The following is a 144,179-nucleotide window of genomic DNA, read 5'->3' on the forward strand; positions in this document are numbered from 1 at the left end:
TCCTGGATGCCACCACAGTCTTTCCCACTGGCTGCTTCAAATTCCTGTCCCAGTTAAACTCTGCCCAATGTATCTCTGACACCTGTTTGGTCTTCTCTGTCCACTCATCTTGCTTCACTCCAACTCTTCTACCTCCACTGCATTTTCCTCCTGCCATCTCCATATCGTCATGTTCTTCTTTGCCATAAACAAGAAAGCAAAGGAATCCCTTAAGAACTGCACACCCTGCTCACCTCCAGCCCATGTTCCTTTCACGCTGTTGACCTTATTCTTCATCCAAACATGAAAAACAAAATTCCCAGTGGCAAAGACGTATTTCATAAGAAGGATTAGAAACTGGTACTGCAAAGTCCTATTCAAATGAAGTACACTTTCCTAGCGATACTATCATGAAAAAATTGGTCAAGACAAATATTCATATAACACGTCCTTCTTAAAATGTGGAATGTTAAATTACATCTAGAAAACCACAAAAAAGGAAGTCTAACAGGGTTAATGGTGTCTGATCAGCCACCAGAAACTGGGCTGATAGCCTGATGGACGCTTGGTTAAAGTCAGGGGAGAAAACCACCAAGTGATTCAAAAATTGGCAGTAATAGCAACAAAGAAAAAATTGCTTCAGACTGTGTAACTAGTTAGGCAATGGCCCTGTGTCACAGTGTCACCGCTGGTCGATGGGGATCCAGCCCCCACGCCTTTCAAATCACTTCCTCCTGCTTCCCTGCTCCTCTCTAAGGCTTTCCTCTCTGTGTGGCTGCGCGCTAAATCAGCTCTGCAAAAGGACTGGTTTTACAAAAAACATCTGTCTGGGAGAGTTTCTTTCTTTCTTTCTTTCAATCAAATGCCGTTAGGAGAGGGATGCCGAGCGCAGCCTGCGAATGGCCAAGCAGCACCAGCGAGAGGGCCGCTGCCTTGGGAGGGCACGGGCTTGGACCAGGGGCTTCTTCAGCCGGATTTGCCTTGAGGGGAATTGTAATGTGGATGTTAGACATTTTCTGTAGCCAAAGCCTTGCCTGCACTGAGCAGTAGCTGTGCCTGTGGCTGTTGCGGGCAGGTGCCTGTGGGTACTGACGAGGTTACTGTTTTGGAAAGAGTGCTCTAGCCACCGTGGGCACTGCCCATCTGAGTTTGCTCCTGCCACCTGCATGCCACCTGCATAGTCACACCAGTGAGGGCAGCAAACCTGCTGTAGGCTGTCATTCGTGCCAATGTAGCTTCTTCCTGTTTGAAACCACCAAGATTTACACCGCTGCACCTATACAGATGGAGGAAATGCCCAGTGCAGATAAAGATCGTATGAAATAATCAGATCTACACATCCATCCTCGGCATCTTACACTGCAGCCCGGTCACCACAAAATCTGAACCTCTTTCTAGTGCATGGCCAGCTTATTTCTCATCCCTTTGCAAACAGTCTGCAAAATCCTTCATTTAACAAATCACCTGCTTGGAAATGTTCACTAAGCAAAGACTCACTGTGCCTACTTACACATGCAGCCGTATTTAGACCACTTACTTAAAACGGGTGTCTCATTTAATTGTTGTAGCTACTCCCTACAGCTGCCTGCAATCCCGGACTGCCAGATCTTGTCTGTCTGCACAGTCAATCTAAACTGCTTACAGTTCTGACAGAACTAAAATACCTCAATCACAACGACCAAGAGCAGAGAATGAGTGGGTAAGCCCGAGCGTATGTTCAAAATCACCATTTGTTTTAACATATTAAAAAGTAGCATATATCAAACTGACTGGTTTTTTTAAGATGAGGGATATTTGCATATATCTTAAAAGGAGCTCAAGGTAATCTTAAATAATAGTTAGTACTTTACCAGTGGAAAACAAAGACTATTAGAAAAAGAAAAACAAAGAATATATGTAAAAAAAAGAAAAGAAGAGCAAAGAGCAAGTCACATCAGAGTTTCTGGGTAGCTCTCTTTTCTTTCCTGCCCTCACTGCGTTCTAGCTCAGGTTACACTATGGATTACACCAGCACAAAAAATGCAATTGTCATTCAATTTTTTTCTTTACAGTTGAAGCAGAGTCATCCTGACATTTTGTAATGAGGACGTTTCAGCAACGTAATTAATAGTTACACCAGTTTCAGGCACCAGTACTAAGAATGTTTAGGCAGGTATTTTCAATGCCATTCTAACTAGGGCAGTCTTATTACAAAAACTGTTTGTAAACTGACTTTTAGACGGTATTTCAATTTAGTAATACCATGTTGTAATTTCTTACTTCTCAGTCTACTCTTCTTATCCACTCATGGGGACAATTGAAGTAGAAATAGAAATCCCTTCTCCTCCCACAAACATTTCAGTTCATGAAACATACTTGCTCTATTTTTTTCTCATATTCAACTGCAGATTTTTTTTTTAATGACAGGAAAGATACGATGATAGAATTAACTTCAAATGGTAATTTAATAAAAGGAACAACAGAAGAACCTAAGCAGGATGTTGTACTTGACCAAAACTGTCACAACTGATAACACCATTGCCACAAAACCACTGGCCTAATGCTGTCACTAGCGTAAATTATAAACATAGCCTCCAGCCTTGGGGCTCAATCTGTAATTAAAATAAAATTTATCAAATGTCACTGTTACTTGCTTTGAATGGAAGTGGCACTGGATTTTAAAACAGCCAACATTCCTTTAAGTACCACATTTTGGCCCTTGATATCTTTATGTTTCAGACTGAAATCAATGACATCCCACCTTTATATGGAGCAGCTAAACTTCCTTCACATCATTTCTGCACATTGCCCAACTCCAACATCCAAGAACATGCGAGGAGAAACAACTGACTGTCATACGGTGACTCTCAATTCCAGTAATCCTAAAAGAGGAGCAAAGGGATGCACAGCCAGGTTTACGTGTATCTGCATAATCAGGGATAATTAATTTGGCAAATAGTGCTAGAAATCAAGCAACAGCGATACTGCAGCCTGCAGACTTACTCCCGCAGCATCTGAGGATTCAAACAAACTTTCAGAGCCTCCCTTATGGGCATTCTAATTTTCTGCCTTGTATTGTAACGCTTTTGATTTTTAGTTAGAAAATCACTGTGAAAGATCTAGACTAGGCTGTAGCCCAATGGGCTAAACCCACTCCTTGACAAATTTCTTGCATAGCATTAGCTTTGCTATGAAGATTTTACATGTGATCTCACCATTCACAGCAGGTATGCACTCTCCTGGTTTCCAAGCCTTTGATTTTCATTTGCCTGTTGAGAAGGAATGCCCAAAGGAAAACCTCTAGCCTCAGACTGAGAAGTTAGATATGTTAAATCAAGTGAAATAAAACCTATTTTAGTTTTTTCTGTTGCCACTAGCTTGTTCTTCTGATGCTCAATTTTTGTAAGCACAGAACTTGAGGCTTACAAAGGAGCCCTGCAAGCTGCGGAATTCATACTGCACAACTGCTAATTAAAAGGACCTGATTTATTTTCCATAATTTAAATCATTATCTATGCTTTTTCTCCCAGGACTTTTTTTGCCCAGATGATTAAATTAACACCACAGCAAGTGGAGTTTTATTCCCCTCCCTGCTCTCCACCCAGATGATTTGTCATAGAACCAATTCTGGACCACTTGGTCTCCTCTGAGGCCGTCCTGTATGGAATGTTTGTCAAATGCTGTCAGTGTTTTCATCACTGCACGTTACAGATGCCATTTCAAAACCAGAAATTGTTTATTGGCAAGTCCAAGGTTGACCCACCATTTTTAATGTGAAGGGTTGTACAAAACTACCAGATTGTTGATTGGAATGATTTAATATCTTTCCCAGAGCAGGCAGCATAAGCACGCTTGTTTTGCAAGTAGGATTATGTTTAATGCACTGAATAGTTGAGTCCCTTGTGGTCTGCCATTCAAGTTTGCAAAGACAAGTGAAAGTTCAATCTGGCAAAGCACAGCCTATGGACAGACTGGCTGGCAGGGTGTACCTAAACCAAACAAGAAATTTCTGTGTCCATGAGCCTTTACTGCAGTGGTTCCCGGTGTTTTGGAAGTGAGCCTTCCTGCCTCATCTTTTTTTGCCTTTCTCCCCCACTTCTCCATTGCACCTCTGTGTTACAGAGCACTGCCACCTCCTTGTCCCCAGGCTTTGCCTCCTCCTCTCTGCCTGTGACACCAGCTTCTCACCTACAGGTGATGCCTTCCAATGTGTTTCACTGATCCTCAAATTCATCCAGGTCTCTAAGCTCCACTGATTAAAGAACATGTAAATAAACTGCATTTTGTGGGTGTGCCTATATTCCAAGGAGCAAGTCCTAGTGCCAGTTTCCCACTCAAACAATGGATGGTGGTTTTGACAATGCACTTGCAAATTGTACTCATTACCTATTTAGCACAATACACTATAAATTTTCTTCCATTTTAGTTGTGCTACTAAATAAATGAGGTTTTTATGCATAGGACTCCAGTGTTTTTGCCTGATGAACACTGTTGAAGGTCAGAATAATTTTATTCTGATTGACTTTTTATATGCTGGAAGATTAATTCAATTTTGGAGCTATGTTTGGCTTTGCTTACTTTGTTTTGGTTTTTTTTTCCCCCTAAACATGAGTATCAAATTATAGATGATTCTGGCATCTAAGGAGATGGCTCAGACTATAGGTGTGTAACTGGTTGCACAAAATGTTTATGATTCCACAGGCAATTCAAGTGGTGACATTATTCTTTGTACCTGTTAACATCTGATTTCATAAGTGCATGTTTTACAAATACCAGGGTGCACCTTCTTTGTCTGAAAATGTAGCCCGTTGCACGTAATATTTTGAGCTTTGTTTCAGAGCTCTGTTTGCAGCTGCACCATTTGTAAGGGAGACAGCAGGCAGGAGTAGGAATTTGGTTGCTAAGGGCTTGAAAACTTGCAGTCATGCAGTAACTGTGCAGCAGGCAGTCTCATATGCCGCGTTATCTCCCCATGCTACTGACTCACTCCCACAAATGACAAGGAAAGAAGCAGGTTTGGTGCGGTGAAACATCACTTTCTCAAGGCAGTACTGAAACAGGCTTGGACTATGACATCCAATCCCTCAAAATAAGAGCAAATATGCAATAGCTGCCCATTCCCAGGGCTTAGTGGCCACACGCATGCAGAGTCATTGCTAGGAAGGAGCATTTTAGTAAGAGAAATGCAAACATGAACTGGGATGCCGAAGCAAGAATCATTAGCAATATGGTATCATTGTACATGTGCCCTAAGCCTACACAAGATACATTCATCTTTTAAATTTATCTTTTAAACATGTGAACTCAGACAAGACTACTGCAATTAATTGGCAAGTTAAACACTACCAGATTATAATGCACTGTTAACACCTGCATCTCTGATCTGCACGGATGGCTTTGATATTATTTTTTCTTTTGACAAGTGGGCGATAGCGGATATCCTTTAAGCCTATATTTAATGAAGCCCTCCATAAATCCATCAACACTTGCTAAGGGAAACTACAATAAAGTTCATACTGCCATAGGCTCTGTTATCGAGAGAACATTTGGCATTCCCATAATGAAGTTTCAGAGCAGATACTTTTCATGCTGATCTGAGGAAGTGCAGTATTTGTATAGGACCTTTTTCTTCCTTGCACAATTATATGTTGAGGATCAAGAAGAAAACAACCCTTCAGTACCTAATTTTCAAAACTGTCATTCGTCTAGGACAGCTGTCAAATAGAAGTTAAGAAAAAGATGCAGCTTTCTAGACAAATAAACTCACATTTTTATTTTGTTAGCTCTTGAAATGATTTTGCTATTAGATGTAGCTGTTTTGTGAATTCTCACCATACTGATTTTTGTGTTACACATCCTAAGGGTGTGATAAAAAATGTAAAGCTATAAACTGAGCATAAATTGGTATTTGTTACACATTTTATATTTGCAAATTTTATTTAAAAAAACCGCCTACATGAAGTGGTTATTTTGTCAGTTAAGATGGAAAGAATTGATGGGGGAACAGAAGAATAGGTAATGAAGAGATTTGATTTTTTCCAAATCTGGACATCAGGAGTTGAGAGGGGTGGACTACTTTTAATATGTACAGAGATTTATGTACCCCAAAACAGCAAATCACCTGAATGTGTGCTGAACTTTAAGGACCTAAGTAATCACACTGGTTTCACGGAGACAACCAGTGTGTCAAAAAAAAATTTTTTTAAATTATATCTTTGGTATTCTGAACATCTAGACTGCACGGAGACAATTTTTTCTAAAACAAACTTTGCAAAGGGGATCTAGAGGACTGTAAAGGGCTGTTAAGCCAATTCAGTTAACTCGATTTAAAAGCATCCTCTGTCATCACCACGTACATATGACTGCAAAGCCATTGAGGATCTCGGAAGATAATATGCGTAAAAGGTTTCAGGACAGATTCTATATTACTACACAAAGAATACAAGTTATTTGTCAAGTAGTTATTTACCTCATATATTCCTCCTGCATCACTTTTGTGTTTACAACACACCATGTTTTGTGCACCTGGCCCTCACATTCTCATCATTTCATAAACCAGGTGCTTTGACTTTTGGTCACCTCACAGTTTGTTTGGGTTTTTGTTGGAATTTTTTTTTATTTGAAAGCTTAAATGAGCTGATTGAAGTATAGACAAGATCATTATTAATAAAAATGGTATCTTATTTATGCTTTGAATCATATCTGCCCCTAAACCTACGTAAGCAAGAGCATAGGAACATCTCTACACAACAATTATCAAACTGTTTTTAAAAAGGCTTCATTCATGCTGTTCAATGTGTCCTCCTTAACCAGGCTGAGAAGGAACACAGAGGCAACCTGACCTACCGTGAGTGCTCAGGCGCAGTACCTGCCCACCAGAGCCAGCCGGGGAACACCTCCCGGCAGGCAGACAGGCTTCAGCTTCTTCAGCTTTCCCTCCTGCTCCAGCAGTCCCTTAGTGACCATCAGTTTGACAGCACATTTTCAGCAGAGGTGGCTTTCATGCTTCCAAGCCTACAGAAGCTGTGACTGCACTCCACTGTTAAAGAGATTCAAACACTTTTTACTTGATTTGTTTTTTAGTTTTGTTTAGAGAGTCAGTTTTACACAAACCTTTAGTAATGTCTGGATTTTGCCTAAACCAAGTATTGGAAAATACAGCACAGGATGAGATCCACCTGTTCTCATTCTGAATCAAGACAATCAGAGAAGTTAATCTTTGGACTGCAAGATGTGACAACCAGAGAGGCTAATAAGGAAGTTCGAAAGGAGAGGGATGCTGCTTTAGATTGGCTGGGATGTCCAGCACATAATTCAGTTATAGTAGGCATTAAAAAACATGCTTTCCAATAAATCAGACAGCTTTGAGTATTGGTGATATTAACAGCAATCAAAATGTTGCAAAAATCACTGCCCTTTATAAGCAATTAACTCAAAGTGCAGAAAATAGAAGATAATGAAATAGATAACATGATAATAGGCAGGAGTGTGTAATTGCTGGTTCTTTTCTCTGCTTCTGAGTTGTTTCCTGTCCTGCTGTGGCTGTGCAATGACAGACGCTTTTCTAGGTCAGTGATGAATGTGAGCTGAAGTCAAACATATGCGAGTCCAGTGCTCACCCACACAACACTAAAGTAGAGCGCTCACCGGTGAGCGCGAGTGGGGGGGCTATGGGAAGTGCACGCAGAGAAGAGCCCTCTCATCTGAGCACACAACACAAAGAGAGACTGAGAAAGCCTCAGCACCGTAGCAGTAACCTCATGGGACCACACAGACACTAAGGTGGCTTTCTGCCTAAGCTGTTACTTGACAACCAGAAGACATCATCTTTCCTGTTTCCAAATGTACTGCAAACCGTGCAGTAAGCACAATGGCTTTCAACAGGAAAAATAAAAAATTAATGCAATACTCATCCCTTTTGCTTTGTTTCAGCCTCTCTCTGTCATCCCGTTGGCTCAAGCACCTCAGCCAGGTCCTTTCCCCTCTGCGAATCCAAGCTCAATGGTCATTTACGCTTTGCTCCATATTATATTTATCAGCAGCCCTGGGAAGGCTCCCACCTCCTCACTGCCAGCTGTTGGGAAGGCAATCAGTCTCACTGAGCTCAGCCCAGAGAGCTGATTATCTACATGATTTTCAGACAAACTCACTCCTCAAAGCTCCCATTGACTTTTTAGAAAGTTTTAAGCAGAAAGGGTGGGTTAAGAGAATGTTTGTTTCTTTAGAGGAATAGAGCTAATACATTAAGGTAAAGCTAATGCAATTTTTTTTGTTGTTGTTCAAATTTAACATTTTAAGTAAGCTAGCCTTTACCTTAGCTCATGCAAGTAAATATGCTACTTACACAAAAGCAACAGCCTGGGCAAATCCTCTATGCAATGAGCAATGTAAACAATAACAAATAAGAACAGGAGAGTCCTTTAGGCAAGAAGAGAGGCTAATGAGCAGAGACAGCGCACATTACCATGCTCACTTCTGCTCTCACACTGATGCAGCTATATTAGCTTCGGTAAACTTGTTCCTAATTTGCATCAGCATAGGGGAGAATCAGCTGTCTTTTTTAATTGTTAAGATGCAATGCTACTGTAAACTGTACACACTTGCCAGCACGGTGAGTTCCACCACGCTGAGTTTCAGAAGGTGTTGGTTCAGCTCTTGTACGTGAGAGAGCAGCTAATTCCCTGTCCTGCTTGCTTCAGAAGCACAGTCTTCCCCACAGCAACCTCCAGCAGAAATATCCCTATGGCATAGCCTGCCTTCTCCTGTGGAAACAGTGGTCAGATAGGTCCTACCCATTCTTCAAGTTTTGTGATAAGATCCATGACTTGCCCACAACAGCTTAGCTAGGGATCCTGCTACGCTCCAGCCTGGAGCTGCCTTATCACTGAGCTGTAAAACAACTTTGGGCACAGCAAGAGCTTGACACCGTGGCCTGGAGAGCAAAGCCTTGCAGTGATTCTGTGCCAAGCCACATCGTTTCAAAAATGAAACTGCTGTCCGCCCAGCCAAGGCAGGCCCTAGCTGCATCTACCTGATTCCCCCCTACGCTTTGTACAACTATTTGCAAAAACCTCTTGCTGTTCTGGTTTCCTAGCAATTTCCTGACATTTTATTTCTAGACCAGAGTTCATGCTCTAATAAACTCTTCCTCCCTCCTTAATTACCAACCTGTTGACGAATACAGTTGAAGGCAGAGATCTAAATACACAATTACATTCTTATAAATGGTCATGAAAAGGCAGTCAGAGCCCCTCAGCTTGGCACCATTTGAGGTAAAGCTGCAACATGAGCTCAGCCCTCATGGGACAGGCTCAGAGTCTACATTGAAGAGAAAAAGAGACCCCAAACCTCAGGAGCTGTTTGGATGAGCAAACATCAACAGATACTACCAAGGTGCAAAGCCTCAGGACAGCAGGTTTTTTTTGCTTCCTGCTAGCAAAACTGCTCAGTTCCTTCTGCTGCTGACACTTTCATGGCATCACGATACTACTCGGTATCAAGCTATCATGGAGAGCAGGCTTGTTATCAGATGTTCTTTTGAAGTCAGGCCACTTTTTCACAATACCCACGGTTGGCCCATGCTGGAGAGCAGATTTCCCCATTAGGGCAAGGTCTTTAGAGGTGATCCACCTCTCCTGTAAACCCAACACCTCCTCTTTCACACCACATTGCTCCTAGTGCTGCTGCAGTTAGTCCTGCACAGGCAGCAGGTCCTGCATGGCGTGCCCAGCACCACGAGTGTAAGGAACCAGCTGGAAATCCAGCCCAAAGTTTGAAGGGACAGCAGCAGCTCCGGCAGCAAGTCCATCCAGGCACCCAGAGCACCGCTGCTCTCAAAGCAGGTTGTAAGCTCAGTAGCTGAGAACAGTATCCACTCTAGCACGAATATATAGTTTATTTTTACTTATCGCCAGAGAGACCTCTCGCTATACTCTGACCTCTTGCTATACTCCTCAGCCGTTGTGGTTCAGGTTATAGTCCCTCGGTTTCCCTGAGCAGAGAAGGGTCATGTCTTCTCTTGCACCAAGTATTTTGGCTCCTGGAACTATAGCGCTGTTTTAAAACAACTGCATGCTCTGTGTAGACCAGGTAAGTGGTGTATGCTTTCTCCCTTCCCGCACATCCCCCATGTGTTGTCACCTTTCCTTCTGCTCCTACATTTATTTTGCCCACCTTCCTGGATCACCTCACACCTGGTCCTGCCCTCCCCACCCCTTCTTTTTTCATTCCTCCAGAGCTTGTCGTAGAGCCTAGAGCAAGTGTTTCTGTCTTTTTTTCCCCCCACTCCCAAGCATGAGCCTTGTGCAAGGGGCACCATGATCAGGCAGCACCGATGTTGGAAGGGCGCACCTTAAGGGTACACTGGTTCTGCACCGTTTTCCTCCACTGTTACCTCCCAAGCACAAAACACGTTTGCTAGTTCAGGTTGCAAGTATCAGAATCTCAACACTTTCCCATTATATCAGGGCTGTTTTCAGAACTGTCTTTTCCTTTGCTCTTTAGGGGAAGTTAGTTATCATTTTTTCCACGCAGCCAGCATCTTCAGGCACCGGCAATTTGATAAACTTAGTATTCCTTCCCCTTTCTAGGGTGATCACAGTACAGGAATTACTGCATGTATTACTGTCATTCTATTCTAGTGTGGGAATCAACATCCCTGGCAAGTATCAATCCCTCTATCAAACCCCAACTGTTCCCAAGAAACTGATCTAGAGACTCCTCCACTGCTACCTAGTTTCTGTTGTTTTAAGTAACAAACTAAAGCACAACCCTAGAGCACAGATTTAAAAAGTCACTGGAGTGAGACAGGATGCTGCCTATTGAGCTTGCTCTTCTGGAGACAAATGTTTTGCCAGAAAAATGTAAGCACTAAGTGTGAAAAAGCCATCCCAAAATTTATTCTCAAAATGTCAACAGAAACGCATCAGTAGATACTCAAAACTACAGAGTTCTTAAAAGTTATACATTCACAATGCAGAAACTTGACAATTGGGATGCCTTTTGCATGGTCTATGTAACAATATCCATTTTACAGTGTAAACAGGTACTGGTATGTTCTTACTTACAAGTCCAGCAGGAAAGGCACAACTCGGCATACAGAGATCATAAGCAAGAATCAGGTGCAACAACATTACACAAACTTTTGGTAATCTGCATTTTTGGGGCCTTCCACAACGGAGACTGGACTTGAAGATTTCCTGCAGTCAACAACTAGACTTCCTTCCGTCGTTCAGTCCTTCCATACCAAATGCTCACCTTCCAATCTGGTTTAGATCCCATTACACATACAGTTCCAGCAGACGTTAGAGGAATAGTGAAAGGTCAGTCCAGTAAGTCTTCAGGTGCTTCCACTAATACATCAGGTTTTGGTTTCAGATAGTGCATGGAAGCATCTGCTTGAATCTCAGTTCATTACAGTGGTCATTAATAGAAAAATAGACACTACAACTACAAAAGGAAAAAAAATGAGGTAGATAACTTAGAATCCAGATGACTATCCCAGCAACCTTCATACAAAACACATGGATCATTAATTACCATTTTGGTAGAATGCAAGTTCACAGACCACCAAGAAACTTAATGACCAGAGTAGGAATGCCATCCAAAAACCCACAAAACATTTAACCTAAGCATGAATACTTCATATTTAAATACAGGTTTACACAGACTGATTTTCTAAATTACCCAAATGAAAAAAATAAAAATAAAAAAGTCTCTTGCTAAGGAAACCAGTTCCCATGCTTAATTGCAACAGTCACCTGAGATTCCTTGCAGAGCTTTTAGACCTGACTTCCCAAGGCAAGTCTTCCCTTTCAAGAGAGAGAAAAAAAAAAAGTATATACATACCCACCCATGCTTGTTTGGGGCTCTCGGTATTGAAATAAAACATCTAGGAAAAACTGCACATCTTTGGAAGTAGGAGTTTGGCACTATACTTGAAGGACTGTCCTAGTAGTAGTATTAAATAAGCAGCAGCCAACAATACAGAAAATTAATTCCTTAGGAGCAGTGATTAAAGAAAAACAGCAACTTTCTTTCCATAGAACTTCTGAGGCAAAAAAGGAATAAAAAAAATTTTTTTTTGTAGTTTTGATAGCCATTATAGGAAAAAGTACATTCAGAAACCACACAGAGCCAAAAATCCAAACAGAAAAACTATTTCTAAGAGGGTGGCAGACATTCTAGCATATTTACCCGCATTAATAGTTTTCATTTCTCATCAGTAAATAGAAGCTTTTCCATCAACAGTAGGTTGTTTCCACTCTATTCAAACCCCCCAAGTATTTCACTCTAAACAAAGAGGTAAATATTCTAACCTTTGGAATTTCAAGTTGTAGAAACTTCTGTAAGGCTGTACACATTAAAGTCACACGTAAGAACTACTTTGCAAGACCCGCATCTTTCCAAATAGAAGGAAATCCTATTCTTTATTATTTACTATTTGCAAAGCAATATCATGATTGTACTCTGGGCAACTCTTACAAAGACAACCATAAAATCATTTGCACATCAATAGGAAAATAGGAGGCTGAAGTGGAATCTCTTAAAAATATATGTTTGTGTATATATATATTTGTTCTTTCTGTACGTCAACTTCACTAGAGTTTTTTTAGCTAACAGCAATTTTGTTCTCCTCCATGAAGTGAGGGAACTGGTGTTTTGGCACATTGTCTGCAGCAGCACCACCGGCCTTCTCCGTATCAGAACCAGTCCCAGACTGGGTCCCATCTATTTTGGAGACTGTAGCAGTATTTATTGCCGAACCACCCCCAATGGTGACTGGAAGGGTAGGTAAGCCACCGCTCTGGATCACCGAGATCTCGTTAGTCTTCATCGCTATGCCATTGCTGAGTACCGCTGCATACTGATTCCATACTGTGGGGTCAATGCTCACTGAAGGAGGCATTATATCCTTTGGAAACATTTCAGATACCTTCTTGGGATCATTCCCCAGCAGAGCCATGGGGTTATCAATTGAAAGCCGCCTTCCCCGCCTGGCAGAGTTATTCCACATGTGAGTTCCTACATGGACCTTCAGGAGGGGAAAAAAGTAAAGAGAATCGTTAATACTGCAGTTCTTTTATTGTATACCCAAGTTCTACTTTGCTTACAGCCGAGTTGCTCAAAAGAAGTCACGTATGGTCCATTTGCATTCAGGTAAGTATTTAAGCTGGCTAGTTCTTGTCTGTTCTCTTCCTGGCATGTGTAAGATACAGTCATTCTACTGCCAGACATCACCATGGCTCTCTAGAGTTTACTGCTGAAGTGCTTGTAGGACTGTGTTTTTACACTTACTGGAAGTGGTGTTGGCAAAGATGCCCCTCTCCCACGCCAAAAAATAAAAGCCGTATTATTTGCTGTGAACAGACTACATTAAAAAAACATTAGTTAATGCAAAAAAAACCCCAAAAAACCAAACCAAAAAACAAACCACTTCACCAAGGATTTGGAAGAGAGGTTATACCTAAGCTAAAATCTTCCACACCACAAACATACTGCTAGTGCTTCCAGCAAGTGACTGTTCACAAACTGCAGAGTATTTTCTCTCCCCATCAGCACTTGCGCAACAGGGCTGAAGTGCCTGAAGAGGTTCTCATGGGAAGCGAGAAGCCTGTGTGAGGGAGCTGCGAGTCCCTTACAGGGCAAATGGATTAATCTGACAATAAGGATAGACTTGGAGCACTTCTTCAGCAAGTGCTTAAACACAATCCCCAAGTACTTTGTGCCATCTCAGGATTATCGTCTCAGTTTTATCCCTCCTCATCCTGCATGGTGTTTCAAGCAGCGCAGTGTAATGCATGTATTCTGTAGGCATCATTTTGTAGCATTCAGTCTATGAAATGTTTGTGTCTTGACACATCCAAATCCAAATGAAAATAAAGCAATCTGCTTAGTAAGGGCTAAGCCTTCCCCACCATCCAAAAAGGAAAGTCAAGGACAGTAGCAAAGACTTCTGCAGGTGACCTCAGTGCACTGTTTAGCAAGTTGTGTGAAGAAACTCAGGAAGGAGAGACAAAAGTCAAAGGTAACCACTTGAGGAACTAAAAGAAAATCAAAGTTGTCCCCAAAGGCAGGGCAAATATTAGCAATAGCCTTTCCCTCACTGGTATGACTTTGCCAGACGAAGGGGATCACAACATAAGAGACGACTTACCTTCAGGTTTCCTTTTGTTGTAAAGGCTCTCCCACAGATGGTGCAGGCAAATGGCTTTTCACCAGTATGGGTCCGTTCATGAATCTGAAGGGCGCTGGCAGAGGAGAAGTTCTTCCCACATGTAGTGCAGATATGCTGTTTGGCGGGACGGCAGAATTTCGGTCGTGGCACGAGGAGAGGGGCAACACCAGGGGAGAGAGCTGGTGGGCCAATGAAATGGCTAGTGCTAATGGGACGCTCGCTGGGCATCTCCATTTTTATGAGGGCTGGTGGGGCTCTAACAAAAGCAGCTGGAATACTACTTCGACCTAGAAAGAAAGCACAGATAACGTTTATCGCAACCTCCTTCTGCTTCCAAGCTTAAGTCTGGCTAAGATACTGGAGGCCCTGCCTTTGGAGCTCCACGTACCCAAAGAGCATGCCTGCAAAGCCGTCCAAAGACACGTGGTAGGGCTGCTATTACACTTGCTAGGATGCTCCAAAATAAATCAGTTCATTCCTATTTTTGTTGACGAGCTTAGGAGTTAGAAAGTCTCACTTTCAGGTCAAATTGAGACCAACATGAGCATCAATGCTAGAGAGCTCAAAAACCCCACAGAAGATTCCAGAGTTTTAATGTTACATTCTTGGGTTAAGCAGTTTTCCATGAAACACAAACATGGATCTTCAGAGAGCTATAGGGAGGTACCAGGTGAGCCCAGGAAAGATAGTAAGTGCACAGCCTGTATTTATTTAAAGGACCTCTATGCTACCCCTTGCAGGAGATGACAGCACTTCGGTCTTGGAATTTTGAGTCTGAGCCAGGAAAACTTCACAGGGCATATGCTCCTATCCTAATAGAGGAGAAGGAAGAGGGGAAAGCTGAGGAGGTTCTGACTCCTGTTGGTCATTTTAGAGATGGATTTCCTCCAGTCCTGCTACTCCACCCCAAGTTACCGCCAGCATCTCACATTACTCACCATATTCTCCATTTGCAAAGTGTAACCCAGGTTCTTCTTTAATGACCTTTCGACCAATATTGCCGTAAGTTAAATCCAAAGCCCCGACGACCCCTTCCATTTCTGCAGAATTGTTCTCAGGACCCTCCAATTTATTTCCTGTGCCTGTATCTTCTTGATTGTTGAAGCTAGGCGACTTTGACCTTACGCTCTCAGCTTGGCTGTTGGCTGGGGACAGAGCCTGGAGCGATGCAGACTCGGAGGCAGCAGGACTCCTGCCGTTCTGATAATCTGGATCTCCTGCCACAGAAGACGAATCGTTTGTCATGCCATCGCTTTCTGCTGAGCCATTGTCACTAGACTTCAAGCTGCTTTGCCGCTGCAGGTTCAAAGCGGAGTTGACGATCTTCATTTGATTCTCCAGTGCTGCAATACCAGAGAAGGCGGCCGCCGTGGCTGGCGATTCCGATTGTGCATCGTACGGAGTAGGAGGTTTTGAAGAACTCCTAGGGCCATCCTGAGAGTCCAGGTCCTCTTCTATCTCGATGCTTTCCACAGTCTCATCCGGGCGACTGATGTCTCCGTTCTTCTCAGCCACAGTAGGATCCACATCAGTATTGTCACAGGTGTTTTCTGGCATTGGTGTATTGGGTATTTGTCCCCCCATATGCATGCGGATATGCTGCTGCAACACAACTGCGTTTGTAAACTTCTTCTGGCAAATAGGACACGAATGTTGCATCTTCAAAGGAGTATTGGCCCGGTGGACACCGTAATGAGTTTTAAGGTTCCCTTTAGTGGAGAAGGCACGGCCACAGATCTTACACTTGAATGGCCTCTCTCCAGTGTGAGTACGATAATGCATTTTGAGCGAACTCTGGCAGCTCAGCACTCTGTGACAGATCAGGCACTCGTTGGGGTCAGCAGTGGATTTGTCGATGTTTTCGACCAGCTGCTGAAGCTTTGAAGTTTCTGAGCCTTGCTCGTTTGACCCACTTACATGGAAGATGCTCACGCTGCAGGTAGCTTGCGGTGAACTCAAGCTCTGCTCTGTTCCCGATTCGTGACCGACCACCCCCGACGAGGAAGAGCCACCCTCACTTTCTGGAGAAGGCCTTGACTGCAGGTCACTTGAGAACGTACCAGGCAGAGACTCCTTAATACCGGCTAGGTTGGAGACGGTCTGAGGTGCACTGGTGGCCGCAGAGGTAGGCAGAGTTGTTAGGAGAGGTTTGCTATCCACAATTAGGTTAGACTCATCCAGTGGCACAGACATGCCATAGGGGATTCCAGTGCTAGTGGGAACATTGTCCAGGTGCTCAGGAACCGGGTACGGATTCATCTTTATGTGGGGGTACTTCTCTTTGTGACGCTGAAAATGCACTTTAAGGTTTCCTTTGGTTGTAAAGCGGTTACCACAAATGTTACACTTGTAGGGTCTTTCACCGGTGTGGGAACGGAGGTGGATCTGCAGGGCACTGTCATTGCCAAAGACCTTGCCGCAGAATTTACACTTGTGTTTGAAGAACGGCTCTTCTGCATTCGGTTTGCTTTCAGACACGCTAATGTTGGGGGGTTTTCCCTTCCCCTTCTTTGAGGAATCTATTACAGAAGAAACGGCCGAAAGCGGATTTTGGAAGATGACGGAGTTGGAGGACTGAGGTAGCAAAGGATTCGGGAACCGAGAAATGGAGCCGGGGAGGCTTCTGCTTGCCTCTGGCTTCAAGGGGAAGGAGGAGGAAAGCCCAGCAGCCAGCGAGCTGGCGGCCGCAACGCCAGTGTTAGAATGAGGTAGTTTTCCTTGCTTCAAGGATTCCAGTGATAGGCTCTGGCTTCCAGCTTTTTGTCCGATTAAAGCAACAGCAGCCGACAGCTGCTGAGACATGTGAGCGCCCAGAGCTTTTAGTGGATCAGTAGCAGCTGCTATAGAAGGATGCAGGGCATGGGGAGCCATCATGGCAATCTGAATGCGAATTTGCTCCGTCAACTGAATTTGCTGGAGTTGCTGCTGCTGCAAACACACGAGCTGCTCCAGGATCATGGGGATAGCATTAAAACTGGCTGCTGAAGAAGAGATGGCATCGGAGGTCCGCTGGTTCACAGCCACTTTAGTGCCGCGTATCGTCTGCAAAGTCACATTAGTGTTTGGTACTTTGGATTTTGGTAGATAGCTTAGCCCAGGAGCCGCAGGTGTGACGGGGGGTTCTATTTTAAGGTACATTCCTCCTACCGATTCAGCATCCATTTTTCCTTCTCTCTTTTCCATAGAGCCAGGGCAGCCCTTTGCCTGAATGTCCTTGCGTGTCCTGCTATCCATTCGATCACTTGGAAAGCTCCCTAGAGAAGCTTCAGAGAAGCTTTCCGGGGGTACTGTTCCCTCACTGTCATTCATGATTAGAACAGGTGGATTTTTAGTGCAATTTTTCTTATGCTCAAGGAATTCAGAGAGATCAAAGAATTCTGCACAGCATTTCTCACAGATTTTAGTTTCCTCCGTGCGGCACCTTTTGGAACTCATTTCACCATCTCCGTCACCTGGGACGTCTTGTGGACTCCCTTAAAATAAAAGAAAGTCACATTATTAATAGCTAGATTTAGACTGAGTATTTCCTATTCTTAAGATCACCCACTTCACCTGAATTGCAAGTTAAAGATACAAGACACTGGAATCAAGCTTGCAGATCGATCGGAAGTCCTGCTCTTTGTTTTGGTGCCAATTCAATTGCAGCCCCAAAGAAATCTGCATTTCAGTTCTGTTTTCCATAAATATAAAAGGAATCTCACACAAGGCTCAATGGAAAGAGGTTTATCGCAAATCCCTTTACACAGGTAAAAAGGGAACAGTGCAGCAAGGCAGCGAGCACCCGCAAAACAAAACAACTTAAAAGGAAGACGACCCAAGAAGAGAGAGAAAGCATCATAACGCTGAGCAAAACATCACATCAGCTTATTTTTTCTTTCTACTTCAGTTTATAGTTCTCTGTTAACCATCTCTCAGAAATTCATGTAAGATTGTTAACACAGGAACTTCAGAGCAGCTCTTAATTGTACACTGATCTATTAAACAACATTCACTCCGCCATTATGGAAGTAATTACTACCGAAGAGGGCTGACAAAAGCAAAAGTAAGTCCAATATTAGCTTTTAAATACTTCAAAAGCACGCTCACATAAAAACCCAACCTCTAAAAAGCCTCAGTAGTAAAGAAAAGATTAACTTACAGAACCCCACACAGAGGTACGAGCCTACATTGATACTGAGGATAGATTATTAGACAGCGAAGCAACAAGTCCTCCTTGCAAAACACGCAAAGTCATTGCAGACCTGCTCGGGACACCCTGTTTAGCTGCATCCACAACACACCCGCTTTTTGGGAGGGGGAAGGAAAGCAAAGCTGGTCTGCAAGTCCACTCCTGCCCTTCCTCCACCCACGCCCCACAGATTAGACTGAGCATAATTTGCACGCGGACAAAAAAAATAGCATTCAGGGAAATGTCAGAACGGGAAGAGAGGTTAAGAGAGATTCTAAACCAAAACAGGATGTTTTTGCTCAGTCTAGCCATCCTTCAAACAACAAACTTGTGCCCAGCTCCAGGTGGGCAAGCATTCGGGGCACGGGAGGTAGGAGTGTTTAGGAGGTAAAACTTGAGGCTCTCACAGCTGAGAGGGAAGCGGGAAGGGCTGCAGATGTATTACAGCCCCCATCAGGTGAAGCATCCTGTAATTTACATTAATTGGTCCAATTTTGATGGGTGCCAAGGGTGCAGTAACCAAGTACTTCACCTCCCACACACCCAGCAGGGCACACTGCAGACCTCACCCACAAAGGAGAATATCTATTACGAGATCTCTTCTGTTCAGGTCTTGTATCTCCAGTAATTCACCTCGGGGCTCAGCTCCGGTTCCATCTTACTAGCCCACACCATTTTACAAGGGGAACTGAAGAGTCTGCAAGCACAGGAGCTATTTGTGGCTTTCCTTTTAAAAGTGTAACTGAACCACACATCTGATACATGTGTATATCCTGTACATGGCAGGGTGCAGGGGAAGCATGTCCAAGCAACAACTCAAGTACCATGTTGACTTACTGTTTCGGGGTAGCATAAAATGCCTCTGTAAGGGAGGATATTGCAAACCTTGACGTTTGTTAGGTTAACAAGTGTATTATATGTATATTCAAACTTCAAACTTCATCTGTTTAATGTTGAGTGTCAGAAAGTACACATTAAAGTTTTTTCTTAAAAACCGACTAGATCAATTAAAAAATGCAAGTATCAGAGGCCTGTTGTGCTACAGTCTGCAGAGCAATAAATCCCAATCTACATGTACGCAATTCTGTTAATCATGTCCACTTCAGGGTTACAAGTCCTTGAACAGGGAGGAAAGGTGTTTTCAGCACAGCTGTGATCAAAACTGTTTGCATCCCTCGTATCTAAACAGGGAGAATTAAATACTTTCCCTGCCCTCTGTAGCCCAAACAACTTCCACAAGCGAAGGAATCGAGTAAAAGCATAGTTTTAGCATACATTTCCCAGCCCAAATATCATTAAATCAGTGCCTCTAAAGTTGATTTAACTCTATGGAAAAATATACAGAGATACCTAGTCTGCAGACAAGTACAAGTAGTACACGATTCAGAACTCAGTCAACAAATAGGGTCAACTGAGGTCAAGAATGGATGTTTTTGAACTCATCTTTGCAAAAGTCTGAGTAGATATAATGGGAAAGAAAGTGCTGGTGTTGAAAAAAGACAAGAAGCCTCCATAACTACTCTGTATGCTGACTCAAGAGGTCTTTACTTGACTACTTTCCTAACTATTTCCATCCATCCAGCAGGTATTTCACAGAATAAGCTAAAACATCAAAACCTCTTTTCCAAATCCTTTAGCATTTAGAGCTTTAACAGTCTAATCTCCCAGGCCCAACTGTATAGTTTCCCCACATTCCAAAATAACCTTAGGTTTTACTTCAGAAAGCACAAAGCTCTTTCTTCCACAGTCTCTCCTCCATGAGCACATGCATTTCATGCTGCAGTTTGCACCTCCGCAGTGCCCATGGAAAATGTTACAAGTCCAGTAGAAACGCCTGCACGAAAGACTGTTGTTGCCCACCCCCAAGGAGATATTCAAGGATAACTATGTCTAGACAAGTCCCCAAACTTTAACTGCTTCAAAGCATACGATCATTTATCTCCCTTCCACTGATAGTTCCTTCAATTTTTTTCCACCGATAGGACCGCGCTAAATTCAAAGCCCCCTTTTTCCAAACTCCAGCACAGCCTGTGCTCATAATTCTGAGGAGCTCCAGAGGTAACTTCTCTGGTCCTAAGCACCACCTCAGAGGAAGGGACTCCAGTAAACTGAAGGCACCTGTGTTCGGCAGCAGCAGGCAGGTTAGCAGCCCTGCCCCTGCCTGCTCTCACTGCCACTGTCACACATCTGAGTTTCCAGCTCCTCTGTCTGACAGTAAGGCACTAGCTCAGAACTCCAAATAAATTTCAATTCCCAGCTTGTACGGACTTGCTTCATGACAAGTAGGGAAGAGTCATGCCTTGTTTTCCCTTCTACCTTAGAAAGAGTGCAATAGCTTTCTCCATCTCAAAAAGGCTTGGTTTTTTTAAGATACAGTCAGTAGAAGCAGGATGCTTGGTTATTGTGTAGTAGCCGGAATAATAAAGGAGCAATTTTCTGTTTCTTTAAAAAAAACCCCAAAAGCGTCTCTGAAACTCTTCATCTTGATTTCTAGCTACATCCTCTCCCCAGGCTGGAAGGAGCACCAAGCGCCTGCAATCAGAGCACCTCATTTACCCCAAGCCCCGTGCCGCCCTGCCCTGCCCTCCCCCCGCAGCAGTTATCACCGACATGAACTTAACGGTCTGAAATCGTGGGGTTTCTCTGCAAAGAACCCTCCCCGTGCAGCTCTGTCCACATACTGTACGAGGATTTACCGAGGAGCGGAGAACCCTGCCACAACAATCGCTTGTGCACTTCATTTAACCCTCTCCAAAGGCTTCCCAGGGATAGGACTTCTACTGTTTTTTTTATCTCCCCACCCCCGAATTTCAGGAATGTTATCTCTCAGCATCTAGTTATCCAATAAGTTAGAAGAATGCAGTAAACCCAGCAGGGGGGTTAGATTGAATCACTGGCAAATGGATGGAAAAAATCCACTATTGTGTAGGACAAGGCGGTCATCGACAAGGAAGGCTGATAAAATCCACACAGCTCGAATTAATTTTTTTTTTTAAGGGAACCAGTAAAAGAGGAGTGAAATAAGTCTGGTTTGATGGGATTTCAAAAAGGGCGCTGCTGGTCTACCACTCATCTGAGCAATGTGACTTTTTTTTTTCCCCAGCTGTGATAAAATTATATTTCACTTGAATTGGGAGGAAATGGCCAGAGCTCAAGCTCCCCCCCCCGCCTTTTTCTTTCCCCCAAGAGTTTAATACCTTTGGTGAGCTTACTTTTTCCACAGACTACATTTGATCAACTATTTTTACTTTAACATTAACATAACCATGCACTTCCCCCAGTTAAAATTAACTCATGAAGGATTAGCAAGTATCCACTCCAGTCCTAGATGTGAAAATCCCTGCCATCAGCTCAGGCATCGTGCTCCCCTTTTTTTTTTTTTCCCCCCCTGTTCCCAGCTGAAGAGCTAGGACTTCCACGCACCTTAAACTGTCCAAAATTTCCCTTCTTCTCCCACTATAAAACACCATTTAAAACATTTACTTGAACTGTAACTATGACAAAACCACTTCCTTGAGTAAGCAAAATACACAACTGATTACTTACAGAAATATTCCAAAGGCCTTGATGTTTTCTACACTGAGTTTATCAGCAGCATTTTTCTACCCAAGAACGAGCCAGAAACGTGTTACACCTAACAAATAGGATTTCACGTGCTTTCAGGTTCTCTCTCAAGGCTTTTTTTAATTTTTTTTTTAATCTACCTACTGATTGACCCTTTTGTTTACCCACCTATTCAAGCAAAAATATTCGGCCAAGGGCAGAATAAGCTATCATCGATAAACGCTTCTGAGGACCAAAAAAAGTAAAAAAAGGCGTTCGAACACGCAGCAAAAGTTACCATCAGAGGCACTGGCTTCAAACAGAGGGCATGGCGCTGGCTGCAGGCCCCCGCAGCCCCGCTCCCCCCCCTTTGAAAGGGCTTTTTTTTAAAAAAAAAAAAAAAAAAAAACCAAACCAAAACACCCCCCGTGTTTCTGGCCGCCCCTTCCCAAAACGCCTCGCGAGTTACCTGCCGAGGCGCACGCCCGCAGCCGCCAGCCCCCGCCCGTCCCGGCGCCGGGGCCGGTCGGTGGAGGGGCCGGTCGGTGGAGGGCACTCACACCCCGCGCTGCCCCGGCCCGGCCCCGGGGCTCTGCCCGTCCCGGGAACCGGCCGCCCCCGGGCGGTGCTGCCAAGGCGGGGCCGCCGTGGGGAAGCAGGACCGGGGCTGGCCCCGCTCCGCAACCCCCCCAGCATCCACCTGAGCTAAACGGCAGCCCGCACGTTACCCATCCCAATGTCTGGTTTTTGGTTTTTAAGCGGCGGGTGTTTCTCCAACGACCAAAAAGCAGAGGCTTCTCTCTCCCCCCCCCCCTCGGCAGCAGCGGCCACCAGCCCTACCTGCTCGGCGCCGGCCGGTCCTCCCCACCCCCGGACCACACTTAACACTAGGAACAGTGTTTAAGACCGAGCTAAACGGCGCAAACCCCGCTGCCAAGGTCAATTGCATGAGAGTCCTAATTGTAAGCCTGACATCAACTTACCACCCACAGCAAGCAGGAGGAGGCAAAGGTTAGAGCAGCAGCTCTGTCAAAACGTCACATGCCGCCGAGCCCAGCAAAAGGGCTCCATCACTACAACCAATATAATGTTTCACTTACGTAAAAGGAAAAACAAGACGGGAGGCGCCCCCCCCTCCTCCTCCTCCCCTGCCCGCCCCCCCGGGGCTCCCAGGCACCCTCAACCCTTCGCACCCGTGCGACCCCCCCGGGTGCGCAGCCCCCACGGCGGGGGGATTCTACCCCAACCCCGCTGCTCCCGGCCGGCCTTCCCCCAGCGACACAAGCTTCGGGCAACCTAAAATAAAACGTAAACCAAAAGAAAACCACCGCAAAACTTGCCTTTCCTCGTTAAACACCCCCCCTCCCTTCTCCGCTTCTGCAGGGCTCAAAGCGCGAACCGGGGATTTAACTTGAAGGAAATCTCCCGATTTGACCCCGAGAAAAAAAAGTTGCAGTTTGATACTGTATTTTTAGGAATGAATCAAGATTTTTAATGGCAGTAATCCGGCACAATGGGCATTTTCGACCCCTTTGTGAAAATGCTAATTTTCGGTATGTAGTAGTAGTCTCCAGTGACCACCTGCTGATTTTTTGACCTGTTAATTGATCACCAGGTTAGCAGAACCGTTTCTTAACACGCTGCATTGTTCACAGAGGTGGGTCCCAAATCGCTTTGCAAAAAAAAAAAAAAAAAAAAAAAAAAAAAAAGGAACGCTTGCAAAAGAGGAGATAAGGGCTTGATTTTATTATTACGATTACGTATATACTCGATAACGTCCCAGACAAATCCCCGCGGTATTTCGACTTTGTTATGCAGCTTCATCCCTCGTTATTTACGGGCACACCTGGAGCGGGGAGGATCGAGCCCATTTTGGCCATCTGCGGCCGGGAAGAGCCCAGCGGAGCCGCAGCCACGCTTTTTTTTTTTTTTTAGTTCTGCAAGCAGAAGCGGAGATCCCGTAGGACGGCGTTTCGCTGCGGGAACCTGCACCGGCCGCCGCCACCGGGCGGACCCCGGGGCCGCAGCGGAGGGTCCCGGCGGAGCGCGGCCGCGGGGCGGCGCACGGCAGCACCGGCCCCCCCATCACCCCCACGACCCCCAAAAGCCGGCCCCATCCGAGGCGGCAGGAGAAGCCCCCACCACCACCCCCCCCGACGGGGCGAGAGCATCGCCAGTTCCCCCCCCTGTGCAATCGCTGCCCCGGCTCCCGGAGGGATTTCCAGGCAGGGTTTTGTTTTTAAAAGAGAGGGGGGAAAAAAAAAAAAAGCCCCAACAACAACAACAAAAAAGCAGCTGGCCATTGCCCCGGAGAGCACGGTGTGTAGCGATCCTCCCCTCCCCGCACACCTCCCCCGCCCCAAGCGGGCCGCATCAGGAGTTATTAACCCTTTTGTTTCAGCGCAGCCCCGGAGGTGGCTTTCCAGCAGTGGGCAGAGATTTACATGTGGAAACATCACCTCCATCCCCCAACCTAACCATATGCACAAAGGAAAACAGTCATGCATTAAACATGGGATTTATTGCCTTCTGGCCAGCTTGCTGTTTCTTAAGTCACCATTAACCGGACCCAACAATTGCACATTTCGACTCAAAGAAGAGAGGGGGGAGGAGGCAAAAATTCAGAGCCCGAACCTCCTGAAGGGCTGGGAATAAGCAGCTCCTGTAAACGCGCATTGGTACCGTTCGGTTTTAGGGATGGACCCCCCCCCCCCAAAACCCGTCCCTTAGGAAGGCAGAGAACCCAAAGAAAGTTCTTAGGGGGCACACAGAGGGGTCTGGGCACAACGAAGGCAACAACTCCGAACAAACGCAGCTCACTACCAGCCTCCTCCCTTCCCCACCCGGGACGTGTCCTCCTCCCCGCTTCACTCTCGTTTCGGAGCAGGACGGGCACCGCGGGAGCTTCCCCAGGTTCCGAGGGCGTTCGGAGAGGGGGGAGAGCCCGTACCGGAGCCCAGGGAACCCGCAGCCCGGCTACCGACAGCCCCCCGCGGGAAGATGTCGAGGAAAACCGGGCACGCTCCGACCCTTCCCCGCTCCCGTGGGGGGGGGGGGACGGACACGGGCAAAGCGAGTGTCCCCCGTACGCCCACCCGGGAGCTCTGGGCTAATTTGAGCGCAAATTCCTACTTTCCTCTCCCCTCAACGAGGCAAAGGGCTGCGAGCTCCCCTAAAAGGAGGGACGGCGATTTGCGGGAGCGAAATTCCCCCCCCCCCCGCACACACACCGCCCAAATACAAAGCGCTCACGCACACCCCACATTAGCTCACCGGAGTTATTTTAGGAAGTCGGAAATCAAAGATGGCTGGAGGTCAAGCTACAAAAGGTCCAGGGCGATTGTGATCTCCAACAAAAATAGTCCGAGAGGGTTTTTTTCCCCTCTTTTTTTTTTTTTTTTTTTTTTTAAGCCCCACAAAAATCCTCATGTAACTACCGAGAAAGTCTTAAACAGACCGAGGGAACCACACTCCAGCCGTTTCCTACCCCTGCGAAGATTGTTCGCAATTCCTTCCTCTCCCCCCCCCCTTCCCCGCAATCCCCTCCGCTTTAGGGAAGCTTTGGGGTTCACCTCCCATGAGGCTGCACCCCCAAAGCAGCGGGGCCAGCGCAGCCCCGCGCCCCCCACGCAGGTTCCGCGGCACTCGGGGGTGCGGGGCATGGGGGGGGGGGCGCCAACCGGGCAGGGCGAGGCACCGTGCTCCCGGAGCGCCCCAAAACCGACACCCCCCCCCCCCGGGAAATACCGAGGGGCCGGTGCCCCCGCTCAGCCCCGCAAAACAACACGGCGCTGGGGCTCCGCGGGGATTTAAATGCCCCCCCCCCCAAACCCTGCGGGGAGCTGGGGGTCGGGTTCCTAGCAGAGCCCGTGGATGGGGGGGGGAAAGGAAGGGAAAAGAGGGGGGTGAAGCACGAGGTTGGAAAAAGCCCCCCCGGGAAGCGCCCCTCGCCGCCCCGGCGCATCGGGAAAGTTGGGACCCGCGGCGGCTCCGCGCCCCCCCCCCTCCCCCCTTTTCGCCTTACCACTTGCAGCATCTGGGGGCTGCTCCTCGGAGTTGATGTGCTGGGGCTTCGCCTGCTTCCGTCGCGACATGGTGCACCAGCATCGGGAGCAAAATAGTAGCAATTATTTTTCCCCTTCACAACAAATTCCTAGAGTTGGGAAATTACCCCCATTGGGCGGAATGCGCATGTCAGAGTAATTATGATTATCAATAATGCATTGCGATTTATCATGGGTCCCTGACAGCTGATTGGCCTGAGTCCAAGGGCTCACAGATTATTCAAATAAGGGCCATTGATCAGGGGCGCAGCGGGGCACGCTGGGCGATGTAGTCCCTGACCGGCCCGGCCCGGCCCGGCCCGCCCGGGCGGGCGACAAAGGCGGGGGGAGTCCCGCCGGGGGCCGGGGCCGCCCCCGGGCAGCGGGGAGGGGGGGCAGGAGCCGGGAGCCAGCTTTGGGAGTAAACACCCAAGCCGGCAGCCCGACTTCCAGGCTGGCGAGGGACAATACCTTTGTTATCTCACCTGCGCTTTTTATATCGTGCTCGAAAGACTTTTTTTTTTTTTTTTTACTCTTTTTCTTTTTTTCCCTCCCTAAAGCAAGCAGAAGCCCGGGACAATGCTAATTCTTCCCTTTGTCGTTAGATAAGGTGGGAGAGGAAAAAGCACCGATTGTCCGAAGGGACGAGCCCGGGGTCTCCTGGTGGCGTGGGCGAGTTAAGGGGCTTTAAAAGCGGATCCAGACGGCGCGTAATTATGCTTGGCGTTGGTTCATTTGTTTAAAGACGTCTTTTAAGTCTCACTTTCTGGGAAGCCGACGAAATTGAGCCCGTAGTAGTTTTAACAGCAAATAAAAACGTTAGAGACGTAAAAGGTTCACGTGAAAAACTCGCAGCAAGTGAAAAACCGGCGCTTTGAAAGTGTTTTCCTGTACCACGTTGACTGTGTAAGCACATAGTGGAATCATTTTCATTTTTACCCCCCTCTTCTGCTGTTGGGTGCCATGTGAAGACGCACCACGTTTAAGTCCTCCCCCACGAGCCCCAGCTGGGTGGCCCCCGGCGTTTGGTGGCACACGGGGGGGAGAGCCCACGGGGCTCTAGATGGGGTCGCAGGACCCAGCTCAGCCAAGGCTCGGATTGACTTTGCTGTGAAGCCCCGGAGGGTGCCAGAGCAGAGTCACCTCCACCCCCTCCGATCCCCGCTGGAGCGAGCTGGACCTTGCCTAAGCAAAAATGTGAGGATCCTTGAATATAGGGAGATGTGGATTGCAAAATCTTTGCGGGAGACATGATCGCTTTTTGTTTTCACGTGGAACACCCCCTGCCCCCAGGGCTATCTGTGAAAGATGAAATGGTTTGCTAGAAGATGTCGGAGAGATTTGATTTGGCGAAGAGATGATGTGGCTGATTTGGGGGAGCAGGACACGGGGTAAGGGTTCAGAAGATGGAGGTTCAGCCAAAGTCGGATTCAATATGCACTTGTCATCGCATTCATCAGCAAACAATTTACCAGGGTCCGTGCCTCAGTTTCCCACGGGAACCGAAGGTGATACATCCCTGGCTGCAAAGCTGCTGTGAATATAAACATCCATTCGAGATTTAGGGGGGGTTCAGAAGGGTGATGTAGAGTGGAAAACCCAAATCTTACTAGACAGCAGGAAGGTGGAGGGAGGAACCCATAGTACCTAATGAGGCCACGCAATTGCCACAGAAAATTGCACAACACCGTGGTTTCATTTTACCAGTTACTTTACTGGCATTTTTACCTTGCAAAAACCCTGCGGTTTGTACAACATTTATTCTATTCTAAAGTTTGTGCCTGTGCATACAGTCATGCCAAGTGTCTGTGGTACTAGTCAGGATTCCCTCTCTCTTTTTTTTTGTGTGATGCTCGAGGAGGGAGGAGCTGTAGTTTGCATGGGACAGGCATGAAAAGATCTTAACATTGTAGACCAAGGTAAACAGCGCATCATGATCTAATTAGTTATATATCCTCTTGGGGTTTTGTTTTGTTTTTATAGTGTCTCGTAAGGGGTTTTATTTAGCTAAGGATAATAACCTTAGAAAAAATCTTGCAGAGCAGAAGGTACCACCCTCCTCCTTGGACAATTATTGAACATGGAGGTCAGGGGACAAATTTTGTTTTCCAGGCCACTTTCCTTGCCCTTTCCTCTGCAAGCAAATAATGGTTTTACAAGCCCCCACTCTTGATGCACCTTAATGGACACATTACATCAAGAGAAACTCTGTATTTACTAATATGAAATAGAAGAGATTAACGGGTATTTAAAATCACTGACCATTTTCATCTGGCGATTACTCCACCCCCACGTTGCCCAAGGAGCTTCTATATATTTGTTTGTTTAACCAGCAGTTTGAAATGCTCTTTGTTTCCAAAGTGTGTCCTAAGGAAATAGACTGTTAAACAAGATTGATACCAATTGATCCACAGATAGATATTTACATTGATGAATTTTCTCCTTTTACACTTGATATGCTCAGTATACCCAACAGATTTTCATTTATTACACATAATGCTACCAACCCACACAAGCGAATTTATTAAACGCACTGTTTTATGCATCAAGCTGAGACAGACAGCCCTGTACAGTAGATCCATATTTAACATAGACGACTCATGTGGAGCATTTGTACTGAATTTAAAAGAATATATTATATGAAATCAATGGAAGTTTTGGTATTGATTTCAGAGGACTGGGATTTCACTCAGTATGGCTCCAACACACTGAAAGAATAGAAAACGTGGAAAGCGTTAGTTTAAAACGAAAAATAAGAAAGGAAGGGACGTTACTGTATTTAAGGCTGGGAAGGCAGCAAAAATAGGAGAAAGAGCACAGCTGACTGAAAAACATAGGGAGGAAGAGGAGGAATGTGACCAAGGAAAAGCTCTCCTGATTATATTTTTCTGGGAAGGTGTTCCCAGCCAGTGGTGGTTATAAATAGGCTACGCTGAATGGTTACATCATATGCAAAAGGCATGTTGCTTAGCTTTAGCACGATCATATGGATTAGCATGATTACAGCTTCTGGATTTGAAAAATAGCAGGCTTCCTTTTCTGGCTTGACATTTATTTATTTTTTTAAGAAAAGTCCAGAGGAACAATCTTCTACCACCAACAGAGCCGAGGCATCGTTCTTGATAGGCATACTTCCAAGAGCAGCCCAGCCCCACTCTCGAAGCTGATAAAAGGAAGCTTTTTTAACGCCATGTGTTATGAGCACGTGGAACTCATTGCCGCAAGAAACGGTTACCAGCGGCAGGAGCCACAGCTCTGCCCAGCCTGGGAAATTCCTGTCTTCAGGAATGTCACTGCAAAATGATTACGACTATGGAAAATCTGATAAGTGTGTTTGCGGGGAGATGTATATATATTATATATATGTACATATGCGTGTATACATGTATGTATGTATGTATCTCCGTATGCACACTTGCTAACTCCCACACCAAGGTAAAGAACATTGTCTTAAATCCTGTGCTGTCCTACTCGGAGCAGCTCAGTTTATTGCTGGGAAAAACACACAGATTTAAAATGTAGTTCATTTTTTTTTCTATATTCAGAATCTAAATGTAAATAAAAATCGCCTTTTCCTAAGTTGCACTATGTATTACCTACATCTTTATAGCTTGGGGGGGGGGGGGGAAGTCTTAATATACTTTGAGGCACATCAGTTCACTTTCCTCCTGTATTCTTCCCCCTGTTCCTTACTGCAGCTCATTGCAAGATAAATCTCCCAGTATAGATAGTCTCTCATGGCTTATCTCTGCTACATGCAAGACAACTTGAATGTTACTCTGTTGGAACATGTTTAGGAAGCCTCAAGTTTGCCGATATGAAGTTGACCATAGCTCTGTAGGTGATGTAAATCAGGGTAATTAACATTCATTGTTGGGCCAGTTAATCAAGACTGAATGCAGAGACCCAGACATTCAAATTCAGAAGTGGTTAATAAGTATGTTAAATTGCATGTTGGTAAGATCTTATGACTCTTCCAGACTAGACTCTAACTGAATCCAAAATCAGGAGACACTCTCTTTAAACAGTTTTTATACTATTATAACTATGGTAATTAAGGGATTTATTTTTCCTGCTTTATAAGAAAATAAGGGTTACGTTTTGACTTGGTCCATCCATCCAACTTCCTTTTTTGAACTTGCTGACCACTTCAGTCAAACCTGATAGTAGGGGAGCAGTTTCAAAGACATGAGTTCGTGCAAATTGTGTGACAATCAGCATCTGGATAGGGAAGAAAGATCCAAATTAATGTCCTCATTGAAAGAAAGAATTATGGTTCAAACCTTACCCACATGGCAGCCAGCAAGACAGACAGCACATACACACTGCTGGCCCATCAGCCAAACTGTTGCTCCAGATCCGCGCACACACGTGCTGGCACCAGCCACCCAAACAGGTTGTAAATATTGGACTGAGCAGGGAAAACACTGAGGAGTTGGAGAATGATGGAGCACAAACCTTTAGGAGCAGGCTTCCTTAGCCCACTATTCAGGGAACAACTTGCTTCTCGACCTAGTGATGCTTTTAGTACAGCTGCAGTTAATATAGCCACAATATGGCTTAAGTACCTTCCGTGTGGGAATTGTTAATACAAATACTACCCTCACTAGAGCAATGGTCCTACTTTACATGTATTTGCAGGCCAATATAGTGGGGGGGTACACCTGTTCATGAATAAGCTTCAGGTTAAATTTAGAAAGTCTTCTGAATTTGCTTCCATTTTTTTTTAATCACTGTTCTAAAATCTTTGATGCCAATTCTTTTGAACATCCTAAAGGGATCTAGGCACTAAATTCCCTTGGACACTCAGTCCTAAATATACAAGAGCCAAAATATTAAGTAAAACAGTAATGAAGAGCTGCAACAAAGCTATTAACAGAGCTTCATATTTTCCTCCCATCACTAAACAAACACAGTGTCCACGTAACAGCATCATAGAACTATTATTAATTAATACCTAGTTGTTAAGTGTGACCAGCTGTTTATATTGTTTTGAAACTTTCTGATAGCAGCAAGCCCTCTTGCTTTAGTGGTTGTGACTGTCTGCACAGTCATCTGCTCCACGCTCACTCTTCACTCCAGCTCTGTTAGCTGGGATTACTGTGAAGAGGTTACATTATTTTGCATTATTATCTTTTAGGAATAATATTTAGACATTGATGATGAGGCTGAAGAGAGGAGGAGGAGTTCTGAGGTGGTAAGATTTTCACACCTCCATTACAGTATGTAAAGGTGAAGGAGAAAAAGACAACATGGGGGTGTAACAAGTAGAAAATCATAGTTACCCTCCCTTTTGTGAACAGGGTCTCTTGTACTTAGACTGACAATGCTGCCAATTCTAAGATTTCACAAGCAGTGTAGGAATACCACCTTCATAATGGTATTCCTAATGCAACTAATGGACTGCTGAGTCCCATGGGCTGTTACATCGAAAATGTGTTTTACCAAAGATGCATCTGAGTGAGGATGCAGGACACAACTTCAAACCTTAGCTCTCCCAAGCAAGGGAAGGAATAACGTAGGAATTGTAACTTTTTGAAAGAACCACCAACTGCCTCCCCAGCCAGGAGGAATGAGAGGCATGTGGGCTAGGCAGGTAAACAAACAAATCTCTGGATGTTTGTTAAAATGCCCAAGCGTTTCATCTACGCAAGAGTAAACATTATCAGCTCTATTTCTCACAGCATGAAAAGTGTCCTCGTGTAATATCTCGTCTTAGATGGCAGATGCAATCTGGAGAATGAGAGATCCAGCTTTGCCCAAGAATGCAAACCAAGTATTTTAAGGAATGGATTAACTGCGTGTTAAATGAATAGTATTCCTTCTACTCTGCAATATTTGTTCATTTTCAAACACTTACTTGCTTCTGAATAAACATAAGATCAGAGGTAAGTGTAACTTGTATTTGTGGTGCTGCCTTCACTGAATTTCGTGACCCAATGGTACATCACAGATAGTAACAGGAATCCTGTGAGATCGTTTCCTTCCAGACAAGGTACACAAACCCTTTTTTAGCACTAAGCTGTAATGGAGCCTTTGGAGATGTCTAATTATTATCCCTTTTTACAGTGGGGATGTAGGGCCAGCAGTGGTGTAAGGGTCTCAGAATAACCTCTGTGTGCCGGCAGCCCCTGCCTCCGGTGTATCGGGCTGCCATTTGCCATTGGTAAATCCCCTTCATAATTAGGAACTAGGCTAATGGGTTTTGATTATGAGGCATATTTTTTTCTCCGAATACCAAACCATATCCGAATGTGATGGTGAAATATTTAATCAAATGGCAATGCTAAATACAATTTCATAGGCAACAAATTGGGACAACCTCCCCCTGTATCCTCATCATCTCAGACAACCGTGATTGAATTGCAGGTAGTATTCCTCCATAATCCAGTTGTTGATACATTGTGCCATCACGTTATCCTAAAAAGCAGCTCATGAAAGACACACGGAACAAGTTGCCTGTCCTAGCAAAGGAGTAAGCTTGGTTCCAAAAGGTCTCTTCCCAGGTCTATGTTCCCGGTGGTTGCAAAGAAAATCTGCTAACTGGGCTCGAGCCGACTGCGATCGTCTGTGCGGAGGCGGCTTGAAACAACAGCTCGGGGAGAGAATTATGAATTTCCTTGTTCATGTCAGTGAAGCACCAAGATCGAAACTGAATTATTTTCAGATGTCAAAATACCACTTAGCAGGGGTCTTTTACTTAATAAAATTAGCTCTCATTTTCTGCTTCTACGACTATGATTAATAAGATTTTTTTTTTACATTGTAGACCTAATGCTTTTTTTTTTTTTTTTCTACAGCAGTTTTTCCAATTACTCTTATCAGTTATATCCTAGTCCTAAATTTGGCTAGTCTCCTTGTGGGTGAATTTGGTTCACGCCATACCTAATGAAGGACTGACAACTAATTGTTAGTGGAGATTCAGAGCATTAGCAGGTTTTGGAGGTGCCATCTGGTCTTTGATAGCTCAGCTTTTAGTTAAAAAAAACCCCTAAAATTAACAACTGAAAAATCCCCAAGCCCCCTATCTTCAACTGTTATGACTGGAAGGCAATAGGAAAAAACAAACCAAAACATTAACACTTAACACCATGAACAGAATGAAGTCAACACAAAATTATCCAAATGACAGCCTAAAGAAAAAAGGACAAACACCTATGAATTGCACTTTTTTTTGTGAAGCGTTAGCTTAGTTGCAGAATGATGACTGAAATATCTAAAATTATCAAGCTTAGCACTCCACTCTTTATGCCAGAAATGAGGGGGAAAATGGAAGGGATATAATAGTATGATCACTCTTGAACATCTGTACAATTTCCTGTGAGTGGTATCCTATCTTCACAGTTTATAGATCTTGTACTAAGAGTAAAGTTTGGAAGAAAGTAATCACTTCATTCTCCTTGTTCCAACTCTCCTACAGATCAATTCTTGACCAAGACTGGAAGATGGTAGTATGTTCTGTTTGCCATAAGTAATATTATTTCAAGAAACTCTGATTTAAATGCATATCTCCAGTTTTGATGAAATTTCCAGTACCATTCTTTTAAATGAATGATTAAAGGGATTTTTTTCTGGCTTTTCATAGAGATGCCGAAGTGCCACAGCAGAATAGCCCACTGAAGTTAAGACTACACTTTTGAAATTATTCAGTATTTCTACTTAGATTGGACAACTGAACAATTACATTTGAATTTCTTTACACAATAAGAGTCATCACCAAAAATTCAAACTACAGGTATAATGCTATAAATTCCCAGAGTGTTTATTCAGTCTGGATGCTGTATAGCCATGGACTTATATTACTATGTTTAAGAGAAGGCACGTGCCTTTCTAAACACATCTTAAGTCAGATCAGAAAGTTCAGGCCAAACTGGGGTAAATGGACATTTTCTGCAAGGTGTTCCTGCTGTCAGATACCACTTTCAGCAAGAGACAGCATTGCTACTCAATTTTCTCTTCAAACAAAGGAAATGATTGTTGAGTGTTAGTTCATACATTATCTCCCCAAATGGTTGAAACAGACTTTAGTCTTCATCAAGGCAGCTTAAGTACAGCCCTTAAAACTGAAAGAGGGGGTCTGGAATTGGTGGGTAAATACATTGAAACTGAGCAACTGGCAGTTGGGACAGAACTAATTAAATTTAATAGCTGCCCCTGAGTATGATTAAACACAATAGGACATCTTTGCTGTTTTGTTGGTCAAGGTCACTTCAGCCAGCCAATTCTGGTATAAATTAAAAAAAAAAACCCAAACAACCAAAACAAAACCCCACAACCCTAAAGTATTCCCACCCATGAGGCTCAGTTGTTTCGTCGTAACCCCATCCACACTTGCTGATCAAGCTGTTTCGGACCTGCTGGTTTTAACATTGGTTAGTTAACTAGAGTGATGTGTTTTCTAAAGTCACACTGATGCAGAACGACTGGCTAGCAGGGCTGTCGCCATCTGTGAAGTTCCCCTGGCATGTCTTTTACACTCTGTCAGCTTTTCTACCCACAAGACCCTTAATGCTGTCTGATTATTCCCTGTAGTAGCGTAAGTAAGTGATAGACCATAACCATGTATGTCAGGTCATCTACCTGCTGTCCCTCAAATGTGCACTGCGTGGGGTCTCTTCAGGTAGGGCGTTTTCGTAGAGGTGCACGGGTGAGGATGGATTTGTGCAAGACCTGAGCGTCTGCCTGGTTGCTCCAGATGTGCCATGGCCTCACGGTGAGCAGATAAGATGCCAAGCAGTTGCTAGGCCACTTGCTCCAAAGAGTTGCAAGGTAATGTACTTGTGAAAGTGGCCCTGCATTAGTGCTCCTGAGCCCACTGCTGGGGGAGCTGGGATGAAGCATTCGAGAGGAAGAAAACCACTAGCTGAAGCTAAAATAGCTGTATTTGGCTCAGCCTAAAAGTACTTTTTAAGGGCCTTTGTAATTAGAAGCTTGGCAGAGAGTTAGCTGCGAGGAGAACTGATGCAGGGTTTGGCCATTAAATGAAGATCAGCCCATTTCCATGGCAAACCTCCCACTTTTCAGCTAGTTCTGGCTGTAACTTGGTTAGCCCTGGTTACAAGTGTTCAACAGCTTGAATTTTAATTTAGTTATGTTCGCGAAGGTGCAGTCTACTCTACAGACTTTAACTGGATTAAGAGACAGATCAGCTATAATTGGAGTCCCTGATTGAATTAGATTGGGATTACAAATATAATTGGATACTACCCTATTTGAGACACTTCAAAGGAAATATATCTTCAGAGCATGAAAGCTGAAAAATCAACAGACCTTTGGAAATCCTTGATCCTGTTTCCTGTGTGGATGTAGCTAGTCCTGTGTTGCTCCAGTGCCTTCTGTAGAAAGATTTTTTAAAAGACAATTACACTGGTGGAAACTATAAACCAGACTTTTGACATACATTCGGAAGTCACAGGCAACATAACCTTGCAGCTTCATAATCTTGCCCGTGCTAGTGGTATAGCCAGATTAGGCTAAAACTGTGCCTGAAAGGAGCTTTAAAACCTAGTAACAAGTCCTAAGTATGGACAAATAGGCCTCAGGTTTTATTGTAGGATATAAGCTAGGAGCCACAGTTTAAGCAAAGAATTCCTTTTGCTGACATGGCTTTTGCAGACATTTCCATTTGAAAAGAGCAGTTGGTTGAACAATGGTCTCGGCGCTGGTTCAGTGCTTGACACCTTGCAGCATGTAAAGGACAAAAGCCTGAAAACTTTTTTTTCATATGATATCTTTTCCTGTTTGTGGCCTTTAGTCTTTGCACTACCGTGAGCCTCCAGCCACCAGAGCCCTGGTTAAGTAGGTCACACCATAAACAGGCTTATCAGAATAACAGCAGGCTCATAACTCAAGTAGGAAAAACCTAGAGAATACATCTTGCGGAAGAGAAAAAAAAAAATAGCAGCCTCTTAACTGACCAGCCATGTGACAAAATGAAATTAAAATTCAACCTTCAAAATATCTAGTCCTATTTCAGCATAAACGTCCATAAAAATACCAACATTATTGAGAGGGTGCTCCATTCTGGTCCAGGCATGAAATGACTTCAGGTCTCTTGAGCCTTCTATGTCTTAGCCTCATCGGATCTCCTTATCCAGGCTCCTCAAAAGCCCCCAAACATTCAAGTTTATATGGAAATAAGTTGTTACGTGAGAGGTATTTTCAGGGGAAACACCCAACTTGGGTTGCTTTTTGTTCCTTTTTGGATGTTCCCTTTTTTTTTAACCTTCTCCCTTGGGCTTCATCAAAACCTTTCCACTCACATAAAGAACGCTGGTCCAGTTGTACACTGCACACCCGTGAGTCTCAAAGTGCCTTCTGCACATGAAATATCGTTTAGAAGATAAAAATGGCCTCAGGAAATCTATAATCCCTTGACCCATTCCTATAACACTCAATCCTGGCTCCCTCCACAAAAACTCAAGAGCAACAAAGCACCTTTGCAGGACACTCAAACAAGCGGGAATTACAGTTAATAAATTGTAACCCACATGCTTGTGTTTCCCCACACTCTTTTTGCTGATTAATTGTTAACAGCATCTCTGTTTAAAAGTACTCCAGGACAAATTGGATCCTGATTTATTTTTTTGACATCCCACAGTTAGGTATTTTCAGGGAAGAAGACAAATGCATTAAAGTAATTCCGTATCCCAAAGTGAGACCTGTAACCATGAAAAAAAGGAGATATGGGGCTCTTGGCTCCTTTGTGTAACAGATCATGGATATCTAGGCGAGGTTTTATTTATATGTCATTTGTATACACAAGATTTATGCTTGCAATTAAGTTTCAGTGTAAATTAGCCTAGCCTGCACGTCTGTTTAACTGCAGGTGCAAATCAAGTCGGCAAAACATCTTCTGCCCCCCTTGGATTTGTAAGCAGCTCACATCTGAGCTTCCAAACTCCATGTGTATATTTTGCAGATGACAGTTGTGCCTTGAAAAGAGCAACACAGATCCTAGCTCTCTCAAAGCTTCAGCTAGTAAATGATGTCTTATACATTTTAATTAAAGCGGTTATTTGACAAGAAGCCCTTCTTGTTAGGTTCAGGTACATAAATTCACTCAATTTTGCACATCAAGAGAGTAAATCGTATCCAAATATTGATATATGTTGAAACTATTGATATAACCGAACAGGTATCTTTCTTTTATTTGAGATTTTCCAATTTCTAAGCCTGGTGTTATGTGACAACTTTAGCATGAGCAATCTTTATCTCTGTGCTAGTTAATTGAGACGGGTCAGATTACTTGAAGGAGCCAATCACTTCGGCGTGGGGGTTGCTGTAATTTAGGACATCAGGAATTTTGACTCCAAGAACAATTCTTTTCAAACTTTTCTTTTCATCTCTGAGATTAACTTTTAAATTTTCAGGGAGGAGGGGAGACACATTGGCAGTCACCTTGCATGTACTAAAGGGTGACCAAAGAGAGGAAAAGATTGCAATTTCCTTTATTTACTAAGCTTACTCCAGTCCCGATTGTGTATGACTTGGCAACAATATATTGATTTTTCAGGAGTTTCTTTTTACAATTACAGAAGAAAACAAAATTACTGATTGGGAAGGAAAGCTTCTTTTTTCTGTTTTGTAAAAGAAAGAGGGTTTTGTGTGTTCAGAAGAAATAGAAATGCATTAAAAGGAGAAGGAAGAAGATGATGCCACAGAAATCAATACAGAGAATTAGGTGAAAGAGAACATCTTGTATGTTTTTTAGAAAATCATTTTTCATACACTAAATACATTTGCAGACTTCTTTCCTACAAACCTTTTCAAGTTGCAATTTGAGTCTGAAGCTATAGGCCTCCCAATAGGTTTAAAGATGGCTGAGATCTTTTTTGTTATTTTGGGAAAAGCAGAAGATTAGGAAGAACTTGTGCCTTCAGAGACCACCTGAAGTAATCTTAAGAAACACATCTGTATTTATCATCACTACAGCCATGTCAAAGAAGGTATAAATGTATTGCTTGAGGGTTGGAAGACCCCATCATGTGTCATCAAGGTGCAGGGTGTTACCTCTGTATGACATAACGAAAGAAGAACTCAGTGCCAAGGTGGCACATCCTCACCCACCCCATAAAAAATACCGAACGCTGGTTCTCCCAGACAGACTTTATAAGAGAGAGGTTGCCCGAGCTCAGTGTGAGTAATGGTGAAACCAAGGCTTGAATTTTGGATGCTAATGCTGCTCTCAGAAGTGGTATCACCACCTACAATAATCAGGGAGCAGTCCATCGCCCTCATTCCCCAGCCCCGGCCCCACTATTTATTTTGGGCAGTGTGCTCAGGGCTGTTTAAACACAGAAAATGACAAAGCCCAAGTCGCTTACAATCAGCGGAGCTGGTGTTTTCTCTCAGGGTGAAGTTACAGTTTGGGATGAGCCAGAATACCTGGTTGCTGCCACCCCTGTTTCCAGCCAGGGATGGAAAGAGGGAGGATAGTGAGAGCAAGTTTTCATGTTCACAGAGCCAAAGCCTCCCAGTTCAGTTCGGTGACATTTGAGTATCAGCACTAAACAGCATCGTGGCTAAACCGGCCTGTGCTCCCACCTCTCTTTTGTTCTTTTTATGCTGCACTGGCTGAAAAATAACCCAGTAAAAAAAAAAAACACAAAGTTGCTAGCTCAGCTGGATCATTTCCTCAGCCCACAGCCACAAAAAATGCTTGTGGGTCCATCCACAGAGGAGGCGAGGTGCGTGGGGCTGGACCACGCCAGCCGTGGGCTGCAGCCTCCTGCCATCCACAATACGTGCACCACCCCGGCCGGTCTCTGCCTTACATTAGGTTCTTGCCAACATAGTCCTGGACAGGGCAGGATCAGGTCTCGTGTATACTGGAGCATTTCTCCTTTTGAGAAGGCTGTGCAGGGTTTTTTGCCACCGATGTAACTTCACCTCTAGGAAAAGGGGAAATTAGTCTGCGATTATGTAATTATCAGCCACCCTGAAGCTCAATTAATGTGTTCTGTAATTCTTCCAGAGAAGGGGAAGATCTGTTGGATGCACAGTGTAAATATAAACGATGGGAGTTCCTCCCTCCAGCTTTGTTTCTCTATATTTTTAATTGCATTAACAGGGTGGTATGTAAAGAGAACTGAATCCAGATTAGCTAGGGTTTACATCTGCAGCGACTGGCTAATACCGAGGAGCTGTGTATTGCCTCGCTGCACGTTATTTCAGGCCCTGCCTGTATGAATGGAGTTGCTTCAGCACAAGGAATTTTGCTGCAATAGCCTGGGGCAGCCATACACAAACAAACAACCTCTCAGAAGAAATACTCCGAATGAGTAACCCAGGATAGAGTTTCTGGGGCTACAGTGGATTTACCTCAAGTCCTGCAATTATATAGTATGGGCATAACTTTTTTCTTTTAAAAATACCCTGCCCTCCCCCTTTGCAGCGAATCACTGGGGGTGTTCCTCAAGGTTAAGCAGCTTTTCAAATATTTAGGTTTCTACAGAGAGCTAATCAGGAGTAGTGACTCCAAAATAAGGCTTCATGTAGATAAAAAGAAGGCTTGAAATTTCATGAAGTAAGGAAAGGCTTGATCACATCACAGCACAAACACCAAGTTTGCTTGTCCCAGGGGGGTGTTGCAGCCTCCCCTCCAATTTCTGCCATGGCTCTGCAGTGGATTTGCACCAGTGAAAAATCCTGAAGGTGCTGATTTACTAGTTCACTAGCACTCGGTCTAGCCAAAGCATACTACTCTAATACAGGAGGGGAAGGACAAAGTAATCCATAAATTCACCTGTTTAGCCTTCATAAATCCTAAGGAGTGAGATGCCCAGCTCTTCCTTTGTGCTGTTATTCCATAGCCGGAGAACAGCATCTTCTCTCACATGCATCCTCCAAACCTCTGGCTGGTTCGTCGGGCACAGCCAGGAGCTCTGGTGCGATGGGGCGGCTGTAGGTGGGCTCTGACAGCAGCAGCCTAATGGGTAACAGCTGAGGCTCTGGCCCCATAACCCTGGTGGCCCACCAGCTTCTCTTCTACCTTACCCCCTACTTGCAACATTTATTCAAGAGAAACTGATTTTATTTAATCCAGCTTTACACGGAGTTATGTGTTATCTGTGAAATATGATGGAAGTTCCATCCATGCATGTGCAAAAAAAGAGGAAAAAAGTTTTAATTTACTAGTGCCTGTTTGAGGAGATATTTATGCAAACTTCCATAATTTTGGGAACCTACTATTACATGGCCAGCTGATGGCACTTCTGAAAATGAATGACTACTATTCAGAGCACTCAATGTTCATATCAAGCAGTTTCTTGATACAAACTCTTTGGTTTTGGGTTACTAACTCCCACGATATTTGATGTTTCATTTAGAACTGGAGTTCCTAGAGAAACAAATGGTTGTAAGAGAAGCCTTTCTTCGGCAGATCTGTAATCTTAAAATATGTGATAATAACGAAAAGCTTGAAAATGTGGGGTCTCTGTGGGGTTCATCCTAAGGTCACAAACCCCCAGAAAGTAAACAGAACACTTCCAGTATATGTCTCTCTCTCCAGTGTATATATATATGTATATATATATTTCCAGTATATATATATCTCCAGTATTTATATATATTCTCTGTGTGTGTGTGTGTGTATATATATATCTATTTTTATATATATATAAAAATCTCACATAACTTTAAGATAATTTTGGAGCTTTTGGGGTAATTGAAGCTAATATCTGGTTTTGGTTTTTTCCTCTGAATTCTTATGAGGCATAATGCTGTGTTTATCTCACTCTTATGTGAAATTTATGCATCTAAACCCAGTGGATATTCAGTTTCCTGATACTATCAATGATACGTGAGTAAAACAGACAAGGGAAATCAGATTTCAGCCTGCTGGGAGTATGAACTTCAGTCTCTTTCTGGTTTTAGTCTGATGATCACAGCAGGTAAATAGATTGTGGAGATACAACTTGGAAGAAGTATTAAAAATAAGGAAAGAAATCTTGAGGGAGATAGATGGCAAGAATTGAAGGAATGGGCAAATAAAAAGAAACACGCATTCTACTGCTGGGGAAGGATGGGATGTCACCATGATCGATTAGCTCCAAGTGACAGATTCTTCCGAAGTAGAAAGATGCCTGAGCAAGATTGAGTTTAACTAAGCGGGCAGATCCACGGTGGGCCTCTAGCCATAAAACAGATTTGCCAAATTGCCTTTGATTCATTATATTTATGAGTTTAAAACGCATGTAAAATATTTTTACATGGGCTTTTTTTTTCAGGAAAGAATAAATATAAGTAATGTAGGAGAAGGCTGAGTTCAGCGGTATGGCATGTGCTACCCACCTGAATCCTGATGAATCTGAGATTAGGGCATGTGGGACTGGGTCCATGTGGAGTAAGACTCTGGGGACAAATCACAGCATCCAGGGAAGAAAACTTCTATCTGAGTAGGTGGTTATTGCTGTGCTCATCATCTCTATCTTCTAGAGACAGAATCTCTCTGCAGGGCATTTGCACGGTACCTTTCCTGCAGTGTCTGAACAGCAAAACTTGATTTTAGGACAACAGAAATGACTACGTGGGACTAAACTGGGGGAGGGGAAGGTGCCTATCTCATTCAATAACCACTTTTGATACTGGACATCATCTGATGCTCGGGGAAGATGGTGTAAAAGACCATGCAAGATAATCAGCCACCACATTAGGTTTCATCTTGACCTGAAAATCAGAGTATAGATTAGACCCTGAAGCCCGAGGTTAAACAACCCTTGCAGAAATGCCATTAGCAATAACAGTTAAACAAAGATAGTTCTGTCATCCAGTCTGTGCGCGAAACTTTTAAAATCCTTGTCTCAGTGGCCATGAGTCCCACAGTGCAATAAATCACTTCACTGAAAAAGCATTTCCTATGAATTTGCTGTCTAATATAATAAAATATCTCTTGAATGTCATGTCCCCTTTTTATGTCTCTCTTTTCAAATTTTAAATGATTTTACTTCCTGCTGGAGTCGGGCTATTGTTTAATCTTTAAAAGCTTCTTGCCTGATTTTCAGAAGTGCTGAGCACCCACAAATGGAGTCAGTGGGCTCTGTAAATGTTCAAGATTTTTTTAAGATCAAGGCATGGTTTTGATGCTTAGACAGTTCAATGATGGCATTGATTTGAGCCCTTTTGATGTAACGGATTTCCCAATTAGCAGACAGTGGAGGATCACACCTTGGGAATATGTGCTTCATAAAGGGATACAGTATCTGCTCTGAAGAAGCATTTAAAGAATTAAACCCCCCAAATGAGTCCAAACCCTAGCTGCTCATTCTCCAGCTAACAATTTACCTTCTGCAGCTCTACGCAGTATTTAATCTTCTGAAGAATAATTACCACTTGCAAACATGTTAGCAAGAACAGCACAAGATTGGCCGAGAATCCATATGTTACAATTATTGGGTCTTGCCACGGTAATGTGGGTGGGCTGAAGGCTGAGTTTTTAAGTAAAAGATGCACAGGGAGAGAGCAAGAGTGCAGTTGAACCAGCCCGTAGCGCTGAGGCTGTTCTGTATCTGAACTTACTCAATGGAAGTAAAATATTTTGCTTATAAAGAATTTTCATAAACATGTCTTAGGATGTGTATTAGAGGTACGTCTTAGGATGTGCATTAGGACTAAGCTAAACAAGATGGTATAAACACAGGAATGGCTCTGTAATAGGAGAATAAATGGCCTGCCTCTGCGTCCTGCGGCAGCCCCTGCGGAGGCTGCGCGCCCGGCCGAGCCCTCGGCTGGAGCGAGGAACCGCAGAAGATCAATCCCCCCGACCAGGCACGGGGCGTTTCAATCTGGGAGATGCCTAAATATAGAAGCACATGGCTAATTTCAGGATCCCGTTTTTAAAATGTCTTTAAATTACAACCACATCTAACTTATCTTCAGTGAAAATTGAAAAGGGCAGATCTACCTCAAGGGGTGTCTTGGTGCCAAAAATATCTAAAAGTTTCTCAGGCGGTGGAAGCAACAAATCAAAGAGAACAAGGAGATTTTATTGGGTTTACTGTTAAACATTTATCCAAAGTGTCCTGCCCGATTTTGAAAGGTATTTAGGTGTTGAAAGGTACAGATAGGCACGTAAGAGGGCTTTCAAAAGAGTCTGAGCAGGTCAAGTGCCCAATTTCCATTGAAATTCAGAAATACCTCAAAATTAGTTTCCCTTTGCTTTTATTGTCCAGTCTTGATTCCCATTAAACCCTAACTTAGGCAAACCTCAGCTAGAAAAATCAGATGTTCAGCATTTAAGATCTGGTAGATGCCTAAATATAGATGCAAATGCCTAATTTGAGACTTCCACTAAACTTCTTTTTAAAACTACTACCACATCTAACCTATATAAAGGCACAAATCCACACAGAATAATAATAATAGTAATAATAGAATTCAAATGCTTTCATCCAGATAAAGTGCAGCAATTGAATTAAAATCTGCAAGGATTTTTGGAGCCAGGGTGGACAGTGTAAGTTATAATCTAGTTTATGGTATAAAGTACTAATTATATATCCATGGTATTCATCAGACTAAAATGTTTCCTGTGTGATGTAAAAAAAGCATGGTAAAGATTAATTTAATTATGCATTTTATAGGTTAAACTATGTTTCTAATATTTTGTAACTAACAATAACTTTAAAGGGCAACTGTAAATATATAGTATTTTGGAACCTTAAGAGATTAAAATAAATAACATATGGACCAAAATAATGTGTGAGGCTTGGATTACAGTTTTGTTAACATCTCTTTTAGAGGTACAATACTTTACTGACAAATAAGGCCAACGAAAAAACCAGCTCAATATAAACTCTGGTATATTGGCCAGAAAAGGTCTTTTTACTAGTGAAAGTGGGAAGTCATTTAAGCTAAATTGACAAAAAGCCAATACTTTTTGTGCTGGTGAGGTTCAACACTACCAAAGCAGTCCAGTCTCTGGCATAGCTGTATTAGCAAACCTGCAAGGAATAAATAACTGTGCATTTCTCAGCTGTCAGCACTATCCATTGAAAGGCTACAAAATAAATTAGAATTTCCACCTATTTTAGCTAGCTCTCATCTTCCTGCTTGCAACTCTGTCGTGGTATTTTGGAGCAAGGTACGTGATTGAATCTCCGTGCCTTGGCAGCGTCTGTGGGTTGTAGCGTCCTCTCCCCACGGCAGGATCCTCTCTGCGCCCCTGGAGCTGGTGCTGTGCGGAAAGGTGCACTTCGGCGAACTTATAGCAAAGATAAACATCACCCTCGCTCTTTCTCTGCCTCATCTTCAGATGGGAATTCATGTCGTTACCTCATCACAAGCGGCTCCTGGGTGACATATGACAAACACATTAGAGGAGGGGCCGTGCTAACAAAACAAAAAAAGTTTGCTTTCTTGACGGAGTAATTAATTTTGATGATTATTTTTTTGAAACGGTGGCTCTGCTCTCTTCTCTGCCTGTGGATAGGTGGTAAATTATTCCTGTGAGAAAGGCGGATAAGGGTAACAGCAGCAGCAGCTGTGGAACCCATTCGTGCTCTAATAGCACTGCTGCGGCGTCCCCGGTGAAAGCCCCACCATGTAATGAGCAGAGGAAATTTCCATGTGACAGTAAACAAAGAATATCTGTGTGAAGATAGTCTATGTGAAGTCACTCTTGTCCAACCTTTTTTTTTTTCCTTTTTCTTTTTCTTTTTTTACCCATTCCCCTGTTTATTTTGTGGCCTCAGCCTGATTAATGCCCCCTTTTTGTGTTTCTGCTTGGTCTCGTAGACTGCATCACTAACAACTTGGTGCTATTTAGTTTTATTTGCTCTTAAAATGAACAAGGCATTCTTAGGATGTGTTATGTGATACTACTGTTTTGTTACTTCCCCCGGATAATAAACAGTCTGGAAATTAATGATTTATAAGGGTTAGTGTTTGTGTGACAGAAACTAGGACAAGTGGCCTGACTCAGATCCCGCTTGTGCCTGTAACTCCAAATATCTTAGATGATTCACCTCTAATTTGCATTTATTCAGAATCCTGCCCAATGCCCTTCTTTGAACAGGTATAAATCAAACAAACATTTAGCACTAATGTAATGGCCAGTGATGCAGGAACCTAGTAGAAGCCATAGCTGTATTTTCTTTGCAATGAAATACATACACAGCTGAATTATATTAGAGAGGCACAATTCTGCACAGCAAACTCCAACCGGGCCTTGTTTGTTGTACAAATAAGCTTCAGCCCTCTAGGATTTAGGAAGACAGAGTATCAGCCCCTTGCACAATGCTGCTGGGAAGCTATTCTCCCATGGGGTCAGTCATCAGCTGCACGTTGCAGGCTATGACTAACCTTATCTGCGGATTCACGTTACGGCGAGTTTTGAGGCAATCGTGGTTTCCAACAATCCAGGACTCCCTCCACGTTGCTTCTTCCATGCACCACAGTCCTTCTCGTGCTGGCCCATCTAGTTGTGAAATCAGTCTGTCATCCAGCTCGGGGAACTGATCCAGCTTAAAAACACACACACGAAAAAATCAAAGGATGGAGAGCCAGCTAGGGATAGCAACTGGGAAAGGTGCAATGGGGCAAGAACGCTCTAAGGCTTTTCTGTCACCAAGCCCTTTCTGCTATGAAGCCATGGTCACAGATGCCAGTCCACAGGTTTTAGACCTTTTAGGTAGTTATCAGGTTATGTCAAACACAGTGAGGGATATACTGCCTGGCACATAACGCTTGATCCTGCAATAAAACTTAATTGTTTATTAACTTAAGACAGCATTTACACTGAGAAGATGAACTTCTTAATATCTGTACACATCCTCAAGTGCAATTGCCTTGGACTTGATTTAGCTCTCACTGAACTGTACAAGCTGGCCCCCACTCATATGGCCTATTTAAGGGAAAGATACTCAATCACACCCTTAGTGAATAAAACTGAGTAATACTAGGCGAAGTGACACAAAATTTTGAGATCGTTGTTCAAAATCAGGCATTGCTGGGAATGGCTGTTGCTCCAGCTGAATTTTGGAACAGCTCCGTAGACTGAGAAAAAAGCCCTTTTTTAAGCTGTGCACCTGCACAAATGTCATTAAAAATCCAAAGAGAAATACTAGAAAACAGTTCTCATGTGAACTCGCCAACAATTTCATGATACAAGTATAACTCCTGGGAAGAGCACGTGGGATATATAACACCCTCAAACAATGGGCTTTTGTTAATGAGCTCAGGAGAGGCTCCAATATAATTTACCATACAATGGTGCAGTGTAAGGGATGTGCAAATCCGTAGCCCCCCCTGCTCCCGCAGCGTTTTGTGGTTTTGAAACGGCACAGTAAGATCACATAACCTAAACTGCAGATGTAGGGACAGAACAGACATATTGGCCACCCTCAGCTGAATTACCGAGACTCTGGGTCAATGTCTTTAAAATACTTCCAGCGTCATGGATCAGTGGCTACGGGAAAAGGAATAACATGATGGTGTTATGGGGGGGGGGGTTTGCTCACATGCACCTGTAAGCGCTATATAAGGCTTGATGTCTTTCGTGGACTTTCTGAGAATTGCGTATGGACAGGACTCCCTTGACTCATTGCTGTTTTCTGCAGGGGACCTGCCCTGGGAAGGGACACCTTACCAAGCTTAGAGGTTTTGGTAGCAAAGTGCATCGGCAGCTTCTGAATGGAAAGATTGAAAGGTGCTATGAACATTGCAAATCGTTGCTGTATTTTTCTAAAAGATTAATGTCAGTTTCTCAAGAAAAGGGCATGTCTACAGGCTGCTAATTTATTACCAGTAAAGCTTGGTTTAATAAACTTGTGGTAAATATTTTCTGCTTTTAAGACCCTTTAAGGCTTCAAAGGCTCCCATTTGCTTTAGGGTCCCTAGGGATGCTGGTGCCAATGAGACATGTTTCATTAATTATGTTGCACAAATAAGCCAAATATTGCACAAATGTGTGTAGCAACATTGTGAGGAATGCAGCAAGGACTCCTCCTAACTTCACACAGAGCAGAGCCGCCCAGCCGGGTGCTCTTCTGAAGGACAGTTAGGGCCTGAAGCACACGCTTGGGTCCTGTCCACACCCCAAAATTATCGTTACTGTTTAGGTCAGCTCAAAATTGCCCCTCGATTTCCCTCTGGAATTCACAAACATCAAGCTGTCTGTCCCAGTGCATGGCTCTGTTAAAATAGCAATAGAAGGGAAAAAGCACGCTGCAGAGATCTCACAGATCCCTCATGTCTCGTTGCGTTGGGAATTATGCAAATATTGTGAGATACCGGAGGATAATGAAGTCTGAGGTTGTGTCCCCATAAGTCTTCTTTGCCTGGCCAAGGTTGAAAGTGGAGCATCTTGCTGCGAGGAGCCTGGAGGTGAGATGTTCCTGGGTCAGGTTCAGAGCCAGGGTCCTTCGGCGTTGGCAAATGAAAGTATCAGAGCTCTGAGCAGGTATGCTGCAGTAAAACCAAATATACCAGGCAAAGGGAATAAGCAGAGATATTTCACAGCCATTAGTAAAAGGTCACTGAAGCCACAGGGTGATCGCACCTTTCGGAAGAAGGACTGTTGGAAGAGCTACAGGCAAAGATGATTTTCCCAGAGGGGCACACTGGGATAGAATCATTTTGATTCTCACCTTACCTTTTTGCTTGTGTAACTCACACACAGACCAGCAAAAAGCTGCATCTTGTGTGAGCAGGTGAAAGCCCCCTGTTAAACAGGCGGTTGATAAACTGAAAGGCTGGAGATAAACTCTTGACCAGTCTGTCTGTAAACCAACTATTCTCTCAATCTGTGTTTTCCTGGTAGCTGAGAAGGAAAATTAGCAAAAGCTCTATGATAACTGGAAAACAGAAAGATGCTGTTTGACCGGCTGGACGCAAGAGCAATTACAAAAGCACACTGAAGTACTTAGAGCTGAGGGAGACGTTAAGAGCATACACTGTCAGTGTGCCATATGTCAGGGCGCGTGCTGCTTTATATTACTCGGTGCAGCTTTGTGAAGGAACTGTACTTGGCTTGTATATGAATTTTAAATGAATTGTTAACACATTTTATGAAACTGGTAAAGGGGGCTGATGTAGGAGAGCACACATGTCTGTTCTGCAAGATGGAGTAAATAAATCATGACTTTCACAAGATAAAACTTTATTGAGTAGCAATAAATGACAGAAATACTTCTAACAGCATTTAAAGCCATGTAAAGGAAAGCACGAAGGGCTGATTGCCCCCGAGTATGTGTGCTTGTAACAGCTTGTGTTGCACTGATGGGAAAGAAGGTGCTTTGCCAGAGGAGCACCGGCTGTCACACACTATAATTCCCTGGATCTTTAGTCCATAACGCCTTTCAGCACCTACATTTGTTGCTCACAGTACCTACAACATTTTGGTGCCTTTCCCTAGACATAACCCTTCTCTCACTTTGCCTTTCCCCACCATAAATTCCTCTGCTCTTTTGTCCTGAGGACAGTTTTGGACCAGAGGACACATCATCTGTGCTGCCCTCCTGCCTGGGTTCACACTCCGAGCAGGTGGGGGAAGTTGTTCTCTAAAATAACACACTCAAGGCCATCAGGGACCAGTAAGCCAAAATTAGGCTGAAAAATGGGCAAAACAAATTCCCCTAATTTTCTCTTAAAGTTTTTCATAATACCTTGACTCTTGTCAGTGCATTTTGGCCATTCGTAATGGGGTGGCAAGGGCTGCCTGGTAGGTCCTCTGCAGTAGAGGATGGACTCTAGAGCATCTCGGGCAACACATGCAGGAATGGCACCCCAAATTTTGCTTAATGTGCTGGTGACTGACATCATGTTACACATGAAGCATTGGAGATCCAGAGGAGAAAACTGCCTGAATTGGTATCGAAGAGCTCCGGTAGCTTGAGCAGTGTGAGCCAGCGTCCTAACACAAAAAACCAAGGCACCCTTTCTAGAAATATTTACTCAGCTTTAAGAAACACCTGCGTAGAAGTTGGACTCTGAAAAGATCTTTTGCTGCTATTTCCACCACCTAATTTAGTGCCAAATCCTCTCATGCAGCAGCAGATTCTCTCTTTTGTTATAAAGTAACAAGATAATTTATCTGGACTTTCAAAACTGGAAAACTACAGTTCTGCATTATTGACATCAATGTTATAGATTTACTTTACAATTTTATTCATGAAAATCTCTAGGTCTAAATGATCAGTTCCTGGATTGCTTGCAAGATTACTGAATTCTGTTTACATCTGAGGTTTTCTTGGCAGCATCTCTGTTCACAAGGCATTGATTTATGCTGCTAGAAGCCCATTTGCCTGTCTTGCTTTTGTCTAAGACTACCACTACTTTTTTTTTTTTTTAATTTAAAAAGGCACTTTCTAATTTTCTGCTTGCCTTTGTTTCTCTGTCATTTAGAGAAGAAAGAATAGAGGTCTCTGGAGGTGGTATTCCAGGGAACATAGTATCTACCTGAATGTCTTTCCCTTCTTCACTGGGTTGTGTGTCTAAGTTTGTCTGGGTCTCCAAGAACCTGTGGATCTCTTTTGAAAGTGCATCCGCTGAAGCCCTAGCCTTCAACAGGATCCTCACCTGAGTGTGCTCTGGAGAATCCTGCTTTCCAGAAACGTAAAGCCTGTAGGATCAGTCACAAGACAGACACTGTCTGGGTTGGTACCCAGAGTCCTACCTTTACTCACGTCAGGTCCTTCCTTCAGTGTTCTTCCTCTGCAACGCACTCCTGCCTCTGCACTTCTCAGGGACCATCTCTTCCCTGCAAATTCAGCTCTTTGTGTGCTAAGGACATTCAGGAAGGTGAGTTCTGCCCGCGGTGGAACCTGGAGGTCCGGATGCAGCTTGAAACGGAGCCACTCTGGTCTTCCTGCAGAGCTGCAAGAGGAATTACAAGGCAGACAGGCAATGTAATACTGGGAGATTTTAGAGAACCAGGACTGATTTCCACATGCCATGAAGATGGGCAGCAGGAGTTAAAATTTGTACTGGACTATTTTGTGTCATTTCTCTGGAGTGCAGTTGTACCAGCAGACAATGAAGTGTCCATACAGCAGCTTTGTGGGTGGAAGTGCCTTCATACAGACCTAGTGCTATTTTAGAAGTAATTTCATTTGACCATCAGGAATATCAACTTTCACTGGTGAAGCCCAGTGTGGTTATATGCAAAGATACCTCCACTTCAGACATATTTTACCAGTCAGGCCTGGTAGGCCTGCCCTTTTAAAGAGCTTAACTTGAAATACACCCACAGTGATGGTATTCAAGTTATTACAATGAGACAGCACAGATCTTCTTAATCAGGGGATTACTTTGCAGAAGGATTTTTTTTCCCCAATATTGAGTCAAAGATACTTATCTAAACCTACCCAAGCAGCTTTTACTTCAAAATCTTATGTAAACAGGCATTTATAAAGTGAGAAATATCATCCTGCTTTACCCCAGCACTGTCAGAGTTATCAAGAAACAGTTCACTAAATTTGTAGGTGCAATGGTGACCCAGTGAAGTCAATGGCAACATTTCCACTGTACTCAACGGGACCAGCATTGCAGTCTGTAATTTGTGAAATTAGGATTCTCAATATTTAAGTCTCTGGTTTGATTTTACTCCAGAACTACAAGCTGATCTATTATTTCTTTGCTCTTCCTGGATATTGGGATGATGACAATTCGTCAAAACCAGGAAATGAAGAAAATACTAATTTGTCTTGTACAAAGACAGAGGCAATATCACTTCATGCTCCCAGGGAAATTTGGCACTTTGCACAGACTCAGATTTCATGCAACTATTCCCTTAGCCCAGCTCAGCGCTCAATAAAGCCAAGAGGAATTTCCATCATACCAAAAGTTTCTTGGTTCCCAGAAAAACTCCCCTTCAACCTCAGAGATACCCACAGAAGCAGACAGATGAATCTTTCTTCTCAGTAAAAAAAGTTTTGTAGAGTAATAAAGTTAAAAAAAAAGTCACTTGCCTGATTGATTCCTTTTGGCTGAATGTGAAGTGGGACGAAACCTCTTGCAATGGGACAGTCTTACTTTCCCTCTAGTGCACTCACTGTAGACTGCAGCCCAATAAATCTGTTCTTCAGTGTATCCACAATACCATCAGCTGATCAAGGCTCAGCTGAATGTTGTATGCTCCACGATGATATAACAGAAAGCCGAGATAAGTAACTTTATATATACATGACAGTAATGCCCCCTCCATCCGGACATTTTTAAAACATCTTGATATAGAATTAAAACAGAGAGATGTGAAAAGAGGTGAAATTATTCAGGATATACAATGGAGGAATTTTATTACCAAGCTGACTGCGTTATAAATCAAGTGCTCTGTAAATGCAATAAAACAATTGTTTAGTCTGCATGATTCATACCACAAACCTCAGTATTCTGTGTTTTGATCTTATTGCAGCAATAAACTGTCTAGACAGCAATTAACAAACTGTTTTTTCTTCAGATGTTTGGAGTGCCTTTGCTGCCTGATCAGCACTCAGAAATACAGGGCTTTTTCTCTATTCCTATTAATTATCAGGTTGATCAAGAAGCATGGTTAACCATTCTCTGTAATTGTACAACATTTCTCTTTAAGTGAATTGCTATAGGAAAAGTACCGATCATATTGTTTTTCATTAGTACTAAGTAGCTAAGATAAAGATTTATTTTACCACGGTGCTCTAGAATGAGCTTTAAAGTATAATTTATACTGAACAATAGCATGCCATTTTAGGGCCTGATTCCACAGGCTGCTTATACATGTGCCCAACTTTAAGCATATAAGTAATCCCAGGAGGACGTGTGCATTTAAATTTTGGTGCATGGCTCCATACCTTGATGAATTATAGCCACATAATTGATCCCTCATATATAGTTATCCCTTATCTTTTTACACAATAAGTGGAGCAGATGTGCTGTGTTTTGGTCTTAAGCTTAATGGCTTACCAGTGGGAGGTGAGACGGAAGGTGTCCTAAAAGCTAGGACAGCTTCTAGGGGGGGAAAAGATGCTTGAGAAAAGCCTGCAGAAAGAGATTAAGATAGCTTCTTCAGATACTCGTTTCACATAGGTGATGCAACGAAGCCTTTAAAAACCTATAGTATAATTACACAGAGTTTTACAGAAAGGTAAACAGAACTGAATTTCCTGTGGTGGCCCGTGCAGGTGAACCCTTCCTTTTCAGGAACGATTTAAGGTGCGAGAGGCACCCGCTCTGCGGCCGAACCAGGGTATCGTGGGCTGCAGTACGTTTGCTCAGCACAAACGCCGCGGCCGTAACCGTACGTGCCTGCGTGCGCGTTTATGCTCATAAAGCAGAGAGTGACTCATCGCCCATCATTTCCCTTACACAGCTTCTTGCTTCGGGAGGTCGATGCGGCTCCGTCCCATTTACAGGAGATGAAAACAAACACTCCCCCCCCCCCCCCCGATAGCATAAAACAGCAAAGCGGCATTTTGTTGGCCTTTCGGGCCAACCCCGGGTTGGAGAAAGCGTTGGGTAACCGGGAGGTTCCGCGCAGCCCGGCGGCCGCTCCTGCTGGACAGCTCCCGCCGCCGGGGCTCGGGCACCGGGGCACCGGCACCGGGGCGGCCAGGGCTCCCCGGCACACCTACCGGAGGAGAAACCGCCTGGTAAGTTCTGCCGGAGAAAGCTCAGCTCCTCATTGCAGTGGAGTTGCAGATAAAGCTCCCGTGGCGGCCGTGAGGAACTTCGAAAATTCTGCTAGGGCGCTCTGCTTTGCTTTGCAGAAATGATTCCGCGGAGGTTTGGCTGTAATTCTGAGGCGTCGGTAAATACGCGAGGTCTCAAAAGCAAAATGAAGAAATTCGATTTGAAGCTGCTTTTCAGGAGTTATTTGAATAATAATCCTTCTTTAAAGAAAAAAAAAAAAGTGGTGTGTGTTGTTTTGTTTTTTTTTTTTTTTTTTTTTTTTTTTTAAAAAGTGTTTTCTCTCATTCCCTATCACAGCACTGGAAGGAGGAACAGGGGGAAAAAAAGCCAAAAGCATACAGAAAAGAGAGGGAAAAACGACAATCACATCCGGTTTGATTATCCTCGAAAGTGGAAAAATAACAAGTTAGTTGAAATGGAACTTTTCAACTAAATTTACAGTGTTTCACAGTTCTCATTCACAGTGTTTCTAACAGTTCTGGAGGAGTGTTTTGTATCTGAGTAGGTAAAATATTTTATCTCCATGTAAGAGAAAATACTATGGGTCTGATCCTGATAAACAGTGTGTAAAATATGCTTGCCATCCTGACCAGCAGGAACAATGCAAGTGGTGTTTTAAGAGTCACAGGTTGTATAGAAAGACATGAAAAATACACTGAAACTTGGGAAGTTATTTTTTGAGCACTATGTGGTTTATATGAAGTGCTGCAAGGCATTTAATTTGTTAGCAATATCCATACTCCACAGCATCTTAAAATAAATTGCTGATCTCTCAGCCAGTGGTGATGACAAGGCGACCAGTTCTAGCATACTTGCAGAGGGACCACATAAGTTTGATGTTCAGATGCTAAGAACTCCAAATGCCTCAGTTAGTCATTCATCTGTTGATGGTGCCCCAGCATTGCAAAGATTTCTTTGAGTGCCTGTATTAGAGCTTCCTTTGCTTTCCTGAGAACATCTGCAAAAAATAAGCGCAGTCCTGTTGAAATTAGGAGCAAGTTTCAGGGTTCATATTTACATCATTTGTCTCTGCAACTTAAGAACGTGGACAAGTAAGAGGCTTAGCTGCCCTTGAAACACAAGCAGGTGTCCTCATTTCATTCCTGAAAAAAACCTAGAAGCAAAGAACTCGAAAGCTTCACCATGTTCTGTTTCATTGAACAATGTCACAGTAATGGGGGGAAAGGAAGATTCTGCAAATAGATATAGGAGGATATGCATCTTACAGGTTATTGATTGAATAATTGATAAGTCCAGCACACAGTAATTACAGTAGAGAAGTCTGGATGTCAGGATTTGTCAGTTATATCTGGAGGGGTTGGAGCAGATGTGAGGGGAGACTATTTAAGTGTGACCCTGGGAAGTGTGGGAACCACTGTAGGAGTCAATAAGTGCCCCATAATCCACTGACAAATACTTGCTATGTTTGTTTGGTTTTTAAATTTCAAAGGTTTTGCTTAAAGAGTTGTACACCATTTATAAAATCCTCCTCTTGCTTCAGCTTTTTTTTTTTTTTTAAATAAACTCATTCCTTTGGAAAGCTTGAAAAGGAAGCTTGCTTTCATTCTAATTTGCTTTTCCTCCATTATGTATGAACACTAGGCAGATTTAGCAGGATTGCCCGTGAAGTCAAACCTGCAGCTTTGATATTTTCCCTGGAGAAATATCTTTGTCTTGATGGAAGAAAAAAGAAAAAAAAAAAAAAAAAGGATGTAGAACTATGCAGACTTTTAGATTTTTCAAACAGTTATTAGGAAACAGGCACAGCCAGTCAAATCAAATTCTGACCTTGCTAACCTTGACAGTGTCTCTTTAAATTAACTTTGGAGCCTGGAAACACACAAACAAAATGTTTTAAAGAATTTATCTGAAGAAGCAGCAGCAGCAAAGCTGAGATTTGCTGCACTGCTTGTCTGGTGCGAGGTCTGGAGAGTGAAATCCTGGGGGGCTCAGTGCACCCAGTGGGTGGGGAGGGGGCCTTCCCGGGTGCTCCCTTTGCACCCACCCATATCCCCTGGCCCAGGCCAAGGAGGGCAGAAGCAGCCTGGCTGGGAAGCTGGGATGAAAGCTGGTTTAATTTAAGATATTGGCCAGCCGTAGCAGTGTGTGAAGCACAAACAGGAGGCCCATTTCGCTGCGCTGGCTGAGGTGGGGTCCCCTCTGGCACGTTGACTGGGCAGACTGGTGGGATGCTGCAGCTCAGCTGGCCACGCATTCCCTCTCAGCTCCTAAGGCATCCATCCGGCAGCCCAGAAAATTGCTACCAATGTCAGGGAAAGTTGCCTTCGCACTGGAAAGGATGAGGAGCGCGTACAGGAGGGGCCTGCCTGGGAGGAGCTGTCAGCAAGGAGATGGAGAACGCCTCTGCCACCCCTCCAGCAAACACCGCATCCTGGAAAAGCGAGGGAAGGCTCCAAGGTGCTCCAGATCACCACTCATCCCCTCCTTTTCCAGGGTATCATTTCACTTGGGGATTTAATCCGCATCAACATGCTCCTAAAACAGAAATCACGCTTTGTCCTCTGGCTGTCCCTAGGATTTTAGCTCCTCTAACTCATCCACCTAACTAGGCACCCTGTAAAGTTCATGATGGCATATTAGCACTTCCAGAATATTTTAAAAAATCAGTTCAATATAACTTAAATTCATCTAAATTCATCTTCCATGTTTTCATGCAGAAAAAAAAAAAGGACATTTTTTTCCTAATTTGTTTTTTAATTTTAATCTTGGGTATGAAAACACATTTTTCCTGTTCACTTGTAGATTTTCCTTTGGCTTAAAAAAACCACCAACAACCAGAGGGTAAGGGCTGTGCTGATAAGTCTTAGGAAGGTGGGTGGAAGGAGGAGGGAAAAAAAAAAAAAAAAAAAGAAAAAAGAGATCTGGTGTGTCTTTTGTACTGCTGCCTATAATACTACAACCAGGCATGCTCATTGTACAGCCAAACAGCAAAATAGTAGCATTGTTAAGCTAGATCGCTGAATTTCATTAGGCTGGGTTTTTTTTCCTTTTCTTTTACACAGAGGCAAACCCATGTTTTTACAGAAGATGGAAAAGCAGGCTTGTTTAACTATTTTTTCAAGATTTTTTGTAGAAGCACAGAACAGCTTCTACAAGAGGGAGATGCTGCTATAACTCTGCCAAACTAGATACAGCTGCTGTAAGTTTATTTTTTCCTTCATATTATTTTTGTTAATTAACATTGAATCTTTCAGATAACAACTAGCACTCCTGGCATCTGTCTTGCAACCCAGAAAATCTTTAGGGGGTGGGGGGAAAAAAAAAAAAAAAAGGCAAATTATTAGGACCATGGAAGTCAATCAAAAGAGAAATACAATATCCCACAAGACTCACCTGCTTCATAGTTTTATTCTAAACTCTAAATTCAGATCAATTTCTTCAAACTGCTCCTGTCCTTTTCCAAACCAAGCCTGAATTCACTGAAAAGCAAAAGTCTTCCAGTAAGAGTCCCATCCAGCTTGGAGTTTTATAGCCAAATCAAGGCAAAAGAGTTTCACCTGGTTTTGCCTCAAAAAATCAGGTGATGTTCATCTATTTCAGATAGCTGTAACTTTGGGAGTTAGCTTTCCTTTAAACTTTAGGCATTTAAGTGGTTAAAACCCATGTTCATCAGTACCTAGCAGAATATTCTAATGAATGCTATTTCTCTCTCAACATCAAGTTTTATATAGCTCTCAATATAGTCTTAAAGAAAGACAAACCAAACCAAGCTTAAAATTTCAATATTTCAAATTCATTTTGTTGCACTTTCTTCCAGTTAATGCTGCCAAACAGTGAATCTAATTAACTGGACACAGGAGGGCCTTCATGAATGGAATGTAACATAACCATACAAAGTAATCTCGTTACATTGTAACAAGAGGTTAAATACCACTTCCTGCTATGTAGTAGCTGTTAAGTATAGTATTGATGAAAAATATGCTAATAACACCTTCTGAAAAGAATAGCTTAGTTCTTGTTAGCTAATCTCTGCAAGCTGTTTGGTAAGCTGCTTTTGTGGTATGGTTATATCACATGCACATCAAGCAAAACTATTCTGTTCCGTCTATCACCGGGTTTTAAACTAAGGGATTGTTTTGTTTTTTGTTTTTTGTTTTTTTTCCAAGGGGAAGATTTACATATATATACATATAAATATATACGCGCACAAATAACCAGTGTTTTGATCTGTCCCTCAGCATCCTTCCTGCCGCTGCCCCGGCTCTGCCTTCCTCTAAAGGCTCTGGACGTGGAAGGAGCTGCCAGGCGTGGGCTCCCCAACTGTGTCACGACACAGAACCAAGGGGCAGCTGGAAACGAGGGCCTGGGTTTGGAACCCAGTTTACGCTGAAAATCCTCAAACAGGGCTTTTTACATAGATTTATACAGAGAAATGAGGATCGGGCTTATTCTTTCATGTGTAAATCGACAGAAATCTGGTCATAAATCATTACTATTTGCATCTGGGGGATAATTATTAGTCAAAGCTCACAGTTAAACCTGAAATTTTAACTTAAGAACAACGTCAAAAATGTTAACTGTTTTAAATCACAGCAGCTGGAATGGATTTTCACAGTCACTGAACTGATTTGCAGTTGTATTAGTCGATCAGCATCTCTCATTAGGTGTCTATAATGCAGGCAGGGACATCATGCTAAGCCCCTGTGTTTCTTCTGTGCATGGGCCCATCTTTAGCTGGAGAGTAACGTTCTGTTTTCTTTTCTCCCTCTTCATTTCCATAAACAATATGCACAATTCTCTGAGCCATTCAGTCTGCAAATAAAGGCGGAGGGCTAAGTAAATTTGCTTCACACCAATTATTTTTGTGAGGTCACTGAGTTAAGCATTAAAGAATACTGCTGTGGATGAGCACTGGGGAACAGTATGATTTGTGCTATGAACTGGACAAAAGCACTCAGTGCATAGCAGAATACGACATTTATTGGGAAGCTTTGCTCCGTCAGTTAACAGAAGAATAATCCTTTTCTTTTAACAGCTACGAATTACGCATTTTACCACATAACCCAGCTGCACTGTAAGTTACTTTTGCAAGTCACAGCATAGGAAAGAAAGACGTGTGATTTCAGGAAAAAAAAAAGATTGCTCAGTTCAGTATTAAGCTGTTTTGCTTCTATGCACAGCGTGAGGGCGGGTAGTCAAATTATTGTGTTGTGTTTTTATGCAAATAAAATTACAGAAGGAAAGAACATTTTAAAATAATCAGAAGCCAAGTGAGGAGCCAAGAATCCAGCTGTTGTGGATTTGCATCGCTGTATTGTCACACTTCTCACAGCCGCTTACACCAGCGAGAGGCTGGCCCCACATCTGTTTACTATGTATGGCTGGCTTGTGAGCAGTAAGTAACTGTGACAAAATGCTCTGCACATGGGTAATTGCTGATGATTACATTTCAGACAAAGGATTTAGGCTTGAATGAAACAGCAAGGCAATATTTCCCCGATGGAAGACAAAATTATACAGTGGTTATATTGCTATTAATGGAAGAAGGAGTAAGTCTTCAAGTCACTCTGCTCATTTCAGGATGCGAGGTCAGAGTCAGACCCTGACGTTTCAGGGGATTTCAAAAATCAAACTCAAACAGAAAAATATGATTGTGCCTGAAAAAATTAGAGATCAGCCACAGGCTAGAATCAATGGAAATTTGATCTGGAAAAATCACTGCAGGATCTGATACTTTATCATGCTTCCTGGGAGACAGGACTAAAAAGTAGAACCTCCGCTGGCATTTTTAGTAAGACCAAGTTGCATTATTTTTGGACACTACTCTTGTTACAGTAGAACATAAGTGACTATTAGATGTATCAATAAAAGGAAGGCAATCAAATTACACGTTTGATTATTTAGTAAAAAATAGCTTTTAAATTATACATCTAAATCCAAATAAAGCACATAGTGTGCCCTTTGAAACCAGATGAAAAGCTGAATGTAACTATGGCTGAATTCTCACTGCCTGGGTCTACTTGTGCCTAGATGGTAGCCAAATCAGAGATTGCCCCCACCACCCCCATCGGAGATTTCCACCACCCTCAAAGAACCAAAGGAAGGGAAGGCATGAGTCCCCCTGCCCTGGGCCAGGGTGCCGTGGTGTACGCCACAGGGATCCTGCGCCCCGAGACTGTTCCCATCACGCTCCCTATGGAATTGTGCCGGTGAGTGCAGAGCCACACACCAAAATCAGGCAATAAGCCACCTCCTGTTCAGATTAGGGGGCTTGGAGCTGGCTACAAATCCTCTTTTGCGGCAGCTTTGGGTTTCTTCTGCTCTCTTTTTAACTGGCACCCACTCAGCACCTTTGGGGTGACAGGCGGGTATGCTGGAATGACGGATCGTAGCAGGGAGTTTCTTATCAGAGGCACAACAGCGTTTGGAGCCATTTGTTGGTTGGGTTGTGGTGGGGTTTTTGGCCAGTTACTATATCGAGCTTCCCCAGGTGCTTTAATTAACCATTTGAATGACTTTTCCCTCCTCTTAAATATGCTTCAATTCTGGGTGCTGGGTGACCGTACAGGATGCTCATTGTACACCTGAGTTGCGCTGAGATTATACGGCCAGGCACACAATAGAAATATCACAATGGACAATACTGTTTGGTTTTATTAAAAGAGCATATCTCCTGTATAAAAAGTGGCCTCTTCAAGAGAGTTTTTAATCTTTCACTATTTTAATGCCTTCCTTGTTTTTATTAACAGTAGAAGTGATTACAGTTCTCTCAAAATAGGGACAATGGCACCGGCGTAAGGCCTTGCTGGGTCATCTCTTTGTTCAGACAGTGAGAGTATCACTTAATTACTGTCAAACAGACAAACCTATCCCTCATCCATTTACAGTATTTAAGTTAGTAAGGGCTGAAGCCGATCAATACACGCGAGCCTGGTAAAAGATGTCATTTTGTCATTTACAGTAAGAGACAATACAATGAATGCAATATTTGCTCTTTTCTTGAGACGTCTGGGTGTCAACGATAACATCCAAGGTCTTTGCCTTTGTCACAAATATTTGATTGTCTCTTCAGCACCCTCAGTCACTAACAAACACCTCCGACATTTACTGGCTGCTGCCCGTTTTCAAAGTGAAAACAATGCCAAGAACCACACATCCCTCTGCTGCAGAAACTTGTGAAACTCTTTGTTTCATTTTTTTCCCACTGTGCTGAATAACCCTCTTGTCCCATATGTCAGTAAATTGGAGTTCCTTTACACTTTCCAGATCTGTTTGGACCAGGCTAATGTGACTAATGCTGACAAAGGGACCACTGCCTCCAGATATTAAGCATGAGCGCTGCTCGGGGGAAAAAAAAAAAAAAAAAAGTTTTGTAAATTGATCAGTGTCTGTTTGGAATTTGGTGCTATTTATTCAATCCCGGGAATGAATGGGGAATTTTCCTTGAGTCATCTTCCTATTCTCTAGTGCTGCAGATCGGAATGAACATGCAGTGCAGGCATGACATTGCTGCTTTTAAGGGGAGCACAGAGAGTGTAAATAGTTCTGAAATGAAAATAGCAAATTCCACAGTTATGACTCCAGTAAAAGTTACTCAGGCATTTAAATAATGGGACTTCCTACTCCCCAGATATCTTCCTTTCTGAAGAATTGTCTCAGGAAGGGATAGCATCAGGGATCATAAATTGTCTTTTGGCTTTTCAACACTTTACAGGCTCCCATGCATCGCCAACAATAGGACTGGGGAATGACTCTTAACAGCTCATTAAGGCTGTTTTTGCCAAATGCAAATAATAAAAAGGCCTCTTAAGAGGCTGTCTCATTTTTATTCAGAAAAGCCTACTACAGAATATAAAAAGATGCCATAAAATGGAAATGCAATAGAAGACCCAGTGCAGTTATCTTTGGTGTCCTTTGAAAGATTTCCAGGCTAACTTCAAATCTCATGGGCATTTCTGGGTGGATTGCTGAATGATTCTGCTCCGCCAATACGATGGTTAATTCAGAAGGGCACTTAAAAAAAAAAATCAGATACAGACACTGTGCTGGCAACATACACATTTCTGAAGAGTAAGGCAGCAGAAGTAAATAGGAATGAGATTTTCGTAGACTTGCATCACATTTGCCACAGTATTTTAATATTAGTTCCCAATTCACTTCCCCTGCTTTGGTCTGACTGTAGGTCTGACTCCTTAGTGCTTTTGACCTTCCTACAGACAAAGAAAATACACTTTGGCCATGCATGAAACGCAATTTGGTGTCCCCAGACAGGAAACTCTCTCCCCATTTATATGCTAAGTGTTGGACTAGAATTTCCTAGGTTAGTGGAAGCAAAGGCAGGAACACCACGTCTGAGTGTTTGCTGGATTTTTCATGGCTGTTGCCCCCTCCTGCCTCCCTACCCCTGTGCTTCCGCTTGATCCATATTGCTTGGGAGGCTCACTGCCAGGTAACCCTACGTGGCCTTCAGCATCGCTTGGCCACATAAAATCCCAGCGCTCGTGTCTGAGTGTGGGTCCTGGTACCCAAGTTGCCTGTGAGAGAAATATGTGCTGAGGCCTAAGAGTTTTGGCACTGGCATTTCTTTTTTTTCCTCCCCAGGAAGACGCAAGATTCTGGCTTGATCAGCCCGTGATGTTATCACCTAATTTTTGGAGGTGTTAATCACCTAAAGCTTTCCTTGATTTTACCAGGGGACTTGAATGCTCAATACTTGTTAAAGTTAGGTCTGCAGGTAGTCTATGGTAACAATCACTAAGATATCTGAAGAGTGCACTGGGCACTGCAGTAGTCTAGTTTGTACAGACAGGCACTTTGGATCCATCTCCCTCTATTGTTAAATCCCAGTCCACATAAGCACCAAAGTCCTTGGACAAAGACATCCACTGATTTCAACTGAATAAGACAATTACTCTAGCTCGGCTTTAGAATAACTCTATGAACTCTAATAGAACAACAATTTATATCAGCTGATGTACTAGTCCAATTGATTTACACAAGTGACCAATGTTAATGTATTTACAAGAGATTTAGATTTACTTCCTTTCCCTCCCAGAAATATTTTCTTATAATTTCGGCTGGGAAAAAAAAATAATTCCAAAATCTGAACATTTGCTTCAATCTGAATTATTTGAATACTGGTAGGTTTTCCTTATCTTTATTATAATAATTGTTATTTATTATGCAATAACACTAGAAATCCCCCAGTGAGAATCAAGCTGTCATTGTGGGAAATGAGTCTGTTACCAGAATTCCCCAGAAGCTCGCTGAATGTCGCCATGGGGAGCCTGCAGTCTGCAGAATTAGGACTCTTCATAAATTTGCTCTACTCTCTTAAATCAAGCTTAAGAATTAACATTAAGATTGGACTCAGCAACTTCTCTTGAGTAAGGCTTGAAAAAGAAATGAAACAAAAGAGAAATCCACTGGGTAAGGCTTGCAGAATTTGGCCCAGACATGATCCATCTCTGGGAATTATTCTTCGGCCAGTGCTGGCCCATATTAACACCCACATCACTTTCTTCAGTACTTACCTTTGTACAGCCTGAGTCAGTAGGATCAAATCTCTAAATCTAGGTTAGGTTTTCCTGAAAAAGAAACAGGGAAGGAAAAAAAAATAAATAAAAACTATAAAAAAGGAGAAAAGAAGACTATCTTTGATTTGGGGCTTTCCTCTGTTGTAAAACTCAAGGAAGGATTTCTGGCTGTGTCCCATACAGTTGCTGATGTTACACCACACGCAAGCTTACATTGTGATTTATTGCAGTTTTCACTACCTTGGCCTTTCAGAGTGGAAGGAACGGGCAGACTTGACTTTTTAAAATGCAAATGAACCAGAACCTTGAGGGGCCTTGGAATATTTTCCTAACTTCCCCAAAGCCCCTAAAAATGTGTCTCTAGCATTGTGTTATGATGGGAACCCCCCAAGAAGCAGCATAATGAAAAACGGTGCCGAGTTCTTAAGCGCAGGAATCCAACCCATCTCCCCGCTCTTGAGAAGCTCGCCGCCTGGGAAGTTAACTTCTCCTGAGACTGCTCTCCATGTTCCCTGCCCTCCCACATTTAAAGATTGCATTGATTTGATAGTGGTTCATTGGCGCTATGCCCTCTAAGGAAAAAGACAGTAGGGTTAAATTGTGAATAGCCCTCAGTTTTGAAAAACTGCTGAGCTCCACCATATGGACTGCTATATGGCAAGGAATATGCTTTATTGGCATTGCTTGGAGGTTTACAAGCAATCTTCTTGAAGTTTTAATGGTTGCTTGGGTGATTTATCCCATCTTGAGAGTCAGTGCTGTTAGGAGGCACCCAATTCTTGAGCTCTTGCTTTCCTTTATTATGAAAACCTTTAATCTTTCCTACATGTACCATAAATAACCTCATTATGGCCACACAGAGAAAATGTAACAGTTCCCATGTAAGTTTTGACTTTTTACTTAACACTTTTATGAGCTACTTTAACTTCACAAGGGGGATGCTTAATATACAGCAGCAGAAATTTGGGGGGTGAGGAGTAAGACCAAGAATGAAAGTGTCATATACAATTTTGTGTCTTTGCAGCCATTAAGTCCAGTGTCATTTTTCAGCCAGGACTGCTGGCATGAAGACAGGCACTCTTTGCTTCCTTGAAATTCTCAAGGACATCTTGTGGCGCTTCTTCCAGTGACTGCTTCAGAGCAGTTGGTACCCCAATATCTGGTACCTCAACCTAATATTTCTCTCCTAACACACTACTTCAATCTGTTCTGCACCAAAGTGTTTTCATAGAAAGAAAGAAGGGATACCTTTGGATGCTGGGATGGAAAGCATTGATAGAGTTAAACTGAAGACAGAAGTGTTGAGGTTCACAGCAGGAGTAACATTTACTTCAAGTTATTACCTGCATGTATTTAAGACAAAATCCACAAAAACTGAGGGACATGCAGGAGTAAGGAAAATCATTACCCTTGTAGCTCAGCTATATCACCCTTTTATATCATCCATCATTTAAGGAAAAATGGGGCATAATGTCCTCAAACACATCAAATACTCCACACCTCCATGGCTCCATATCAGATCTGTCTTTGTCCAGATCTACCAGGTGTAACTTTCTGCTCTTTGCCTCAGTTTATGTACCTGTAAAAGGCAGATGACAATGTTTACTCCTCTTTGTGAAGCTTTGTGAGATCCATAGAGAGAAAAAAGACTGTATTAATGGTCAGCACTAATACTGCTATTTTTTCTTTAGCTTTAGTGATTCTGCCTCAAGGGATTTTCTTTAACAAAACCTGGGCCCAGGCAAAAGAGTTAGCCTTTGGGACTGTGTGGGATGTAGATCACCACACCCATGGGTGGAAAGCACAGGACAAATCTCAGATAAGGAGGGAACAATTAGAGAATTCAGACTGATGTTTCATGCAAAAGGATGTTTAAATTAGCATAAAACAGCAGAGCATATAGCTTGAGACAGAGGGATCTGTAATTGAAGCAAAGCTCTAAGTGCATCTCTTGAGCTAATTGCCATCTCAAAGATTGTAAAAAAAGAGAGAGAAAAAAAAGGACTGGAGGGCAAATTACAACTTTGGAGTAGGGATGGACTAAAGTTAGAGGATGCATGTGAGAGTTATGCAGGGAATTTGCAAAGGGTTGGGCAGTGTTTTATGGAACATTTGCCCTTAAGTTTTAAATATGTCCTTGGCTGTGTAAGGGGGATGGGGAGTGCAGGGTCAGAAATACCTCTCTTTTTGGATAGAGGACATTTGACTTGAAATTAAATAGAAGACATATATAATGTATAATAATAATAGATTAAAATAGACCATCATTCACATATTCTTATAGCAATCCTTATGCCACATTGTAAAGACTAAAGCCAAGTCCCCAGTCCCACGTACAACATTACACCTTCACCTGGGAGATTTTCACTGTTGCCCAGAGCACAGACATTGCTCCCAGCCAGACGGACAAGTGGCAAACTGACAAAAATGACATTCCTGTATAACACCTCAGATAAACACAACTGGCTTAATTAGCAGCAGCTCATATCTTTTGGAAATGCATTAGTACAGAACGTAGAGGGGGATACTTTATCAACAGGCCCAATAAGGTGTCCAGTTAAAACCTAATAATAAGCATATATTGCTGAAACTTCCAGTGGTTCAGACTATTAACCCAATCCATTTGCTTTCTGTCCCACTTTCTTATCTTTTCTCACATACAGATTGTAGCAATTTGGAAAAGGAAGCACCTTTTTGCTAGAATTATTTCCAGCACTTAATACAGTTGGAATCTGGGATATTATGAGAGTGCCTATGTGGTCCTGCAGTATGGAATAAACACCTCATATTAAACTAGGATTTTAGCTGTACTTTACAATTGCTATCAAGAAAACGTAGATAACTTTTCACCCTTTGTGATTCTCGGTGAGGTCTATGGATGTAAAAGGGACATGGGATGTCAGTAGTAATCTTATTTTTTCGTCTCATTCAGTGATTCTGGTAAAGGAAATTCCATTAATGAAACATATGCACTGACAAGATAGCAAGCCTGTGTGCATTTAGCAAGCTTAGAAGAGTTTGCTTTGGAAGAAGCATGAGTGTAGCAGGTTATGGGAGCCAGCACACAATGCCTTCCAGTGAAGTTCAGAAACCCGGCACAAAAGAGCCACAGCTGGGATTTCTTCCTCACCTCAAGTCTGGCTTCTCTGTGTGTCCACAGGGAAGGGAACAATAACTGATCCTGCAACATGCTGCAGAAAAATGAACTTAATTTGCATTTATGGAGAAATAGTCTCTTTTGGAGAAAAGCAAACGAAAACAAAAAAACCCTGATCTCCATTGCAGGAGTTCATTCAAAGGGCTGCTTTAAACACATCTTCTTACCCTGTCTGTATGCTGCACTGATGGGTGTACTGCATTGATGAGAGAGATCTAATTCTCCTGGAACATGCTGAACTTCTTACTGTAAACGTCATACCTTGTCTGGGAGGATTTAGTCTTCAGAGGTAATTTGCTGGAATAAAGACAGATTATATGAGTTAGTAGTGTATCATCAGATATTTTCAGATACTATTACTGAAACACAATCAGTTATCAACTTTAACAAGCTGATCCAACTGACAAACATGCTATAATCTTTCCAAAAGTTAATTTTCCCCATTTGGGTCTCATCACCGGGTCCACCTGCGGCCTGTGGTTGAGGCCACACAGTCTCAGAGAATTGTTTACTTTAACTCAGCAGCATATTCCCATAAGTCTGGGGCTATTTCCCAATTTTGAAGATGGTGTGGGGAGGGGATTGGGAGCTGATGATAACGGGATGGAGGAGATTAGGCAGCTAAGCCATCCATTTTAGTTCCAGTGATCAAATTTCACAGTCTTTATCTGAAGCACTGACTAGCTAACTTTTCAAGTGAGGGTAAAAGGAGGGAGTGCAGCTACAACCAATAACTTAATGCATGTTGATCGCCACCACAAAATTGCCATCTACCCAAAGGTGCTTGTGTCTTTGTGCTGGTATGTGTGCTTGAGCTGGAGAGTTTGATCTTACAAATGCTTATTCCTGTTATCTGTAGAATTACTTATAGCAGAAAGCTCTGCTCCCAGTTGTGATTGCAATCACAGCACTCACAGTAAGTATCACAGCAGAGAGATGAGGTTTGTAAAGATCAGCAGAGATACCAGGGACCAGCTTCTGCTCTTAGGCAAACAAAATGCTTAAGGATTGAACAGCAAATGCTGTACTGGACCATTAGGTAGAAATTTCATATCGAGAGGGGAAAAAACCCCCAACAGCTCAGGAGAATTAAACGTCAGTGCTGCCCAGACATTTTACAAGGAACTGTAAATGCTTAATACTATGGGTGCCAAATGCTATGAAATACAATTAAATGTTATTAAGCTTTTTTATGGTAAGAGGGAACTTTTTCTTACGAATAGTTTTTAACTAGCAGCTTTACTTGTTTATCCTCAAAAAGAAAAATCTTTACATGTTTTATTTAAAACTAAAAATGCAGTGTTATACATATTAACATTCTTTGAAAGCTCCCAAGAGTTTTCCAGACCTCCCATAGGTACCCTGAGGGGAAAATCAGAACCACATATGGGGAAGTGTGGGGGTGAGAAGAGAAAGAAAAGTTAGCTCCACGTGGATTTTAATGCATCTGATCTCAGGAGGCATGGAAAAAAAAAAAAAAACCACCAAAAAATGTGCATTTTACAAGGTGAACACTGTCTTGATTTGAGATCTTTATATCAGAAGGAGCTCAATTAATCTGATTTCAGTTGACTGATAATACATCTCTACCTTTCAAAACCAGAAGCAACTACCATAGCAACAAAATATAAATATATGTACACAGCAAAACACACCATAACAAAAGATAATTATGTATATTGTTAAAAATGGAAAATACTGTAGTTTTGGTCCCAAAAGCTTCAGAAGTGTTCACAGTGGTACTTCTGTTACAGGAAAGACTTGAGGTCAGTTTAAATAGAGATGGTGGTTTAACTGTTTTGATCTTTGCTGTTATTTTATTCTAATGATTACATGCTCTATAAACAGAACTAGACAAATCATGTTTCTTGTGAACTGCTGAAGTAATAAACGCGTTATTTAAACTAACCCTGCAGGATTGACTGTATGAAGATGAAATGAAATGAAAAGGTAGAGAGGAAAGGTGAGAATTTGGTAACAAACACACAAAAATTACAAGTCTCTGACTTTGCTGCCATGGGATTGGAAGCTCACATGTACAGACAGTATTAGAGCTGCTGAGTCTTTGAGCTCACAGAAGTAGCACTAATGGCATTTCTCCAAGGATTTGCATGGACACTGTCATGATGTCTGCCTAGCTGAGACGCTTCCAGTGTTGCCGTTGGTATTTGTAACCTGGAAACCTCTTTTTGTTTGCACATGGAGTAATATATGTGTGTGCTCTGGAGTTCTTTTGGCTAGTTTGACACCAGAAGATAAATAATACAGCACCATATTAAAGTTAAGAGTCAGCTGTCACCCCATAATGAACAAAGATATTCAGAGTGTATTGCAACATGCTAAAACTTGGTGCAAAACTGCTACAGATAGATAAAATTTAATCAAACTGGCTTCATTCATAAGTAGGTAAAATCAAGACTTTCTATGCATAATTAAATACAGTAAAAGTTTAATTTTCAAATGGGATGATAATAATTAATTTCCATTATTTTGCTGTTTAAAAAAATACAACAGACCAAACCCGTGAGAACAGTAACTTAAAATTCCTGCACAGTTTGTTGAAAAGAGATGACACAATGGTTTGGGCTCTGGGGCTACCTCAGCATTGTAGAAAGGTGGCAGAAGGTGCCTGCAAATGACCTCCTCCCTCTCCAGGGTCCACGATGCCCATTTACAGACTCTCACCCAACAAAGTGCCAGCAGTGGGCCAGGACACAGCGTGTGACCATTAAATCTGCTACAGGCACCTGCTCACCAGAACATGACTGAGACCTTCCTTACTCTTTTCGCAAAAAGGAATTTCAGGAGCAGGAATGTTTTCTTATCGAGAGCAGCAACTTTCAGACAGGCAGACTCATGACTGCTGGATCAGATAAAGTAGCTATGGAATTTATATGGTCCCCATTACAGAGTATCTGAATATGATATGTCACAACATCATGCTGACATTGGGAAACATTTTAATCTGCGCATTTTGCTCTATAAAGGGTGAAACTGAGTCAAAGAGAGAGCAGCTAAGTTGCTCAAGTTTGCCCAGGAAGTTTCCAGTTGAGGAAGGACCTGAACATGGGCTGTCAGGGTCCTCGGCCAACATGCTGCCCTCTGCACAGTTCTTCCTGTCTAAACTAATATTTCTGAGGTTTTCGTTAATGATGGTGACTAGTGAGCTGTGTAAACTACATGGAGATGTTATATCTGACGGACAAATTGTTGCCAGAAGTCTATAAGAGGCCCCAACCTTGCCACACGCACCCCTTTCATGCCCCATACAGAACTTAATGCTGACTGACTCCTGTGCCATGGTGAGCAAATCACGGGCAGAGAACAAATCATGGATTTTAACAGCAGCTCATGTAGACTGGTAGCTAGATTATACCTTCTTGCTCAGCTGTCAATACTTGGCTGTTTCTGTTTAATACAGCTGCAAGAGTGAATCATAGACTGGAGCTGCCCTGCGTCACACCGTAAACTGTCCAAATCATCACACTGGGAGGTTCACAGTGTGGGATTTCAAAAGGGTAAGTAGAGTGAGTAAAGACACAAGAGGCATGTGGTGGGTGGTAAAGGCAGCCATACTGCCGTAGCTGATAAAAACCAATGCACTTAGAAACCAGCTAGCCATTGCCCATCACCAGTCTAACCTCTTACCTTCTGTCCTCGCTTAACTCACCCCACACATCAGGGCTAACTTCTACACCATTGCATTTGAATCTTACACGTCTCCTTTGTAAAGGAGTAAACAATAAATCTCTCTCAGGGACTGATGTAGCTCACAGACACAATCTGACATGCTGATGATGGAGAGACATCCTGACCTAACTGAACTTCCTTGCTTTTGCTCGCAAGAATTAGAAGGTTCCCTTTGCTTTCCTTTGTACATCAGCCCTACCTGCACTGCTGTATCTGTGATTTGTTTTAGATAGGTTTCTACTAGTTCCTTTTACAGGGTGAACCAAGCACTTTTTCTTTTTGGTTATTGCATGACCACAATAACGGCCTACGCTACACTGACGAGCAGTTGAGCCTGAGAAGGGTGAGGAACACTTTGAATTAACCCCAGCGCTTTGTGCTTAGAGAGAGATGTTATCTGTTGCTCAGCAAAAGTAATTTTTTTGCAAGAGGAAGAGATAAGATGATATGAAAAACATTATACATTTATTTCCATTTCTTATATTTGGATGTACAGAGGGGTTTAAAGAGTGTTGTAGAGCACTGTCTTAAGATGTATTACAAAAGACATTTTTATATATTGCTAGTCTAATCAAAGTGTAAGAAACAGGCATGCTTAGGCAGCAAATTAGAAATTGATAGACACTTTCAACTAAGTTGAAATATTCTAGCAAAAACATGCTGATAAGTAGTTGTTTGTTTGTGGGCATACTAAGAAAAAGGGGCTATTGGATAAATATACCTGTTGTCTTCTAATAGTCAAAACCACAACTACACAGAGAGTGAGAACACACATAATATGGGTTGTATGATCATATGGCTTTTGTAAATCTAGAGATAAACCTGGACCCTACATCTATAATCTTCTGAATCGAGTTTGGAAGCTGACTGTAACCAGCCAGTCAAACATAAGCTTTCATAAAAAATGAAAAGATAAACTATCCCAATTTACTCTATCTGTAAATAAACAAGCAAAAAAGGCTTTTAATTCAACAGGGTTGCTTCTGACACAAAGTCGTATTCAATGTGAATAAGGGTATCAGACCCCATCATGTCACTGTTTCAATGCAGCTCATCAGGGTTGGTGGCTTTCAGTAAAGACTATTAAGAAACAATGAAACTAAACCCAAATCTACCTCCTGATACACAATCCATGAACACATCCTCCATTTCCTCATTTCATCTGCACTTTTATCTACACTTCCAATGTACTTAGCAAAACTCCATGGGTTGCAAGCTATGTACCAAGCCTGAAGTTCATGCACAGGCTGTTGAGTTACAACTTGAGATCCAAATGATGCATAACAGAAGAAAAACTAAATAACAATAGTTTTGTGGTATTTTTCTCTCAATATCACATGAGAAGACAGAGAAATAGAGTTCAACACAGCGTGTTAAATGGATATAACTATGCTAACTTCAGGGCTACAAACACATGAAGTCCTAGGGAAGCTTAATTGCTAATGCAACAGAAGCAGTTTCTGGTCATCTGAAGTCAGCATGATGTTCTTGGGTTATTACCAATTCAGCAAGGTGCTTAAGCAAGGAAGTTACATGCTTCAAAGAAAGAATTTTAATCTGAAGTCCAAATTTTATAACAGAATATATTGTCCCTTTGAGTCAGAAGATGGCTTGGCATTAGATTTGCTCCAAGAGCACAAGGACAAAAATACAGACTCAAAATAATTGTGAAGCATCCCACAGACTTCAGATCGGGAAGAGATTTCACAGAGGCTTTTACCTGTGCTAATACCAGAAATTCCTTTTCTTCCTGGAGTTCTAGGAACATGACTATTCAAAATTTCTGTAGATTAAAAATTGTATTTATTTAATGTGGAGAATACACTCCAGGGGCACGTGTGGATACAGACTTTAAAATGGTGTGTTACTACGACAGTTTATGAATTTTGAATATTGAGATTTTAATGCCACTTTAAATTTGAAGTTTTGTCTTTGCAACAATTTGTCTAACTTGACCACAGTGTTTTTTTTGTTTTGTTTTGTTTTCAGAATGAATCAGAAGCAAGAAGCCCCCCCCCTTTTTTTTTATTTTTAGAAGACAAATATTCTGTTTATGTGATTTAAAAAACCAAAATACCCTCTCTCAAAACTTATGAATTCTCTCTTTGTTCCAGATGATTGTAACACTTCTGAATTAGGCAAACCATTTGGTGTGTGCGTGAGAGACCATAGAATGAATTTTATTACAGCTACAAAACAGATTTTCAGAAGTCGCTTAGTAACTGAGAGCAGATGAAAGGGGAACCAGCTGAGATCTGTGCACTGCAAATTGTTTCCCCATGATTAAACTATTTCATCCTCCGGGCTAACATCTCTGTACTTGTTTGGCAACAAGTGATAATGTTTGTGATAAAAGTCTCTCCTGGATGATCAGGGAGGGATGATAACAGTTATTATTACCTTTTTTTTTGTGGTTAGTAAACACTTATTTTACAGATATTTTGCCAAATACAATGAAATATGAGGGATTAAAATAATAAAAAAGAAACTAACTTTGTCATATTGCAGCATTGCCAAAGCTTGTGATGTGTTGCTAGAGTTTTGCCTTCGGAAGAGTGCCGAGAGCACTCTCTTAGTATTTAAAGAGTACAGTATGTGGCTGTGTTCCAGCTCAGCCAAATTATTTTTGTTTTAGTAATCACTTTTTTGGCTTAATTATCAATAATTAATACAGATTATTGCTACGTATTACTAGTTAGCATAAACTAAAATTTACTACTCACAGCAAAACATACAGCTAGCTACTAAACTTATAACTGACTCCTCTACAGAGTGAGAGAAATACTACTTATGCTCCAGGATAAATATAAATAAATAAAATGTGTTGAACAAATGATGTTCATTCCTTTGCTCATCTGTTAAATTTTTTTTACTCATTTTATAGCGTTACATTTTGGACAAAGCATTGCAAACTTATGGGCATAATTTTCAAAGGTGAGTCTAACCCAAAGCTATGCATTTATATTTGTATCAGGTCAATGGGAATTCTAAGCATTCGGTGTCTTTGCAAATCAAGTCACATTTTTGGGTGCTGTAAGCCTGAATTTTGACTAGTACTTAAAAATATAGTTCGAGCTGAAGTTTACAAGCATTCCTGAATAAAGGCTTAATTATCAATTCAAACGCTAGTTTTCAGCCATTAGGATTTACAGTTTTGGCTTAATTTGCGCGTGTGTGTGTGTGTGTGTGTGTGAAAACTTCTGGAAACATTTGAAATCACAAGTGTAAAGAAGTATAGATAAGCCAAAAGAAAAATTTTTGAGCCATTTAAAGGTGGATAGAGATTTAAAAAAAAAAAAAAAATCACAGGAAACTGATACCAACATACAATCGTTGCTCCAGGAGTCTGAGCAGTTGGACTCCCGAATGCAGCAGCGCTGCCTGAACATAAAGACACCCCGTATTTCAGCATGTGCAAATGTGTGCTAGCGTGTGCGGAGGCACCCAGGAAGCCGCTTCCTAGCTCGGGAAGGTTTATAGGCAGCCTATTCAATCCCAGAACTTTTGCTCCTAAATGGTTTTCAAATACAGTTCATTTTCATGTCATGATCTTTAATGAAAAGTGCCTGCTGAGTGCAGTACAAACCATTTGGTGCCCCAGTGTCAGGGGAGGAAAAGAACAACATTCAGTAAAACTGAAGGTTTTTATTATCACGTCGTAAATGAACAAATGGCATCTGTCAATACAAAGGAACTCATAGGGGGTATAGAAAGGAAGCTTAGTTATTACACTCAGGGTGTGCTGCTGAAGTGACAAACTGGAGTTTTATTAACATGCCAGTTATAGATCTCCTCTTCCTCCCCCACCGCCCCGACCCTTTTCTTTTACCTCCTTCAATTTGGTACATACCAGAACTGCTGTAAAATGAGCTTTGGTCAGACAGTGCTCGCCGTTTAATGCTGGAAGTCGCAATCATCACTATGAGTAATTAAAAAGCGGGGCCCTCGGTATTCAAAATGAAAAGCTGGCCCCAAATTTGGCCCTCCTTTGGGGAACGTCACGACCCAGGATCAGGCAGCGAGACTCCCGAAGCCCTAATCCCATCATAGTTTTCGTATTTAGGCAATAAACATCTTTCACTGCACTGATAAATGACAAAGGTGTTTATGAGCTCCAGGAAATGTTTATACCAAATGTATAAAAACCAGAGATGGGATTGTCGGTGCTAGCGGGGAATCGGGTTCGGAGCGGAGATGCAGAGGGGAACGGAAAGGGAGGCACAGGGGGTGGGAACCCGGGCAATGATTTTTACTGGAAGGTATTAAGGCGTTTTTCTCATAAAAGAGTTTAGTGGCCTCGAGCAGGTGTGGCTGCAAGCTGGCAAACGCCAAAGAGGCAGTGCCCCGAGGGGAGCCGGGGAAGCCCTGGGGACCCCCCGCTCCCTGCCTGGCGAAGGAAGTGGGGCTGGAAGTGCCCCCCCTGTGCCCCGCTGGGACGCTGAGCCCGGCTGCAGGTTCACAGCAGGAGCGTTTCTGCGCCATAGAAAGGGGAAAGGCTGGTGTTCCTCTTCGGAAAAATCGTACAATTAGACCTACAGTATACTGAAAAGAGCTTAGCGGGCCAGACCTAAATCATGTTAGCAACCGTGCAAATACAGGACATTGGGCGTTTTTAACGGAAACAAGAAAATCCCAGAATCGCTTATGGGCTTTACTAGCTTTTGCAACTGCAGGGACCAGTTTGTATTTTATGAGTAGCAAGCATCAGAGCTGCATTTAAAGTGAAACATAAAAGGAAGTGCCTTTCAGTTATGACTATAAACAACAATTTCAGTGAGATTTCCTTTATAAACTGCCCAGAACACCAAGTCAAGCTGCTTCGTGCTCATGCACTAAATGCAAGCAGGAGTCTCATACTATCCGCAAAAGAAAGGATTCCATGCAATGAAGCCTAAGGACCAAAACTGTGAAGCCAGGAGATTCAAAAGACGCATAAGCAGGTCTAGATCAATTTGCAACTCATACTGACCTTGTAAATTCAAGGCTCGCTGGTGCGTGGGAATGCTGGGGTGGTTATGGACAACCTGTACTGGCCCATTGGATTCCCTCCCCCCACAAAGAAGTGTGCTTTAACTCCATTTTCAAAGACTAGTAGGGTGGACGTGGTCCCACAAGTTTTTAGGAAGCACTGCAGTTCCCAAAGGGTGTCCTGTCTCCTACATTTCCTGCTGAGGATGACGCACAACCAGCCCGTGTCCTACCACTGGCAATGAATTACAGTCGTAAGCGTTGGAGCAAACTCATTGCAAGTGGAAATTGTGCAGACACTGACACAGGCTTCTTGGGATAACACCTACTCGTTATTTTTCACCTTCACCTCCCGATCCCATCTTGCTCCAACATTATTAACGTGTCATGAAAAGAGAAGCCTATCTCTCAGACAGGCCATGATATTGAAAGAGAAAGTGTTTTGTCAAAGCTATTTGGAAGCTAAGCTACGCTTTGCTCATTTCTCCAGCGGAGATCATACCCTGAGCTGACACAGCTCAGTGTGGCTCCGTGGGCTGCAGACCCTTTTCACACCTGCAGAGAACCTGCCCCTGCCACATGTTCAGTGCCACTTGTCATAAAAAGATTAATCAGAACCTTTGCAGAAAAGCTGTGTTTCCTTTCATTGATCGACAAACTAAAAAGCCTCTTAAAACCAGAATAGTCTGAGGGATGTTGCCTTTTGGAGGGGCTGGCTTTATGTGCCCATTTCCTTCTCATGCAGACCCCTGCTTTTACAGCTTAATGACAATAACCGCTTAGCTCCAGCATCTCTGCCGCAAAGGGAAAGGAAAGTAAATTGGGGTACCTGGCTGAGACAGTCCTTCTTCATCTGGAAACGCAACATCTCTCAGACCTCTCTCGCCCCCCTCCCCGAGATGTGAGCACACACCAATGTCATCACTGGGCTGAAACAGAGGGAACAAACCTGATAAGTCTAGAACACCAGGACACTTCTTCAGCCCTGACTGAGCACAGAACATTTTGGCGGGTTCTTATAATATTAAAGCAGGAATCTTGCCCGAGTAGTCAATGTCCTACAGCAGAGTTACACTGGCTTTCTAAAAAAGAAGTTACCTGTACACTGCCAGGAAGGTAGATACGCTCTCTCAGAGAGTGGCACTTGCCTTCAGCAGAGTTTTAACTCAAAATTAACATAAAATGTTAATGGATGAAATAAAGATTGCCAGGCTGTTTCAGCAACTTGCTTCTTTTTGGTTTTATATGGTGGGAGATGAAAGGGCTTGTGTATCTTTGGCAGATGGAGGACTGAGAACAAACTTCAATGCTTGTTTCAAATTAAGAAATAAAAAATCATAGTAATTTTACTTGGTTGTCCCCATGTCCTTGTGTTTTTCCCCCGCTGTAAGAGAATTGCTTGCTGGGAGAAATCTTATAGAAAGAGCAGCTGTTGATATAAAAGAGAACGTTCAAGAAAAGCAACTTTTAAATTAATAAGTTATGTTGGAAACATGATTATGGAAGAACACTAAAACTCTGACACCGTGGGACTTGCACGTCTCTGGACCTGTGCATGTTTCAAAGCTTTTCTGAACCAGGACCTTTAAGGCTTTGTCTTCACTGACACAAAGGTGTCTTTTTACAACCAGCCAGCAAGCCTGCGGTGGGGATTTTACAGTGAGATAACAAAGTGGAGACAAGGTGCTTTGGTGTTTACAGCGAGGAGGTGAGGTCATCGCCACTCGCCACCACTGCTGACCTCACCGACTCCCCAAACGCTAAAGCAGCGCTGTCTTCTCTGGGGTTTCGCAGCAGCGCAGCTCCTGCTGCCCGCTGTCCCCCCTGGAAAATAAAATGTTGTCAAGGAAGACACAGCACGAGGGCCGCTGGGGTTAGAGGAGGTGAGCTAACACCTAGCTAGCGGTTCCCGAAGGGCTGGATCCCATCAGCTAACAGGTTAACATCCAACCAGCCCGGCATATGCCAGAGTTGAAAAAGGCCAGGGCGCTGCTGCCGCGGCACCCAGTGCTCGTGCTGCTCTCCGTCACACGCTCATCGCGGGCGTGATTTGCACAGACCCTCTACGAGCTTCTGTATGAAGACTTCTTCCTCCTCTTAGGAAGAAGAATAGCGATGCTGTATCAGCACTTGCAGCTAGGTGAGCGCAGGACGAAACACATTACTGGGAGCTATTACAGGCGATGCCAAGCCATCTCACGGGGGCAGAGATGGATTAGCAGTGAGCTCCATCAGAGGACCTCCGAGACAAGCTGCCATGAGCTGCAGCCTCAGTAGTAAGCCCAAAACTGGAAAGGAACCTGTATCTACAGCACTTCACGCAGCTTTTAATCTTTCTAGTCTTTTCTGTTGCATGAACAACGAAATTAATGAAGGTTTCCTGCACATTATGCAGTCGGATACTCTACAGTCCAAAAAAGACTGAACACAATACAGCCCTTTCTGCAGTCTGGAAATACAGATGTCCTTCTCTGATATCCAGCTATTTTCATGAAATGCATCATGATCTTTAAGACTTCTGCCTCCCCAACAAACTTAGGTCAGACCAGACGACAAAATCTAGAGTTGCTTGAGGAGAAATGTCTACAGAAAGAGACAGACACCACGGTATCACACGGGTCTCCTTTCCTGCATGTCAGGACAAAAGGCTTTAAATGTATAAAGACTTACTTTATGCCATGAGAACTAGAGACTGGGAATACTAATAGCAACTATTCTTGTAGGTGCCACACCGTGACCAAAATGTTTCTTTTGCCTGGTTGTTTTGACCTTGATTGTACAGTAGTTTCAGATGGCTAATGAGTTAATCATTGTGAATGAGATACCAGTCACGTAAAACTTTCCTATTTTCTCTCTTAATGGAGATTTATACATAACATGCCAAAGCTCCTTTTGTAGCTGATATGCATGTGACTCAGTCACATGAGTAGTTTAAGCACAAAATTCTCCCCCCCCAAATTGTCATGTACAAACAAAGGAAAAATCCATTCAGTTGAGAAGGGGGAAAAGCTTCAGCTGAGGTTTTTTTTTGGGTTTTTTTTTTTGTTGTTGTTTTTGTTGTTGTTTTTTTTTTTAATAACAAAATAATTATTTGAATCATGTGAGGAAAGGGGTTGTTATGAAAGAAAGCACAGGCAACAGTCATCCTTATCTAAGGACCATAAAATAAATAGGGTGAGATCATCCGAAGAAGTTATTAACACATAAACTGTGCTGAGTACAAGCACTGTGACCTACGGTCATCTTTAGTGCAGTATAGTGACTACAAAAGGGATATAAAATGTATGGAACTTTTTTCACCTTTTAGCTCATGCAGTGGTAAATTGTCTCGTCCTGCTGATACATTGCTGTTTGTCATGAGTGATCTAGAAATGAAAGGAACAAACACAAAACAAATCACTGAAACATTTCACACCTCATCATCAAACCCATGTTCAGAAACGCTGTGGAGAACTCTTTTGTTGTGCTCTACCAATAATCATGAGGGGAGAATCAGCCCATATATTTTTTATTAGAGGCACTAAAAATTCTGCTTTCACTGGATAAATCTATAGTATAGATGTATGAAGTCAGTGGGGTTTTTTAAGAAACAAAACCGATACTGATATATCGGTACTAATACTTGACATCTTTTCTAACAGCTTTCATCCAACAAACTTCACAAACTATTGTAAGTGAGGAAAAACACTCTTGTGGAATGAGTATAATTAAACCTAGCTACACGAGAAAACTGAAGCACTGAGGCAGTTTTTGTGCATTTTCCCAGCACAACTAACAGTACACTGGGAATTCTTCCTCTAGTCTCTGCATCTGATAAATAGTTTATTTAACTATCTATTTAATGTACTTTTCTTTTGCCATTCAGTGGCAGCACTGCTGGCTTTCTGGGACAGGCACATTGTATTTACACCAGCATCAGATAAGACCCAGGCTCACTTACTGCAGTCTAGGAGCCAGACTGATCGCATTTAGAATAAGAATTTCCCATAGCGTTACTATTCATATTCAGAATCAGAGAAATGAATCTGTCTAATCTCTACAAAAGCCTGTTGGCGTTGCACTAAAATTGGCAGTACTTGAAAGTTTCCCATCAGGGCTGAGACCAGGCAGCCTGCTGTCCCCAGCAGAGTTATTGGCAGCACTGGTGAAGTAGCATCTGAGGTCCACTTGCTGGTGGAGAGGAGATGGCAGTTCAGAGCATCCCCTTGTAGCCAGATGGACGTGGCCACTAAGGACACCAGTTAAGCAGGCACACGGTGCCACGTCTGCCAGGGCCATTTGGAGATCTCAGGTTTTGTCCAGAGGTCCCTTCACATGGCTTAATAAAAAAAAAATAAAACAGTGTTGACATGTTGTTTTTTGTGGAAATTTCAGGTGGATTTTTCCTAGTCTTTTTTCTGCATGTCCTCACAACAGCTGTGCTGGCACATAGCGGCAACAGCGGCTAAACCCAGCATTATTACATGCACACAGATGTGCGTATATGTAACCAGTGCGTATAGGCACATTGGCCTAAGTCTCCTGGCAGATCCTGCACCTAGGCTGGACAGAAACCTCTTGTGCCCGGGAGCGACGCAGCTCCTTCTACTTTGGAGGTGGGGAAACAGCTTCATTTTTCACAGGTACAAAGAGGAAAAACTAATACTTATATTGGATTCGAAGAAATGCGGTTTGTGTAAATATCTTTTACCCTCTCTCGCCATTCACCTCCCCTGCTTCTTCTGGCATAAACTATTGCATTCCTTTAAGATTTATGAAAGATTATTTGAGTGAGAAGTGAATGTCTCAGCAAATGACTAACTGACCTTCCACCTATGATCATGACCCTAAACCAGATGAGCCTTTTGAAGAAATATTTTGGATTCAGTTAGGAAATGGCAGTGTAATTGAAACAAACTTGGCGGGGCTGTTCAGCACTCGGGAAGGACAATGCCGTGGTTAGGAAACCTTTGCCTGCTGCTTTGTCTTCTGGAGTTAAGTTAATGGTTGATTTTTCTACATACAAGAAAAGACACAAGGAACTTTTCAGACTGCAGTGGTAATAAAAGAAAAAAAAAAAGTCATTTGTTTAAAAGAAAAAAATTTCATGTCCAGAAAATAGCTTTCACCAGGTCTATAAATCAGCTACAAGTTAAAGTACTTGAAGTGGTTTTGGTTTTTTGTGTTTGTTTTTTTTTTTGTTGTTGTTTTTTTTAATTTGGCTTACAGTGGGTGTCTGTCCATATTTCTGAACAGGGAACAATGGGCATCTAAGAGTTTATCTTTTAGTCTCACAAGAGATATCCAGGCATTCAGATAACCAGTAATGCCTGTATTATAGACCTTCATATAATAAGAGAGAAAGAGGCAGGAACACCAATGACATGAGATGCTCCAGTAAGGAGAGAAACTGTGCTTGCAGACTATATAAATGATGGCACTCCAAAATTCTGAAGAGCCAAAGGTCTCAAATACAAATTAAGTTTTCTGTTACCTTTATGAACAAAAGCAGGTTTTGCTTGTTGTTTAGTCTTTGGTCACTCCTCTCAGTGACCTTCCTGATGTGGTCGGAAATTATCTGCACAGACATACGTGTGAGCCAGCTTGATGGTACTATGCAGGGCTGTGTTTTGCTGTCACATATTGGGAAATATCTCCAGGGGAAAAGGCTTTAATGCTGAACAGCATCTAAGTTATTTCTTTGCTTTTTATATTTAAAATAGTAATGTTAACTAGGAAAAAACTGATGAATCTCAAAGGCTGATTTCATAAAAAGATTGACTTGGGCAAGAAAATCTGAAGTGAAGAAAAGTCTCAGTTTAAGACACAATGAGTTTGCAGACTATCACTAATTAACCCAATTTACAAACTGGAATTCAGCCCAGTACCCTGGGCAGCTGGAGCAGTTTGCATCATCTAAGTTTTGAATAAAAAAATTTTGAAAAATGCAGTACGGAGTGATATGCACAGACCTCAGTGAGACCAATACACTTGATCTCCTTAGGCTTTTTTCTTGCCTTTTTTTTTTCTTTTTTCTTTTCTTTTTTCTTTTTTTTTTTTTTTAATTCTCTACATACTTCACTTCTGATTCACCGTCAATATTATTGCCTAAAATGGTCTAGTTTTAAAATTCCAGACTTACTCTCTTTTTGCATGTTTTAAACTAGGGGGAAAAACCTCCAATAATTTATCACAAACAGCAATAAGATACAGCTATAATGCAAGGTCTAGTTAGACATTTTAGTCATATGACCTTCATCTTTGCAAGGATCTATTGTTACATTCCATTTATTTTTGTCAATATTGACATCTGACCATGGACACAAAATGATCTTTTTTTCTTGCCTATACTCTCCTGTCCAACTTTGCATTAAGAAAGCAATTGAAAAGCCTAATGCATGGAAAGTGAATCTTTTGTATTCACTATAATGCCCAATTTTTCCTTTGGAGTTACCAAAGCTGTCCAAACAAGAGCTAGATTTTCCCTTTCAGGAGAGAATAATGGAAACTTTAAATGAAATCAGAAGGTTACTTGACCTGTTAGAAACTCTGAGGTAAAACTGATGTGAAATAATAACGTAAAGCCATGTGAGGCTGTTATATAAACCGTAGTGCATTATGCAATCTCATATTTTCAACAGAGCTAAAAATGAAAAAAGCTCGGAAACTTGGAATGATTATGCCAGCTGCTAAACTATCCTATTTTGTGTTGTTGCCATGATATGAACCTGAATATGATTTTATTTCAATTTATTCACAGTGCAAGATTGATTATGAACAATCAATCTATCAAAAGGCCTTTCAAATAACTATGAAAAATATTGCTGCTTGCAACTGCATTTCACCCAATGCTTTGCAAGATTAGTCCTGAGTATATCCTGCTCACCCCAACACACATTTCCACCCCAAAACCAAATCTTGGACTCCTGAACCTCAGCAGCATTTTTACATGCATCAAGTCCTAAAAGTGGCATATAATTTCAGATATTCAGAGCCCAGCTATTGTACCAACATGGAAGGACTATCCGAAAGCAGTGATTCCACCTAAGAGAATACGACCCTTCCTTGCAGACATCTTCCCAACCTCTGGTGGGAAAGCGCAGTGAAACAGAGGCAAAAAAAAAAGCTGATTTTCACCCACCTCAGCAGATCTAAACCCATGGCTCTACCACCGAACACGCAATAGAGATGAAGTTTGTGTGAAGTTGGAGTGTGCTAAATAAAGCACCATGTTAGTGGTCAAATCCTGGAACTGAATCAGAAGGAGCAGCATTTACTGCATTAAATCTTCTTCTGGCCCCCTAATGTTCTGTGATAGGCACCCACAAAGAAAGGAGGTTGCCCTGTCTGTGGCTTCATACAAGAAGGCAAAAAAGGGAAAAACTGTGTTTGTAGCCATTTTACCAGTAAAATGATTTAACATCAGCTTGTCTTTCTGCTTAATTGTTCAGCAAGACAGAGTTGGGGATGTCTGAGGCATTGCTCATACTCATCATAGCTAGAGAAGGAATCACCCTGCTTAAGATCACTCCAAGTCCAGATCCAAACTCTGAATTATGCCATGATTACAGAGCTGCACAGTTATACAGCCAAATAAACATTTTCTTTAGTCTTAAAGAGAGAGCAGAATTTGTTACGAAGATGACAAGTAATACATGAATATATTGCTACACATTCACTGCAAGCTCGTACATTTCCCAGCATTATAAAAATGGGAAAACATGAGTCTGTCTTAATCTGCCTTCCACCCAAACGAATACATACACTGAATAGGCAAACTGGGTGCAACACAAATCTTTTTATATAGCCATGAAACTCTTCCCAAACTTTGGGAACTTTTTGTTAAAAATAGGTTACAAAACAACAAAAAAAGCATATTTCAACAACTTTTTTTAAAAAAAAAATTTTCTATTGCACAAGAATTAAAGGAGTGAGTGATATTGTCACTGCTTAGAAGGGTGTTTGGTCTTTCAGCCGAGTGCCTTTTCGTCTTTCTACATGCATTTCGCCACCATTTCTTTTTGATGAAAGTGTTTTCTCCCCCAGTTCTGTGCATTAGATTGACAATGCACAGAATTGCCAGACAGTTTTGTCGCTTATGCCATAGACTTTACTATTCCTTTGAACCTTGCTCGGCGTAAAAGAAGTTTTTCTTAATAAGTAGTTGTTCATCCTTTGATATGCACATCTGGATGTGCCTCTTATCTGCAACATGGTAATGCTGCTTCCTGAAGATAATGATAAAAGAACAACTGCAAATAACAAAAAAAACAAAAAAAAAAACAAAAAAAAAAAAAGAAAAAAAAAAGAAAAAAAAAGAAAAGCCCCAAATGCCTTCAGATTTCTTTAAAAAAATTATCGGGGTGGAGAAAAGGGGAAAACTCTCTCCCCTCATTTTTTGCCCTTTTATAGTAGCAAAACAAACAAACAAACCAACCCAAAAAGCAGAACAAAGAAAACAGCTGAAAGATTTACATGTAGAAATCAATGGCATTATAAGTGTGAACATATATAATATCTTTGAAAAGTCTTACATGGCTCAAATAACACCTTGTTTGGATCTCAATTTGCTACCTATAATAAATCATAACATAAATATGAATAATCACCAATTCAAAAACATATTTTCCAGAGCAGCTGATAAACTGATGAGAAGGAAAAACCTCTACATCTGTGACTGAGTTCTTCCAGTGTATGATGATGTACTGGATTTTGTGTCATGGAATTAGCAATATTTTCCGTAACTTTTGGAGTAAAACTGTTTAGCACCACTTTAATCACGCCTCCACCAGTTCTCCAATCAGTCCCTAATCTCAGTTTCTTCATCTATTTTCACCACTGGGAGTTGAGGAAAATGGTTGGCAGGGGCAAGATCAATCCCACCGCACACAATGCACTGCCAAAATGCATCTGAGACCCCAGTGCTTTCCTGCATAAGGTGTGATTTGCCTTTTCACTAACTGCCTAAAACGAAGTGCTCCAAATATAAAGTTTGCAGGTCCCGAAGTTAAGTCAAATTCACAGAAATCTCTGCTTTCCCCATGACATGCAGCTGAAGCAATTCCCTTATCTGTCTGAAGATTTCACAGCTACTTTTCCCTGGGACAAATCAGGAAATACCAAATCAAACTTTTGGGTCCCTACATTCAGTTGTTAGCTCTGTCTGCTGCATATCCCCATACAGTGATGAATAAAAGGTGAACAGCAGAAACTCTGCTCCTTATAAAACTCTGCGCTGCAACTGCAGGGCTACAGAGTGAGGTGCCATTCCAAGCACTGAATGCACCAGAGATTGTGGTGCTGGACCCTTCTTAGCCTTACAGATAACATTCATGAATTGATCCCTCATTAGTATGCAGCAGGCATGGGAAAATGATAAACTCCTATTAACACTGTCATGGCAACTGAAAAAATGGCTGCTTTGGAAGAACAAGGTCCACAACAGAAGAAAAGCAAAGGCCTCTTTCCTTTCTTCTGTTTGACATCTGTTGTTTAACATACAAAATTGTATTATAGTGACACACACTAGCACAGGCATAGTAAAAGGTTTGTCAGTGATTGTTATCATTATCAGCTCCTATTTTCAGGGCTTACGTGGCTCATCTCTGAAATTTCGCTCTGGGCTGCAACCTGTCATACAGGATTTCAGCCCAGAAGCAAAATTTATTGTACAGATTTCGTCTGGATTATGGCTAGGCAGAGAAGAAAAAGAAAAGTTGCTATTAATTAATTCTCCTTTGTGAGAAAACCTCAGAAAATATGCTGTACATTTGTTTAAACCGAGTTAATTTAAGTACACCTCTCAAGAAATTTAGAAGTCCAAGATCTATTTAAAAAAACCCATCTATTTTTAGGGTGACATAGGTACCTAAATCAACTAGATACATTATATTTGTTTATTGTTAAAATATTGCTAATATGTAATTTATGTATTTGATATGAGTTACAGTTTTGTTGTAGTCTACTGAGTTTACTTCCAGAATAAACAGTTTGTGCCATTTCCTACTGAGATCGTGGTTCGTAACACGGATTTTTAGCACATATAGATAATACCTCATGTTGTACCTGACTTTGTAGTTCTGGTGACCTTGGGGCTCAATTTTCTTGTTTTTAAACTGAGGACAATTACCTACAGTTATAAAATGTTTAATCTGTCACCCTGTGAAGCAAAATAAGTGCTAAGCATTGTCACGGAGTCAGAATTGATTGGTCAGAGATTCAAAAGGCTAATAATTAGTCTCCCTTCTTCATTAACCGAATCAAAACAAGGGAAATCCATAGGCTGCGATGCTGTACTCGTGAGGGGCTGCAGGAGGGAGCGTCCTGCTCCCTGGGCTGGCTCCTGCCAACCTGTCCACCCACCCTGCCCTGGCTCTGGATGCCTCCAGGGGCAAATTTAACTCCTTCAAGTTGGCATAAAACCCAACTCCAGTAAAACGACGGGGGGGCAATACAGAGACCTCATCAGCAAGTCTGTGCAGCGAAAGCCCGGACCTTGGCACCCGCAATTACAGTTTGACAGCAAACCCCATTAAAACTCTTTTTAACACCAGGTTAGTTTTAGTTGGGCCGATTCCCAATCTGGTTTGTAGTCTGGACACCCCACAGCCCCCTCCTCCCAAAGCAGGGGGGTGTGATACGATGTGCTGCTGGTTATCCCAGCACCCACTGGAGTGGTCCCACGGGGACCTCCTTGCAGTTACACTGCAGCTGCTTCTGAAACTGGGCTCTAATCAGGGCCCAGTAACTAAAAAATACATAATTAAGAAATGACTGCCATAATCGTTGATATTTTAGTCTCTGTGCCAGGGATTACTGTTACCCAGGCTGCCTAAAAAACCCGAACACACAGCTATGTGCTCATTCACTGTCCCACACTTTTCGCCCAGCAGCGGCCACGACATCTGGTCCCAGCCTCTGCTCACAGGGGCAGGTACCAGGATAGCCATCTTCTGCTTTAGCCCAGTAACTGGGACATTTACAGGATTAATTCTTCTTCCAGTGCTTTACACTTATGTATTATGGGCTGAGATGCTGCTAAAGATGTGACAGAAGGAAAAAAAAAAACCAACCCACCAACAAATTTAGCAGTACTGAGGATCTGGTTTAGATTTTATCCATGTCTCATATTCTTCATTGCCATGGATGTGGGGCAGAAAGTTCCTGTTGACACAAAGGCCCTTCTTCCCATGGCCTCCTGTCCTTCTTTCAGAAGATCCATTTTCTTTTAAATACAGCCTTCTCTCCCCTGGCTAATCACACACATTCATCTTACCTAGGTTGCCTCTCATCACTCCTAGCTGCAGCGAGACCCCAGGATTTTCTGGCATTAGGACACCTCCTTTTTATCCAACAAACTGCTATGGGATACTGCATCAGACAAGACTATGATATCTTTAACAGGTTTCTATATGAGCTGCAAATGATTTACATCCCCTACCTTACACAACTACATCTCTGTTATCTTTTAAAAGGAACTCTGGAAAAACAATAAATTTTGCTAATTATGAAATTTGTGTGAAATAAATCACCTTGTATCTGTGAAATTTGGTGATTAGCATGCCAAAGAGCGACATATGCGAGCTGCATCTTTCAGAGGTCTAGAAGAAATGCATTTTTTTTCTGTGCACCTGCATCTATTAATTGCTTTCCCACAAGAACTCCCTCTCCTTAAGACTGAAGCTGTGCTGTGTGCAGATAAATGTGCACAGAGGTGATCTAATTTAATTTCCTCTCATTAATAGCTTTCCTCCATGGCAACATATCAACTGTGACAATAAGGACACCTGAGTATACACATATTCTGTGCAGTCTCCTTATAGGTGAAAGCATGTCAAGCTTATTAAATGAAAGAAAAAGAGAATTTTTAAATGCGTTTCAAGCAGTTTGTTGAGAGTTACTTGATCAGGGTAATATTTCAAGCAGAAGACACGGGCTTATACGCAGTTGTAGGCAAAACCTAAAAGACGGGCCTAGGATTTTAGCTTTTTATAGCTGCTGCTAGATCTTCATTATCCCTGCAAAGATCTTAAACAAAGGGGGAAGAAGGGCTGCCTCCTCTTAACACAGCTGAGGGTAGGAGGCGGCAGCGGTCCCCAGCCGAATAAGGGCCAGGGCCAGAGGTGTGAACCCAGCACTGCCATCCTCCCATTACTCTCACCCAGTTGTTAACTACAATGCTGGGCTATTTAAATGCTAATATTATTTAGCATGAAACAATCATTCAGGTTGGAGTCCCGGATTTGCTGAGGGGGGAAAGAAAAAAGAAACTTTGAAAACATTGCCTTGCTGTTCCCCAGGACAGCTCCTCACTCATATGTATTTTTGAGAAGGACATGCTGACAGTGCCTCACAGTTGATACATGGGGTTTGGTTTTTTTAGTTCTCTACATTTTCAGCTAGATCCGTGTTAAATATAGACAAATTTTGCTTTTACCTATTTTTCCGTCCTTTATCTGAGTGCAATTTTGCAGGTTTTCTTTGTGTCAGATCCCATAACACTCCTACACTCTCTTTGTTATTTTTCAGGGGAAATTTGGAAATGGAAGACCCGTCACAAATGGATAAAGTGCAGGCCCCAAGTTGAATTTCATTGTGTTACCCAAATTGCAAAGAGGAGAGGAAGAAGGAAGGTCACAAAGTGTACTTTTGTGTCTGACCATTTCTTAGATAGCCGTTTCTTTACAGCCCGTGTGTTGAATATCGCACCACAAAACCTGCCATTGTTCAGAACCCAGTGGCTGGTCGAGGCAGACAACAATCAACACTAAAAGAAATCATCGCTGACATTACAAAATAGTACCTGCATAGAAATGCTGCATGCAGTTTGCACCACTGGAACTAAGATAATGCACAAAAAGGACACCAAAATCTGCTACTGTCCAGAGAGAAGAACAAATCCAGAAGCCTTTGAGGTGGCTGGACAGGAAAACCAAGTCAGATGAAGAGCTGAACAAAACTCGCAACTTCCTCATTGCAACCCTGACATCCTGGATTTAAAAATTCCTTTCTCAAAGCAATTTAATTCCCTTCAGCTTCCAAAAAAAAGAAATCGTGAAAGTGTGAATATGCTCCCTTCGTCCCCAGTAGCTGCTGAATGAAAGAGATGCTGCTTTGCTGGCCACCTTTCAGGTGGGAGAAATGCTCCTGGGTTCTAGGAAGGGAGAAAGAGATTGGGAGACAACTGCTCTGATCTGGGGATCTTCACTCATCCCGGCTCCCAGCTGGCTGGGAAGGAGCTGGAAGTACTGGTCACCCTGGTCCTGGTACAGCCTGCCTTGTAGGTCTGCCCTGCAGCTATAGATGTTCAATGCCAAGACTCACAGAGTGGTTGTCCAAGAATAATACAGATCTCAGCAGGGAAAGGGAAATAGAAGCGAACCGGACATTTCTCTCCCTGTCCCCTTTTTGGCTTTCTGTAGTTTGAACCAGAACAACATTTTGCGCTCCCCTTCTCCCTCCCCCTTTACTGGTCTGGTAAATGTCTAAGTGGTTTGGGAGCGAAGCTGCCGACCTACCCTGGAGGTCTGAAAATTCAGAGTGCCATCCCAAAGCCCTCTGGCAGACAATCGGTCTTTGCTGTCATGCTTTCACCATTTTAGGGAGCTCTGGTTTAGCCCATGTATAAGCCGCATTCACGTTTATGCATGCTCTGAAACTTGATGAAAGAAAGCTACTTGGTCTGGATCTAAGACTGTGTTATTAAACTTAAATAAAACAACAAAACCAAACATTGCAAGTTTTTGTTTTCAAATGAGATTCTCTGTCCCAATTCTGCAAACTCAGGACGTTGAGAGATTTGGGAAAAACCACACTTATCTACAGTGAATACAAGCCCTGAGCTTGTGAAGACTTGTGTATTGCTAGTTCCCATGCATTTTTGTTTCTGAATTACACAGTATTTCCTTTAAAGAGTTTTTGAAGGGTACAGTACCCCAATGACTTTTTTGGAGCCAGCAGAAGCAATGCAAGTTGTACTGCAAAATGAATTTTCATTGATGTGATAATATTCTGAAATACACTAATATGTAAAGCAAATCTAAATTTATTCCTTCCGAAGATAATTTATTGCATTTAGCCCTAGTGACAGTGGGATCAGAGCTGTGCACAGCTGATACTTTTCCTACAGAGAAATAAACTAAATGCAGTTTGAAATTAAATTACAGTATTGGGAACTTATCCAGTACCAGACATTACTTCATAGCATTGCACACATTAACAGAAAAATTTGCTTTACAGGGTTTCTAGTCTGACAAGTGACTGTGCAAAAGGCATTTTTGCGCCATGCAGGTCTGCTTCCTGGGCCCAATTCAGACATACAAGCGTTGTTCTCATTTCAGCAAGTTTCCATGGGTGGCAGCACAATTATTCCCGACAAATGGTGGTCCAGGACAAGATGCATCTTTTGGAATGCATTTAAAGTCCTGCCTGATTACTCCAGTGGCCAAGACATAATTTTACTCCTTTTAGCCTTGCAGGACATATGCAGGAAAACTTTCCTCAGCACTAGAATAGTTTATGAAGTTACAGCAACTGGGCCAACACCTCTGTTTTGAAGGCTAGACAGAGAAGAAAGCAGATCTCCAAATTCAGTCGACAGAAGGAGGGAAGAAAAGCTATTTTGCCTTCCTTTGTAGCAGGTAGGGCTTAATAGGTTATGTCAAGGGCCGAAATTGCTGTTTGCCATGGGCAAACACCAGGGTTTAGTCATAGTTACAGCCAGTTTAGGAGCTGAACAAATGCTCTGCAGTAAGCGGGCCCTTGGCACAATTTTCATGACAGTGTTACTGCACATCAAATTCCAGTCATGAAAAACGCTACCTTGTCATGCCAGTTTTACAGGTAGTACCTAAAAAATCTCAGACTTGCATTCCTAGTGTCATTGTTATTATTCCAGTGTGCATCAGCAGACCTGTTTCACAGCCTGTAACTATCTTTGAATTACATATTACTCCAGAGGTGCTTTAGGTCAGATAGTAACTGTATTTTGTATTACAGACATTTCAAACAACAACAAAAAAGGCTTGTAACTGATGGTTATGAAAGATGCTAAGCTGGCAGCTTAAAGATGGAACTATGCAGGAACTATTTCTAGGTGCACTATGTACCTAGAAATAACATGGGTCCCTAAGGTCAGTCTGTCTTGTCCTGTCCCAGGGAGGTCTGCACTGGGAAGAAAGCTGTTTAATACTCCAGAAACTTCTTAATAACACTGCCAATAACAACAATAATAATAAAAATATGGTACGCAGTAGTTAGAGTGAGACTACCAATGTCTTAGAATAGACTGTTAAACAGTAAGCAAATGAGAATGGCTGTCAGGGATTCCTGCATGCCCAGAGCAAAATTACATTAGAAATCCAATAATACCAGGAAGTTCCCTTCTGGAGGTATCCCTCTGTAAATATAATACTTTAGGAAAGAGGTTACAGTGATTTCTTTGTTTTACAAGGTGCAAACAGTGCTTAGGGAGGCACCTGGTCCCTAGAGGAAGGTGGCTTTTCTAAGTGACTAACTTGGACATCTTCGCCCATTGTGCTGGTTTCTGCAGAGTCTGTGAAAAACCACCTCCCAGCAGTTCTGCACCATGCCAGGAGCTCAGGGGCCACCTCCAGGCAGCGTCTCCACCACTGGTCAGGAGACTGCAGGAGGGGCTTGGTGAGTCTGAGCAACCTGGAGGACCTGGGTCTAAGTAGCTGGGAAGATATTTTGAAGAAAACAAAGGATTTCCTAGCCCTCAGCATAACCCTGTCACCAGGGAGGTTGCAGAATATCCCCTGGAGAAGTCCCCTTCCTTGTAACGCCTCAAACCTCTTTAGCCAGGTCACTGGAGGTGGTGTTGAAAGGAAAGGGAAATTCTTAATCTAGTAGGTCTTCTCCCTCTCTAATTTTCCCAGTTTCATGGAAGTTGACACAACACTTGAAAAATACATTTCAAGTCATCACATCATGATTCAACGTTCTGGATTTAAACCGTAAGTCAAGAAAGGAAACAAAACCAAAATAACACTACGCACCCTGCTTTACAGTCACTTGAGTCCATTAAAAATTGCCAGAAACATGCAAGAACTTCATATAGTTCCTTATTATCCTGTGGAGTTTGTCATATATGTTTCCTCTGTATATCTCTGGCCACCTACTAGCTGAGTATCTTTTAAAAATCAAAGCCACCACTGTGGGAACACGCTGCAAGGTCTTCCTTACAGCACAAACAAAACACCAGGTCCAATCTCGCAGAGATCAGAGTGCTCTTGCTACAATTCAGGGGAAAGGTTTCTGTACGTGAGTCATTTTAAAACACATGAGGAATTTAAGGAGCCTTAGGTCAGCTGAATAATCTGAGAGGATACCATGACTTCATTAAATCCATGATGCGTAGTAATTCACATCACATTGTAAAAACTGAAGGGGACCAAACCCACCCCGTGAATTAACTGATTTCACCACTAAAGTTTTTCCCTGTCCTCATATTAATAGAGACCTTGAAGTCTGTAATGGCTGTGATAAGATATTTGGTTACATTGATGTAATGTACTTTTTCTTATCAATATGCAAACAGAACCCTAATCTATTTATCATCTCTGTCATATTTTATTTGGGGGATGGGGGCAAGGAGGGCTGTCTTTGAAGGTTGCTTTCAAACTTTGGTATCTAATGTAACCAAGTTGACTTCTAAAGCAAATAATTGTTACGTGCAAAGAGGATTGTTTTATTTTTCAGTAGTATTTTCCAGGTTTTATCAAACAATTTTTGAAGCAGGCTGCAGTTATATATAGGATGTACCTTCTGCATAGTGCGTTTGAATAAGGCAGCCATTACAAGCACCCTTGTCAAAATAAGGCATAGTAATGCACAGATGTCCCTTGGGAGACCTAATGTATGAGGCTAAGTACATAACAGTCTTTAAATTTTGAAGGGGAGAAGTCACTTTGGAAGTTGCTAGGAGGGTTAATGCCAGGGAGCCAATGACATCTGGACAGCTGCAATCAATTCATTTGAAGAAAAGTACAGTGGTTTGGATTGCAGGAAACATTGATCTGGGCAATAACAGCTCCTCAGTGCCATCCACCCCTCCCTTTTTGTCTGTTTCTCAGTTGTGTCCTGTGAATGACCGCAAATCCTCAGCATGGGGATAGCATTACAAACATACACTCTTGAGAAGGTTGAAAAGACAGCAAAATAGAGCAGAAAAAGATAAACTGGTTTTTATTTTCTCATCAATTTTCTCTCTGATTTTTTGCTATCCCCTATCCACACTTAGCAGTCCGGAATATTTTTGGTCCAACAGATCATTGCCAAGTCCCACACCTCATGCAAGTGAAAGCACAACACAAAATCTTGCACTTGCAGAAGGGAGGCTGACCTTCTGTCCTCTTATTTTCATGATTTATTTAAAGGCAGGTCCTATTCTATTTTTATTTGAAAGATCAAGTCTTCCTCTTGCTCTGGGGAAAAAACCCACAAAAGGTAAAGGTACTGAGATATCTTTTAAGTCATTTTAAGCCAGAGTTTCTCAGCAGGGAAGCCCTGTAGGCTGTTATGGTTATAAGGACCATCTGTAATACCACTGAACCTCAACTGCTCCCCGTCACCTACAGTTATCCCTTTTCTCTTTAGGCTCTTCTTTTCAAAATAATAGCAAATTGATGGTGTGTATTTTCTCTCTGCTTATCAGGGGATCATTTGAAGTTGAGCCATCTAATCCTGAAGATTTTTTTAGCTAAACAAAACTTGTGCACTTTATTGACTTGGACTGTGGCATGTAACCACCAGTCTGAGCTAGGACTCATGGACGACGGCCACCGTGCCCTTGGGGAATGCATTTGCTATCTAGGGGTGCAATCCACCTGGGCAGTTACCAAAGCATATGTATTCTGTATTTTCACTGCAGAATATTTGCTGCCACTCTCCGTTGCATCCTGCGAGATTCGCTGTGTGACTCCCAGCATGCCACAGTGCACGCCATGCTTCTGTTTCACCATTTAAACAGTTCAAATCCTTATTTTTAAAATATCTGTAAGGAACAATGCAGTATTTAGCTCTGGTAGATTATCTGGGCAATGAACTGCCATCAGTTAGAAGTTTGCACCTTATTCCTGGCTTGACCCGCCAGCTTCCAGCCATTAGATTTTTCTACCTTCATTTAAGAGCCCTCTATTTCCTTTTGTATACCAGGTGATAAAACTCCTCTCCCCTCACTTGATGCCTTCCACTTCATGCAGCCAAGAATCAAATCACCAATTTTGGCCACGCCATCTCAGAGAAGGCAGAAACTCAGCTCATTTTCCTCTTTTCCTTTCCAAGCCTCGGAGGCACAGGCTATAGGTGCCTGTCCTGCAGCATGGCTGATATATTAATAACAGCAAGTATTAATTATACTACAGCAATAGATGTTTCCCTGTGCTCATCTTATCTTATGAGTCACAATGCTCTGAAGCAGTCCTCTGTTCTTTTTATTTTGCAGTGCTCAGTCAAGCCATGTGTCATCTGTAAAACTTTAATCACTAATGTATTTATCTAAGAGTGGGCATGTGTATGAGACACATGGAGCTTGGGCAGATAGGGGATGGTAGGAAAGGAGGCCAGATTGCATACCTGGCTGTTCAGCGGTTTCACAACAGGGGCAATGCTGCTGAGAGAGACCATGATGGTGCACATGTAGGTTCTCTTGTTGACTATGAGAACAAGTCTGTTCTCATAATAAGAAACGACAAAAAAATAATTGCAATATAATGATTGGGGGATCCCACATTATATTCTTTAAATCTGTTTCACTATGCTGAAACTCGGTGCAAGATCAATATCCTAAAAGAGTTTGGTAGCTCTTTGCCATATGAGACAATCTCAGCGGACTTTTACCTGCTCCCTCTCCTTCCTTTGGATTTGGTATTATTTTACTGCAATTTTCACTCATACTTTGTGGGTGTGGACAGTAACAGAGCTTGTAAACAGGGAGAAAAATAAAGACTGAGGAGAGCATGTTTTGTAGTTGCTGTAAGTGAAATTAAATATGGATATCAGGGAAAGAAAATAATTTCAGTAAACCCACTGGCTCCAGTTCTAGGAACTGGCTACAAAAAATTAATTTAAAAAAGTGTAATTAAATCCATGGACATTCTGCAAACAGAACAAAGATTAAAGAGTCGAGAATTTGTCCAGAGAAAAGTTGTCTAGACACAGATGAAATCACACCTGCTTTCTGGCCACTCCTGCACACACAGATTGATCATTCCTATGTTTTGAAGATTTCTTTCTGAATGGACCTTTAGAAACACAAGAATACAGGCATTGAAATTCATAAGGTGTATAATTCCTCTTCTGAGGAACAGGCAGGGTTTGGTTCACTTCCAGCAAAGGAGAGAGAAAACATTTTAGCAAGTCTCTACTGACACCTGCAAAAACGCACGTCCTATACACACCTCTGATCTTAACAAAAAGAATGTTTTCTCACCCTGCCGTATTTTCCCAGGGAGACAAATGTGGTTTTATAATGACCGGCTATCTGCAGCAATGATGAGGTACCGAGCTGTGGAGGACACAAGGGCAAAGTTTTCCAAAATTTTATACACAGAGGGAATATTTAATGGGTGGAGGTCCAGGCTGGAGGCTGAATAATGTGGCTGCAGAGGAGGACACCCTGCAGAGCCCTTCGCTGCCTCCAGGCTCTGGCACGCTCTCCCCATGGCTCTCAGCCTTGGCCTCCCAAACACATCCAGGGAAGCCTCGTAGCCACTACAGCCTCCACAACTAAAAGTTTATTATCTGTGTGTTCATACAAGGCTTGTCAGGCTGCAAAGGGTATAGAGAGCCCACCTTCGTGGGACTGTGCTCTAGAGCTAGTGTCGTCTCCTGTGGGTGCCAGGGATGGTAGGGTGCTGGGGGGGAGCTGGGTGTTTTCTTTTTCAACACCAGTTTCTCCTTTGTGATTTCTCAGTTAAATCTTTGGCTGCTCTGTTGCTCAAAAGCAAATATTTGCATTGCTCAATCATAAGAGAATATTAAGTTCATAATTTCTACATTAGTTGCCATTCGCTGTGTTTGAATGGGACATTTATTTTACACCATGTAGCCCCCAGGTCACTGGAACCCCAAATCTCTTTGGTTAGACAGACCATTGGTCTTGCACAAATACAGATGGGAACATTTCTGCCTTGCCATCAAGAAATTATTTTCGAGCATAATGCTTAAGAGTGTTTACAGTTCAAATACTAACAAAACATTTAGAGGTACACATTTCAATACAGTATATGGGAAACACCTGGCCTCAGAAACATTTGGGTAAAAATTGCTGTCAACCTTCTGTTTGTCAAAAGGGTATATTTATCCTCTGACTTTTTGTCATGACCTCTGCATTCTGAAATGAATTAAAGGTTTATGTGCAGGAATGCAGAGAGCAGGAAATCAGGAAATAGCATGGGAAATGGCTTTCCTGTCCCGTTTCACTGCTTTACGTACTGTAACGTCATCGAGTGCAGAGATTCTGTCAGTTTATGTTGGTGTCCTTAATATGGGGTGTGCATGTCATACTGCTTTGTTCTCTGCTTCTGGAGCATCAAGAGGATCTATTAAAGGATACAGTGTTGATTTAATTTCAGTACAAGACAGCAAGAGACATCTTCAGATTTCAACAGTGATTCGTTTATGTGGTTAACTGGAAAACTAGACATGTTTGAGCTAGTTAGACACAATTAACACTCACTTGGAACCATCTGCCCTTGCATATATTTTTAAACGTAAAAGCAGAAAGATCCAGTCTACCCAGGAAGCAGATGATTGATCTAGCATTTTCACAAACTAATTTCTCTACAGGAATATTCAGTGTGGAAGTAGAGTTCATAAACTAAGAGGGCAAGAAAATAATTTGTATTTTGTAAACAATTTTCCATAAACCTTCAATGCTTTTAAACACTACAACAAAGAACCAGGTGGGCAAAGTGCATGACCTATTTGGTGCTTAAAAGCCTTATTGAAACGCATTGAAATACTGAGTTGGGTGGAATTGTTCGTCTGTCTCTCAATGGTAGCAACAATAAATTGCCCAAATTATTTCCAAGTTACAGCATTGAACTAGAGGATATACAACTGAAAAAAAGGAAGAAAAAAAAAATCAAACAGGTTTTACGGTGGCTGGACACTTTCTATGAAAACTTATCAATATTTTCTGAAAGCATTTAGTAACCGCTGGTTAGTAGAAGATGGAGTCTCCAAATATCTTGAATACCAAATCTCTTTCACTCAAGTACTTAAATATGAGCATCAGGATCCAACTTCAAATTAGCTACACTTTGGCTTGGTGGCCTTTTGAATAAAGTAACAGCTGTAGACCTCAGTGGGAATGGGGAAAGCTCTGAAAGCAGTGGAACTCACTCAGTACTTCATAACATCAAGTTCTTAAAGACAGTCCTGAGACCCTTAATTCTTATTGCCTTTTCTCCTGGATTTGACATGAATTGCCATATGTAGGACACTAAGAGAGGTCTCATACTCAGTTTTCTTAGCAATACCCCACCCAAGAAAAAAGGGCCAAATACTACACTTAATGATGATCACAAAATGTCTGTTAATATTGTGTTCAGCTGAGCTTTTCTTCTGTTAACACTACTGTAAACAAAATCTCAATCTACCTACATCATTCAACTGCCTCCTCCCCAGAATTTGTTATTCACTCTCTTTGTCCCATATCTGGATGGAAAAACAATTGATGCCAATTTTTAATATTTTGGTTTCTTTGCCTTTGTTTTAAACAAATCAACCAACATGGTTAAAACATGTAGGTTTTCATTCAGCTGTTTAAATAGAGTACTTTAGAAGTAGATGGGTGTTTACAGGAAACTCCAAAATAGGAATGTATATTTTTATGCAGTAATTAGTGATTGTTTAATATACCAACTGGGAAGGCAAAGAACAGCGTAAACACATAATTGTTACCAGGCAGGGAGAAGTAGAGCATTAGGAGATAGCATAAATAGTCAAACGTGACCTCAAAAGGTCAAAAGAGAACTAAACAATTTTGTCACAGCACTTGCTTATTTAAGTCAATGCAAGTCCAATTTCCGCTCTGCTGTTTTGCCTGGTATTTTATACTGTCCAGTATTATTCTTATTTGACAGACACACACAGAGAATCAGTTGTCATAAGTACATTTACAAGTTGCGTGCAACTATTAAGCAAGAATAATCTAGAGCATTTTGCAAGTCAAAGACAACTATTTTAAACATAATGCCACGTAAAAGGCTGAGCTGAAAATGTCCACGTTATATTAATTTCTAACAATGATTTACTGAGGTCAATGACAATAAAAATGCAAGTCAGCTATGGAGGCATTTTGTAACCTAGTTGATTTTTTTTTTAACCCCCTTCATGCCACCATGTACAAGATTACCCTTCCACTGAGTAGCAACAAAATTTAAAATTTAATCTCTGAAACAAACAATTTTCACTAAATTCATTCATGTTTTGACCCCCACTCCCCCCTGAAGAAGAATCCCCTTTCTATTTCAATGCAAGGCTAGGTTTTCACTGTGGGGGAGTAGCCCCTACGTATGAACCACATGGAAGACAGGATTATTTGGTTACACTTTAAATCATGTTCATTTTTAGAGCCTGTTCTTCATAACAAATAGGGCATTTTATCCTCATATTCTTTCTCTCTCTTTTTTTTTTCCCCTTTCCTTTTTTTTTTTTAAAGTTTCCTTGGAGTGATTATAAAAATCACTTAAATCCTGAAGGGGAACTATGCCTCAGTGACAAAACAAATTTGCCACAAATCATTTTACAAAAGAACAGCAGGACTTTAGACCAAACTCGGGAACTGTTCCTATTCATCATTCATTTGTTTTGGAAACTCCACCCTCCTCCTGCCATGTTCAATATCTAATTGGCATTCTGACACTTCAGATAACTAAACATCTGCTGCATGGATGCTTCTTAGAAGTCTTTTGTTCTGTAAGTTGGAGTTCAAGGGATACAACTCACCGATACACTAGATTCATGCTATTGTTAGGGCAACTACTCTTCCTGAATGGAGAGAAAACAGTCAAATAAAAGCATTTTGCACAAATACTTCCCCCTACCCTTCTGATAAGCTTCCTAAGGGGTTAGTGTATTAAAATTCAGATGTCAGAGTACTGCTGCTTCTTAGCTATTTCCGCAGTTTAGGAAGTCAGGGTCTTTGCAACCCTCCTGTTAACAGCTGTTGACAAAAGGTTAATTTCTGTTGCAGTGACAAGCAGGTTTCATCACCGAGTAAAACCGAATGCAGATTTCATTTGCTTTTTTTTAATATTGTAGTTCAATGAATGTAAGTGAACAAGGTGGGTATCTACCATTCAGTGCTGCTCTGAGACCTTAGGAATTAAAATTTTGAAAGCAGTTTGGAACACTTGGATAAGAAGATGTTGTAGACCTGTGAAGCAATATTATTATTGCACCAAGAAATAAATCATATATAAGATTTTGCAAGCAAGATTTGCATGTTTCTGCTGCTAGGTGTTCTTTAGCCTAAAGGCTTTATCATATGATGCATTCAGCCAATATTGTGAATACATTATCTGTATTGCAGTAGCTTCCAGAGTTTTCAGATCAGCCTCTGTGTGCTGGGCCCTGTTCAGCCTACGTAAATGAGAAAAAGCCACAGACCTCATGTCCCCATGGAAGGGCAAGACAGGCAAAAGCTGGGAGAGGAGGAAGGCACAAGTCAGTACCTAAGCTATGATGTGTTTTCATAAACAGCCAAGGGTAAAACCCACATCGAGGGGGTCCTCCTCCCGCTTCACCGTTAGACTTTTCACAATGTGATTCCTACTTGATTGTAGCTGAATCTGGCTCTCATCCAGCAGATATCTCCCTGTTCATAACTATAGAAAGGACATTCCCTTCCCAAGCATGGCCTGTGTTTCTAGAAACAGGTTTTTAAATGCCTAAAGGACCTGGGCAAAAAAATACGCCGAGACCCAGAAGAGGTGCAAACATCAGACAGGGAGCAGTGGATGGGGCTCCTCGCCACGCCAAAGACTCTGCCAGGCTGAGCAGCTGCCCAGGTGCTACGGCAATCCCCTACCTGGCCAGATTTCCAAGTCTTGCTTGATGCATTTTTTTTCCTCTGGAAATCTAACACTCTGAAATCAAGTTGCTGTAAACTCTGTGAGGCAGGTTACAGAGGAGGGCACTGATGAATGCCCCTAAAAACCCATTGTGCCCACGCTGCTGCATGAAAAAGACTGCTGAATACACTGCATAGGAAACAACTCACGTCATTGTCCTTCTGCACACACAATCACTCAAATGATGCATGTAAATAAGAGATTTTATAGGCACATTCACTTTGCAAATCCTTCCCATCTATTCCAAAAGAGCCACATTGTAAACATTAACAGGCTGATCGTAAGCCTGAATTTAGCAGAAAGGCTTCCAGTAACACATGAGTGGGACTGAATTAGACAGACTGACTTCTGTATTCCAGATACCTCACTGGTTACCAACCTCAGACTTTGGCCCTTGCAAGCATTCAACGTGTATGAAATCTCTTCTGTAACATCTAAATACACCAGCCAACTAGCAGAGGAAGGAGACAAAATTATGTTAAGTCTCTGTTTAGGCAGAGAAAGGGATAGAAGAAAAAAACCTAATCATAGCTACTTATTTAAATTAATGTTTCTGCAGGAGCTGACACAGACGGAACAGTTAGTTCACAAAGGAGTCACATTTGATATTTCCCCGTGCTATTTTTGATGAAGGACTGTGTAGTTATAAAGAGCTAGATGAGATGATAGGTGAAAGCGGAATAGCCATTTGTACCTCTTGATAACTATCGCCAAAAGCGATCTTGTCCCTTGTTAAATGTTGATTTATATTGAGTGTGGATGAGTCCAGACTGGCAGGATGGAGTTAGCATATGGCTTTGGGAAATCTGGATTTAATTCCTTGCTATCCTAAGCAAAATCTTTCTTGATCTTGGCCAAGTGACTTAGCAATTGAACCTTCAATACGTATAGTCTGATGCTGCTGAATGCACATCATGTTTGCAACAGAGCACGAATTGCCAAATACATTGCATTTCCCTTTATTTTCTCAGGGGATATCCTAGTACATGACTAGGATAATTAAATTCTCCAAGTAATTTTACTGAAGCCAGCTAGCTGGAAGAATTCTAGCCCCAGGGTCTGCTTGGCCAGCCAGGCAGTGAGTGCCACCTCCATGGCTAGGATTAGTGGCAGCTCATTGCCAAGAGACTAGGAAATGAACTACGTGAGAAATTACATTTGGGAATTTGGTGCAGTCTGAATGTGGACCAGAGTCCATCATTTGAGTAACCTCATAAAGCATGTTGTAGAAGATGAGCTTCCTTTCTGTTGCCTGGAAAACACACTGTACAATAACAAGCCCTTTTAAGGCCATTTCTGTGCCTGTTGTTGAGATTTCAAACCCTATGGCACCTTCAGATAAACGTCTCTTCATCTGAGTCAAAGCACTCAAAGCGGGAACGTTTTCGTTTTTCCCAGTTCAGCACACAGATCTGGATCCAAGAGGAGGCAGTATTTCACTGAGAAACCTTCAATAACATTTCTGCTTCCCCACAGAAACTTCTGCCTGCAAGTTTTCTGGCTGATAAATCTTTCTTGTAAAGCAATTGAGAGTCTGCCAAGTGAAGAAGGGGAGAAAGCTGGAGCTCTTTGCATGCCGTGTCTCCAGTTCTCTGCTCTCAGCCTGGTAAGACCAGGTCTGTACTGGGAAGACCAAGGTCAATTACTTCCAAATCAGTGTGATAGCTCCTACATATATGTTTTTCCATTGCTTGGCCCAAACGGTGCCTTGAAGCATTTTTCTTTGCCTTCGTGCCCCCTCTCGCGCCTGCTCCCATGTCCTCTCACTGGATTGCTTTTTGGACATGGTTGTTGGGGCCCTCTGTCAGTCTGTCCAACCCACTTTCTCTTTTCTCCCTCCCTGCCTTTTTTTTCTTGTAAAGAAGAGAGATGAACATCTATGTCAATGAATCCCTGACCTACATAGGCTGACCCTGAGGAGTCAGAGATAATACACAAGAGTAAATGAGGTAAAAAATGGATAAAAGCCCCCACACGGTGAACTTCCTAGCAAGGTTTAGCTGCACCACGCTTTCCCGAGAACCACTTGGCGCATGGTTAAGTTTCAACCTCTCCGTGTCCTTTAAAGTCCTCTGAGATTCTTTAAGTAAATTTTTGGCAAGCTTTAGTGCCAAAAAGAGTAACCCTAGAGAGAGGCCGGTAAGGGAAGATCTCCTCATGTTCTCCTGCCTTCACCCCTCCACGGTGCTGGCACGCTTGAGCGGATGTGACAAACTTGGTTCTGCTGAGGACAATGCAACATGATGGCCCTGGTGGCTCCCGGCGCAGGAGTCACCCCTCCGCTGGCACCGCTGAGCTGCGCAGGGGACATCCCCACTGTCCTGCGTGGGAAACTCAGCTACACCCCTCGGGACGACCTTAACTACTTAGAGGTGTCAATACTCAGCAAGGGAAAGCCTGATCCTCTGATTTAGCGGGACTGATTTAAAGAGAATAAATATGCATCTATAGATAAACATAAAATGTCAGTCCACGCATTTAAGCCGCTCATACCTGGCAACAAGGGTCATATGCAAAACATGCCAAAGCATTTCATTTCAATCAGACAGCCTGCAGCTTTCTTGTGTGCGAAAAGAAAAAGAGAAAAAAAAATCCTTTCACAAAAAAGGTCTGAGAAGTCTTACCTGTTGCTGAGAAAGCAACAGTGTCAGAATCATATATATTCATCCCCAGCATGAAACAGGCTTCTTTACTGATGGTAACATAACATCCAGGTGTTAGGCCTCAACCCCACTTCAACTATTGTTTATTGCCATTGCATGGATTAATCCCTGCTGTCAGTCCAGTCTGCGAGATGCTCTCAGAAAGAAAGGTCTGCATAGCATCACGAGTGTCAGATCCTGCTTTGATACACTTTATCTTCCCTTATCCCTTCAAACTCACCATGACTACTCTGCCTGACATGCTAAAAATGCTTTAGAATTGGTGCATATAGGCTAAACTCTGGTTTCAGGGGAAAAAAACCTGCCCACCCCCACTTTTTCTTTTTTTTTTCCCCCCCCCTTTTTTGACAGAAATCATTGTTGATCTGATAAGAAGTTTGTGGAGTATCCAGTTACAAACTGAGAATCCCCAGAGTCGGTGATTCATTAGTAGTTATCCTAGTGTTACAGGAAGTAAACAGCTTTTAGATGTGCATTTTGCATCTAATTATGTCACAGGCCACTGGCCTTCTCAAAGGTGTGTTGTTTTTCAGGGTAATACATTAAAGATAACAGATTTTACAACAACAGCTGGGAAAAACAAAAATAGATAAGTCGTGGAGGCTTTGTAAAAGAAGTGGAAGATCTTTACTACACAGAGGAGACAACTGGGTGCCGTTTGGAAGGATGTGAAACTTTATCCAGCAGAAAGGTGGCTGTCACAGCATCTCTGTTTTTGTGGCTCATATTTGCCTTCCAGAAAGATCCTGAATCCATTTGTTCTTGCACTTCCCCACTAAATGATTAATTTCAGTTAATGCTCAATGGCTTCGTTCTGTCGTCGGATTCCTTAAAGCAAACTATTCTGGATTTATATTGCAGCACAAGAGGACAGAGCTGAGCCCAGTGGGATTTCTCCACTTAGAAGTTTCAGTTTACTACTAGGGGTCAGAAGCTGAATTGCTGTATATCCAACACTAATGATATTTTAACATAAGTTACCTGTTGTTTTAGCTGAGTTGGGTTTGTTAAGACTCAAGAAGTGGTTTCCCTAACAGGCTGGACGCCAATGCATTGCTCCCACCACTACCCTTGGAGACTTTGCCTGTTGTCCATCTTCTAACCCAGGCAGTCACGACTGTCACTCGCCCACTCCAACGCGAATGTGGCACTGGATCTGGCACAACCCCACTTGCGACAAGAGCACTGGGACCAGCACGGTACGGGGCTGATATGTCAGACTGTCACCAGTGATGGGCAGGGCAGAGTTTAGGTCCAGTGAACGTAGGTCACTAAATCGCAAGCCTAGAAGGAGCACGAGGGGTAAGTCAAGGGGAGCAGATTCTCCTGGGACATGGGCCAGCATGATGGGAGAGATGCTCCTGCAGGCACAGCCTGCCGAAACCTGGCACCATCCGCAGTTGTCACAATCTTCACTTATTTTCAGAGATGCTAAAGAGAGGACAACAGCGCATTTTGGACACAAACAAAAACATTCCTGTGAATGCTGTCCAGGATGTATTTAAGTAGGGGATGACTGATCCCATTAGTCTGCTAAATCCCAGATTCAGTGGTGCAGAGAGCAGTTAAAAAACAGGCAGTTTTATTTAGTTTTGCTTTTAAAAATGAAATTAATAGTCTAAGTTACATTTAGGTAAATCATAATTTGATAGTGAATAAAAGTCAGAGGTTTCATTAAAGCATTAAAGCACTTCTCCCCTGCCATGCCTCCCAAAATTCTGTCACCCATGTACCAGGAAAAATTGTTTAGTGATTTTAAAGCACTTGTGCACCACTTTTCAATTCAAGAGAGTACTGTTTTTGCTCTGGTTTGCTGGTTTTGCTCAGGCCAGGGCAGTGCTGTCAGACTGCCGGTCCTCTCTTCTGCTCTTTCACCAATTCCAGCCACCTCTTAGAGAGCACTAGCATGAAGTATCTATCTCCCTCCTTTGCCCATTTGTAATGACGAGTAGCAAAGAGAAGCTCCATCATTTACTAGTCTATGCACTACTATTGCTGCTGACAGCCTGACGAGCTGAACATGTAATGCCGGGGCGCTCTTGACTTCCCAGTAGTGTGTCTGCATTCATAGGAGCTTTTTCCTTGATGCTCTGCCACGCTTCTCCACGATCACCTGCCTCCATCTCACACCAATGTCCTCTTACTCAACAAAAGCAAGGATAGATGTCTGAACAAATTTGCCTATTCCCAACTCCTCCTGGACTGGGAAATGATGGCTGGGAAAGGAATTACAGGGTGGAGTCAGTGGATGGGTTTGGTCAATAGTCACTTGGGCTTTTGCCTTTCATTCCCTCCTTCAGCACCTAAAATGCTATAATGCCACAAACCAAACAGAGAATACAGCTGGTTTTCTATTGCTTTTTGCCTGCGTGGATTCTCCTATTTCTACCAAGGAAAACCCAGGCAGCTGCTCCTGCCTCCATCAGCGCACTAATGAGTTATCTCCTTCCTTCCACTCCACACACAGAAATCTTGGGAAATTGATCTTCCTTTGGGACCTCTATTTGTCTCTCGAATTTAGTTGAAATCAGACAATTTCTTGCAGCGGGGAGGGGGATGAGGGAGATGGGCACACATAAACAGACAGAGGCGCAGGGAGTACAATCACGTAAACCTCATTTCCTTAGGAAATCAGGCTAAGCTGATGAGGCCAGGGAACTGTGTGGAGTAAAACAGGCACGGCTGTGGGGATGCCCGAGCACCCTGCCCGGGACTGGGGCGTTATGTCGCTCAGGGTCGGTCCGTCCCTGGGGGACAACATCCCCCTGCCTAACACAGCGCTGCCCGCTTCAGCTCTTCCCACCCCTGGCAGCAGCACTGCACACCACTCGCAGCATGTGCCCCAGTTCCTCCCACCCGCGGAAGGGAAATTAAGACTTCCTTCCTCGTCCTGGCAGGGCATTGCTAAGATCTTCCTACCGTATGTGAAATATTTAAGATCTGCTGATGAGAAACGCTATAGAAGGCCATGTTACTCCACCGCTGCAGCTGGACCCTACGTCAAGAATGCACACAATACCTGCATTTAAAGAATACATGTATTTTTTTCCATTTGTTAAATCAGCATTTCAGCAATACAAACTGAACTAATTTGTTTGAGCTCACAGCTACAGTAGTGGTTATGTTTCTAGGAAACTACAAAATGAAGGCGTTTTAGAGTGCATTTAAAAAGAAATGCAAAAGCCCTGCTGGCAATGACAAAACAAAGTTTGAGCTTAGAATGGAAAATGGATGGGTTGTAAATAACAGTGCTGTTAAAACCTCAATTGATTCAGTTCCACAGTTAATCTATTATATTCTTCCAATGGAATTTGTTTTGCTTGAAAAAGATTATATGAAATCATAACCTTCATTAACTTTGAGTGATTCATTTTTTTTGGTAACCAGATGTTTAGTTACAGCTGATAAAGCATGAAAACCTGCATTCCTCACAGCTTGCTCTGCATGGGTGTGTTGGGTAATGATGACAAATATTAAGGTACAACATTGCTCTTCTTTGCTGACATAGCAGTGACTGATCTGCTTATCAGATTCAGCTGGGAACTGGAATGCCAAAAGAAGGAGAAATATGAATGTATCTGATATGAGCCTAATGGATCCTGAGAGTATTTATAGCTCAGAACAGACTGAAAAAAAAATGAAATGCAAACAAATTTGAAGAGAACACATACTGCCATTCTGTGGGGCAAAGAAGGCATCGCATGGCTTTTGAGGAGATGTGATTATTTTCTAGGCTGTATATGAAGGTAAAAATGCAGCTACAGTTGCTTGCAAACAGTGCAAGAGCTCTGTTCCTTACATGAGTCTGTAAACCTCAGACAAGAGCTGGGTTTCTCTGTAGCGGTCCTGGTCCAGGAGATCTAGCTGTGCCTGTGAGCGTTTCAGCATAGTCAACTGGCTTACACAAATGAAACTCCCAAGTAGGGTTTGTACAGTTTGTGGGTGAGGGGGGAGGAATGGCTTTTGTTAGTATTTCACTATCAAATTTTCAAACATGTTTACAACCGAAAAGCTTCTGTTGGTTACAGAGAGGTGTGTCCTGGTGCTAGGATAAGTAACCTGTGTGTAAGAGTACAACCATCCAGTCATTGTACATGCCAGAGCACTGGGATCTGCATTTCTTTGAATAGCAAGTTCTATCTATATCTTCTAACAAATGGAGAACGTAACTCAATCTTTAAGAAATCAATGAAAATGTAGAAGGAAACTTCAAGGCTTTTCTTAGCTGAACTTTTTATAAACAGATTAATCATTTCCAGAAATAGAAAATGTCAGTCAGATCATCTTGTTTGACACAAGGTCAGCTTTCTGCAAATAAGGCCAGTGGCATGTCAGATGCGAAGATAAAACAACAGCTTTGCATTATGTGAGCCCAAGGCGCAGTTACCTGTGAAGGGCTTTCATTTCATTTCATTTCATTCATTCCAGTGCTCTGCCCAACCCTCCTAGGACCCAAACTGAGAAATGCAATTTCATTATTGTTCTTTTTAATACATGGGTTTAAATTAGGAGCGCCAAAATTTTAGCCAAACAAGAAGCAGTCTCAATAGACTGAGCACACATCAGGACGCAGGCTGACACTTTGTAAATGGATCTACCTGGAACAATTTAAGAAGTTACCACCCTTGTTTGTTTGCTCCCACCTCTCAGCTAGTTATCACCAACCCAGAGTCAGTAATAAACAGTGGCAGGCAGGAACTTCTTGAACTGCACTAGCCAGACCTGCAAGAATCTGTCAGTCAACACTCTTTGTCCTGACATACTGCAGCTCTGACATCCCTGTTCTGGTCTGCTCTCATCAGGTACTTTTTGTTTATGCCATAGTGGTGCAATGGTTTGGGAACACCGCTGCATTACACCAAAGGACTACTAACTCTAGTTATGTTAAGAATTGATGTAAAAGTAAAGTGACTTAAAAATTTTAGTTTTCATGAAGAAAAAAAAATTATAATTTTCTTTTTTTTTTTTTACACAAGCCTCATGGAAAGAAAAACCCTGATATATATCATCTAAGGGCTCAGGAATTAGTAAAAGAAATTTAAAAAAAAAAGAGTATTGAGTAATTTTTTTAATCTGATGATTTAAAACGATGCCTGACTTGAGATTTTAATGCTTCTTAATAAATAAGGTATGGATGAGCTATACATGTTTCCTGTCTAGCATTTCTAGCAGGACCATTCAGTGCCCGCTCCCCAAATACTCAGGTATACCTTATACCCTTTCCTTTAGGCTACGAGCACTACTGACAATGATGTAGAACAGAGAACAGAAACAAGGACATGTAATAAAGGTTATTCTTTTCTCTAGCATCCTTCATTAGAACTGGAAAGTACTTTTTGAGATGAAACCCCATAGCCTCTATATACTTAATAATGAAACTTCAAAAAACTTGCAGTGCTTCTGCCAATGAAGATTGATGCCTCACTTTTAATTTTGCCATCTGAACATGAAGAAATTTAAGGTTGTATTTTCTGAAATATTGGCCATGAAGAACACAGAACCACTAGCATTTGGCCCAAACAATCCTCCCAGCTGTTTATTGCTCCACTGGCACATTGCAAGAGCAATTGTTTAGCCAGGAGCTGAAAGAGTCATCCTGTGCAAATGAAGTATGCAATTGCCCATGCAATCACATGCCTCTCAGAGTACAGCTCTCCCACTCATATCTCTGTCTTGTCATTTACTGACACCTATCACAAGACCAGAATAGAAGCTGGAGTGGTATGTGGGCAGTAGCTTGCTTTTTTATTTCTTTTAGGAACTGTCCAGAGGCCTGAATTCCTTTGTACGTTAAATTACTGCAGTAAGGGCCTTCTGAATGCGCACTCTCTTCTTCCCACCTCTCAGAAAATCCTAGTTTCTCCCTCCTGAAAGCAAGCTATTCCACCGCCTATGTTTTTCCTCTGAGGAAGGAGGATGAACACGTACTATATTGATTAGGCACATTATTTATTGCACTTCTGGAAGATGCTCAGATGAGTCCTGACAAGGTGAACAACGTGAGAACTTGCAAAGAATAGGTTCACATTGACATTAGGTAAAATCTAGACCATTAATAAGTTAATGTATGATAATAGTGATAAAAGACTGCAAAGGCCAAAGGCACACACCCAAGGAAGAGCTAATGCCATGTCATGTCTTAATACAGACTGACTATGGTACTGATCTCATGTGAAAACAGTGACTTGAGTCATGGTAAGCACGTCTGGCTGCAAATCACAGTTTCAGCACTTAATGACAGGTTGGCAGGTAGAAGGATTAGCAGTACTATGTACAGTTTTATGTGCAGCCAGATAGCCAGACCTGTATTCCTACAATTAATGGTTTTGCCCTTATTGAGATACCAGATGCATTTTGTAGAAATCAGGTACAGTATTGCCCTCCTCCAAAGCCTCTGAAGTCAGCAGAGATCATGAGCTATTTTAGCATTTGCCAAAAGTGACAGTGTAATCAGCCATGCCTGAAAAATAATGGGAATTGTCAACAGTTAATAAAACTACTTTAAGAGGTTGGATTGATCTCTTTTCAAAGGCAATCTTGCACCTGTGAAAACTTGTCTATAGCAGTATGTATCACTGAATTGTACAATTGTTATTGCAGTATAATCATCTGTTTGCACCTACAAAGTTGCAATCCAGCTGACTTGAGGGCAGGTGAGCCCAGACCTCCTGTTTCCTGTAGTTTCTTATGATTTTATGGTTCAGAATGGAACATTAGAAGATAAAGTTCCTGTGGTAACTTATCTGTAACTGCTTAATAAAAATAATGCAAATACTTGGTAGAGCAGAGCCCCATTCTCATGCATACATTGAGAGTGCTGTAACCCCTAGTTAGGAAAATTATATGCATTCTTGTTCTCTCCTTACAACTCCACTTTAAACCCTAATTATTCCATGAAAAGTGAAAGAGCTTCAACAGGAAAGACTGGGAACTCGATCCTGATTAAGATACGCTATTCACTCAGACTGAAAAAGGAACAGACGGGAGGTCTCCTACACCTGGGTGACTGCTCCAACTACAGAGACCATAGCTGGGCAGGAGGGGAGGATCACCTCTGGACAGACCGAGACCTTGTCTCTGAAACAAGTGCTGGCAACAGAAGAGGACATGGCCTATCCGTGTGACCTGACTTCAGGACTACTAAGCTGAGTGAAAACCAGAGACAAGGCCCTCATATTCTCCATCTCGTCCTTCTTTGTGGGACAAAGACCAGACGGCTTTTGCACAAGAAGTGATACTTGGAAACAACAATTGCTGAAGCTGCTTTAGATGGCACTGGCCTCTCCTATCCTTTCAAAATCTAAACAGAAGTAACATGATACACTCAAACCCTCTCTTTGCAGGAGATGTTTAATGAACCCAAGGACTAACTAAGAGACTTAATTTCTTTTTTCCTGCTTTCTTTTCTCCTCCTCCTAACCAAGCTGGGATGCATTTCTTATGCAATGCTTCTATGAATGACAGCATGCAGAAGGCATAGCAGAGGATTTCCACAACACCCAGGCTTGTATTGTGCTGCACCTTATTATCATTCTCTAACCCTGCACATATGGTCATCTTCCATTCTTCTAACTGGTTCCAGGGCCCTGGAATTCAGCATGACCCCTGAGGGCTATTCTAATGCAATCAGTAGGAATACTATATCCAGGGCCAGTCCAAAATCAAAGGCCTGGCCAAAGCCCAGGATAAATTACAGCTGTTATAAAGAAATCACCTTTTCACCTTGGCCCTCATATTCTTTCAGTTTACAGTCATAACTCAGCAAGGCCAGCAACATTTGTCATTAATAAACCTGGTTGGATAAACAAGACTGATGGATTAACAAGTCACATGTAAAGAAATCTGAGAAAGTGAAAAGCTTTAGACAGAAGGTAAGGATAAACTGATTTTTTTTTCTGAGGTAAGAGAAAAATGGATACATATTTTACATATATTTTTCTGTACATTATCTTCACTTGTAACATGTGCTGGCATGACTGACAGCTATAAGTACAGTAGGTCTGAACAACTACCAAAGAGAAGACACAGCCCTGGCCTACATGATTTCAGAATGCATGGGTGACCATATGATGTATGAGCCTGATGTTAACAGACACTCGGGTTTCATGAAAGTAGAGACTTCTTGCCAATATTTATCTTTTATCCCACTTGGACACCATTGTTTTCCTCCACACAAAACGCTTTTGTGATTTTAAGTGAGAGGAAAGGATATTTGACTTAAAAAGATACATAACCAATTAAGACCTTCATTTCAAACTGAATTAAAGAAATACCTTGCGTAAGAGTAGTTTGACTAAGAATGCTAAACTAAAGTTGTTCCCAAAAGTGCAGTTCTGCAACTTTGACAGTATATGATTTTCCATTAATGAAACAAATATGCCATGGCGAGAATGGCATGCCAGAATGTGAAGGGTTAAAAAAGAGCTCTTGCAAACCTGTGAGAAAGAGGAAGAGCAGATTATATTCCCTAGCTCTCTTGGGAAAGCCTATGATGGTATGATTTTTCTTTATTAATCTCTCTGTGATTTATAGTATCTTGATTTGAAAGTTGTTAAATATCCGTTAAAAATAGGAAGAGCGAATGCTGTGAAATACGTGTAGTATATTAATAGTTTTATATAAAAGATATATTACATTAAAAAAGTATATTATATTAAAAAAAACCCTAGCGAATTTTTCTGTAGAGAAAAAAATGTGGACTAGGTGACCTGTACAGTAACAGCAAATATCCACTAACAATCTTAGATCAAAAATCCTCCCCAGTGCTACTCTGACAGCAAGGGACAAGACAGTTCAGTTGGCTTTAAGAAAGTGATGTCCAGGTGTTCAGAGATGTTTGCATTGAAATTCAAACTGATTGAGAAGTCTGTAATCTCTCTATTTTTGTTTCTGACACAATTTGGTCTAATTAGTCCTAATTTGCCACTCCGGGTAGTGGTCTCCACGCAGAAGAGAGAGGGTGGGCTGGCGGTAGCTGTGAATGAATATGCAAACGCCACATTAGAGGCTCAAAACAATATCCTGGGGAAAAATAATTTATTAGGGTTTCGATGGGTGGGTTTTTTAAACTATTTGGCCTTAAACTGTCTTCATCTGGACATCAGCTGTTTACTCTGCAAACATCCCCACCCAGCCGGCACAATGCGAGGTGCCGCTGCAGAGCCGGCAGCTGCAGAGCACCTTTTGTGTTTTCAATTTAAAGCCTTTGGGTTGATAGTTCACATTAACATGGAGAGAAATATACAACTTGTGAGTTTGAAAAGCAGTTTTTACTCATAAAAACCTTTGATAGTTTAGCCATCTGGTCAGAGTGAAAGAAGCTCATAAAAGAGGCCCAAATAGGGTCAAAGGTCTCTTGCTACGTGGGTCAAGGGGGCCGAGGAGGGTTTGCTGTAGTGGACTTTACTAAAAACTTGTCAGTGAGGATCTTTGACAAATTATGGCACATACCATGGCTTTTTGGGAAAGTATTTGATTACAGTGTGCAGGAATGTTGTTGATATTTGCAAGCTTTAAGGAAAAAGGCATTTAAATCAGAAGCCGTAAAGATCCCTTAGGAACCGTCTCGTGCATGAATATGCACAGGGAAGATTTTTATTTTAGTCCGCTTTAATTTCTTTTCTTATTTTTTTTTTCCAGTATAAAAAGATTCGGGGGAAAACAAAACAAAAACCTCTCTACTGCAGAAAGCACAAAGGCTTTGACCTTTGATTCAGGTCATTTATTCTTTTAAATGGTCACAAATTATAAAACATCCAATTACTCTTTTTTCTTCCAACCTTTGGTAAGTGACAAAGGAATAAACAAAACGGGGGGGGGGGGGAATTAAACATCTACCTTATTTTTCTGGTTTGTTCATATCAACCTAGTTAACTATACTGCTTTTATTTGTAAGAGGTTGTTATGAAAAGCAACAGGATTTAAGCAGACTGAAAGCAATTTTCTTGTAAAGGTTCAGAAGAAAGCAGAGGAAATAACGTTATTTTTATGAGGTGTTTCATGGCACAGCATTATAATAAGTCATAGTACAGTAGTCATGTCTTAAGGGACAAGGCTACATCACTAAAAAAACCCCAAAAATAATTGTGTCAAAAGTTTTGGTTTGTTCTTTCATCCTGGGTGAGGGTGGAAAAGAGGCAGAGAAATGAGTCAGTTAAGATTACGTACTTAAAATATACAATACTAACAATCCACCTATTTCAGCTTAATCCAACTTCCAGTTGTGCACACGCCATGGACTGCAGCCCCAGAAAATTGGATGCATATTCATTTCACTTGGAGCAAAAACTGCACATAGTTTTCTGAAGACTAACCTCAACAAGGGAAAAAAAAATTAGGACTATTGCAACTTATTAAAAACTGGGCTGGCTGGCATGACAGTTTGAAAAGCGTTTTGCAACTTCTTGATTTAAAGGTATTCTGTTGTTTTTAAGGTCGATAGGGCAGTTTATAGCTACTGTGACTGTGGAGGAGTTCAGTGTTGCAAAATATCTGGTTTTTCCTTGCATGCACACAAAGCAGCAGTGTGCTTCCTTCATACACTACCTTTCTTGTGACATCTGAAATTAGACTCTGACCTTAAAACAGTGAAACATCATATCTACAAGTGCAAAACAAAAACGCAGGATTACACCAAAGCAAATAAAGATATGCATCAGTTAGTTGTCACCTGACTGTTTTTTAACAAACATAAATCAGGTTTAATAAGTTGGATTAGTCGTTAAGTTTTCTTTTAAAGGAACTCTGATTTCTGTACCTACTATTGACCCTGAAGTATCTGTGTGTCACACGAACACACCAATTTATCTGACTTCTGCATATACATATATCTCCTACCTCCTGGCTAGAATTTATTTTATGTGGAGATTCTCATGGGATGTAAATCAGTAAAGCCCCATTGATTTCAACAGATCCTGGCTGCTGGGGGCATGCCGATGTATCAGCAGAGGTTCTGGCCTATGGTGTTTATACTGCCTCTAAATAAATAAATAAGAAGCATTAAGAGGTGATTATGTTTAGAGTGCAGATCTGCTCTCAAGCAGGTTACAGAGTGACAGTTAAATAGAAATCAGGGCTTGTTAACTACCCTTTAACAGACTTTATAATAAATAGGCTTGTCCATTAGTTGTAATGATCCTTGCAGAAGGGCATTGGCCACACCGTCAGGCTTTCTGAAATTAAGAAAGGAATAAAAAAGGTGGGAGGGCAAAACCTCAAACTGCTGAGGGTGTGAAATAGTCCTGACCTGACCTGCAGGGACAAAATAATCCCTCAACAGAAGGGAGCAGTTGTGCACTCAGTACAGTATCTCACCCTGATTGACAAGCACATTGATACCTTATCCTTCTCCAGGAAGGAAGGACCTTGTCTTGGAGACCTGCTGGAAGCCATGGGCTGGACAAGACATTGCTCGTCCTTACGCTGGCGATCATTTGCTGTCCTTACGTATCGAATTGCACCAGGAAGAATTTACCTTTCTTAAATCTAGAGAAGGTAACTAGTAAATGCTCTTCTTATTCATGTGTCTAATCCCTAAATCCTACTAAACTATTTGCCTCAGTAATATCCTACTGCAGTAAATTCCACAGGTTAATCATACACCAAGCACAAGATTATTTTCTTTTATCCATTTTTGTTGATGTATAAAAGGACATTTTAAATCTGACTGCCATTTATCTTTAATCATCAGATGGGTAAATAAGTGTAACTAGCCACACAACTTTATTGTGTGACGTGCACAGAAGCATCTCTGGTACTCACGGGGAACCCCAGCAAGATGGATGGAGGTCCCGATGTACCGTCAAGACCTCAGTCACTGTACCCATAGGCACGACTGGAGCACTAGATGAGACACAATCATCAGGACAAGTGCAGCGTATGGCTATGGCAAGGCAGATGTGCTGTAATTTCTCCTGAGGAGGAAAGTTGGTTTCTATCCCTGAAATTCCTTAGAGATCCATTCAGTTAATGTGGGACATCAGTTGCCCTTTGATGACAGAGTCCATAGAGCCTATATATGCCAGCAGCTGCTCTTTAATTATAACATTACCCCAGGACCTAAAGGGACAAGCAGTTGCAGTCTGGCTGTGGAGCATATGTGGGTCAGTAGCTGATGAAGCTGAAATTTATCATCGGAATGATCCCCAAGTGCTTTGCAAAGCAGGAGAATGATTAAGTATGAAGGTAGCGCTAAGCAAGGTTTAAAGATTAAGGAAGAACAAGCTCAGATGAGAGGTATTTAAACTCAGATAATGATGTGAAAGCAATGGACAGTACTCTTGGTAAGATGTTAAAGGTTAGAAATACAAGGTTTTACAATGGAGAGGCATCTCTTGGATCAGGAAAGCCTTTATGCAGTCAGCAATAGACCAAATCAACTCTCAGTCACACTGGCTTAAATCACAAAGTTACTCTCAGTCATTCCTGTGTAAGGGAAGTTGAATTTAGCACGTCACTTGTTCTCATCTTTGGTTCATTTTGTTTTGTTGGTGTGTACAGATTTTACTATCTTGTAACGCCAAAAGAGAAATAAAACAAAGAATATACAGATATGTAGATATATTGTCTCTGCATCACTAGCCAGAAAATTGAAGAACAGTACATTATACTTGTTCAACAAGAGTAGTAGAAGACCTATTCACAGCACATATCATGGCATTTTCTTTCGCATTACTAATTCACAGACCTAAAGTCACCCTGAATGAGAGAGCTCATAGCCTCTTTCCCTTTTGAGAGTCAGAAGTCCCCAGGTCTCTCCTGGGGTCGAATATCACCCTTCAAGTGGGCCAAGATATGTGTTAAAAATTATACACACATTTACAATGCTTTTCCTAGTCAAGACCCAATCCTGAGCACACATTGCATTTCTCTTTTTGAGACTACCCTTTCCTACAAGAAAAAAAAATAATTCGAACCCCAAAAACTTGAATCAATAGACCGACAAGTGAAACCAGGGTGAAAGTTGGACTTACTGTATTTCATTCAGTTATGGACACCTTTATTTTTATATAAGACAGCTCAGGTTAAGCAACTTCTCTGATAAATACAAAGGGAAACACACAACAAGAACTGACTAAGGTTTGAGTCATCTACTTGAAATATTTTTTCCCAAGAAGTTTGATACAGATGATATTCCTGAATACCTGCACTGCAGAATAGTTGTTTTTAGGTGACTGATTGACAGAACCAGTCCCATGACCAATGATTTTTTTTTTAAACAACCTCTAACTCATCTGTTACTCAGTTATCAACTGCCTTGTACTTAATGTGGTGGTTAACATTGGACACCTGCTTAAAAAGACTTGATATTCATAATATTGCACAGACTCTAACATGACAGACATGATTGTTTAGCTGCTATTATCACCTGATTTACACTTCTTGTTTTGTTCTGTTGCCTTTTTAATCAGGATTTTAGATTACCACCTTTCCAGCACAACAAACAAAACACGGGTGTTGTGATAAACTTATCAATCTCCATTAATTATATCAGCAACGTGGTGAAGTCATCTATTCTGTCATCTCTGGAATATTGCTTGGCTTCAAGTTTGGTTCTCTCAATCCGATTTGTAGATACTTATTCTTGCACTCGTGACCTCCTGATTGGATTATTGGAATTCTTTGCTGACAGCTCTTCCTGATAAGGCCTCGAACAGGATTCAATTAATCCAAATGCAGTAGTGAAGAAATTCTGTTAAACAACTGTTCTCCTCTTGTGATCTATATAGCCCTTTACTAGCCAGACGGGACTGTGTTTTAAGCAGCTGCAAAGGCAGCCCATACTGTATCAGGAGCCAGCAAACATCTCACTCTTCAGCATGCCTCTCTCTTTCATCTAGCTTCTTCCTGGCTCCACAGTAAGATGTTATGACCTTTTGGGTGCTCTTAATCTCTTTATCTACTGACCTCCCACTTACTATTTGTCCTAAATATTGAAATAATTTCATCCTCAATATCACTCTGTGATGAAGATATAAAATTTCCCCCTTCGTATTTTGCAGCATGGCACTCAACTCTGTGGTCTATAAAGTTAAGTTTCCACCGCAGGAGACTAAAAGGAGCATCACATAATTTACCATCCCTCTCTCTGTGGGCAACTGAGATCACTGTGGTCTTCCCACCCGTAGTGTCCTTGGCTGGAGGGGGCAGATACTCCCCCAGCAAAAAGCCTACGGGCTCTTCTGGTAGATCTATATTGAAATTGCAGTGCTCATCCCAGTTCCTCAGGAGTTTGCTTAAATGCTGTACTTATTACAACAGAGATGGAGCCTTAAAGTGATCATGAGTCTTTTAAGATGCTTGGCAGCAGAAGGTAAGCTGCTACAGAATTTAAACCCAGACATTGCAGTCTCCAGCCAATACAGTTTATCACTGAAGTGGTAGGCAGTGTGCATGCATATTTGACTGACAACTTGTTGAACTACTGCTGTGATCCATAAAAGCCCTACTGAGAGCCTGGAGGAAAGAAATAGGAGCCTCCTATTTTTGAGAGGAAATGGTGAATACACTCAGAAATCAGAAATTTAAAGAAATTTTAAAAAAAAGAGTTTTAAGTTAAATTTACAAAGTAAGACTCCACTGAATATTCTTGAGATTTACTGAGTAATACATTAAAAACTCTTGCCACTATCTCTAGGTAGTTAGAAGCTGGTACTCACATAAAGCAGCCTGCAGCACAATGACACTGCAGTCAGATATGCTGGACAGACTCTTCTGCAAGATTGAAATTTAAAGCATAAAGTTTGCCACTAGCTTGCAAGGAAAAATCATGGACAGATTTGAGGGCAGTATTTATTTGGGCCTTCATCTTTAAATGAAAGAAAAAAGTCTGGGTAACACTTGCCTTGCACAGAATTTGACTGATTTCCCTGGGATTGCAACTGAAGCTTAATGCTTGCCTGGATCTCTCCAAACTGAGATCAAAGTTCTCTTTTGTTTTCCTTATAATTCTGAAAATATCTTTCATCATTGTTTTTAACACAGCCTATTATAGCAACAATGGGCATGACATTTTTATATCACAATTTCAACTTACTGAAATATCTGACTTCACTGACAGACACCAGAAAGCCAGAAGCTATTCCTGTTCTTTTGCACAGAACATGGATTATATTTATTAGTCAAAACCTTAACTGGGGTAAAGAGCCATGGTTCTTAAATGATACAAAACAGATTTAGACCTCCTCGGTTGTATTTTCAGTACCTAGTGGGTTGGAGAACCTGGCAAGCCAAACTACTGCATCCAGCAGTGTAAGAAAAAGAGGAGAAGCCGGAGGTTATCCATGCTATGGGTAGCCACGTGTCCACACTCACTGCTCACACGCAACCTGTGCAAATATTTTTAAAATTCCAGAGCCCATAGTGTGTGTGGGAGGGACAAGGGGACCCTCATGAATCTTCCTAGTAAATCCTGAGGCTTATTGAATATTTATCAAAACTTAGCAGTTGTTTTGCCAAGGGTTTATGAAAGATAGAATTTAGATAACTTCTGAAAATTAGGAGTGGGTAATGAAGTTCACATGAGGAATTTGTTGTTGCCGTTCGAGAGTGTCATCTGGCACAGAGCTCAAGGGTTCTGGCCTACTGATATTTAAAGAAACTAACATTTCACTCCAAATTTCAGCTGAGTATATTTTACATCACAGAAAAGCAAGCTTGTGTCAACCAAGTGTAACGTAACCCAGAGCACGCTACTGTTCAGTGTGAGGCTATTCCAAGGAAGCTCAGGAACTTCCAAAACACCAATGCTGGAGGACTTCACTCATGAACAAAGCACACGACCCACCGCTTTCACGATCTGCAAAGGTGAACCAGCTACTTCTCGCTGCTGCCAACTAGGCGGCATGTTCTCTTACTGTACCTTTTTGAGCTCCTCACATCAGTCTAGCTTCTGCAGCTCTCAGCAGCTTTGCAAACCACCTAACTCTGGGAGGGCCATGGGCAGCAGTGGGGCACCCCAGGTTTGCCCTTTAAGGGTAACCAGATGGTTTAGCTAAAACATGTGCCTCTGTGGCCAGTTTCCAGAGAATGAGAACAAAGACGAATGTGCTAACATCCATAAAAGCAGCGTATATTGTGGCCTCTTTTTTCACAAATAAGATGTTCCCAGCCAGCGGATTATAAATGCCATGCTTCGTTACATTTTAAACAATAAAAATGAATGACCCATCTCCAGCGAGTGTCATATTTCTGGAAGGGAGGATAACCTGTGTGGTTAGGAACATGTCCTAAATCTATCTGCTCCATTAACCTTTGGAAGTTGGAGTAGTTCTAAGGTTTGAGAAGCAATTAATATCTTGCAGGCAACAACATTCCTGAATGGATGACCCAGGATTTCAGTTACACCTGAGCAGAAAGTAATACCTCACCAAGCTCTCACAAAGAAAAAAAACCTCATTTGAAAGTGCAGTGAGAGGTCATAAAAATTGTGGATTACTTTAGTTAGTCATTTGTAACAGGTAAATGCATGAGTATAACTTCCTGGAGTAGGGGGAAAGGTCTTTATGATTTTTCCAGGGTTATGAATACATAAATAACAATGGTCACTTAAGAAGGACAGAAGCTTTGGGATTAACCTTTCCACACATTTCTAAGTAACCTGTTGACCCAGTAAGGGATTTTTTTTCTTGTTTGCTCTCCACATCAATCATATCTATAGTGGATGTAAACATTTCACCATCTAGTTCAAAATGAAAACTAGAAAATAATCACTCGACCTTTACAATTAGTTGTTTACATTCAAGCTGCCTTTCTGTAAATGCGTTACTACAAGAATTCTTGTGTAAGAAATGAATAGTTTCAGCTATGTTATGTATTTCTCCCATTTCAGACATGAGTCCATTCTCCCCAGCTGGTTTACAATGACCTTCCCCACTGCTCAATGTACAAGAAAAACCCCTCCCCACCATGGCATCTCCATCAGGATGGGTTTAAACCATTGGTCTCTCCAAGGTGGGGTGTGTTCTCCAAGAAGTGCACACCCCTCCATGCCCACATCTGAGAGTGGCTCCCCACGGACCCCCTGCCCGCCCCCAAAGGACATCTCCAGGTCCCCAGTCTGGGGCTGGCCGCTGGCAGCCTGTGCAGCAGGGTCATTAATAACAGGCCTGAACATTAACCTCTATGAAACCAGGGATTTAAGATTAAATATGTTCTAGTAGCCTTTGCCAGGGAGAACGTCAAGCCACAATGCAGAAGATATTATTTTTCTTTTTAAACTCTATGATGCACAAGTTTGCCTGGGGAGAGGAGAGACCCACGTGACTCAGGCTACGTTATTGTGTGCCAACGTCTGGAGCTTACAGATAACTTACAAAGCTTTCCCATGCAAGTTTTCCAACATAGAAATAAAATTCCTTGTCCAAAGCGGTCAAATCAGATAGCCAATCCAGCATCCCATGAAGACAGCCACCGATTTCTGCTGGCATTGGGATGGGCCTTTGTTGCCTACCAAATATTGAGTAAGAACTAATTAAACTGTCTCTGTTTATACATCGCCTCACCCAGGAGAGTTTTGCTCATGGTTGATTTCTAAACACAGCTATTATTTATAAATCATGAGTCAGATCAAGGGACACAAAAAGCTCTGTACTGTTCCTTTAGAGGAGGCTTCATCATTTAGTAAATAACCAGTGAACAAGGTTTGCTGACCTGAAAAGAAAATTGACTCCAGACCAATGGCTCCATCATAATCACAGAGAGTATATTAATCTCTTAATAACATGTCAAACTTCCTTCAAACTGGAGGAATTCTATCTCTTTCCACATGCTTTTTGAGCGCAGGGGATTCTTTCTGGGTTTAGTTTGTTCTGGTTTTGCTTACGCCTTTACAAGGTAGGCATCTAATTCAGGTGCTCAACCACTTTCCCCATGGGCATTCATCTCTTCCTATTGGCTTTGTAGGGCATCCAACTTTCATCCTGCGAAGGATGCTCACCTTAAACTGTGGTTCAATATCACAAAGCCTTCAAGCAAGGAAAAGCAGATTATGGCATTGCCACCCCAGCTGTCCCTGACTTTGGACCCAGCCCTGGAGCTTTCCATGCCTCCCATTCAGCTGCACTATGAACTCTCTCAGGACACTGATCCAAGCTGGGAAAAAAAAAAAAAAAATGCAGCCCAACAACTGTATTGGTCTACCAGAGAGGCCAGCACACAACGAGATAGAAAAGGATGGTGGAGGAAAGGGAGGCAGGAGCTGATGGAGCAGTCATGGCCCTTGCAGTGTCCATGCACCCACCAGGTGCTGACAGGAAAACCAGTGGGATCGGTAAAAGAGGCACCACTGACTTCAGTGGGTTCTGGATAAATAATTTTGAGTCCAAGGTAATTAAAGCAATGATCTGGCTCTTAACTTGTCACGTCACTGACCCCATGCCGCCCACAGCCAGCTGCATTTAAGGTATCACATAAATTGCAGTATCTACTTTACAATCACTCAAGTTTATAAAAAAGAGTAAGCGCAGTATTTGGGATATAATAAGCACCAAGCACCAAATTGCACCTTTAATTTGTACATGTAGTTTCCACGAATACATATGGAAATAAGCAAATCAAAACCTAATTAGGTAATCAGCAGTGTCATCACTGCTGCTTGCAAGTAAGTGCACATCCAAATTCAAAGTAATCAGAACGGACAGTTCAGAAATATAAAAATCAAAGTTTGCAAGTGCACGATTTCACGGCACAAAGACATTTGCAATGTTTAGCTTAACTATTTTTATTAAAATACTAAAATATCACATATAACTATAAGTATCAGTTTGGCAAACACGGCATGCCCCAGCTATTCAGTCCGAGTGCTACTAGAGAGTTATGTTTCTGTTTGGAGAAGAGAAACAAATAGACATGAAGAGACATAAATAAGATTATTTATTTTTCTGTAAAGGATGGCTAAGCACTGGCATCAGAGATACTATCAGTTCTCTTCCATTCAGCCCCAACAGCTTTCTTTAAAGCAGTCTCTGAGCTCTTTGCAATTGTTAGTGGCTTTTTAGCCCTATGACATTCTAGAAAAGAGGAGCCGCACCTACTTGATGGGGGGAGGAGGCTGAAGCACACGGTGGGCTGTGCAAGTTGCCCAAGGTCAAACAAGAAGTCTGTGGCCAAGATAATATGCTTCATGACTTGTACCTTTTAAGAAAAATTAGCAAATCTCGAGACAACTTGATTTCTGCCATACCCCAACCCAGCTAACGCACACGAACTGTCCTGAGGAAAATTACAGATGCCTCTTTCCCCTCGTATCTGCCAGCAGAAGAAATGGGACCATGGTGCAGAGAAACTTCACATTACTGCATTTTAGGCTATCGTGAAGATGGGTAAAATGTGGCCAGTGAATGTCTTGCTGCCTCCTTCCCTGAAGGAACCCATGTCCCTCATCTCTACATAAGGCAACATTATTTGTCTATTTGTTCTAATAAAGAGCCTTCTTTCACTATTTTAATGGCAATAGGGATTTCTCATCCTCCCAATTTAAATTAAGTAATTCTTCTAGTGTATTAAATTACGGAGTTACAGCTAACATGTCTTTGATCTACTGTCCCCGCAGAAGCTGAACGAGCTCCTGCTGCTGCCCGACCCAGCCAGGACTCAGAGCCCTCCACCCCTCAGTCATCGCTGCTGTGTTAACATAAATAGAAAAGGCTGAGAATTTACCTCCAACTGCTGAGCTGCAGACTGTGGAAGGAGCAGATATCCTTCCTGCGCAGCCACCCCTGTGCTGGGGCAATCCCCTTTGATTTTAAGATTTCAGCTCACTGTACAGTGATTCAGCTCACCACCAGCACCCAGCACAGCCAGGCAGCACCCCAGGCCCCTTCCCTCTCCTCCTACCCCCAGTTCCCCTTTGGCTTGAAGTGGACACCACAGGTTGTATTTCAGCTTCTCTTCAAACCAGTCGTGATTAAAATCTTCCTTAAGAAACAAGCCTTCCCCCCCGCCCCCCGCTACACACCTTTTCCTCTTGATTGAGGGATGTGAAAAAGTGCAAGAGTTGGCAACCTGAAAATAAGCAGTGCCTTTAGGTTAACACAACATAGGAATTCCCAGGCGTTTAGGATTTACATTCAACTCTGTCAAAGTGGAGAATGATTTCAGTCTGGTCCATCAAGTCACAAACTAATACTTTCTCATAGACATATTTCAAGGAGGCTAATAAAATGAAACAAATAGACTAACAAGCTAGAAATTCAACACAGTGGGGGAAAACCCCCAAACTCCTTGCTTTAGGAGTGCAAAACTGGATTCCTACTTAATAAAGCAGATGCTTTTATTAATGTCCAGAGAACAGCTGAAGTGGGGCAATAATTGGCAGGGACTGACCTTGGGCTAATTTGAACAAACCAAATTCAAAGGAAACTTGTGCTTTCATGAAGCACCTCTCCCTCTATTCACATTCCTCTATCCCAAGCATTTTTTTTTTTTAAACTATACTATGAAAGGATTTGAGGTTTTGACGTTGTTGAATTGTTTGTCTCTAAAAACAAACTTTTGGGGTTTGCTTTTTTTCCCAGAATATACTCATTGCCAAAAGTTCCCACAAGTTAAATGACAGAATTGTCTTCAAATGGCAACAGTACCAAAGCTTACTGCTAATGAGTTGCAGATCTGCATCATAATTGAACATCCAGATTTCCATTTACAAAAGAAGGATGTGGTCAACAAGAACAAATAACATTACAGAGCCAAAAAAATAATAATTAAGAAGAAATTTGCAGAGTCGAGAGTACAGTAACTGACATAAATATCAGCCTAATTGCTGAAGACACGATGCATGAAAAGACTAATCAATATGGCCAATGTTTCATTCTTTGTCTGACTCCAGAAAGGATACGTGGCAATATCAGCTTTAATTGTACAATCCCCGAGAAATGTTTGCGATGGCGTTTTCATGCTTCTTTCCCCCTTTGAAAGGCAAAGTACTTGGGAACTTATTTTCATTCTCCCAAGTAATAACGCAGGCACACACACAAACAAAGACGACAGGAAAAAAAATGACACAAATAAAAGAAATTAAGCTTGCCATAATGTCTGTGTTTCATGTTAACAGGCTCACTGTCCTGCTGGGTTGTCCATAATACTCTATCACAAGCACTGTCAGGGGCCCATGCTGGGTGGCTAATTAAAACAATTACAAAGACAAAGAAGGTATCAATAGCATTCCAAGCAGCAAACAAAGAGATAAAGTAGTGAAGATTTAAATCATCAATGGTTGATCTCTCCAGGATAGTTTTGATGTGGGGACTACGTCCCCAACACTCTCTCTCCCTTCTCAAAACCAGGGAGCTGGCTGGTTCACTTTGTATTATTTCACTACAAAAGGTGTGGGAATGGTTAGCTCTTTAAAAGTAGTTTCTAAAAATTGCGGTGAAGTAAGGCTCTACTGTTTGGAAGTTTCTGTCTTGTAAACTTGGGATAGTTTTGTATTCGGTTTTACAAGATGATTTGTTTAAAGCTCACTAAACAGATTACGGCTTTTACCCATAAACCCCATCTCTTTTCTACCAGCAATTACAGGCATAAAATAGAAATGCTTCAGTTTTAATTCTAGGTTTTCACAGGCAGGGAGGATAAACATATATCATGGAGGGAATCAATAGAAGGAGAATAGATGGCTGCATAAATTAGGCAAGTTTCTCAGAATCTGTTAAAGATTTTCCCAAAAGTTTTGATAAAGACAATTCCACAGAGCTGTCTATATATAGAAAAATGGTAAGCAATCTTCAAGTGTTTGCAAGCCAAGCTGTAGTAATACTTTAGACAAACATGCTTACCTTGATTGAAGAGTGTAAACAGTAACAGTTGGTTTTCTCATACACTAAAATAAAGGCAGCTTCTTGAAAAGGGCTGTTTAATTTCATACAATCTATATGCTCCAGCACAAAATGTTACTTTACAGAAAAACGCTTTTCAACAAAAAGCTTTTGTTACACCGATTTAGTTATTTACAGGACAGTTTACCCAAGGCTTACTTAAAACTATATAGCAACGGTAGTTTTGTATAGGCAAAAAGTTATGTGAGTTACAGAAGTTTCATTTGCTAAATTAATCAGAGTAAACCAAAGAGCAGAGCTGGGTGTGTCAGCTCTGTAAATGCATTCTGACTTCCACTCAGCTGTTCTTTTAATCATCAGGATAAAGAGCCAAAAACTCCAATTAGCCAACAAGAAACCTTGAGGGGCAATGACAGCTTTTTCTGATTGCTTCCTCTGATGGAAGAAAAGTGATTGGGAATGCAATAGTTAGAGAGAGATCAGCAGCTGAAAATAAATAAGTAAATAAACTGTTAATAGGGAAAACTACAAATATGGACTATTTTTCTTAAAAAGTGTGCCTTCAAAAATGTCTGTAATAAACTTGGAATACAAATTCACATTAAAGCATCTACATAAATGTGCCATTTCCCTCTGAACAACTACTGCAACTGTTATTATGAAGGCACAACCACTCTGACCATGTTTGAAAAATTAAAGACTAAGGATGGTAAAAGAGGATCTCTGTTTTTAATGGATTCTGACAACTCTGTAGACAGCCTGAAAAAACATGATGCTTTGTGAAAGAAGATCGTAAATCTGATTTTCACTGCAGCCTCTGTTTGTGTACATTTCTGTATGTGCAATTCTGCACTGATGCTGAGATCCCCCCATAACAGGGAAGAGGGAACAGAATGTAGTTTTGTAGCTTATTAAACACATTTTTACATGGGGAAGATTATCGGTTTTATTGCCTGAGCATGCCAAAATGTAATGGAGGTAAAAAAAGACATAAGCTCTGAATTAGGCTACCAGAGGAGCTCTCACAATTTATTTTCAGAGAACTAAATGAGAAGTAAGGTCTATTTGTTTTTTTAACACATCCAAAACTTAGTATGACATTCTGAACAGGTTTCAAGAAATGATTGTTGTTATCATTCTTTCATAGCAAAAGCTCCATGAAACTTCCAATTTCTGTTGGGAGATTTCATGCTAATGTTGTAGTAACTTCTACATGAGCAGGATATGAATAACCTGAGGATTTCAAAAATGAATGACTCTCAAACATCAAAAGGATTAAGATGATACTAAGCAGTTTGTCTACAAGCTGCTTTGCCAAACAGAAAAAACATATTACTCTTAACATGCAAATATAAGCAAACGATGAATTCATTTAAAACCTCAAAAGTCTTCTCACTGAACTGAGCCTAATTTGTTATCTGGAATCCAAACTCCAACAAAACTGGCACAACTTAGATATTATGGCAATCATTTTGCACAGCTCCAAACCAGCCAGATCCTTCCAAGGCTTCTTACACAAGGCTGTTCGCTTTAGAAGTTTGACAACAGAAGATGATTCCAGCAATTTCTGCCGTTTTTGCATCTTGGGGTATCTGAGGAGGGAGAACAGAAAATGCTCTTCCGTACATTATCCTGTGTTCATAGGTGCCTCATAGTCACGGTGTTCCCAGCCCATTGGTATAAAGCTGCCAACATCCTCACTTGCGTGTTGTATATCTGCCTCCTTTGACCACCTATAAATCCCACCACATTAAGCACTGCTCCCATGTCAACACGCTGACTCCCAACATTGATCTATTTATTCTGTAGTTGATATCATGAACAAGAGAAGCAGATTAGGTTTAGGAGTAAACGTCAGGTCACTGAATCAAAGTAGAGTGGAAAAAAAGGGAAGATTTGCTGGCCACGTGTGTGTTGTATATTTGTTCCCATAGCAAAATCTTCCTTTACACATTCCCCTGTGTTTTCCTCCCTTTGCCAGTTTTATAAAGCATCTGTTGGCCATTGTGGTTGTAACATGGGACTTGTGAATTAGTTTTCTTAGCTATAAGTTGCAGATATTAGCAAAATCACATCATACAGCTTTCTGAAGAGGCTCCATCCACTCCACTTTCTGAGAACAACAAAACTTGTCCCTGAATTTTATTAACCAGTGCAATTGCTTTTAACACATCAGGAAGAAAGACAAGGACTTTAAGCCCTGTTTGTATAATAATGGAAACACTCTGGTTTCTATTCGGGGCTAACTCTTAAAACATCACATCTTTTGTCTCTGGCCACCAGCAGTAGCTATATAATCCCTGACCCACAATAGTGCTCTGTAACACTCGCCTTGACTAGTGGCTAAATTCTTGCCAAGCTTTTCATCATATCCACAGAAGAGAGATTAAATTCATATAACCGCTAATGTCAGTTCTTACAACTGCTTGTAAATACTCCTTAGTCAAGCATGTAGGTCCATTTTGTAATAAATATCTGAATCCAGAGAAGAACATTAAATTTGTCTCCTTGCCTCCATGTGTTATAGTCAGAGGTGTAGTCATCTATTGCTCAGTGCTTGTACAAACCACGGTGAAGAAGATCAGGCTGTAAGGCTTCCCTACAAAAACCTCAGATTTGCTGCCACTCATTCCCTAGGAAGAGCACTATATACAACTGTGAAAACAGTGAATATAGATATATATTTGATAACTAATTGTTTAATCTCATAGTTAAAGGGGACTGATTCCAGAAAGGAATGAAAACATTTTAAATGCTTAGCTTTTGGGGAACTTCTTGAAGCTTTTCTGAAAGTTCTGAGTGTGTTTACAAATTCCTTCTTTCATGACACAAAAGCAAAACAGGATTCTGTAGTTATGCTTTTATTACTGTGATAAAGATTTTTTGGTTTTATGGAGGTATACTTAAGAAGTTTACAACACCTATAAAGTGTGATTCTGTGGCAATTTTCAGAAAAAGTGTTAGAGCTGGGTGTTCGGTTCCTGTAGCAAACACCTTGGGTATGCATGTAAATTTATGTTGACAAAACTGATTTTTGAGCATGCTGCTGGGTTGAGCAGAAGGTGCATGAAATGGTCACACACCATGGCAATGGTGTGTGACCGTTGTTCTCAGAGCCCCTACTCACCTGGAGTTGCAAAACACACAAGACTAGTATACATCAAAATTAAGTTCACATTATGTCTGCTTCATATTTTCCTGTGAGTCACACACTATTTAATCTTATGAGGATTAAAACACTCTCAACTTTACTTAATGCCCAATTATTTTCTTTCAGCAGGACCAGTCACTTACCAACTGTTCGTGGTGGCAGAAGCTATCTGAACTATGTGACAGCAAGAGGTGGGGAAAGAAAATGAAGCAATTCCAGATAAAAACCTGGCACAATTAATACTTCTAATGTTTGGGAATTCACCAGTCAGCTTCGGAGATATTCTGCAGATGGGAATGAGGGCTGGGAAGCTGAGCTTCTCTTTCAGAAAAAAAGTTCCAGATCTGACAAAGGAATCAGCTGTTGAGCTGCACCATAGGCTGTGCCAAAAGCCCCCTGAGCAGCACCCCAAACACCGAGAACCATACCCTGCCGAAGCGCCTTTGGCAGGTTGTAATAGAAGACTGGCTGGAGCCAGGGAGGGAGTATGGGGCTGTACCCTGGGATGCAGGCAGCCATCTCATGAGAGAAAGCCCTTGGACTCAAGCCCCTGCTTCTAGGACTGTTTCTGTGTCCTATCCAAAGACAATTTTTCATAAATCACAGAAATAGAGCAGGGGCCAGAGACCAGTCAGTAACTGTGTGTTTTTTTCCTCACTAGAGAAGAGACTCTGGGGCACATGCAGCACTGGTTACCACTCGTGATGGAAGAAACCTGCACCTGAACCCTTTGGGACAGGTGAAGGTAAAGGGCATGAACTATTTTCTCAGTAATGGCTCTTAGCAATAAAGTATAGCAGAGGAGGGCACAACCACATCTTCTGGCAGCAATCTTTTAAGAGTGGGAACCTTCTTTCAAAGAGCAAGACATTTGTGATGTTTCTGGGCTTTCAGTTACAGGTAAACACATGCCACAAGGCATTTGAGGTGTCCTGAAGTTGTCTTCAGCGTTTCCTAGTGACTTGAGTTAGTGCTTCATACTCAGCACAGCCTTTTTCATTCATCCTGTTGTGGGCTGCTGAGTTTTCTCCTTGCAAACAGCAAGAGGTCTTGCACCTCTCAGTGCTTGAAATCTCATGCCAGAGTGTTACGCTAACATCACAGCCTTAGGGAAGAGGGTTGGATCTGGCCAAACATCCGAAATTCATTTTTTCCTGCAATTCCAGAACTCCGGGTATATTGCTGATACAGCGACAAGCTTTCTGACTGTAACTGCTATGATTTGTTGCTCCTCAGGGCAAGAAGAGTTTAGCATTATCTGTCTGGGCATTAATTGCCTTGGATAATTTCAAAAGTCAGAGCATCCCCTAACAGAATTTCTAGGGGAAACAAAAATAAAATTGCTAAATAACAGAAGGACTAAAGCTGCTATGTTTTGGACAATTCTAATGGATATCAAATTAAAAATTCCCTAAGAAATAATTCCTTCTGCTTTTAATAATAGCTTCAGAGTTAGAGATCTTTTATATTTAATCAACCTGCTTAAAATTCTTGCCTCCAGCAGGAAAGAATCTCAATCAGAGGGAGACAAACATTCATTAAGCCTTGTACAATAAACCTGCTCTGCAGCTGAAGTGCTATTAATATCATTTTACAGAAAGAGGAAATGGAAGAATAGCGAGATGGGAGTAACTTGCTTGGGGTCACAAAAAGGTTCATGAAACCATGGTAGAGTAGTAAACCTTGAATCAGAGACCTCTACAATAACCCAGAGCCAGCATGCCCTCCCTTACTGCGCTCTTCCACATTGCCTGGTGTTTACTATTCGTTACTTTTTTTTTAAAGCAGTAGAGCTTATAAGATGTGAATACAGTGTTTTCCTGAAGATCTGAACATTTAACATGAGTGCTTTAAAGTTTCACTCCACAACACGAAAGCAATTCTTTTTATACCACTTATTTTCCTAATTAATGAGCACTATTAAAGAGGTGTCCAGTCCCCCCTCATCGGCCATAATCTTTCTCTTCCCCAGTGAAGATACCTCTGAGGAACCTGTAGACAGCAGCTTTTCATGTCCTGGCAAATCTGTGCCAAGATAGGTGTGCTATGAATCCTCATCAGGTGAAAAGAGACAGAATTTGAGCTGTAGGATGATGGATTTGTTGACATATGATTTATGTCATCTTAGCTGCTAGTATGTGACTTGTGGTTGTCCTGTTTGCTGCTGGGAATATAGTGTACAGGAACAACAGATGTCTCTTGCAAAAGCCACTAGTTGACTCCTATAACAATTTGAAATAATTCTACTGGTAAGTAATTAACATGCAGACCAGATCCCAGTTAATTGATCATCTGTAGAATTATAAGAAAAAAGTTTCTATGGGAGAGGATGGAGCAGCTGGTAGAATAGGAAAAAACCCAAAACAACAGATTAACATTTTGTCACAGATTTGTTCTTCAGTAAAGTATGCTTTAATCTTGGGAAGTTATACATATATTTTACTTATATGAATAGGATCTAGATATGGAGTTGTTCATACTGTGTTATACTGGCTGGACAGGAAACAGTAGGTTAGTGCAAAGAGCTTAAACTGCAGCATCTGACAAAATATTAAGAAAATTATAATGACTGGTTTTATAGAAATATAATATCTATTTAACAACTGTAAATATGGACAAAGGAGCTGAAAGGTAGAATATCTTTCCCAGTTTAACCTTTATTTATTGCCAGATGCTCAGGGGACATGCAGCATGTCTTAATGCACTGGAACAGGAATTCTATGTTAAATTCTAGCCTTTGCAGTGCCCAAACACCTGCTTAACAGAAAAGACAATTCTGGCATCAATCCCAGCTATATGGAAGTTAGTATGATGGATGCTACAGATCTAATTTAAAGATCACTGGATGTTGTTAGTGGTCTCTCTTACTTTGGCAAATTTCAGGATAGCACCAACAAGATCTGAAACAACTGAGAGCTAAAGAATCGGCAGCCCAAGGCTTGGCACTGGTTGTCATCCATCAGCTGGCTTAGTACAGTCTTATCCCACTGCAAATGTAAAATGAAACGTTAATTTAACACTGCTAGAGGGGTTTACACTTGTGGATTTTACCATAGGTGTACTACTGCCTGGCCTTGCGGTCAGTTACAGCAGCTTGGTGGATAAGGAATAAGGTTGTACTAGTCTTTGGCTGACTCCTCAAGGCTTATCTAGGCACCCAGAAACCTCCCTCCAGCAAGCACGAGGAGCTGCAAGGACCCACTCTGGAGCAGGTATAAACTCGCCCTCCTACACCAGTCTCCAATTGCATCCATCCATGCACATTCAATGCAAATAGCTTAGTACAGACATTAAAAACCATCACAGCCCTGTTGCCAAAAGAAATGTATTACAACCAGGATTCAGTTCCGGCAAAGCACGAGAATAAGCAGAGCTTGAAACAAGCAGAGGAGGCTAACACTGCAGAGGGGGCTTCAGCAACTCAGTGCAAGGCACGGGGAAATCATGGAGTGGTGAAATGTAAAAAAAGAAGGGGAGGGGTTTGAAAAAAAAGAGTGAAAACCACTGAGATGCTTAACATAACCCTCATAATAAAGTCAGCGTTCAGCTGGGGCCCTCACACGAGTACTATTTGATGCAGCTTGTGCACTACGAGCAGATGCACGGCTGCTGGCGTGCGGAGCCCGACTTCGTTCCCCAGCACAGAGCCGCGGGTCGCATCAGTGCTTGCCTTCTCTTCTTGCACTTCCCATTTATGTAGGTTAGCTGTCCCTGCAGAAGGAAATGGAAACTAAAAGGACTTTTAGTTGACTTAATTAATGCCTGTAACACTAGCCAATTGACATCAGCACCTTGTCTGTCACTCACTCTAGGAGGGGGGAGACGTGTTAAAAATAACAGCTTATTTCCGCTCCTCCAAGCTCCAGTTCTGCTGCAAACCAGCAGAAAAAGCCAAGGCCAAGTCAGTTAGTGACATCTTAAGGCTACTAACAGAACTGGCTGGGTAGTTTATTAGATGCATTTTGTATCATACAACAGAAGAACCAGTATATTGCTGTTCCTCAACAGAGTACTTACAGTCAGAAACCCCTGAGAATCACTTGGTTAATATGCTGGTTACCCAGAGAGTGATGTCGAACTATGCAACTTACAAAGAAAGTTCACTTATTTTAAAATAAAATAAATAAAAATATAAATCTACATTTCATTTAAGAGTCTTTCTACTTTTAAAACTAAACCCAAGTGCCTCTAAACCAAGCAAGCATGGATGAAGGAAGGGAGTCTCCGACACATCTCTCATTTTACACGGAATATTTGCAAAGCCCAACTTCAGCCTCAGGGGTTTCATTTCACTGCGTATCAATGCAGAGAGAGCAGCTCTTCCAATGGGTGAGTCAAAGCTGACACTATTCTGACTCAGCCCTGGAGAAAACTGTTTCCCTCTGCTGATACAGAGTAGGCAGGGTGTGATTAGCCTCATTAGGTGATGGCCAGCCTTTGTGACTATCCCCATCAGTCTAGATTGCAAAGTTATAAATGGAGTTTTAAAACAAAAATGTTTTGAAATGATTATTTCTTTTACCTTCTATTTGTAAGCCACTAAAAGAATAGTAGGTGTTTTACAAATAGAACAAGGCCACTTTCGTCACCCTAAAGCGATAATTCTGCAAACTTCCCATCCACATGAAGACTCACTGATATCAGCCACGACTAATATTTGGCAGGACATTCATTCCCTGCCGGGGCAGGGCTCGAGCAGTGAGCCGAGAGGCTGACCCAGGTAGTTCCAAACATCGCTGCTCCCAGCTGCCTCCTGCTCTCCCTTGGAGGCTGCTGTTGCCGGAGCAGAAAACTCGCCCCCATCATCCTGGGTTGTAGGAGGGCACAATAGTTTTAACCTCAAATAATAATGTTATTTTCTTTAAGAAGCTGAATCAGAGCAGCAGTAGGACAGCCAAAGACTCCATAAACTAACTCCAGCTACCTGCAGTACCTCTGCCCTGGGAGGTAACAAAAGTCCTACAGCAGGGAACAGCAGCATCTTACATGGGCATTGGCTCAGAGACTGCTGTGTGCAGTAAGGAAGAGCTGGGACTCGAGGATATACCTAAAGACATGATTTCAAGGGTGGTGGGAGCTGGTATATATATAGAGAGAGAAGGAAGGTGCACCTTCTCCAGCTGTGCTCCATTGGTCAAAGCACGCTTGCTAAGGGTGAGAGGCAGCTGGCTGCTCCTACGGGCATTACTCAGCTTGGCCTTCAGCTGAGGGTGGTATGAAAAGAAAACAAAGTACCGAGTACTCTGCAATTATCAATATAAAGTCACCGATCTAATTCCTATGGGAATAGTTACGACTGCAAAGAAGAGGGGGTCTTCAAAAGTCACTGTTTATGTATAATGTGTAACACAGCTACACCTCAGCAAAACAAGCAGTCAAACCCTTTGGAGAATTCCAGCATTAAATTACTTCCTCCAGTCTCAGAGTACCATAATTTATGTACGATACAGCCGAGAGAATTCAAAGAGTGAGCCGTCCTGGGGGATGTTTCATTTCACAGCCCGTGAATTCACACGCAGGCAGAACAAGCTGGTTAAAGAAAGAGGTTCCCCTCGCTGAACAAAACAGGCTCAACACCTGCTGTCTGAGGGCAGCTTCACTTGCATCAGGTGCAATGAAACTTTATTCACTGTTTTACATACAGTACTGTCTTAAAACCATCCTTTTAAAAGCTTGACTGACCTTTGCAAGCAATCGTGCTATTGCTTGCTTTATATGCTGCTTATTTAAGAAGTTTAGGCAAGACAGGCTGAGTGGCTACATCCTGGCTACAGTCTCACACGAAAAAAATGTACGCTACTTCTGAGTAGCTCATCCATGGAAAATACAAGGTTTAATACCTCTCAGTGAGACACATCTTTACCTCTTGTGTTAGAGATGTTGTTTTGGGAGCAAGAGTTCACAGGCTTTATCATCACTGACATCTAGCCACACAGTTATGAGGGCATGTACTAAATCACTGAGTACAGGAGAATATCAGCCTCCCTATGTAAATATGAGTAAACTTGTTCCTTAATTTTTACTAGAGGTTTTATTCATTATTTGATTGATAAAATCCTACGAGAACCTCCTGCGCCGGACAGGCTGGTGTCTTGGTACGGCAGTCTTGGCTTCTCCACCGGCATCATGAATGGGCATCCGTAAGAGATGTGTAACTGCAGACTGCATTAGCATTTTTGTGGTTGACACATGAAGTTTCTTATTTAAATAACTGAGATGGTTAATCTTATCAATTTACCAAACAAACAACATACCCCAGCATCTGATCCCTTTAAGTCATGGCTAGATTTTGTCAGTCAAGCCTGTTGGGACCTCTGGCATACAAATGACAAATCACAGCGCTACTAGAACTATTGACACACATTTTTAATACATAACTACTGTTGTTATATATAATCAGAGCTGATAGAGTTCAGCATAAAAGGGTATTTTAAAGTGCCAATAAAACCACTTAGCTTTTACAACACACTGCGTTTACTCCATTCCCCCTTCCTCCAAGAAAGCTTTTCTTTTGAACTAAGCAATTTATATATTGGGTCAGTGTTATAAAGTAGGTATTTATAGCAGATTTCAATGGAGTGGAAGCTGGAATAAAGGCAACTTGCTTTTAAATGCAGCACGGAGGCAACTTTGCATTGATAAGATTATCAACTGTTTGTACATAGAAGATGATGTGGTCACTGAGAGGCCTCACATTCTGTTTCTGTAACTGTAACCCAAATTATTTGGTTTTCTAACAGATAATTTATACTTCATTTTTTTCTTACACTCATTCAATGTCAGCTGAGCAACTTGTTCAACTATTAGGAGCTGAACTAAAGAATTTAGCTGATAACACTGTACTGTCTTCTTAATTTAATCCTTTTCTTTCCAAAAATCACAATAAATGCATCACCAGGCTAGTGATAAAAGCAACTCTAAGCTGTAGTATCACTACAAGATGATCACATACGCAGACAGTTGGCCATAACTTGTGCTTTGTAATGCCTCAGGATTGCATTTATCTTGGAAATCAGTTTGGTATTGATGGCATAACTCATCAGCCATGCTAACTAGCCCCTTACTGCCAAACTGCTCTCAATTGCCATAGTGATACCTTCTTCCTTCAGCTAGCTAGCTCACAGAAGCAGGACAGGGTGTCACACACAATTAGCGAACACCCAGATTTTTACCAAGCGTGAATACAGAAAATGATACACAGTGTTTAAACAGAGCATCTTTAAAATTAACAGGAATAGGGATTAAGTTTTTGGGAAGTTCCCTCCAAAGAAATTGTGTTTCGTAATTGTTTTCCCCTAATAACAATGCAGAAAGAAAGAGAGGAATATTCTTAAGTTTATGGTACAGTCTCCGTGTCTAAATATGAATGAAAATAGCGATAGTCTTTGTGATTTAAAGAAATTAACCGCTTTATAACATGGTTAGGTACAGAATGGAGAACCTTTGGATGAACTTGATTTTCTATATTAATTAATAATGCTTTAATGGTGGGTGTGTTTATTTTTGTTTGGTTTTTAATACTTGCTGTTACTTATCATAGTAAACAGCAGAACTGTGTGTGGGGTCTAGTTTTCCTTCAAATACAAAGTATTTCTATTTAACAAATGCAAAAACTAAATTCATCCAATGGAATGTGCAGATGCATGGCAAATAATAGAAATTTGCACATGCAAATAGACCAATTATGCATGCATGTGCCAACGGCTTGTGAAACAAATATTTGGAAACCTAACGCAGAGCAGGAAACTGGCATGTCAAAAAGGTAAAAGAACAAGTAAAGCAAACTAGTTTTTCTGTTTTCTTTTGTACTACTGCTAGTTTCTATACCAGTCACATGACCGAGCCTATTTTAACTAGGGATCTAACATAAAGCCTGGTGAAGTCAATGGAAAGATTCCTACAAAGTTCAGTGGCCACATGAATAATATATTCAGAGCTTAATATAGACAGAACTTTGTATTTCTCCACATGGATTTTATAGATCATACCTTTTCATATAAACTGGATTGATAGCTGGATTTATTATTAAAGACTTATCTACATGGGGAGAAAAAGAGGATTAATTCAAATTTAAATACTTTGCTGCAGCTGCTCTGTACTAGCTGGTGTTCAGTAACTCTGCAAAGAGCCAGCTGGGTTTTCATCCCTGAGTCACTGTCTCAGCATGGAGAGGTTTCCCTCAAAAAAACGCACCCAGCTCTTGTGCCAAGAATCCCCCACTCTTCGCTGCTGCCAGATCCTGCCCATCTCCTGCCTGCTCCCACGACACCAGGGACATTTACTACTACAGTGTCTGGAGGGGGTCAGGCTCAAAAAAATCCCGCAGCTTGAGTTCTCTCATGGCATAAGCCTTTTCATTTTGGGCCTTTTCAGTGCTATAGCTGATTGGGTGAGGTTCCTGGCTTTTTGGCTTTGTATATCCTGAGTAAATAAAAAATGAGGGAGTGAATTCAGCAGGGAGCATGTGTGAGGGTATGTGTCAGTTTTTATTAAACGTGCTTTATGCACTTTTCTTAATTTTGTATTGGAAGGAGGATACAGTTTCACTGGGGGTGGGCATCATCGCTAATTCATGGTCCTGCCCTGTAGGACTGAAGGATAAATAAAAGGCAGGTGGGCTTTTGCCCAGGTTTGATACCATTTTACTACAGTCAATGTGCTAGTCAGCCCTCTTGAGGGAGTTTGGGATTTATTGCAGAGGATTTATAGAGCTGAAGAAGTTTAAAAAAAAAAAAAAGAAAAAAGAAAAGAAAGAAGAAGAAAAAAGAAAAAGATAGGCTTAGATGACCTTTACTCTATTACACAGGAATATTGTGCCACTCTAGTGGAATTTAAACCTAATTTAAACAAAAGCATTCTCTTCCTTCAAAGGACTCGCTATTGAGACAGAAGTGCAAGGTCTGACCCCCCTCACCTTCCCTATCTGAAACATTTTGGATTTAGCTCAATGCCCAGAGGCTGACAAGTGCTGCTTACTCCTTCACGCGGGCACCAAGCATGGCTAACCAGCTCCATGATTAGGTTGGAGACATCAGCAAGGATCAGGTCCTACCAGGCTGTTGGTTTCATTGCTGCACATGGATGAGCTGTGCCAGGTGTTCTTACAGATGCAGCAGTACAAACCATCTTGAGTCCATAGACCTTATGGAGATGATTTCAGAAACTGATATGAAAAAGCAAGTAGAGGACAAGGGGCGGTTTTCACAGAGCGTGCCAGTCCCTTGTGGTGGCCCTTACTCAGGACAAATACCTTTTCTACTATCTCTTCATCACCAAGTATCCCAATTCTTTACCTTTCTATTTTTCTTTTCAATAGACAGACTTTCCTTGCTTGATCTCCTGATTCTCAGTGGCTTCTACACTGAGCATTTCCCCTTTTTGTCCCTTTTTTTTCTTCCTTTGAAAGTCTGGAAAATGCTGGACAGTGGCTAACTGGTATTCTTGAGTGTTTGGCCACTCAAGGACTATGCAGGAGAAAATGAGCAGTGAGTGTCTGTGGCTCAGTTTCCATGGCAACAAAGATTAAAAATGAGAAAAAGGCACCTGCTCAAAGTTGTTGAGATGTTTTAGAGATGAGGAATTCCTTATCCACCTTTTCTCTTGTGGCCTGTGGAAGCACAGCACAGGGACCAGCAGCACTTGCCCTGATGTTTAGCAGTAGTCAGCGGCTCAGTCTGAGATTACAGTTTGAGATCACAGCTCCTCTGCAACATATTTTAGCATGACTCAGAGAGGTAGCACTACTCACTGACCACAGCTTCAGAGCATTTTATGTAAGCATGGGGAGCAGATGGTGAGGTTGGCTAACAGGGTCAGAGTACCAGCTGTATCTGTAACCCTGTAAGCAGTTCTGGTGGTCAAGGGCTCATCGCTGACTCACACAAACAGCTCAACAACATGCTTAACCATTGCTCTGTAAGGAGTCCTGGAGCACATTAGAAATTAAACAAGACAGTGATGAAGTAAAAAACTTGAGTTACTTTTGGACATTTTATTTCAGTAGTTTTCTGTTGCGAAGAGCCTTTCCCCAGGGTTCCTGCCAATAGGATGGCATTAGCCACTTGCTCCATCCCCAATGACTGCTTTCCTCTCTCAGTGTGGTGCAGTTGGCGTGTGAATACGTCACTGCCATGACTGGGAGAGTCCCAAGCAGTTCAGGCAATGAAGCCAACAAAGATGCTAACTGTGATCAGATGGGAACACGTAAGGAAAGGGTAAGGCTTGGGGAAGGGGCCGAAGAGGCAAAGTAGCAATGGCAAAGCATGTGGGCTACCTCTGCAGGGTCCTCCAGGCTGCTGCGATTCAGTCATTCTACAGCAAAGATGACAAGCACATCATGGCTGAAGGAGCTCTCATCCTGAATGTCCTTTTATTGCCTCGCCTGTTTCCAAGATGAACGGTAGGTTGAAGCCTATACCCCCCTCACCGTGCCAAAATCCCAGCCAGCTCATAAAAGCGATGGGGCCGTTGGCACATTGCTGGGAAACTAGACTTCTGCCACCTTTGTTAGCTTTACCTTCATGCCACTTTGGTGATTCTTACAAGGTCTGCCGAAACCCAGACTCCACCTTCACCCCTCTAAGCAAAGAGCCCCAGGGCCAGCATAGCTCCTGTTCCCGTGCCCGAAAGGTAGAACTGCCCAGGTCCCAGTGGGAGCTGCAGCACCTCTCCCGTGCTGTGGGAAACCAGTGGGCAACCAAGGTGCCTTCCCACGCCATTGCCACCCGGCCTGCGACGAGGATTTAGCTGCAAATGTGAACTTGGTTTTCCAGAGAACTTCTCTGCTGTAGCTTCATCAAAAGACTGGCTTTACCCCGGTGCCTTCAGTGCTTTGAACTCTACTCCTGAATCCAAATGAAGCACAAATGGGAGCCATTGACACTGTACTGAACTTTTAAGGCTGACACGCTATTTAGCAACTTATTAATGCTAGATCTTTTGAGGAAAGTTTTCACTCACCATCCACTCTAAAGAGCTTTGTCAAACTGTAACCATTTTAATTTTACTACAATTGCCCCTGGAGGAGCTGGTGAAAGTTATACCAGCTGTACATTTATTTTACTGTTTTTACCTCCCTTTTTTCTGATCATCAGTCTGTCAAGGCTATCAAGATTTACATTTAAATGTAAAACTGGACTGTCCACCAAATAGCCTTTGAAGCTATTAGCTGTGAAAGATAATCAATTGGGAATGGGCCCCTGCAGAGCACTTTTCAAGCAGAGTCATCACCAAAAAGCAATTTTGCTGCCAGGCTTTTTTTTTTAAAGAAAAAAAATCATGAACATCCCTAGCCAATTAAAGTTACATCAATGGCTGATCTACATGATTTTACAACAAAAGCAAAATTTAACATTGTTTAGGCAAATTGATTCACATGATAAATTCTGAACTTTTTAGGAGGGACTAAGAAGCAAGGACTGGCAACTTTTTCATAACCCCCCAGCAACTGTAGATACTTAAACAGAATGATCCAATATACCGAGACATGAGGAAAAGCACTACTATTAAAGATAATAAACCTTACATCAGTCTCGTAAAAATTTAAAAACAAGGTACATTTTATCACCTCTTTTGCTTTACAACTTCAACATGGCATCTTACATTGTTGTTTTTCTAAAACTATGTCACCATTTATAGTCCCTGTCCTTTATTAGAATAAAAAAGCATGTTTCACAAAGAACTTTAATCTATTAATTATGACTGCTATGCATTATGCAGTTTAGCTTTATGCATTCCTGTTCTTTCAAATTTTCCTCTAGGCCATCATGAGATGTGACTATCTCCATTATCTATCTAGGTATTTGCATCTCGCTCATCACTGAGGTATCCAAGTTATTCTCATCTTCACAATATACTTCTGAGGTGCACGTCACCTTCTCCAGGTGGGGAATTCTACTACACTACTTTCACTACTACAGTGAAAACACTTATTACTAATAAAATAATTAAATATGGCCAGCAACAGTAAATGAAGGCACACTTTGGAAGTACGAAGTTAAGGAAAGGTGGGGGATAGATATTTTCTTTTAGAGAAAGGTGCAAATACAACCAAACACGAGGCATAACGGGGTGATGGCTCAGGGCTCGGAGACCCACCAGGAACACAGCCGACCTCTGTCACTTGGCCTTGCTCTGCCTCACCTGGCGCACGGGTTTCCAGTCTTGGCAAGCTTCCATTTTGTGATCAAAAGAAAAATGATAGAAAACTGTCTGAACAGCTCTGACCAACAGGGATACGCAGCCTAAGTCTGCTATGTAGGGCCAGCCTTTATTTTCAAATGCTGCCTATACAGATAGCACAAAGATTTTAACAGCTCTCCTTCATTCTGAAAGGTATCAACGGGAAACTCAAGCTGAAAATATCGGAGGTTTCTCCAAGGTTTTTTTTAGGTGTCTGTCACATCGGGTTTGATAAACTGAAAGATGTTCATGGCACAACATGTTGTTTCATCCAGGAGCAGAAGAAGGCATAAATGCATTCTCGTATCCATAAAAAATAACCAAACCAGAACAAACCCCCAAAACTCTACAGGTCCTCAGAAAATTATTTCTCAGATAATGTTCAACTTTTACTTACAAAATTCACCCATTCTATCACTAACCAAGAGCTTTTGCTTTCAGACTTTAAAAGCAAGTTTACATTAAGGTCTGAAACTAGGAACTTAGAGCAATCCCCACAACACCCTTGCCAAAGTTGAATCTGTAATAATACAAAATTCCTGTCTTTTATAGAGGCAAACCCAGCTCCTGAAGCCTATGGAATAAATTATCTGATATCACAGGTCACAGAATTCAGTGGCGTTACAGCAGCAGACCCTGAACACACGTGTTACTCTAATGGTATATAGCATTAAAAAAATCCAACTTTGCTTTGTCATGGACTGTTTTACCTCCCTACAACATTGTGGAGTCTCTGAAAGATGAAAGACAGCCATGTAACCAAATACTGTATGTTTTATGAGTCCTTCTCCGTGTCTAGCAACTGGAATAAAGACAAAGGCAGAACTGGATACCCGAGAGAGAAAAGAAAGCTTTTCCTGGGACAGACTTTTAATTCACAATGATACCTGAGACATTATTTCCTCAGGTCACTATAGAAACCTTTATCACCTTATGAAAGGTCATTGGGATAAGTGACAGGAGACATCAGCTTCTCTTAACAATATTGGTTTCTCTTCTTAAAATTTAAATAACAAGGCTAAAGATTTTCCGACTGGAGATGTAAAAGGCCATTAGAGTATCCAGTCAATATTCCTGAAATTATAGGATAGAAGCCTTTCCATTGAGGACACAGCAAATAGTTTTTATAGACACCAGAGCATCACATTGCAAAAAGGACAACTAACTATATTTTGACTGTGAACACAAATAAATAAGTGAAGAATCAGAAATAAGGAATAAAATAAATGTATCTAAAAAAGAAGCCTTTCCCCAGTTGTTTGTAATCTAGAGAAAAATGTCTTGGCATGCTTCTAACATTTTTAAAGAACAATTTAATACCCACAACAGAAGGTACTTTCCAGTGCAGCCAGTCAGATCATTATAGCAATAACTAGCTCTGCCAAAATGATTGGGAAATATTCTGATTATAATTTTTTAATTGCAAAACCCATGTGTATTCAATAGAAGTTTGGTTTTCCCCCAGATCCCAAAGGAGCTAGCTTTGGGCCAAGTTCTGCTGCTTTTAGGTCTCCTCTCATGTGAGGACTTGATCCCATTCACTCATCCAGGAGTGCTTCCTCGTGCATCTGCATATCCAGTAACCCCCCCTGTGCACGAGACAAATTGATGCTGGTTTTGAGCAGGAATCCGCCATTTTGATGCAAATGACAGTTAAAGTGTTTATCAAAACCACATAAAAGATACTAGAAACACTGATAGAAGGCTTAATCCAGAGTGCTGCTGGTTCATTGTTCAAACTCAACACTGGGTCTTTCTGGGGACATTGTGCAGGAGCTCACGCAGATAACTGCTACCCCAAAACACAATTAAAGGTGTTGAAGACAAAGAAGACAAATTTTTCTTTGGACTTTGGATTTTTTTCCTGCTGCATGTTTCTACCTCACAAAAACAGGAGGGAAAAGCACATTCTAGCAGGTCTTGCAGAGGATAAGCCTCTGCTCATGTGATACTTGGGTCTGGTTTTAAAAAGCTGTGTCATGGAGTAACAACAACAAAATCAAAAAAAGGTTGGGAAGGATACAAGAGCAGGGGCTTGATCTATTTGAAATGCATACAGGCTATGCACCACTGCTTGCTTAGTGTTCTGACTAACGTTCTTGCTCTGTTTAACCTCATTTCTTTAAGCAGTCAGAGATTCATATTCACAGAAGAGGGAGGACTGTAACACACTGTAACTTCAAAATGGGACTCCACAAGCAAATTGTGTAAAAAGCACAAGACACTGCAGAGAGCAAAACCTGCAAATGAATGTGTTGAAGGAAGCTAACCATGGAATATTTAGTTATCCATTTTCCTCTTAGTGCCAGTCCAGTGCAATGCAGCGTAAACATCATCCATTTTGTAACAAGTGAGCAGAAGTGAGAAGCACCCCCCAAGCAGCAGCCTGGGTAGCCAGGTTTGCTTGCTCTGTGCCACACACGCACCGTGGGGCTCAGTGCTTACCAGGCAGGGCTTGGAGATTGCCAGGCAGAACAAAATTCATCCAAATATTTTCTCCTGGGAAGAGACAACTTGCTACAGAGCTCTGAGGCTATGGCAGAACTCTAGGAAGGTATACGATTTATTTACCATGCGCTTGAAAGCAAGCAAGCTCTACAAGAGACACTTGTTATGAATTACCATGCTCTCTCAAGGGATAGTTCTGTTGATAACATGAAGAATGTATTAAATGAATATCAGAGATTAAAACAATCTGCTTCTGCCAGCTCCAAAACACAAAGAAAGACCATTACTGTCATACACAGAAATAAAGCCAGAATATTGGAACAGAAAATTGGAAAAAAAAATTGCCCCCACATTAGCCTTGGTTATCAGCTGTTTGGTTTGGTTTTTTTTTTTTTTTTTTTTTAGGGTGGAGGAAAGAAGTCTCTAGATTGTTCACTTAAACATAATGCAATCAGCTAAACAATGTTGAAGAAGCAGCCCTAAGCTCTGTCTATTCATTCACACCATTTTGTTATCTTTCCTGTTTATCTTAGAGGCACACATAGGACCAGAATGAAGGTTAGTCTTTACAATATGACAAATCTACTGGTTTCCTATTTTAGAAGGTAAACAAGGCTTTTTGTGAAACTGAAATGCAGATAACAGAGCTGTGTAACGTTAAGTGTGACATTAGATTGAACATGAGATTCCTGGACGTGGCGGTGCATCCCCTGGGTGCAGGTCTGTTGGCCAAGTGCAAACACAGATAAATTGCAATTCAAACCACCAGCTTTGTCAAAATCTCTTATTTTGTATCATTCTTGTAGTGCATGACAATTCTGCAGTTGCAAACTATGTACAAATTAAAATTAATTAACAAGGAGTAAAAAATGATCAGTTTAACATAAATTGTGAGATTACGTTCTGGCCACAAATGGGATCTTAACAGTAGAGGACTTTTTTTCTTTTAAATTATTATTTGTTGCTTTTTATCTTAAATGAAAATAAGATTTTTACAGCTAAGCTTTTTGTATCGTCTTATAAAAGTGGATATTGAAATGTTTTTACCAGGGAAAGAGTTAAAAGCAGGGAACTGTTTAACAGGAAACATATCAAGCAGAACAGACCACACTTAAAAGTTTATCTGGATCTCTAGCACCACCTGTAGATGATACAGAATACTTCACGCTCATGAAACCCTGCATATAGAATTCATTAACACCAACGAGCATATGGAAATTAATGTTACTTTTCAGTTGCCAAATTGTAGTACATTTGCACTTTCAAGTTTTCAGGCTTGGTACAATTTTCTACACCCGAAAGCTTGCCTATCGGCAGCTAGTCTAACTACCTCCAAACTTCTGTCTTAAAATAAGGGTACCACTCCTTTTGTGGGAACATAACAGCGACCAGCTCTAAACCTAGAGCAGCACATTTCCACCAGCTCCTGTCCCACCGCCAGGCAGAAGTTTCTTGTCCAGCTGGAGCACTTGGAAAGCTCCATCACTGGGGACTCCTGACATGCAAGTCCCTTAGTTGGGCTACTTAAACTCTGTACCTACATGGCTTGTAGAAATTAAAATTAAATAATTATCCTTGAGATTGCCAGCCTTCACAAAATCAACCAGCAGGAAGTATTGGGAACATGGCCTGTGAGCAAGCAGATACAGAGGCAGACTTACCAGTCACAAAACCAAGTATGTGAGGGCAGATCAATTTAGATTCTTCTGTCTAACAATAAAGGGAAAATATACAGTAACTGGTATTAAAACCTAGGTCACCAATGGACTGGTTAATCCTATTCAAAGACCTAGCACAGGTTTTGAAAGCTGAGAGTATGATTTGCTATCACCATTTGCATTGCTCAGCATTACAGTTTGGCAAAAACAAAAAAAAAGGAGTTGGAAGAAATCTCCTGCCTGACCTATCTCTGGTTTGATCTTGGTTGTAGTTTACCATCTACTTTGCTATGCTAGTGTAACTGTGGAGCAGTGCTGTAAACTGGACCACTGAGATGACCTGAAGGAGCCCCGGCTGCCTCTCCACGTCAAATAGACTTGAACTTCAACTGCACTGAACTTTCCCCAAGCTTGCTCTCCTGCAGCTCAGCTGCCCGTCAGCACACGGTCACAGCCTGTGCAGCTCAGCCCTGCCAGGCACTCGCACTCCTGGGGAAGCATCTCCTCCCCTGCGACGCCAGTGCTGCACGTAGTCTAGAACCCCTGTCAGCTGGGTGAAAAATGTGTATTTACTGTTACAGGACTGAAAGTGCCCAATCTTTCACTAGTGCTTACAATAACTATTGGCCCAGTGCACAGAAACACTGTACACAGCCTGATGGTATAGCTCATGCACATACGTACACATACATTTGGAGATGGGTTAATAGTGAAGAATCGCTACTATGCCATGCATTTTAATTCAAAGATAACAAAGTGTTTGATCTATGCTGCTCCAGTGATCATTTACAACCTGGGTATCAGGGACCACATATAATAACATCAAGCACTTACCTGTGATGTCTTTTATCTTCCAAGTGCTTTACAAGTAATATCAACACAGTTGAAATGTAATGATCAGGTCTGTGCTATAGGCACAACAACGAAACATGACTGGAGAGCCACAAAACAGCAACACCAGTGTTAAAATTCAAAGTATCTAGGCTTTCAATTTATTGTTCTCAATGAATGTTCTGCAGTGATCTAATTTATATAAAAATAGGTGTGCTCGGTGACTTGGAACTGGGTCTTGTCAGCTCCTTGAATCACCTATCTGCAGGGAAGAGATAATTAACAGGTGACAAACCTGTATCACCAGAAAAGTTGGAGAACAAGCGTAGGGAATAATAAACCCTGAAACACAACTGTCTGTGAACTTAGAACTTTTGCTTCATATTTCAATATGGCATGGGGCTAGGAAACAAGTCTTTAATAATGCCTTTTTAATGAAGCATTTATGAAGTTTCTCCCTCTAACTGGAGTGTGGTCTTTTCTGACATCCACAAATGTCAGGCACGCTGTCAGACAGTTCAAATCAAACCCCAGATTTTAAAACCAACGTTACTTGGAAGGGTTTTTTTGTTTTAAAAGAACATTAATTTAGAATCAAGGATTAGGAAGGCATAAGAGATATGGATCTTCAAAAATACTATTTCCCATAAATAATGAAGACAGCAATACTGAAGCAGTCAAGTTTAAACAACCCTTATTTAAAAAAAACCCTAAAGTCACATTTTCAAGAACAGCCTGTATGTCTGTACTTGTGAGTTATGACTGCATATCTTACTCGTCATTGTAAAGCAGGAAGCCTTACACTGTATGTAGAGTATGTACCACACAGAGGGAAGGAGTGGGAAGCACCCCCACATGCACAAAATAAAGGCTGTACAAACTAAAAATGTCAAACACGAGGCCTATTCAGAAAGTGGCCCTAATTATATAATCTTCATAAGTTTTCCAAGCATGTTTCTAGCACATAAAGCAACCATTCAATGTCTCCCACTAGCAAATAGTGTGAAATTTAACTTGACTTTGATTCCCCAAGAGGGAATCTCAGACCTAATTTTGGTAACAGTCTCTTTTCAGTCTTCATGTATGTTAACAATTGTCCTTGGGATGCTGTCTGGATGTGAAATGATCTCTGATTTTTGCAGATCCAGACGCCTACACAGCTGTCTATCTTCCCCAACTTGAGTCTGTTCTTTAACTAGATAGTTTGGTAGTGAAGATATTATTTGCAACTACTGCAAGAATGCTCACCAGATAGGACTAAAATATTGCATATTTCAAAATACAGCCTAGAATTCATGTGTTATAGAAACATGCATCACATACTGGTAAGTTACTACCTCATTGTGATCCAAACTGAATTTATGCTAGAGTTTCAGACCTTAGATTAGAATCTACTTTTTTATTTTAAATGGAATGAATTCTATCTTTTCCTTTTTCCCCTTTCACTTGAAAAAAACCAGAGGCAAAATGTAATGCACTTTTACCAACCGTGCAACTACAAACAGGCAGCATCAAAATAAAAACAAAATTTAAGTAGTGTTTGTAAAAAATATATTTGCAGTTGTTTTGTTCTTTAAAACACAGGTGCCTCTGA

The 144,179-nt window shown here is 41.8% G+C and overlaps 2 protein-coding genes and 2 long non-coding RNA genes across 4 annotated transcripts in view; all 4 read right to left on the minus strand.

Annotated features, from left to right (window-relative positions):
* Positions 1–12,397: 12,397 nt before the first annotated feature.
* On the minus strand, positions 12,398–25,939 carry SALL4 (spalt like transcription factor 4). The gene is made up of 4 exons (XM_075022574.1): positions 25,870–25,939; positions 15,073–17,607; positions 14,114–14,421; positions 12,398–12,991 (listed from the first exon to the last, which is right to left on the minus strand). The coding sequence occupies exons 1-4, from the start codon at positions 25,937–25,939 to the stop codon at positions 12,569–12,571; spliced, it is 3,336 nt and encodes a 1,111-aa protein (XP_074878675.1). The 3' UTR covers positions 12,398–12,568.
* Positions 25,940–42,880: 16,941 nt separating this feature from the next.
* LOC142028738 (uncharacterized) lies at positions 42,881–49,749 on the minus strand. Its single transcript, XR_012649679.1, has 4 exons — positions 49,500–49,749; positions 47,117–47,290; positions 45,188–45,348; positions 42,881–44,175 (listed from the first exon to the last, which is right to left on the minus strand). It is a non-coding gene; the product is annotated as an uncharacterized LOC142028738 (long non-coding RNA).
* Positions 49,750–52,846: 3,097 nt separating this feature from the next.
* On the minus strand, positions 52,847–65,419 carry LOC142028739 (uncharacterized). The gene is made up of 5 exons (XR_012649680.1): positions 65,311–65,419; positions 65,117–65,177; positions 63,235–63,565; positions 61,984–62,037; positions 52,847–53,447 (listed from the first exon to the last, which is right to left on the minus strand). It is a non-coding gene; the product is annotated as an uncharacterized LOC142028739 (long non-coding RNA).
* Positions 65,420–140,509: 75,090 nt separating this feature from the next.
* The window catches only part of ZFP64 (ZFP64 zinc finger protein), a 13,892-nt gene continuing 10,222 nt past the window's right edge, over positions 140,510–144,179 (minus strand). The window contains exon 6 of the mRNA XM_075019537.1: positions 140,510–144,179. This exon is cut by the window's right edge and continues 2,001 nt beyond it. The gene's annotated coding sequence lies outside the window, so the exon portion shown is untranslated.

The sequence above is a fragment of the Buteo buteo genome, chromosome 2 (assembly GCF_964188355.1).
Source record: "Buteo buteo chromosome 2, bButBut1.hap1.1, whole genome shotgun sequence".
Lineage (NCBI taxonomy): Eukaryota > Metazoa > Chordata > Aves > Accipitriformes > Accipitridae > Buteo > Buteo buteo.

What these genes read in the sequence shown, in the direction of transcription:
- SALL4 (XM_075022574.1), bottom strand. Translation starts at nt 25,939, where the DNA reads ATGTCGCGACGGAAGCAGGCGAAGCCCCAGCACATCAACTCCGAGGAG. An exon ending in GCCCCCAGATGCTGCAAGTG is followed by an intron (nt 17,608 to 25,869) that starts GTAAGGCGAAAA and finishes TTTTATTTTAAG; the next exon opens with GGAGTCCACAAGACGTCCCA. An exon ending in CAACAAAAGGAAACCTGAAG is followed by an intron (nt 12,992 to 14,113) that starts GTAAGTCGTCTC and finishes CCCCTCCTGAAG; the next exon opens with GTCCATGTAGGAACTCACAT.